The sequence below is a fragment of the Rhinoraja longicauda genome, chromosome 38, assembly GCF_053455715.1.
Source record: "Rhinoraja longicauda isolate Sanriku21f chromosome 38, sRhiLon1.1, whole genome shotgun sequence".
Classification (NCBI taxonomy): Eukaryota; Metazoa; Chordata; class Chondrichthyes; order Rajiformes; family Arhynchobatidae; genus Rhinoraja; species Rhinoraja longicauda.
The window spans coordinates 2366513-2510691 of NC_135990.1; the positions used below are offsets into that span (position 1 = coordinate 2366513).

Sequence of the window (144179 nt, forward strand, 5' to 3'; positions counted from 1 at the left end):
TTCTTTCTTTCTTTCTTTCTTTCTTTCTTTCTTTCTTTCTTTCTTTCTTCCTTCCTTCCTTCCTTCCTTCCTTCCTTCCTTCCTTCCCTCCCTCCCTCCCTCCCTCCCTCCCTCCCTCTCTCTCTCTCTCTCTCTCTCTCTCTCTCTCTCTCTCTCTCTCTCTCTCTCTCTCTCTCTCTCTCTCTCTCTCTCTCTCTCTCTCTTTCTTTCTTTCTTTCTTTCTTTTTTTCTTTTTTTTTCATTCTTCCTTCTCCTTTTTCCTCTTTTTTCTAACTGGGGGGTGGGGGGTTGTGGGTGGGGAGATAATACAGAACAATACATGTATAATCGAATTTAGAATGTATAATCGAATTTATAATGTAGGTATCATTGGGTACGATGAGCTGTAACATGTATGTGTTTTGTTAAAATTTAACTAAAATTAATTTAAAGAAAAAAAGGTAGACATAAAATGCTGGAGTACCTCAGAGGGACAGGCAGCATCTCTGGAACACAAAATGCTGGAGTAACTTTAAATATAGAAGGTATCCGAACATGATGCCATGTTAAACGAATCACCTCCACCTGCACACGATCCCTATCCCTCCATTCTCTGCATGTCCATGCGTCTATCTGAAAGCTCTTTAGCTTTCCCCATTAATGCACTCTTCCCCTGCAGGGAGTAGGTTCTCCAGTTTCCTCCCACATCCCAAAGAGGTGGGTGGGATAACAGAGGGGAAGAGGGTGTAGGAACACCTTCGCTCAGTCCGCCTGGACCGGCCTGATCTCCCGGTTGCCAAACACTTTAATTCCCCTTCCCACATTGACCTTTCTGTCCTAGGTCTCCCCCATTGTCAGAGTGAAGCTAAACGCAAATTGGAGGAACAGCACCTCATATTTCGCTTGGGCAGCTTACAGCCCAGTGGCATGAATATTCATTTCTCTAACTTCAAGTAACCCTTGCTGAGTCTCATTGTCTGTAACTCGTTTTCACCTAACACACGGCTAACGATGGGTGACATTTTGGGTCAAGACCCTTCTTCAGAATGAGTCTGAAGGGTCTCGACCCGAAACGTCACCCATTCCTTCTCTCCGGAGATGCTGCCTGACCCGCTGAGTTACTCCGGCTTTTTGTGCGTGTTAGACAGGAAAGAGGGGATTGATGCAAATGTGTAAAATGGGATGGACAAGATGAGTGTGGAAAGCACGGACTTCCTGGCTTCAGTGTAATCTGTAAGAGCGATAAGTAATGTAATTGGCATAAGGTTTAATAGAAACTGATGGTGGTATGAATATGGAACGACCTGTATAGACACAAAATGCTGGAGTTACTCAGTGGGTCAGGCAGCAGCTCTGAAGAGAAGGAATGGGTGACGTTTCGGGTCGAAACCCTTCTTCTGACCGGCATTGGTCGGCATGGACTCGGTGGGCCGAAGGGCCTGTTTCCACACTGTATCTCTAAAACTGTCTCTGATACTAAAACACAGAAGGCTGATGGGTGATGTGTATAAGATCACGAGGGGAATAGATTGGGTGACATGGGGAATCAAAAACCAGAGGACATAGGTGAAGGGGAAAGATTGTAATGGAACCAGAGGGTTTATTCATGCAGACGGTGATGGGTGTATGGAATGAGCTGCCTGGGGAGGTAGTTGACAGGGTCTTGGTCGAGAGTTGAGTTTATGACCGAGATACTGAGAGTGTGCTGCACTATCCAAGTGTCTGAATCACTGTCCAAGTGTTGAGCCAAGCTGTCAGAGCAAGTGGTCGAGGCAGGGACAGTACAGCATTTGAGGGCGTGCAGCGTAGGTTTACTAGGTTAATCCCCGGAATGGCGGGACTGTCATATGTTGACAGACTGGAGCGACTAGGCTTGTATACACTGGAATTTAGAAGGATGAGAGGAGATCTTATCGAAACGTATAAGATTATTAAGGGGTTGGACACGTTAGAGGCAGGAAACATGTTCCCAATGTTGGGGGAGTCCAGAACAAGGGGCCACACAATTTAAGAATAAGAGGTCGGCCATTTAGAACTGAGATGAGGAAAAACATTTTCAGTCAGAGAGTTGTGAATCTGGAATTCTCTGCCTCAGAAGGCAGTGGAGGCCAATTCTCTGAATGCATTCAAGAGAGAGCTAGATAGAGCTCTTAAGGATAGTGGAGTCAGGGGGTACGGGGAGAAGGCAGGAACGGGGTACTGATTGAGAATGATCAGCCATGATCACATTGAATGGCGGTGCCGGCTCGAAGGGCCGAATGGCCTCCTCCTGCACCTATTGTCTATTGTCTATATTTAAAAGACATTTGGATAGGTACGTGGATAGGAAAGGTTAGAGGGGATATGGGTGAAACGCGGGTGAGTGGGATGAGCTGGTGGTTCTGGGTTGGAATGTCCGCTTGAGACCAGCGATGGTATGAGGGGGAGGGATAGTTACCTCCCACACCCACATTCCACGTTCCTGCCTCCACCGCACACTCAAACAGGGAGAAGGTCCTGTACAATCTCACATGTTAGTCGTGGGGGTTAGCACCGAACGAGTCCTTATCTAGGCTGCATTCCAGTAGGCAGCCAAGCCGGATAATTCAGGAGTTATCAACTTAGGTGTACGTAGCAGGCACAAAGTCAAGCAGTCTTCAGAGCCAGGCTTCACAACACCTCTTCTAATGTACTTTAAAAAAAAAGAAATTGAAAGAACAGCTTTGAAAACAAACAGCTGTCTACTGACATTCTTTGGAGCGCGGTGGTAGAGTGGTAGAGCCGCTGCCTTACAGTGCTGACGACCCGGGTTCGATCCTGACTACGGGTGCTGTCTTTATGGAGTGTGAGGTAGCTGGACATGGCCGGGCTGAGGATATGGTCTCGTGGAATTCCATTGGCTATGTCTCAAGCTGGGACAACTGACCATCAATAACCACAACCACAGTGACTGGGTGAATACAATACAATACAATACAATACATCTTTATTGTCATTGTACAGGGGTACAACGAGATTGGGAATGCGCCTCCCATACGATGCAATAATTTAATTAGCTAGACAGTATTAATTTAAACAACCCAATGAAACAAATTGTAACAGTTTTAAAACAGTATAAAGTGCAAGTAGGTCTGTGCCGGTTCGCTGTGCGATGTGACCATCCGGCTCAGCAGGACCGGTTCATAGCAGCTATGGCCCTGGGGATGAAGCTGTTCCTGAGTCTGGAGGTGCGGGCGTAGAAGGCCTTGTATCGTCTGCCCGATGGTAGAAGTTCGAACAGACTGTTGCAGGGGTGTGAAGAGTCTTTGTGGATGCTGGTGGCTTTTCTGAGGCATCGTGTGTTGTAGAAGCCCTCCAAGGCTGGTAGCTGTGTTCCGATAGTCTTCTGAGCTCTATGGACTACCCGCTGAAGAGCTTTCCTCTCTGCCTCCGTGCAGCTGAGATACCACACAGGGATGCCATGCGTTAGGATGCTCTCTATGGTGCAGCGGTAGAAGGTCGTCAGCAGCTGACTCTTTGCCAGCAAGGGTGTGTGGACATTCAGAGGTGTCTTGTCCGTTACACAGTGTACCCATTGTAAACGTGTAGATCAATATAACCTGCCAGACTCCAAATATTTCAGTAAACGACGTCATTGTAGCTATGAAAACTGTATGGAGTCACCTGCTGTTATCTTTGTTCCTAAGGAAATAAAAACACGATGTACTTTGTGAGTTCGGGGAGGCTCCACAGAGAGCATCTCCAAGAGTGTTTCCACAGGGTGGTGAATCTGTGGAATTCATTGCCCCAGACGGCAGTGGAGGCCATGCCAATTACTACATTTCAAGGCGGAGATTGACAGATTCTGGATTAGTGCGGGTGTCAGGGGTTATGGGGAGAAGGCAGGAGAATGGGCTGAGGAGGGAGAGATAGATCAGCCATGATTGAATGGTGGAGTAGACGTGATGGGCCGAATGGCCTCATTCGGCTCCTAGAACTTACGAACATGACCGACTGAGGCTCATAGTGTGTAAATACCTTTGACATCATTTTTTTCCAAAAATAAACATTATTCAGAATAAAAAACATATACAGAACATATACAAAACAGGTCGACACAAAATGCTGGAGTTGATCAGACAGCATCTCGGGTGTACAGATATATATATATGTACATCTGTGTTAATTAATTAAAAATATTATTTATTAAGTGGGTCAATTGAAACTCCTTGCTTGATTGCAAAGGTTGCTTCTTCCCCTCTGATATTGGGCTTCTGAATAGACCTTCCACAAACTAGGTACTGTCAGATTCATCTCTCCCATATCTCTGGAACTGTTGCACTACAATGCTGAGAACTATATTCTGCACCCAGCATTTTTCCCACTTCTCTACCTGTTGTACTTGAGATTGGCCTGATTGTATCGACAGTATGTGCAGTATTATCCGAAGATAGACACAAAATGCTGGAGTAACTCAGCGGATCAGGCAGCATCTCTGGAGAGAAGGAATGGGTGACGTTTCAGGTCGAGACAACTTCCGATTTAATTGGATAGTGCGCAAAATAAAGTTTTTCTCTGTATTTTGGTACAGGTGACAATAATCAGCCTAAACCAGTGAAGACTAGTCTCGACCCTCTTTTTATGTCTATCTTCGGTCTAAACCTAAACATTCAGAAGGTCCCCAAATGACCTTAAAAATTAGATTGTAAACCAGTCTAAACAAGATATCAACAACAAGCACATCCACAGAGAGTACGTGGCCCCAGGTTAAAATGATAATATCAATCAGGGGTATTTTCCACGTATTTCAGTCAGAGTGGCGCTTTAGACACAGGGTTGAATAAGTGGGCTTCTTGTCACCAAAGATTATCGCTCAGCCACTGACTCTTGTGACACCCTCAATGTGAGCGACCACATTCAAGCTAATGTTGAAACTGTGTCTGCTTGTGGCTGGGTCGAGTTTCCACCAACTCATCTTGGCCTGTTGAGGTTTGTTGCCAAGAATAGCCCAAACTGAGACATAACAAGAACCGGTGATCTATGGCATTCCGGTGGAGACTTGCATAGGTGCAGTTAAAAACAGAATATCCAGCAATGCAGCACAAGAACAGGCCCATCAGCCCACGATGTTCAGTCTGTAGAAGGGTCTCGACCCGAAACGTCACCCATTCCTTCTCTCCTGAGATGCTGCCTGACCTGCTGAGTTACTCCAGCATTTTGTGAATAAATACCTACGATGTTTAGTTTAGTAGTTTAGTTTAGAGATACAGCGTGGAAACAGGCCCTTCGGCCCACCGAGTCCGTACCGACCAGCGACCCCCGCACATTAGCACCATCCTACACACACGAGCGAGGATTTACAAGCCGATTAACCTACAAACTTGAACATTTTTTGGAGTGTGGGAGGAAACCAAAGAAAACCCACGCAGAGGCGTGAGGCAGAGAAAATGCCTGTGTGATTATTAATCGTGAATGAGTGGGATTCATTGACTCAAAGGTTCCATCAATCGCTGGTGGCCAGTGCCATCTTCTTCGCTGTCGTGGGAAGACATCCAGTGACTTGTCCTCCACTGTCGCCGGGGCAGCAGGGCAAAGGCCGAGGATGCCAACAGAATGAACAGACTCATCAGGAAGGCTGGCTCGGTCCTGGGGGTGGAGTTGGATTCATGGGAGGGGGTCTTGGAGGGGAGGATGCTCCTCAAACTGCAGAGCATCCTGGACAATACAGCTCACCCCCTCCCTCCATGACACTCTGGTCAACCTGAGGAGGACCTTCAGCAACAGACTGGTCCCACCAAGATGCAGCACAGGACGCCACAGGAGATCCTTCTTCCCTGTGGCTCTCAAACTGTACAACTCCTCCCCCTTCTGTCGTGGGGTAGACTGAGACTGACTCCCCCCTCCCCCACCACAATCTTTGCACATCCCCAATCCTTTCCATTCGTCACTTTAATTTCATGTATCTTGTTGTGTTTTATGACTGTTGGCAGATCAATTTCCCTCCTGGGATAAATAAAGTTCTACTTATTCCTTCTGTCCAGAGATGCTGCCTGTCCTGCTGCGTCACTCCAGCATTTTGTGTCTATCTTCGGTTTAAACCAGCATCTGCAGTTCTTTTCCTACATAAATAAAGTTCTATCGTATTGTATTGTACAATGGGTCGACTGGGCTTGTATTCACTGGAATTTAGAAGGATGAGAGCAGATCTAATAGAAACATGTACAATTCTTAAGGGATTGGACGGGAAAGATGCAGGAAAAATGTTCCCGATGTTGGGGGAGTCCAGAACCAGGGGCCACAGTTTAAGAATAAGGGGCAGGCCATTTAGGACTGAGATGAGGAAAAACCTTTTCACCCAGAGAGTTGTGAATCTGTGGAATTCTCTGCCACAGAAGGCAGTGGAGGACAAGTCACTGGATGTATTCAAGAGAGAGTTAGACATAGCTCTTAAGTCTAAGGGACTCAAGGGATATGGGGGAAAGCAGGAATGGGGCAGTAATTTTCGATGATCAGTCATGATCATATTGAATGGCGGTGCTGGCTCGAGGGGCTGAATGGCCTACTCCTGCACCTATGTTCTATCATAAATCCTTAGGGAGGAATGTGTAGAGTGTGCAACCTCCTTTCCCTGTGGAAGTATTCTAAAGTTCACACAAGCGACCAACTAGATCAGACATGCTGTCTGTGTTTAGACAAGCTGTCAGCAAGGTGCCTGGTGTTCTATCTCTACATTCCTCCCCTCCCTTCACTCCCTGTGATGATAAACCTGCTGCAGTGAAAGAAAAAAAGGCTCATCCAGGCCAGCCTGCCGTGGTTCACAGTAGCCTTATCTAAACCAGGTCTAAACCAGTAAGTAGCCTTATCTAAACCAGGTCTAAACCAGTAAGTAGCCTTATCTAAACCACTCCATTGACAAATTCTTAAAAAGTGCAGGAGTTTTGTGCTGAGGTAGAGTTGCTGCTTTACAGCAATTGCAGCGCCGGAGACCCGGGTTCCATCCCGACCACGGGTGCTGCCTGTACGGAGTTTGTACGTTCTCCCCGTGACCCGCATGGGTTTTCTCGGAGATCTGAAACGTCACCTATTCCTTTTCTCCAGAGTACTTATCCAGAGTACGGGTGTCAAGAGGTTATGGGGAGAAGGCAGGAGAATGGGGTTAGGAGGGAGAGATAGATCAGCCATGATTGAACGGCAGAGTAGACTTGATGGGCCGAATGGCCTAATTCTGCTCTTTTCACTTATGATAGAAACATAGAAGATAGGTGCAGGAATAGCCCTTTGAGCCAGCACTGCCATTCAATATGATCATGGCTGATCATCCAAAATCAGTGCCCTGTTCCTGCTTTCTCCCCATATCCCATGATTCCGTTAGCCGTAAGAGTTATATCGAACTCGCCCTTGAAAACATCCAGTGGATTGGCCTCCTCTCATGATCTTATGAGATACTGTCCGACCTGCTGAGTTACTCCAGCCTTTTGTGTCTATTTAATGTGAGGTTAGTGGCCTTGAAAGAGGCTTCAATATTGTTTACCTTGAGAAAGCAGGCAATATTCTTATTCCTTAACGTATAAGATTAAGATTATTAAGGGGTTGGACACGTTAGAGGCAGGAAACATGTTCCCAATGTTGGGGGAGTCCAGAACAAGGGGCCACAGTTTAAGAATAAGGGGTAGGCCATTTAGAACGGAGATGAGGAAAAACCTTTTTCAGTCAGAGTTGTGAATCTGTGGAATTCTCTGCCTCAGAAGGCAGTGGAGGCCAATTCTCTGAATGCATTCAAGAGAGAGCTGGATGGAGCTCTTAAGTATAGCGGAGTCAGGGGGTATGGGGAGAAGGCAGGAACGGGGTACTGATTGAGAATGATCAGCCATGATCACATTGAATGGCGGTGCTGGCTCGAAGGGCCGAATGGCCTCCCCCTGCACCTATTGTCTATTGCATTGATACATGTGGTGTATTATGTATGACATTTGCTACTGGGTGTGTACAGAACATCACACACAGTGTGTACACCAGTAACCACCCCACCCTGCCCATGTTTGTGACTGCAGCCCCTCCTAATGGCCCGTGAGTGAATTCACTGACTGGCAACACCAGTCTAGAATTTACAGATCCAGCGCGGAAACAGGCCCTTCGGCCCACCGAGTCCACGCTGACCCACACGCACTCGGGACAATTTTTACAACTTACTCGTCCCACCAGGCAGACGTTCATCCTCCACCCTGGTTCTGTTGAAGCGCATCAGGGCTGCCTGTGCAGTCGATGTCCCTGAGCTGAGTTTCCAAGAGTCACGAGTCACGAGTGTTTAATTGCTGTATGCACCAGTTACAAACCAGAACACTAACATTCCCACTTGGTGCAGTGTAACAACTCAAGAAGTAAATATACCGCCTGGGCGCAGCAGTAGAGTTGCTTCCTCACAGCACCAGGGACCTGGGTTCGATCCTGACTACCGGTACTCCCTGTACAGAGTTTGTAAGTTCTTCCCGTGAGGGTTTTCTCCGGGTGCTCCGGTTTCCTCCCACACTCCAACGACGTGCAGCTTTGTAGGCTAGTTTGCTTGGTATAATTGCAAATTGTTCCGAGTGTGTGTCGGATGGTGTTAGTGTGCGGGGATGGCTGGTCGGCGTGGACTACATGGGCCCAAGCGCCTGCTTCAGCACTGTATCTCTAAACTAACAGGGCCCTAGTGAGACCGCACCTGGAGTACTGTGTGCAGTTTTGGTCTCCAAATTTGAGGAAGGATATTCTTGCTATTGAGGGCGTGCAGCGTAGATTTACTAGGTTAATTCCCGGAATGGCGGGACTGTCATATGTTGAAAGACTGGAGCGACTAGGCTTGTATACACTGGAATTTAGAAGGATGAGAGATCTTATCGAAACGTATAAGATTATTAAGGGGTTGGACACATTAGAGGCAGGAAACATGTTCCCAATGTTGGGGGAGTCCAGAACCAGGGGCCACAGTTTAAGATTAAGGGGTAGGCCATTTAGAATGAAGAATAGGAAAAACTTTTTCAGTCAGAAAGTTGTAAATCTGTGGAATTCTCTGCCTCAGAAGGCAGTGGAGGCCAATTCTCTGAATGCATTCAAGAGAGAGCTAGATAGAGCTCTTAAGGATAGCGGAGTCAGGGGGTATGGGGAGAAGGCAGGAACGGGGTACTGATTGAGAATGATCAGCCATGAATCACATTAAATGGCAGTGCTGGCTCGAAGGGCCGAATGGCCTCCTCCTGCACCTATTGTCTATTGTCTAAACTGAACAATAGTTCTGACTAGAAACGTCACCTATCCATGTTCTCCAAGTATTGCCTGATCCACTGAGTTACTCCAGCATTTTGTGATCTGTTTAAGCCACGTATCTCACAACGTGGCTTCATACCCGTACCCACATCCTGACTGTTCTAATCTCCTAACCAAATGCTGGTTAGTCTTATACCGAATCAAAAAAAGACTTATCTACAGGAAACAGCACTGACCACAAAAACCCTAGTTACTATGCTAACCTTTGTGTGTCCTACTTAAAACCATTGCTCTTGCTTTACCTTCCATTACATGGTGGACACGCCTCCTGTGACGATTCTTGCCACATTGATGCACAATAATCCCCTGGAGTGTGCCTTTAAATCTTCCACATCACAGTGGGAGAGTCTAGGACTAGAGGTCACAGCCTCAGAATTAAAGGACGTTCCTTCAGGAAGATGAGGAGGAATTTCTTTAGTCAGAGGGTGGTGAATCTGTGGAATTCTTTGCCACAGAAGTCTGTGGAGGCCGTGTCAGTGGATAGGTGACGTTTCAGGTCGGGACCTTCCTTCAGGCCTTGCGTCTACCTTACCTGTTCCCCTCATCATCTTATACACCTCTATAAAATCGCCTCTCAGCCTCCTGCGCTCCAAGGAATAAAGTCCTAGCCTGCCCAAACTCTCCCGATTACCAGCATTTTGTGTCTATCTTCTATACTCAAACATCTGACTGATGATGGCCAATGTACTGAAAGCCTTCTTAATCACCCTATCTACCGGCGATGCAAATTTCAAGGAACTGTGTACCCAAACTCCTAGATCTCTCTGGTCTACAACACTACCCAGAGCCCAGCCATTCAGAGAAGGTCCTACCGTAGTTTAACTTCCCTAAATGCAACACTTCCCTAAAATCCATGAACCATTCCTCAGCCCACTTGGCCAACTGGTCAAGACCATGCTTTAATCATCGATGGCCATCTTCACAAGCTGCAATAGAATCAGAATCAGAATAGCCTTTATTGTCATTCAAAAAAAACCAAGTCTTCTGGACGAAATTCCATTACCCACAGTCCAACAATAAGAGTAATAAAATAAGCAATTACACACACAACCACAAACCAACACAAAACAAAAAAAGAAACATCCATCACAGTGAGTCTCCTCCAGTCACCTCCTCACTGTGATGGAAGGCCAGAACGTCTTTTCTCTTCCCCTGCCGTCAGTACCACCCACTTTAGTGTCATCTGCAAACGTATAATGTCAGAGGTACATCATTTCACTTGAAGTGGGACCTACACACTTACTGAGGAATTACAGGACAGCTCCGAAGAATAAGGGTAGTTTCTGAGGCCAGTCATATGACAGCAACTTGTCTCAGGGCTGTGTGGATTGCTGTTTATTGCTGCTGCTGAGCTGTCAGGCCTTGGCTTTGCAATTGTTCCAGGCACTCTTGCACTTTCTCTATGATTGTTGATATTTCTGCCATTCCCCCTTTACCTACAAGAGGAGCAAAACACAGCAGTCAGTATCAGACAGGGTGACAATGTAACTCGACATCTGGGGATTTACAGTTATTTCGCTTGGGCAGTTTACAACCCAGTGGTGTGAATATTGATTTCTCTAATTACAAGTTACACTTGCATTCCCTCTCTCTCTGTCCCTCCCCCACCCTAGTCATTCAGGGCAGCACAGGAGAATTGCTGCTTAGCAGTGTCTTGGACCCGGGTTCAATCCTGACTACGGGTGCTGTCTGTATGGAGTTTGTATGTTGTTGCTGTGACCGTGTGGGTTTTCTCCAGGTCTTTTGGTTTCTTTCCACACTCCAAAGACGTGCGGTTAATTGGCCTTGTAAAGATTGTAAATCGTTCCTCGTGTGTAGGATAGTATTAGTGTACATGGTAATCGCTGGTCGGCGTGGACCCAATGGGCCGAAGTGCTTGTTTCCGTGCTGTATCTCTAAACTAAACCTCCATAAGCCAACAATGGATCATTGTGGGCTCTTTGGTCATCAGTGCCGGCTCTGACTAGTTCTGTACATTTACATACCTCTCGTTTCCCTCTCCACTGAGTCTCGGTCTGAAAAAGGGTCTCGACCCGAAACGTCAACCATTCCTTTTCACCTGACCTGCTGCGTTACTCCAGTATTTTGTGTCTATCTTCGGTGTAAATCAGCATCTGCAGTTCCTGCCTACACTCACTGATCTGTTATGTTGCTGCAGTAAGAATTACATTGTTCCGTTTCGGGACATATGACAATAAAACACTCCTGACTTGAAAAAAATACAATTAAAAATCAAATAAATTTGTACAAAGAATCAATAAAAACAAAAGCAGAGTTTGATTTGCAGTTCCATGAAGTAAACTGTAAATCTGGTTTCAATTCAAACTTAATGAATTATTTTGACCTGACCTGTTGTGATCCATTCTCCAGATCTGTCCAAAATTGCTAATGATTACAAAGATATTCAATGAATATGCCAGCATATGCTCCTTTCTTCCTGCTTACCTGCCAATTATTTATCCTTCAATCAAGATTAAAAACGTATTATGCTATTAGAAGTTAGACACAGAATGCTTGAGTAACTCAGCGGGCCAGGCAGCATCTCTGGAGAGAAGGAATGGGTGACGTTTCGGGTCGAGACCCTTCTTCAGACTCAGCCTTCAGCAGGGAGTTGTGTTTGAATGTTACTGTCATTCCTTCTTCCCCCTGTTCCCATCCGGCAGAAGGTACAGAAGCTTGAAAGCGCACACCACCAGAATCAGGCATGGCTTCTTCCCCCTCTGTTACCAGGCTTCTGAACTAGGGTACTGGTTCCATAAGCTAGGGTACTGTCCGATTCACCTCTACTCCAGTGCGGACATTGGAACTGATGCGCTACAATGCTAAGAACTATATTCTGCACTCTGTATCTTCCCCTTTGCTCTACCTATTGTACATGAGTTTGACTTGATTGTATTTATGTATGGTTCAATGGTACCATACGATACATAAATACAATCGTCAAACTGAAGTGCAATAGTGGAGCAAAGGAGAAGATACAGGGCAGAATATAGTGTTATCTGATCAATTGACTAGCATGCAAAACAAAAAGGTGCATTGTACCTCAGTACACATGACAATAACAAAGCTAAAGGTAAACAGTGTGCAAATCATCCTTAACATTTGCTACATTACTACCTTTCAACCCAAGTATTCTTGGGTCATTAACAGTGCCATGTAAATAGCCCAACATTGGTACAGGGAGGGAGAATTCACTCACCTTCATCTCCACAAACCAGTTTCTTCACGATGCAGGGCACTTCAATGTAACCGAAGCTCTTCAGGGTGTGGACGTGTACGGCTGTGATGGGGTGCTCCCACATTACAGTGTTCATGGCTGGGCAGAACAGTAGTGGCCGCTTCAGATCCCACGCTCGCACTACACAGGTCTATGTCAGGCACAGAAAAATATGACTGATCAGAACGATTAGCCCTGTGACCAATTACAGCACTTACCACAAAGACAACATCAATCCAAAACATTAAAAAAGCCTTCACACTCACACTAGGTGTTCAGTAACATTGTGTGGCCTCAGCAAAGGACTGAACTAAGTCAGTCACAGAGTCATACAACACGGAAACAGGCCCTTCATTCCAACTGGTCCACACCGACCAAGATGTCCTCTCCAAGCTGGTCACATTTGCCCGTGTCTGGCCCATTTCCCTTTCGACCTTAGACACAAGGAATTGCAGATGCCAGAATCTTGCATAGAACACAAAGTAATGCTGGAGTAACTCAGCGGGTCAGGCAGCATCCCTGAGGACAAGGAAAGTGAAATCGAAACATCGCCCATCCATCTCCTCCAGAACTTACTCCAGGATTTTGTGTTCCATCTAATCCTTTCCTATCCACACACCTTATTCAGTGTCTTTTAAATGCTGCTATAGTATCTGCCTCAACTACCTCCTCTGGCAGATGGGTCCATACGTTCACCAGCCTCTAGTGAAACTATTCTTATTCGCTGTGGTTTATCAGCTTGTGTTTTGTCCGTGTGAGGAACTTTCAGTGAGGTGGAGGAGAATCCATAGCACTCTCTGCACGCTGCCATGTCACACATCAACCAGCAAGTGTCGTCACTGTAATGCTACTTTATGGTAAATCATAGAGTGATACAGCGTGGAAACTTGCCCACACCGGCCAACATGTCCCAGCTCCACTAGTCCCATCTGCCTGCGTTTGGTCCGTATCCCTCCAAGCCTGTCTTATCCATGAACCTGTCTTAACTGTGTCTTAAATGTTGGGATAGTCCCTGCCTCAACTACCTCCTCTGGCAGCTCGAAGGTATTTATTCACAAAATGCTGGAGTAACTCAGCAGGTCAGGCAGCATCTCAGGAGAGAAGGAATGGGCAACGTTTCGGGTCGAGACCCTTCTTCAGACTCCTCTGGCAGCTCGTTCCATACTCCCAACATCCTATGTGTGAAAATGTTACCCCTCAGATTCCTATTCAATCTTTTCCCCGTCACCTTGAACCTATGTTCAAGATGGCCGCACCGTTGTGTTTGGCTGCCTGTCGTCGCTCACCTGGATATCGTAGTGTTCTTCGAGCCACTTTAGTTTACGACCGCCGAACCCTCCTGTTGATCCGACCCTCCGTCGTCGACTTCTTCAGTCCAGGTCCCGGACAAAGTTTCTTCCAGCGATCGCTCCTCGATGAACTCCCGGTAGATGTGCGGGCCCAGCCTTACATCCACCGCCGCACGCACCGCGCTAGGAGGCGGGGTAAACGCGCGGGAACTTTCGAAAATTTAAAAAACCTCGCCCGCGCTCATCCAACAGCGGCCTACCTCGCCCAGCGCTGCGAAGTCGGACCTGGTCGACCTTACAGCTCCATCCACCGGCGCTCCCTCGAGCTCAGGTATGCCGCTCTTCGACCGATCATCCCGGTCCCTGGACTGCCGGCCCGTGGGCTCCCAGCCAGGCCATCTGTGAAGCGCAGCGGCGTGGTCTCCCTGAACCTCCGCCGGCTGGCGTGGGAGCCGCTACCGGACCGAAGCTCACCTGTTGTCCCTACTGTCCCTACTAAAGTGGCCCTGATCAACGTAAGATCCCTCCAAAACAAGACTTTCATCCTCAACGACTTCTTCATCACCCGTGGATTGGACTTCCTACTGCTCACAGAATCCTGGCTTAACCCTGGTGAGCTTGCTCCACTCGTGGAACTCTGTCCTGATAACTGTCACTTCTTCACCTCGCCTAGGCTCTCCGGACGCGGTGGGGGCTTAGCCAGTGTTTAAGAAACATTTCAACTGCCGCCTCCTGAACGCTGATCATTTCTCCAGTTTCGAGGTGCAACTAATTAAAGTAGGCCTAGCCTACCCCCTCTTAATTGTTCTTGTGTATCGCCCACCAAAATTGCATAAGGACTTCATCACCCAATTTGCTGATCTGATTTCTAGCATTTTGCCCAAATGTGACCGGATCATGATTCTTGGTGACTTTAATATTCATGTTTGCTGTCCCACTAAGCCTCTTGTGAGTGAATTTATGCACCTGGTTGAGTCCTTCAATCTGACTCTTCACACCACGGGACCCACTCACAAGTTAGGCCATACTCTCGACCTAGTGTTATCGTCCGGATTCCCAATCAACAACATTGAAACTACTGAAGCCTGTCTATCGGACCACAGCGCTATCACTTTTGACGCATCTCTGCCTTTATCTCCCGCAAAATCTCATCTCCCTGTTCGCTACTCCCGCGACATAAATTCATTGACTGCCAGTAAATTCTCCGAGGCTCTCACAGCTGCCCCCAACATCTGCACTATTGAGGCCTCTCCCCCCCATCTCAGCACTGAGGATCTCGCCTCTTTATTTAATATCACTTGCTCTTCCATCCTGGATTCTATCGCTCCCCTTAAAATGAAAAAGCCTAAGCCCAAAGGTCGGCCGTGGCTCAATGACACCACCAAAGCCCTAAGAAGGGAGTGCAGAAAATCAGAAAGGAGATGGAAATGTGACAAGCTTCAAATTTCCTTCGAAATTCTGAGAAACAATCTTCTCAAATACCAGGAAGCAGTAAAGTCTGCTAGAGCACAATACTTCTCCGACCTTATTTCCAAAAACTCTCATAACTCCAAGGTCCTATTTAGAACAATTACCTCTGTCATGTGTCCCACCCCCAGTACCAGCTTAGTTGGGTCCCCTGCTAAGTGCGAAGAATTCGCTAAATTTTTCACCAACAAAGTTGAGAATATTAGAATGAACATTTCCCCTCCCACCCGTGACCTAGCTGTCTCACTAGTCTGTTCATCTAAATTGGACTGCTTCCAACCCGTCACTCTATCCTCCCTTGCAAAGCTTATCTCCGCTATGAAACCTGCAACCTGCCCCCTTGATCCTGCCCCCACTGCCCTTCTGAAGGATGTCATTGCAATAGCTGGTCCCAGCATCCTCTCTATTATCAACAGTTCTCTGGCCACTGGCACTGTTCCAACCAGTTTCAAGCACGCGGTGGTCCAGCCCCTACTGAAAAAACCTAACCTAGACCCCACCTTGCCTAGCAACTACAGACCCATTTCCAAACTGCCATTCCTGTCAAAAGTCCTTGAAAAGGCAATCCTTAACCAATTAGTGCCCTACCTGCACCAAAACACCATCCTGGAAAGTTTCCAGTCAGGTTTCAGAGCCCACCACAGCACAGAGTCTGCCTTGTTGAAGGTACACAACGACCTGCTTCTCGCCATCGACACCGGCGACTGTGCAATCCTGCTCCTTCTCGACCTCAGCGCAGCATTCGATACAGTGGACCACACCATCCTTATTGACCGTCTCCGGTACGCGGTTGGCATTGATGGCACTGCCCTGAGCTGGTTCGCTTCGTACCTCAAAGATAGGAGTTTCGCCATCAACATAGGCAGTTATTCCTCTGCTCCAGCTAGCCTCTCCTGCGGAGTTCCACAAGGCTCAATCCTAGGCCCCATTCTCTTCTCTCTATACATGCTCCCCCTTGGCCAAATCATTCAAAGGCACGGCATTTCTTTCCACTGCTATGCCGATGACACTCAGCTTTACCTCCCCCTGAAACCCAACAACCAGTCAAATTTAAACAGCCTCTCACACTGCCTTGAGGACATAAAATGTTGGATGGCACAGAACTTCCTCCAATTAAATGAGAGCAAGTCTGAGGTCATCCTATTCGGCCCCCCCGACTCCATCAAATTGATAACAGGCAGTCTTGGAAGCCTATCCTGCCTAGTCAAACCGCATGTCAAAAACCTCGGCATGATATTTGACTCTGCATTAAAATTTGATAAGCAAGTCAACGCTGTGGTAAAAGCCAGTTTCTTCCAACTTCGAACCATAGCTAAAATCAAACCTTTCCTCAAATTCGACGACACAGAAAAAATCATTCACGCTTTCATTTCCTCCCGCCTAGACTACTGCAACTCCCTATACACTGGGATCAGCCAATCTTCCCTGTCCCGCCTGCAACTGGTCCAAAACGCCGCAGCGAGACTCCTGACGGGTACCCGTAAAAGGGACCACATCACCCCGATTCTGGCCTCTCTCCACTGGCTCCCTGTACGGTACAGAATCAACTTCAAGCTCCTCCTATTCACGTATAAAGCCCTAAATGGACACTCCCCCCCCACATCAAAAATCTTCTAACCCCCCTCTCTAACTCCAGGTCCCTCAGATCGGCCGACTTGGGGCTATTCACTATCCCACGGTCTAGGCTTAAACTCAGGGGTGACCGCGCTTTTGCGGTTGCAGCTCCTAGACTGTGGAACAGCATCCCTCTCCCGATCAGAACTGCCCCCTCCATCGACTCCTTTAAGTCCAGGCTCAAAACATATTTCTACTCCCTAGCGTTTGAGGCTCATTGAGGAGGCGCTGTGAACTGTTTGCGTACTACTGTATGTTTTCATTTTTTTTCTATTGGAACCTAATCAAATGTACAGCACTTTGGTCAACGTGGGTTGTTTTTAAATGTGCTATACAAATAAAATTGACTTGACTTGACTTGACTATGTCCTCTGGTCCTTGATTCCTCTACTCTGGGAAAGAGGATTGCAAAGCTTCAAGGATAGGGAGAGGTAGAGTGCTTAAAAATGCTTAAAATCCCCTTTATCATGTGTTGTAATTATTCTGTGCTTTAAAGACACTGTAAAAAAGTTACCCCTACAGATTCCTATGAAATCTTTTCCCCTTCACCTTGAACCCATGTCCTTTGGTCCTCGATTCCCCTACTCTGGGCAAGAGGATTGCAAAGCTTCAAGGAGACAGCAAGGAATAGGGAGAGGTCGTGCTGAAAAATGCTTAAAATCCCCTTCATCATGTGTTGTAATTATTCTGTGCTTTAAAGACACTGAGCACGTGTAAAAAAGTTACCCCTCGGGTTCCTATTAAATCTTTCTCCCCCTCACCTTAAACCCGTGTCCTTAGGGTCTCGATTGAGAGTTCGTTTTGGCATGAGTTGTAGCCACTGCTAGATACTTAACTTCAGTCGCTCCAGGTCAGTGATATGGGGGAGGAGAACACAAAACAGTCTTTCTTATCATTTTCTTGTAAATGACCAAGTGTACTCGATGTTCACGATTAAATATTTTGTTTTAATTTTACCCTGCCAATTAATGAGTGAGTGAACCTGGGAATATCCACAAGCCTGTAATTGAAGGCATGCACACAATCTAATGGATAACGGGAGGGTTGACAGTGTGCTTCACAAGGCACACGTAGTTCTGCCAAGCCTCCCCTGTACACAGGAGCCTCAGATTCTCCCATGTGATCTCAAACCCACAACTGTCCCCACCATCCCACTTCACCGTTAACGGATGTACAAATCTCTTTAAATCACACCAGCGTGTCCCTCTTTACTAACTTTATCCAACTACCTTGAAGCCAACAGCCTCGTTATGCACACAATCTTTTTATGAATAGGAAAAACAAGTCCAGGACACATGATTAAAGTTTTACGGTTAGTTATGAGACACATAGACACAAAATGCTGGAGTAACTCAGTGGGTCAGGCAGCAACTCGGGAGAGAAGGATCTCGACCCGAAACGTCACCCATTCCTTCTCTCCCGAGATGCTGCCTGACCCGCTGAGTTACTCCAGCATTTTGTATCTACCTTCGATTTAAACCAGCATCTGCAGTTTTTTCCCCCTATAGTTGTGAGACACGTAAGGATAATTTTGAAAAGACGTGTGCTGCAGAGGTGCAGCGGGTAGAGCTGCTGCCTCACAACTCCGGAGACCCAGGTTCGATCCCAACCTTAAGTGCTGCCTGTGTGGAGTTTGTACGTTCTCCCTGTGACCACGTAGGTTTCCTCCCACATCCCAAAGACGTGTGGGTTTGTGGGATAATTGGTAAACCATGTCCTCCAGAGATGCTTCCTGACCCGTGAATTTACTCCAGCACTGCGTGTTATTTTGTGGATAATTTCCCTTGAAGAATTGGACTTTGGGCATTACACTTCTTTGAGTTTAGGGGAGAAAAAAAAACAAAGAATGGATACAAAATGGATTTGAGGAATTGGCCAACACTGCTGAGGATAAATAAAGTTGAGGGTGGTCAATAATTTGTCAAGATGATAAAACACACAGCATTGGTGTAGGTAGAAAACGATTTCATATAATTATTAGTCAAGGTTAGAACGTTCATGCAAAAGCAAATTTACCGAGGAAAAATATGACTTATTCTTCCCTTCTATGGTTTGGAGTGTCTTTCATTCATCTGTTCTATAATCTCTCTACATCACCATCCATATCTCTCATTTCCTTTTCCCCAGACTCTCAGTCTGAAGAAGGGTCCCGACCCGAAACGTCACCTATTCCTTCTCTCCAGAGATTCTCCTGACCCCTTGAGTTACTCCAGCTTTTTGTCTATGTTCGGTTTAAAGCAGCATCTGCAGTTCCTTCCTACACAGTAAAATATATGTACAAGCTCTGCTAATGAAACCTTTCTGCATTATTTTGTGTTAAGTATCTCACACTTTCTTCTCGATCCGCAGGAACTTCTGGGTGAGTTAATGTCTCATTTAAAAGATTGTACTGTGCTTACAATAGTTCATATCTTTAAGCAGACAAGAGAACTGAAATTGTGTACAGCCAGCTTGTTGTTAATTCTTGGATGAGAAAGGGGACCTTGAACAAGATAGGAAAGAATAACAGACACCAGATGTTTGTGGTCTGCCTCCAAGAATAACAAGCAGGCTGTGGGAACTGGGCGCAGCGTTATCAAGAGCTGAAGATGAGGAGAATCGCTGTGTAGGACAATAGTTGTAGTTTCTTTATTGCCACACTGGGTCACATTCGGAGACAGGCTTCGAGTGCTGCTGGAAGATCATCAACTTTGGTCGGCCCAGAACTTGTTGGTCTCCCAGCAGAGTGAGATGTCCGTCGGGAATGTTGTGAAGTCAGGGAATGTTGGCGACTGGCCTGCTCCAGACGCCAGAGTACGTGTTGAGGGACGCACTGAAGCTCGGTGCAGCCAACGCCAAGGCTCTGTGGGGGAGGACCACAGGCTAGGGTCCTTCCACGGCTAGACATTGGGGGGCAGAGTCTGATGGGGACACCCATCAAACAAGGGAAGTGTCATCACCCCGGGGGGGGGCCACATGAGTGGCAAGGGAAGTGACATCACCCCGGGGGCCACATGAGCGGCAAGGGAAGTGACATCACCCCGGGAGCCACATGAGTGGCAAGGGAAGTGACATCACCCCGGGGGGCCACATGAGTGGCAAGGGAAGTGACATCACCCCGGGGGGGCCACATGAGTGGCAAGGGAAGTGACATCACCCCGGGAGCCACATGAGTGGCAAGGGAAGTGACATCACCCCGGGGGCCACATGAGTGGCAAGGGAAGTGACATCACCCCGGGGGGGCCACATGAGTGGCAAGGGAAGTGACATCACCCCGGGGGCCACATGAGTGGCAAGGGTGCTTGGTATGGGGATAGTTTGTGTTTTTTATGTATTGAATTGAATGGAAAACTTTATTGTCACATGCGACAAGTCACAATGAAATTCTTTGCTTGCACTCTCGAGGTATGCAAATAGTCGCCACATTAAGGGTGCTGACAAAGTTATAATTCCCCCCCACGCCAGTTCCCCCCTTTGTTTCCCCCCTCCCCCCTCCTTCACGGCGGTCCCCCCATTGTCCATTACATCTGTGGTCATTCCCCAACCATCTGCCTATCCATCGACCACCCCCCCCCCTCTCATCTGTGTTCACCTATTACCTGCCATGCCTTGTCCTGTCCCTCCTCGCTCCCCACTTTCTTCCCCCCCTTCTCCTCAATGTAAGGGTCAACATTGGGTGAGCAGCTATGTGGGTGCTATTGCAGGAGTGTAAAAGATTCCAGCTTGGTTATATTGCTGAGGCATAGAAACATAGAAAATAGGTGCAGGAGTAGGCCATTCGGCCCTTCGAGCCTGCACCACCATTCAATGTGATCATGGCTGATCATCCAACTCAGTAACCTGTACCTGCCTTCTCTCCATACCCCCTGATCCCTTTAGCCACAAGGGCCACATCTAACTCCCTCTTAAATATAGCCAATGAACTGGCCTCAACTACCTTCTGTGGTAGATAATTCCACAGACTCACCATTCTGTGTGAAGAAATGTTTTCTCATCTCGGTCCTAAAAGACTTCCCCCTTATCCTTAAGCTGTGACCCCTGGTTCTGGACTTCCCCAACATCATGAACAATCTTCCCGCATCTAGCCTCTCCAATCCCTTAAGAATTTTAGATGTTTCTATAAGATCCCCCCTGTCTTCTAAATTCCAGCGAGTACAAGCCGAGTCTATCCAGTCTTTCTTCGTATGAAAGTCCTGCCATCCCAGGGATCCTGTTTGTCAGCATGTAGCGCGGTTTGTGGCTGATCGCATCTGTTTGATATCAGCAACCGGCGTTCGAAGCTTTGATACGTTAAGAAGAACAACTTGCCACATGGACTGCCCTTTATTCCCAAGACTATGGAGGACACGTAGGTCACGACGGACACGGAGGTCCCAAAGGACATAAAGATTTATAGGACATTGTAAACCTGCCGTATAAGGCAGCGATGGAAAAGTACTGGCACATGTATTACGGGTATAAAGTGTGTGTGTATGTGAGTTTTCGGAGAGAGAGGCCACACTAGCTGCCTGAGCGTTTCTGAACGCTCCGGTGCCTAGGCTCTCTCCCACCTGGGTGTATAATAAAGAGGTTAACCGAACTCGGTTGTCTGACTGTTTCTGTTAATAGGTCACAAACTACAACACTACAGTCTGTGTAATTAAGGAGCTCAACCCAAAACGTCACCTCTCCATGTTCTTCACGGATGCTACCCCTGACCCGCTGAGTTAGTCCAGCACATTGTGTTCTCTTTTGTAAACCACGGAGGTGCAGCGGTAAAGTTGCTGCCTTACAGCGCCAGAGACCCAGGTTTGATCCTATCTATGGGTGTTCTCTGTACGGAGTTTGTGCGTTCTCCTCGTGACCTGCGTGGCTTTTCTCCGGGTGCTCCTGTTTCCTCCCACAGGTTGGTCTGGCGTACAGTTCAGAACAATCAAAAAAAATCCGCCCAACTAAATATTAGCAAGGCTGAAGAAAGTCTTCATCGCAAAATCTATTCTCTAGTTACTGACACCACCCCTTGCACAGGCAAGTCTGAATCTGAACCACATTGTTCATACGTTTGATATCGTACCTGATCAGTTATTTGTGCAGTGTTTAAGAATGCTCTTCTTAAGGCATTAAGAAGGTTTGTAGATTAATTGGCTTCTATAGAATTGTCCCTAGTGTGTAGGATAAAGCTAGCGTACAGGTGATCGCTGGTCGGCGTGGACTCAGTGGGCAGAAGGGCCTGTTTCCACGCTGTATCTTTCAACTAAACTGAGCATCTGCAGTTCCTTCTTTCTACTTAAAAGTAGTGATCCTGTTTGCCCAACCAAGCCAACACACCATGAGCTCCAGGTCACAGTGGTGAGGTTGCGCCCTCTTCTGGCAGACACCCGGCACTGCAATGTTATAGTGGAATTAGAAAAGAGAGTCAAGATTTCAGGTCAATATTTCTACATTCCCATATTCCCCATTTCCCACTCAGAGGGTGGTGGGTGTAGGGGACGAGCTGCCAGAGAAGGTAGTTGAAGCAGATACTATAACAGCATTTAAAAGGCATTTGGTCTGGTACATGGACAGGAAAAGTTGAGCAGGATGCGGGCCAAACACAGGCAGGTGGAACTGGTGTAGATGAGGCATGCTGGCCGGCACGGACAGGTTGGGCCGAAGGGCCTGTTTCCGTGCTGTATTCCTCGATGACTCTAAGTTAACCAGAACCATGGAAGAGATTATGATGGACAGGTAGGAAAAAAACTGCAGATGCTGTTTTAAATCGAAGGTAGACACAAAATGCTGGAGTAACTCAGTGGGTCAGGCAACATCTCGGGAGAGAAGGAATGGGTGATGTTTCAGGTAAAGAACCTTCTTAGTCTGAGGAAGGGCCTTGACCCGAAATGTCACCTATTCCTTTTCTCCAGAGATGCTGTCTGACCTGCTGAGTTACTCCAGCTTTTTGTGTCTGTCTTCAGTTTAAACCGGCACCTGCAGCTTCTTCCTACACATGATGGGCAGGTGGATTGCCTGTTACTGTTATATTGTCCGCGGATACTGTGAAGGAGGAGGGAAGAAAAATAATGAACAGAGGGACTACCCAGGACAGATTGCCCCTGGACATTATACTGGAAGAACCAAAGGTGGTCATGTTGTGAAAATGTGTCAGAACATAGAAGTAATAATGATGAATGATGAATGATGAACGATATCCTCAACCAGAACAAATGATATGGAGAAAACATTTATGGACAAAAATGTTATGGAGCAAAAATGTCGGGAGCCCCGACCGCCCCGAGTTGGCAACTCCAACAGCCTGACCGCGGGAGAAGACGGCAGGGGAGAGAAAAAGTCATTCTGGCCTTCCATCACAGTGAGGAGGTGACTGGAGGAGACTCACTGTGATGGATGTTTCTTTTGTTTGGTGTTGGTTTATGATTGTATGTGTTATTGCATTTTTATTGATTATTCTTATTGGTCTTATTGTTGAACTGTGGGTAATTTTTCATTTCACTGCACATTTATGTGTATGTGACAAATAAATTGACTATTGACAACATTTGTTATTTTTAAATTTTGAGATACAATGTGGAGACAAGTCCTTTCGGCCCACCGAGTCCATGCCGACCACTGGTCACACTATAGTTCCATGTTATCCCACTTTCTCATCCGCTCCGTACAAACCGAGGGCCGTTCAGAGGCCAATTGACCTCCAAAGCCGCACAGCTTTTGAGATGTGGGAGGAAGCTGGAGCACCCAGAGAAAACCCACAAGGTCACAGGGAGAACGTGCAAACTGCACACAGATGGCACCTGAAGTCAGGATTGAACCCGGGTCTCTGGCGCTGTGAGGCAGCAGCTCTACCCGCTGCGCCACCGTGCTGCCCACTGTGTCAACAGGGGAATATAAGAGAGTTATGGTAAATTTTCTAACTTTTCAGATTTCAATTCCAACACTGGCCATTGGCTGCAGAGTGCTGCAGAGGTCTGTGCCATCACAGCATTGGGCAAGGCAGCATGCCAGAGGAATGACAGGAAGCCAAAGAGGGAAGCAGACAGCGAATACGCAGAAAATATACATGAAACCAAGCAACAGCAGAAATATAGCAAGCCAAAACGAGAAGTGAAACCAAGAAGTAAATGGTAAAATTCATGATAAAGGAACAGAAAGGATATCTGGTCCTTTCCAAAAGTAGATGTCCCTTTTTTTTTGAAAGCCATGGAGTTATCCACAACAAGCTGACTCAACACCTGCGCTCGGTCCGCGTTGGCCAATCTGATCTCCCGGTGGCCGAGCCGATCTCCCCCTCCCATTCCCAGTCTGACCTTTCTGTCATGGGCCTCCTCCAGTGCCATAGTGAGGCCCACCGGACATTGGAGGAACAGCACCTCATATTTCGCCTGGGCAGTTTGCAGCCCAGTGGTATGAACATTGAATTCTCCAACTTTAGATAGTTCCTCTGTCCCTCTCTTCCCCTCCCCCTTCCCAAATCTCCCTCTATCTTCCTGTCTCCACCTATATCCTTCCTTTGTCCCGCCCCCTGACATCAGTCTGAAGAAGGTCTCGACCCGAAACGTCACCCATTCCTTCTCTCCTGAGATGCTGCCTGACCTGCTGAGTTACTCCAGCATTTTGTGAAATAAATACCTTCGACATGAAAACAGTGATCAGTTTGAGCATTTGCAAAGTGACATGCTCTGCATGAAGCCTCTGCTACAAGGCCGAGCAAAGGAGGAAACCTCCATTTCACAATAACAGCAGAAACATAGAACATAGAAAAATAGGTGCAGGAGTAGGACATTCGGCCCTTCGAGCCAGCACCGCCATTCAATTTGATCGTGGCTGATCATCTAAAATCAGTACCCCGTTCCTGCCTTCTCCCCATATCCTTTGATTCTGTTAGCCCTAAGAGCTAAATCTAACTCTCTCTTGAAAACATCCAGCGAATTGGCCTCCACTGCCTTCTGTGGCAGAGAATTCCACAGATTCACAACTCTCTGGGTGAATTTTGTTCCCCCTCATCTCAGTCCTAAATGGCCTACCTCTTATTCTTAAACTGTGGCCCCTGGTTCTGGACTCCCCCAACATGGGGAACATTTTTCTTGCAGTAGCTCACAATTCACCATCCTCAACAGCACCCAACATTGGCCACAGTCTCACTGGGAGGCACAGCAGTGCATTTAAAGAACTAGTGAGCCCAATGAAGTGCTTTGAACTGCTGGTACATCGGTCCTAGACTAGCCACGGAGAAGCAATGCCGCAGGAAGCACACAGCCGCTTCCATACCAGGACATCCGTGGGCGGCACGGTGGCGCAGCGGTAGAGTTGCTGCCTTACAGCGAATGCAGCGCCGGAGACTCAGGTTCGATCCTGACTACGGGCGCCGTCTGTACGGAGTTTGTACGTTCTCCCCGTGACCTGCGTGCATTTTCTCCGAGATCATCGGTTTCCTCTCACACTCCAAAGACGTACAGGTTTGTAGGTTAATTGGCTGGGCAAATGTAAAAATTGTCCCTAGTGGGTGTAGGATAGTGTTAGTGTGCGGGGATCGCTGGGCGGCGCGGACCCGGTGGGCCGAAGGGCCTGTTTCTGCGCTGTATCTCTAAATCTAAAAATCATCCGAGATGTCCTCATTCTTTAGAAAACGGGGGTTCCCCTCTCCCCATCAAAGATGAGGCTCTCACTCGTGTGTCCTCAGTACCCCGCAGCTCCGCCCTTGCTCCCCCTCCCCCGAGTCGCAACAGAGTCCTCCTAGTCCTTACCTTTTACCCCATCAGCTGTCGCATGCAACACATAATCCTCTGAAATGTTAGTCACCTCCAATGGGATCCCATCACGAGCCACATTTTCCAATCCCCACCCATTTCTGCCTTCCGCAGAGACCGTTCCCTCTGCAAATCCCTGGTTAACTCATCCCTTCCCACCCAAACTACCCCCTTCACAGGTACCTTCCCCTGCAACCGCAGGAGATGCAACACCTGTTGCTATACCTCCTCCCCCGACTCTATCCAGGGACCCCGACAGTCCTTTCAGGTGAGGAAGAGGTTCACTTGCACCTCCTCCAACCTCATCTCCTGTATCCGTTGTTCAAGATGTGGACTCTTATACATCAGCGAGACCAAACCTAGACAGGGCGATCGTTTCGCTGAACACCTTCGCTCAGTCCGCCTGAACTGACCTGATCTCCTGGTTACTAAACACTTTAATCCCCCTTCCCATTCCCACACTGACCTTTCTGTCCTCAGTCTCCTCCATTGTCAGGGTGAGGCTAAACGCAAATTGGTGGAACAGCATCTCATATTTCGCTTGGGCAGCTTACAGCCCAGTGGTATGAATATTGATTTCTCTCACTTCAGGTAGCCCCGGCATTCCCTCTCTCTCCATCCCTCCCCCACCCAAGTCGCACCAGCTTTTCATTTTCACCCGACAAACAGCTTCCAATGGCCTGTTTCCTTTATCATCGTTACCTTTTTGCATACCTTTCATTCATTGTTCTACATCTCTCCACATCACGTCTAAATCTCTCGTTTCACTTTCGTGTGACTTTCAGTCTGAAGAAGGGTCTCGACCCGAAATGTCACCCATTCCTTCTCTCCAGAGATGCTGCCTGTCCCGCTGAGTTACTCCAGCTTTTTGTGTCTATCTTCGGTTTAAACCAGCATCTGCAATTCCTTCCTACACATTACCTCTACTTCTCAGAAGGCTTAGGAAGCTCGGCATGTTCTTCCCTACAGTCATCAGGCTATTAAAGGCTATCAAATTAAACTCAAAACTACTAACTGCCTTGGTTGCACGAGGGACTTTGGGCTTTATTTTGCTTTTTTGCACTAAATGAGTCTTCTTTTTATTCAATGTTTATTATATTATCTATTCAGTTCTGTGTACAACCTGCTGTGATGCTGTAAGAATCTAATTGTTCCATTTCAGTACATATGACAAATAAATCACTCTTGACACATCATCTAAAGCAGATCGCCACGATCAGTTTAGCTTACCAATAAATTGTCACAGATGCCGCTGGCTATTTTCCCCAGGGTGTTGGCATCCAAAGGGGCGATCACCATGAGATCTGCCCACCTTCTCAGCTCAATGTGCAGGACAGGATCTGTCTTCTGCTTCCACATCTAGAGGGGGAACAAAGAGACCGTGTGTGAAGTAGCACAAACACCACGTTGTAAAGGTCCACCACCCATTTGCAGCAACTGATGGTCGGGCAAAATCACAAGAGTGAGCAGGTGGTGCAAGGACTGCCAGGGCATTAACAATTACTTCTTTGTTAATTGTTAATTCTTTATGTTTCTAGCAGTCCATGGTGCTTTAGACATATGGGAAGGGGTATAATTAGTGGGTTAGAGGTGTATTGTTGAACTATTAATCCTCCTCCAACCTCATCTATTGCATCTGCTGCTCCAGATGTCAACTTATTTACTTCGCGAAACCAAGCGCAGGCTCGGTGATCGCTTCGCTCAACACCTGCGCTCGGTCCGCGTTGGCCAAACTGGTCTCCCGGTGGCCGAGCACTTCAACTCCCCCTCCCATTCCCAGTCTGACCTTTCTGTCATGGGCCTCCTCCAGTGCCATAGTGAGGCCCACCGGAAATTGGAGGAACAGCACCTCATATTTCGCCTGGGTAGCTTGCAGCCCAGTGGTATGAACATCGACCTCTCCAACTTTAGATAGTTCCTCTGTCCCTCTCTTCCCCTCCCCGTTCCCAGTTCTCCCTCTATCTTCCTGTCTCCACCTATATCCTTTGTCCCGCCCCCCTGACATCAGTCTGAAAAAGGGTCTCGACCCGAAACGTCACCCATTCCTTCTCTCCCGAGATGCTGCCTGACCTGCTGAGTTACTCCAGCATTTTGTGAATAAAACAATTATCACAATTCAAAATCATCGTTCACTAATCAGATAAGTTGTTTCATTTGAAACTCATTTAGATTTAGATTTAGAGATACAGCGCGGAAACAGGCCCTTCGGCCCACCGAGTCCGCGCCGCCCAGCGATCCCCGCACACTAACACTATCCTACACACACTAGGGACAATTTTTACATTTTACCCAATCAATTAACCTACATACCTGTACGTCTTTGGAGTGTGGGAGGAAACCGAAGATCTCGGAGAAAACCCACGCAGGTCACGGGGAGAACGTACAAACTCCGTACAGACGGCGCCCGTAGTCAGGATGGAACCCGGGTCTCCGGCGCTGCATTCGCTGTAAGGCAGCAACTCTACCGCTGCGCCACCGTGCTGCCCTGTGCGGTCTGTGTGGAGTTCACACGTTTTCCCAGTGACCGCGTGGGTTTTTTCCGGCTGCTCTGGTTTCCCCCTGCAATCCAAAGGCGTGCAGCTTTGTAGGTTGATTGGCTTCTGTAAATTGCCCGTCGTGTGTGGGATGGAAAAGTGGGATAACATGGAACTAGTGTACGGGTGATTCTTGGTCGGTGTGGACTCGTTGCGGCTGTCTTCACACTGCATCTCTAAACTCTAAATATTCCGTTAGTATAAAATGCAATTTAAGCAGCTGTATCCAAAGAAGACAAGAGATAACTTATACATACACACTCTTTTAAAAGTTTTACTTTGAAGGAACTTCTCTTGCTTGTTTTATTTGCACAACTTAAAAAAAATATAGAATAAAATAATTACCTCCCACTCATCTGTGTCGCTATATATTTCAGCAGCAATATCTCCGGGGTCATAGAAGTGTTTTGCATGGTCTGTGGTCACCACTTTTACTTCGACCTTTAAAAACAGGTGAGAGATGAGTGTGGGTAACAATCACAAAGGAATGCCTGTGCAGGAAGGAAGTGCAGATGCTGGTTTATTGTACTTGCCCAAGGGGAGAAGTGTCTCAATCAAAGGCTGCGATCACAACTCCAAAGTTAAGTTAGACAATAGACAATAGACAATAGGTGCAGGAGGCCATTCGGCCCTTCGAGCCAGCACCGCCATTCAATGTGATCATGGCTGATCATTCTCAATCAGTACCCCGTTCCTGCCTTCTCCCCATACCCCCTGACTCCGCTATCCTTAAGAGCTCTATCTAGCTCTCTCTTGAATGCATTCAGAGAATTGGCCTCCACTGCCTTCTGAGGCAGAGAATTCCACAGATTCACAACTCTCTGACTGAAAAAGTTTTTCCTCGTCTCAGTTCTAAATGGCCTACCCCTTGTTCTTAAACTGTGGCTCCTTGTTCTGGACTCCCCCAACATTGGGAACATGTTTCCTGCCTCTAACGTGTCCAACCCCTTAATAATCTTATACGTTTCGATAAGATCTCCTCTCATCCTTCTAAACGTACAAACTACACAGAAACAAGCACCCGTGGTCAGGATCGAAGCCGGGTCTCTGGCGCTGTACACCGCTGTACACCGCTCCAGTGCATACAAGCCTAGTCGCTCCAGTCTTTCAACATATGACAGTCCCGCCATTCCGGGAATTAACCTAGTGAACCTACGCTGCACGCCGTTGTGTAGGAAAGAAAACTGCAGATGCTGGTTTAAATTGAAGGTGGACACAAAATGCTGGAGTAACTCAGCGGGACAGGCAGCATCTCGGGAGAGAAGGAATGGGTGACGTTTCGGGTCGAGACCCTTCTTCAGACTGATGTCAGGGGAGGGGGCATCCCGCCCCGAAACGTCACCCATCTCCTCTCTCCAGAGATGCTGCCTGACCCGCTGAGCTACTCCAGCATTTTGTGTCCACCTTCCAAAGTTAAGTCAGTACAGTAGGACATTTATACTCCAAAAAGATGAGGTAGATTGATGTATTAATTACAGGATCTCTATTTTATTCTTACATTATATAAAAGTCATGACTTCTTGGTTCCGAACGCAATAGAGTACAAAGGTAAGGATGCTTAATATGTTAATACCTGATACTAGATTGCAACTGTGTAGGAAAGAACTGCAGATGCTGCTTTAAATTGAAGGTAGACACAAAATGCTGGAGTAACTCAGACTGAAGAAGGGTCTCGACCCGAAACGTCACCCATTCCTTCTCTCCAGACATGCTGCCTGTCCCGCTGAATTACTCCAGCATTTGGTGTCTACACTAGATTGCAACTTCTCAGTTCTGCAAGAAACGGGATACAAAGATAATGACATTGAATGTGTTCCTAGCGTATCCTAGATGATACTTTCCAGACCATTCTACAGACGTTGCACTGTAAAGGAGAAAGGGGATTTAAGGGTTAAGGTGTATGTGACCAAATGCTACAGGAAGATGATCTGTCATGAAATTAGATTGCATACCTCAGATGCCTGCAAGGCTATCTCTGTGGGGTTGCCAGCTTGTGATTAATAAGGGGATGTTGTAAAATTACAAAGGAAAGGGAACGGATACTAAGGAAGAGCAGAGAGTAGAATGAGCCCCTTTACAACCACCGTAAAGCTGAGCACCAGGAAGATGTGTTTATGTTAGTAGACTGAACTAATGACTTCGGACATGGTCAATCGTAGTGGGTGATGATTAATCGAACTCCTATCCTCTTGCAAGACCACCCGTGTGGGGTATCTGGTTCTGTGGACATTTGTAAAACCTATTGTATTTGGTGTATAAATGTGCTGCTGAAACACTCTGTGAGTGAGTGGTGTCCTCGAGTGACTGCTAGTGTGCAAGCATACTAGTTGTAGCTCTCCCACTCCCACTGGCGTGATAAAGACTCTAATGTTTTACCACTTTATGGTATTGTTGTCTGTCTTAAGAATCGAACTTTAACAATTGGCGTAGTCGGCAGGATCTCGACGGAACCGTCACCAAAGACTGAGTCAGTGGCTGTGGTTTGACCGGGACCTTGAAGGGAGTAAAGTGCACTATCGGATCCGTTGTGTCTGAACTTCTGAGTAAAGTTCCCGGGAACACCGTGCTACCTCGTCTGCGGTCGATCTGGTTCCCTCCGAGGTTTCTATAGAAGACAACTTATGGTAAGAGAGATTACTATATATTAATTGGATCGTTGTATTTCGTGTAAATTGAACAAGAAAACAATTGACCAGCAGACTACAGGTCTGGGTGACACATGACCAGCAGGCTACAGGTCTGGGTGACACATGACCAGCAGACTACAGGTCTGGGTGACACATGACCAGCAGGCTACGGGTCTGGGTGACACATGACCAGCAGGCTACAGGTCTGGGTGACACATGACCAGCAGGCTACGGGTCTGGGTGACACATGACCAGCAGGCTACGGGTCTGGGTGACACATGACCAGCAGGCTACAGGTCTGGGTGACACATGACCAGCAGGCTACAGGTCTGGGTAACAATTAAGTACAGCAGACTACGGGTCTGGCACGTTAAGGACAAGAGTTATTAAATTGGACACGACAGACTATCTAACTGGCTTTGGGATAGACAATAGACAATAGGTGCAGGAGGAGGCCATTCGGCCCTTCGAGCCAGCACTGCCATTCAATGTGATCATGGCTGATCATCCACAATCAGTACCCCGTTCCTGCCTTCTCCCCATACCCCCTGACTCCGCTATCCTTAAGAGCTCTATCCAGCTCTCTCTTGAATGCATTCAGAGAATTGGCCTCCACTGCCTTCTGAGGCAGAGAATTCCACAGATTCACAACTCTCTGACTGAAAATGTTTTTCCTCGTCTCAGTTCTAAATGGCCGTAAGAAAGTAACTGCAGATGCTGGTACAAATCGAAGGTATTTATTCACAAAATGCTGGAGTAACTCAGCAGGTCAGGCAGCATCTCAGGAGAGAAGGAATGGCTGACGTTTCGGGTCGAGACCCTTCTTCAGACTGATTGCTTTGCAGTTCTATTTAGTTTTCTGACACAAACATTTAACATTTGTTTTCCCCACTCCTTTTTGAGGCTACAATCTCATTCTCATGAGGTTACTGGTTTTTAAATCAGTAAGCCACATTCTAATAAATCCAAGAGAGACACAAAATGCTGGAGTAACTCAGCAGGTCAGGCAGCATCTCTGGTGAAAAAGGAATGGGTGACGTTTCGGGTCGAGACCCTTCTTCAGACCCTGTTCTCCAGTGATGCTGCCTGACCCGCTGAGTTACTCCAGCTTTTTGTGTTCATCTTCAGTTGAAACCAGCACCTGCAGTTCTTTCCGACACTTCTAATAAATCAATTTTATCAGCTTTGGAAGTAGAGGACTTGTGAGAGTGTAAGAGCTGCAAAAGTGTTAGACATGGCAATTGACTTGAAACATGGAGTCCATTTTGATTCATAGACACATAGAAAATAGGTGCAGGAGTAGGCCAATCGGCCCTTCGAGCCAGCACCGCCATTCAAAATCATCATGGCTGATCATCCAAAAGCAGTACCCCGTTCCTGCTTTTTCCCCATATCCCTTGATTCCTTTAGCCCTAGGAGCTAAATATAGAGGTGTGTAAAATCATGAGAGGAATAGATCGGGTAGATGCACCGAGTCTCTTGCCCAGAGTAGGGGAATCGAGGACCAGAGGACATAGGTTTAAGGTGAAGGGGAAAAGATTTAATAGGAATCTGAGGGGTAACTTTTCCCACACAAACGGTGGTGGGTGTATGGAACAAGCTGCCAGAGGAGGTAGTTGAGGCAGGGACTATCCCAACGTTTAGAAACATTGAAAATAGGTGCAGGAGGAGGCCATTCGGCCCTTCGAGCCAGCACTGCCATGCACGGTAGCGCAGCGGTAGAGTTGCTGCTTTACAGCGAATGCAGCGCCGGAGACTCAGGTTCGATCCTGACTACGGGTGCTGCACTGTAAGGAGTTTGTACGTTCTCCCCGTGACCTGCGTGGGTTTTCTCCGAGATCTTCGGTTTCCTCCCACACTCCAAAGACGTACAGGTATGTAGGTTAATTGGCTGGGTAAATGTAAAAATTGTCCCTAGTGGGTGTAGGATAGTGTTAATGTACGGGGATCGCTGGGCGGCGCGGACTTGGTGGGCCGAAAAGGCCTGTTTCCGCGCTGTATATATATGATATGATATTGTGATCATGGCTGATCGTCCACAATCAGTAACCCGTGCCTGCCTTCTCCCCATATCCCTTGATTCCACTAACCCCAAGAGCTCTATCTAACTCAACTGTTAAGAAACAGTTAGACAGGTACATGAATAGGACGGGGATAGGGGCCAAACGCGGGCAGGTGGGACTAGTGGTAGCTGGGACATGTTGGCCGGTGTGGGCAAGTTGGGCCAAAGGGCCTGTTTCCACGCTGTTTGACTCAATCACATGGATATTCAGGTTATGGGGGGATATGGATCATGTGCAGACAGAGGTTAGTTTAACCTGGCACCATGTTTTGCACAGATATTGTGGGCTGAAGGGTCCGTTCCTCTGCTATCCTGTTCTATGTATATTCTCAGTGTTTCAAGACTTTTATTAAAAGAATAATTCTGACTATGCATTCAACGGTCTTTTCACTCAGGCAGAGAACTGATTGTTTCAGGTTAATTTTCCATTTCATCCAACAGACCGCAGGGTACTTTGTGATCTGAAGGGGCATACTGGACACAGTAACGAGAGCTAGATCGCAGTGACCTTCTCCCCACACGCTCATCTTTTTCCCACAGCCATTATCTGAACAATCGCCAGGTGCTATAAAACGTTGAGTTATGTTGCAACACCACAACGTTGTTAAAAAACCCACCTCATTAAATAGCTTATGACTGTTCAAGCACATTTCCGCTATAACTGTAAACCCACTGTTGTTGGCACTCGGCCATTCCTGAGATTCACCGCTTAACCAATCCACGCACTGCCACTTTCACCAATGGGCGCCTTGGCCCCACTGTGCTACAATGCTGCTTAGAAGCACCGAGATTAAATAAAGTCCACCTTTATCCTCGTCGTCAAGGGGAATGGCCCATCAGTGATAGGAGAAGAATCAGGCCATTCGGCCCATCAAGTCTAACCCAAGTGACTATTTGTGTGCTAGCCACAGAAGCTGATCTGCAATCACATATTAGACAATAGACAATAGGTGCAGGGGAAGGCCATTCGGCCCTTCGAGCCAGCACCGCCATTCAATGTGATCATGGCTGATCATTCTCAATCAGTACCCCGTTCCTGCCTTCTCCCCATACCCCCTGACTCCGCTATCCTTAAGAACTCTATCCAGCTCTCTCTTGAATACATTCAGAGAATTGGCCTCCACTGCCTTCTGAGGCAGAGAATTCCAGATTCACAACTCTCTGACTGAAAAAGTTTTTCCTCGTCTCCGTTCTAAATGGCCTACCCCTTATTCTTAAACTGTGGCCCCTTGTTCTGGACTCCCCCAACATTGGGAACCTGTTTCCTACCTCTAACGTGTCCAACCCCTTAATAATCTTATACGTTTCGATAAGATCTCCTCTCATCCTTCTAAACGTACAAACTACACAGAAACAAGCACCCGTGGTCAGGATCGAAGCCGGGTCTCTGGCGCTGTACACCGCTGTAAGGTGGCAAGGCTACCACTGCGCCACTGTGCAGCCCTGGCTGGGGCTGGGAAAGATGTGCTAATGAGAGGATTACGAGGACGCGCACAGTGGAACTGGTAGGACATCTAAGGTGGAGGAGGGAAACATCGAATGCCCCTTCCCTCCGCAGATGCTGCCTGATCCGCCGGGCTCCTCCGGCACTCTGTGCTTTGCCCAGCATTCCAGCACCTGCAGTTTCTTGTCTCTCTGCTGCGAGCCACTCACATTGAAATTGGACGGGAATGTACTGTTCAACGGACTGCCCGTCTTGGTTGGGAAAAGTAAAACCAAAGTAAGTCACGTGTGTAAAAAGCTGCAAGAATTGAATGGCAACCACTTGCTGGGAGCAATAGGAAGCTGAGGGGCAACCTTTTTACACAGAGGGTTGGGGTCTACGGAATGAGCTGCCGGAGGAGGTGGTTGAAGTGAGTGCCATGGTAACATTTGGACAGATACATGGATAGTATAGATGGAACTCTTGGTCGGCATGGGCCTGTTTCCGTGCCGTATAACTCTCTGTCAGAGAGGTAGTTTGCTTTGGGGAGGAAGGCTTAGATAATGTGGGAGAGAATGGCTGGGGCGATGGTCTTGTTGGTCGTTCTGCTCGTCACTGTGGAGCGGACTGCATCGCGCAAGGCCCGTGGAAAGCAGGTGGACTGCAGGGAGTACCGGGGCATGCCCCTGTGTACCCGCGAGTACATGCCCGTCTGTGACATACGGGGCATCACCTACCCAAACTGCTGCCTACTCTGTCAGGAGAACAGAAGTCAGGTTCCCATCGGCCATTACGGATAATGTTGATAGAACAGACTTAGAGACTTGTAAAATTAACTCCTGTACATACAACCGTGTATCGGTAGAATGGTCAATGATCATTTCTTCACTGCCAAAAAAAAAAAAAAGAAGGCTTAGATAACTAAGGATCAGGATGACCCACCTGCTTCCGTGCTCACTCTCTCCAATCAAGCGAGATGGAATTAAGTGAAAGATAACCGCAGATAACCGCAGATGCTGGTACAAATCGAAGGTATTTATTCACAAAATGCTGGAGTAACTCAGCAGGTCAGGCAGCATCTCGGGGGAGAAGGAATGGGTGACGTTTCGGGTCGAGACCCTTCTTCTTGACCCGAAACGTCACCCATTCCTTCTCTCCCGAGATGCTGCCTGACCTGCTGAGTTACTCCCGCATTTTGTGATTAAGTGAAATGTATTTGCTTGCAGAAACAAGGAACTGCAGATGGTGGTTTACAAAAAAAGACACAAAGTGCTGGTGTAAGGTAGCATCTAAACTTAAAATTAACTTAAATAGATGTCGCTTGCCCCACCGAGTTACGCCAGAACTTTATGACTTCTCCTTCTTTGCTTGCATGTAGCACCATCTAGTGGTAACATCGCATAGTTCCACGTTAGTACCAAAAGGTTGTCAGATACAACCTCACAATAGCTGCTTACGTTCCTCTCAAGGTTCCTGTGGTGAGCGTACATGTGCCAGTAACAATATTTCATCATATTGACTTCCTGTATACCCTGCGAAAAATGCTGCGCAATTAATGCATTTTGAGTAATTAATTAATTTCTTTAGCCACCTGGATGCATGTGTGAAGATATTTATTATGCACTGATTCCGCTGTTTTTTACAATCTATATACTAAAGTTTGTTATCTTGTTTGTGACTGAACTTCAGCCAAAACGGTACACGATAGTGCGACAGTTTTAGGCCCACCTGACTCACCATTGTCACTTTAGTGATAATGCAAGTAGTTTTATTGAAATCGGTCTTATATTTTTAAAGTTATTCACATTTTAAAGTTTAAAAGGAGGGGAGGGGGAGAAGGGAGGGGGGGGGGGGGGGGGGTTGAGGAGAGAGGGGAGGGAGGACAGTGTCCTGCACCAACGCAGGAGAGGTTTGGGCCCAACGGGTCCACTTTGTCTAGTATATAATATATATCTTTATTGTCATTGTACAGGGGTACAATGAGATTGTTAATGCGACTTCCATACGATGCAATAAATTAATTAGCTAATCAACAGAAATTTAGACAACCCAGAGAAACAAAATTAGAAACAGTTAAAACAGTATAAAGTGCAAATAGGTCTGTGCCGGGTCGCTGTGTGACGTGACCATCCGACTCAGCCGGACCGGTTCATAGCAGCTATGGCCCTGGGGATGAAGCTGTTCCCGAGTCTGGAGGTGCGGGCGTAGAAGGCCTTGTAGCGTCTGCCAGATGGTAGAAGTTCAAACAGTCTATTGCAGGGGTGTGAGGAGTCTTTATGAATGCTGGTTGCTTTCCTGAGGCATCGTGTGTTGTAGATGCCCTCCAAGGCTGGTAGCTGTGTCCCGATAATCTTCTGAGCTCTGTAGACTACTCGCTGAAGAGCTCTCCTCTCTGCCTCCGTGCAGCTGAGATACCACAGAGATGCCAAGCGTTAGGATGCTCTCTATGGTGCAGCGGCAGAAGGTCGTCAGCAGCTGTTGGGGCAGACCAGACTTTTTCAGTGTTCTCAGGTAGAACAGACGTTGCTGCGCCTTCTTGACCAGCGCAGCAGTGTTAGTGGACCATGTGAGGTCCTCCGAAATGTGAGTGCCCAGAAACTTGAAGCTGGACACTCTCTCCACACTGTCCCCGTTGATAAAGATCGAAGCGTATTCCCCATTATGTGACCTTCGGAAACAAGGGAATGCAGATGGTGCTTTACAAAAACAGGCACAAAGTGCAGGAGTAACTCAGCGGGTCAGGCAGCATCCATGGAGAAACGGAATAGGTGACGTTTCAGGTCGAGACCTTTCTTCAGGTTGAGAGTTAGGGGAGAGGGAAATCGGCATCTGCAGTTCCTTCCTACACAGCCTATTACTATTTCCTCCATTCCCAACAATGGCTAATTTGTGGAGTCGCTCAGCACACAAACAGAAATACGTAGTCTGAAGAAGGGTCCTGACCGAAACGTCACCGTGTTCTCTAGAGATGCTTTACCCACTGCGTTACTCTAGCACGTTGTGTCTTTCCTTCCCCCCCACTATTTTGCATATTTTCCTGCCTCATAATTTTATTGCAATTTATTTGCCACCTGAAACCCATCCTCTACTGACCCATAAATGACAGACAATATGACCGTTCATTCAAAATACAAAGTGCTGGAGGAACTCAGCGGGTTAGGCAGTGTCTGGGGAGGGAAAGGGTAGTTCAGTTTGAATGGTTGGTTTTGTGTTGAAGGCCTCTGAAGTTATTGAAGGATGACAAGCTAGTTGGAATCTGTCCATTCATATACTTTAACCTCATATATTCTTTGTTATATCTTTGGAAATTAAAAAGGATCGACAGGGCAATTGGTCAAAGATATCTCAACAATGTTAGTAAGGCATTTGACAAGGTGCCACATGAAAGGCTGATCCAAAAGATTAATGCCTTTGAGATCCAAGACAAGTTGGCAAATTGAATCCCACTTGTCTTGGTTATAGAAGGCACAGGGTTGCGTTTGTGACTAATCTTGTGACTGGTGGTGGACCACAGAGATTAATCTTGTCAAAAATAAATTGCAAAGCTTCAATAAGACAGCAAGGGAACGGGATAGGTAGACTGCCTAAAAATGCTTTCAGTCCTCTTCATGTGTTATAATAATTCTGTGCTTTAAAGAAAGTTGAAACTGAACATGCGTACCTGGCAGACACAAAATGCTGGAGTAACTCAGCGGGTCAGGCAGCATCTCAGGAGAGAAGGATCTCAACCCGAAACGTCACCCATTCCTTCTCTCCTGAGATGCTGCCTGACCCGCTGAGTTACTCCAGCATTTTGTGTCTACCTTCAATTTGAACCAGCATCTGCAGTTATTTTCCTAAACCCGTGTACCTGGCACTTACTGCAGCCTACTTTAGTCAGATTCTGTTCTCTGTTGTCAAAAAACAAATGGCAATCGTAAAACAAAAAGATCAAAAGGGTAATCGTAAAACAAAAAGATCAAAAGACATTTGTTTATCTGTAATGGGGTGGTATTGGGCTGTGTTTACTCTCCTGTGTCTTTCAGAGGTGCAAGATTTATAATTGGTATAAGATCATTTGGAAGAAGGAGAAATGCGTAAGTGCCCACAGTAAACAACACATCAAAGGAAAATTCTGGATATAAGGATCAAATGGATCTTTGTTTGGGGACCAATCCCCAGTGATCATTGTATTTGACGCTCGTAAATAAAGTCTTGATTGTCTTGCCAAATCTTTGAGTTGTGTTTTAAAGTTTTCTTTAACAGTGTGGGACCCCTACTGTTTGCCATATACAGTAAACCCTTGTTATAATGCACAGTGGGGGGGGGGGGGGGGAGAGGGAATGGTGTCATTTATTGCCGATTGTCCTCTGTAACCGAGGGATTCATTCCAACCATTCTGTGAAACAGGTTGTTTTTAAATGCAAAGATCTATTTAACAGCTAAAAACATATTTTTGTTACTGATAAATATATAAAGGTTGTACGCTATATTGTTTAATAGAGCTAAATGGCCAAAGCAATTGCTTGTCAATTTCAATAGCAAGTTAATTTCAGATCCATGTCAATTTCAGATCCATGTCAATTTCAAATCCATGTCAATTTCAATGCCTTGTCAATTTCAACAGTCTCTGCAGTGTAACCAGCAGCCGTGTTCTTAGAAACAGTCCGCTACAACCAAAATCCGTTGTAAAGAGGTCCGTAATTACGAAGGTCTGCAGTACAATAATGATTTGATATGATTGTAGGAAGTATCAGTGCATAAACAAGGAATTGCAGATGCTGGATAATACAGAAATGGTCACAAAGTGCTGGAGTAAAGCCGGTCAGGCAGCATCTATGGAGAACATGGATAGGCAACATTTCCGATCTGAACCTTTCTTCAAATAGGGTTCAGGCTTCAGACAGTCTGAAGAAGGGTCCCGAGCCGAAACGTCACCTATCATCATGTTCTGACCCGCTGAGTTACTTACTGCCCACTCCCCCCTCACTATCCCCCTCCTCTATTGCACCCTCACCCCCCCTCCACTACTCCCCTCACTCCCCCCTCCACTACTCCCCTCTCACTCTTCCATTCCATTACTCCCCTCACTCTTTCCCTCCACTACTCCCCTCTCACTCTTCCATTCCATTACTCCCCTCACTCTTTCCCTCCACTACTCCCCTCACTCCCCCTCCACTACTCCCCTCTCATTCTTCTATTCCATGACACCACTCACTCTCCCCCTTCCACTCCCCCCTCACTCTTCCACTCCACAACTCCCCTCACTCTTCCCCTCCACTACTCCCCTCACTCTACCACTCCATTACACCCTCCACTACTCCCCTCACTCCCCCTCCACTACTCCCCTCACTCTTCCCCTCATTCCCCTCTCATCCACTCCATTACTCCCCTCACTCCCCCTCCACTACTCCCCTCACTCTTCCCCTCACTCTCCCCCTCCACTACTCCCCTCACTCCCCCTCCACTACTCCCCTCACTCTCCCCCTCCACTACTCCCCCCTCACTCCCCCTCCACTACTCCCCTCACTCTCCCCCTCCACTACTCCCCCCCTCCACTACTCCCCTCACTCTTCCCCTCCACTACTCCCCTCACTCCCCCTCCACTACTCCCCTCACTCTCCCCCTCCACTACTCCCCCCCTCCACTACTCACCTCACTCTTCCGCTCCACTACTCCCCTCACTCCCCCTCCACTACTCCCCTCACTCTACCACTCCATTACTCCCTCCACTACTCCCCTCACTCTTCCCCTCCACTACTCCCCCCCTCCACTACTCCCCCCTCACTCTTCCCCTCCACTACTCCCCTCACTCCCCCTCCACTACTCACCTCACTCTTCCGCTCCACTACTCCCCTCACTCCCCCTCCACTACTCCCCTCACTCTACCACTCCATTACTCCCTCCACTACTCCCCTCACTCTTCCCCTCCACTACTCCCCCCCTCCACTACTCCCCCCTCACTCTTCCCCTCCACTACTCCCCCCCTCCACTACTCCCCCCTCACTCTTCCCCTCCACTACTCCCCCCTCACTCTTCCCCTCCACTACTCCCCCCCCTCTTTCCGTCCATTACTCCCCCCTCACTCTCCCCCTCCACATCTCCCACTTCTCCCCCCTCCCCGGCCCGAGCTGCAGTCGCCGCTCACGGCGCCGCCCCGCACGGCCGCCGTGTCCCCTCACCTCCGGCAGTTGCTGCAGTGCCGCCACGATGGCGGGCAGCCTGAGCGCCGCCACGCTGCCGCTCGCCGCCACCAGCACGCGCCGCATCCCGCCCGCCATTGGGGCAGGAGGGAGGGGGGGGGGGGGGAGCTCCAACACCCAACACCATCCCCCCTCACACCTCCACCCCACATCCCAATACCCCTCCCGCACCGCCGACTGTAGGTAAAATCATCCGCACATCGTTGTGTTTTAGCAGCTCTGATGGCCACTGGCTCTGGAATAAACTGCTGTTAGAGGGAGTGCCCCCCCCCCCCCCCCCCCCCCCTCTCGCACGGCGGGTGGTGCGGCCCAGCGATGCCTTCTGGGAAATGTAGTCTTACACGGCGCGTCGTGACGTCACATTGCGTTACGTCACCCAACGGCGCTCGGCTTTTGAATTTACCTGTTGGTATTGCAGGTAAATTGACTCCCTCTCAATCCAGCAGGGAGATAAAGAAGGTGAAGGGAAGATAAAGAGATGAAAAGAAAGAAGCAAAAGGAAGATACTGGAGTACTGTGTGCAGTTTTGGTCTCCAAATTTGAGGAAGGATATTCTTGCTATTGAGGGCGTGCAGCGTAGGTTCACTAGGTTAATTCCCGGAATGGCGGGACTGTCATATGTTGAAAGACTGGAGCGACTAGGCTTGTATACACTGGAATTTAGAAGGATGAGAGGGGATCTTATCGAAACGTGTAAGATTATTAAGGGGTTGGACATGTTAGAGGCAGGAAACATGTTCTCAATGTTGGGGGAGTCCAGAACAAGGGGCCACAGTTTAAGAATAAGGGGTAGGCCATTTAGAACTGACATTGTTGTATAATAAGTGTAAGAAAATAACTGCAGACGCTGGTACAAATCTTTTTCAGTCAGAGAGTTGTGAATCTGTGGAATTCTCTGCCTCAGAAGGCAGTGGAGGCCAATTCTCTGAATGCATTCAAGAGAGAGCTGGATAGAGCTCTTAAGGATAGCGGAGTCAGGGGGTATGGGGAGAAGGCAGGAACGGGGTACTGATTGAGAATGATCAGCCATGATCACATTGCTGGCTCGAAGGGCCGAATGGCCTCCTCCTGCACCTATTGTCTATTGAAGATAAAGAGAAGAAAAAGGAAGACAGAGAAGAAAAGAAAGGAAAAAAGGAAGATAAAGAGAAGGAAAAGAAAGAAGCAAAAGGAACATATAGAGAAGAAAAGAAAGAAAAAAAGGAAGATAAAGAAAAGGAAAAGAATGAAGCAAAAGGAACATATAGAGGTAAAAGAACGAAGAAAAAGGAAGATATAGAGAAGAAAAAGAACGAAGAAAAATGAAGAAATAAAGAAAGGAAAGAAAAAGGAAGACAAAGAGAAGAAAAAGAACGAAGAAAAAGGAAGAGAAAGAGAAGAAAACGAACGAAGAAAAAGGAAGATGTAGAGAAGAAAAAGAACGAAAAAGGAAGATATAGAGAAGAAATAGAACAAAGAAAACTGAAGATAGAGAAGAAAGGAAAGTAAAAGGAAGATATAGAGAAGAAATAGAACCAAGAAAAAGGAAGATATAAAGAAAGGAAAGAAAAAGGAAGATAAAGAGAAGAAAAAGAACGAAGAAAAAGGAAGATATAGAGAAGAAAAAGAACGAAAAAGGAAGATATAGAGAAGAAATAGAACAAAGAAAACTGAAGATAGAGAAGAAAGGAAAGTAAAAGGAAGATATAGAGAAGAAATAGAACCAAGAAAAATGAAGATAGAGAAGAAAGGAAAGAAAAAGGAAGATAAAGAGAAGAAAAAGAAAGAAGCAAAAGGAAGACAGAGAAGAAAAAGAGAAAGAAGATGAGGAGATGAAAAGAAGAAAAAGGAAGATAGAGAAAAGAAAGAAAAAGGAAGGTAAAGAAAAGGAAAAGAAAGAAGAAAGGAAGATAGAGAAGAAAAAGGAAAAAGAGAAAGATAAAGAGAGAAGAAAAGAAGGAGAAAAAGAGAAAGAAGAAAACGTCAAAGAGAAAGAAGGGGAGAAAAAAGGACCAAAAAAAACAAGAAAAGGAAAAGCAAAAGAAAAAAAGGAGAGAAAAAGGAGAAAGAGAAAGAAGAAAACTAGTGTAGCTGGGACATTGTGCACAAGTTGGGCCGAAGGGCTTGTTTCCACACTGTATCACAATGAAAAAGTAGAAAAAGAACAAAGAAAAAGAAGAAAGAAAATAGAACAAGCTGCCAGAAAAGACTGTCGAGGCAGGTATTATAACATCATTTAAAAGAAATTTGGATGAGGGAATTGAAGGCTTTGTGGCCAAGTTTGCGGATGATATGAAGATGGGTAGAGGGGCAGGTAGTGTACAGAGTCATGCAAGTGGTAGTAGGAATAAAGGTGTAGTCTATTTTCTAGGATTCAGAAATTGGAGGTACAAAGGGACTTGGCACAGGATTCACAAAAGGATCATTTGCAAGTTGAACCAGAAATAAGGAAGGCATAAGCAATGTTAGCATTTATTTTGAGAGGACAAGAATGTAAATATAGGGATGTACAGCTGAGACAGTATTTGGAGTATTGTGATCAATTTTGGGCCCCATATATGAGGAATGATGTGTGGGCGTTGGAGAGTCCAGAGGTTTACGAGAATTATCCTGGGCATCATTATTTTCAAAGTGCCCTGTTACCACACCCTTAGTATAGTGGTATAAGAAAATAACTGCAGATGCTGGTACAAATCGATGGTATTTATTCACAAAATGCTGGAGTAACTCAGGTCAGGCAGCTTTCCCCTGCAACCGCACGAGATGCAACACCTGTCCCTTTACCTCCCCCTTCAACTCCATCCAAGGACCCAGTCTTTCCAGGTGAGACGAAAGTTCACCTGCACCTCCTCCAACCTCATCTATTGCATCTGCTGCTCTAGATGTCAACTTATTTACATCGGCGAAACCAAGCGCAGGCTCGGCGATCGCTTCGCTCAATACCTGCGCTCGGTCCGCATTGACCAAACTGATCTCCCGGTGGCCGAGCACTTCAACTCCCCATCCCATTCCCAGTCTGACCTTTCTGTCATGGGCCTCCTCCAGTGCCATAGTGAGGCCCACCGGAAATTGGAGGAACAGCACCTCATATTTCGCCTGGGCAGCTTGCAGCCCAGTGGTATGAACATCGACTTCTCCAACTTTAGGTAGTTCCTCTGTCCCTCTCTTCCCCTCCCCCTTCCCAGATCTCCCTCTATCTTCCTGTCTCCACCTATATCCTTCCATTGTCCCGCCCCCCTGACATCAGTCTGATGAAGGGTCTCGACCCGAAACGTCACCCATTCCTTCTCTCCCGAGATGCTGCCTGACCTGCTGAGTTACTCCAGCATTTTGTGAATAAACACCCTTAATATAGAATCTACTTCTCCAAGGGTCGCCACTTTATTTAGTGGAGAAACTTGATCCTGAGAGCTAAAGCGTCTGGAGGTGTGCTCCTGGCAGGATCACCATGGTGGGCAGGTCGTGGAGGTTTCTGACGAAGCATGGACCAAGAAGAAGACCTCCAAGGAGTCCGTGCTGTTGGACCCAGGTCTGTCTCTGGCGGCTGACCGTGCACCACTATCCCACGTTTCTAAACCTAAAGATTCTGGTAACAAAGTCCATTGTTTAAGGAATGCCACATGGAAAATACGTATTAAGTTATTTCATTTGTCATTTGTTTTGGAAGAATTCCTGAATGCCTGGTGTTTTGCACATTCTGGTAGATTAGAATTCTAGTCAGAATTTATGGTGAATCACGTCTGGAAGAATGGATTACAAAAGAGCAGAGCTCATTCAAACAATTGTATTTCTCATAAAAGGACACAAATTGCTGGAGTAACTCAGCAGGTCCGGCAGCATCTCTGGAGAACAAGGATAGGTGGCGCTTCAGGTCGTGACCTTTCTTCAGTTTGACTTGTAATATTCACAAGGCATCCAGCAATAAATTACATCCCGTTGCATTAGATGTGGACTGGCATATACCTCATGGAGCCGTATATGTAGCACAGGGTGCAATATAAATTGGAGGAACAGCACCTCATATTTTGCTTGGGCAGCTTACAACCCAGCAGTATGAATATTAACTTCTCTAACTTCAAGTAACCCTTGCTTTCTGTCTCTCTCCATCCCTCCTCAACCCTAAGTTCTCCGATTAACGTTTCTATCCTCATAATTAAATTTTACTGATTGCATGTCTCATTGTCACCTTCTTCTCAGCTCACAATGATTCATTCTATTTTCCTTGACTTTGTCCCTTTGATCTCTCGTTTTCACACTTTACCCTTCCATATCTCTATGTCTCCCTCTCCCCTGATTCTCAGTTTGAAGAATAGTCTCGACCCAAAATGTCACCAATTGCTTCTCTCCAGAGACGTTGAGTTACTGCAGCATTTTGTGTCTATCTAGGTTGTAACAGAGGGTTGTCAAAGCATGATAAGTGGAAGGACACAAAGTGTTGGAGTATCTCTGGAGAAAATAGATAGGTAACGTTTTGGGTCGGGACACTTATTCAGACCTGAATGATGTCTATCTATTCCTTATATTCCAGCTGATGACTCAGACTTTAATAAATTAAACTTTGTTTTTTAAAGATTCTTTCAAATGTCCTTTGTCTTGATGTGATTCCGTTGTTTTTGAAGGAGTAGCAGAGTAAAACCCATCACTGAGGTGGTGGCAGCGTATACCTGTAACAATGATGTCCATTAGCAGGTCAGGGTGCAGAAAGAGGATTTAACTGGGACTGGAGGGCCTGAGTTATAAGTCTGGATAACTCTAACCACTCCAACGTAGACCAATGCTGGATATTTAAAATACTTTTTTGTAGAAATATTAGCGTTTGAGTTAAACAGCTTTCTAGATAATCAAATATATTGTTCGATTTCACAGTCCAAAGCAACACATTCATCTATAATATCCTATTTTTTTCCTTCAACAAATCTCATGCATATATCGTGTTCATTATTGTTGTTCTTTATTTTTTTAAATCACAGTGGGTCCACATGTACAATGAACTAGGTGAAATTACAACCAAAAAGTAAAACCTGTACCCTCATGCATTTGTACATTTTGTTTTGTTAAAAAGGAAAAATAACGTGAAAATTTGATCTAAGGGTCCAAAGAGAGGGCAGATTTCTGAATGATAATTAAAAAAAATTGAAACTAATCCTGTTACTCCTTTAAACCATGCTATAATTATGCAAAAAGGTACATCAAAAACAGGCCTGTAATCTGGATTGCAGTGAAATAACTAGATAGTTCAGCATTAACTTCTATCAGATCAGTGGAATGGGATAGATATAGATATATATATTTATTTAGATTTTTTTTAAATATATATGTTTTAATTTAGCCAGCTCTAAAATCTGCAATATATACAAATTCAAACAAACACTATTTGAGTGACATTAATTTATCAGCTGTTTAAGGAGAGGATGAAAGTGATCACACCGTGGAGAGTTGCTTAAATAACAGTACAAATCAGCATTCCAGGAATAATAAAGATTGCATGCATAATTTGTGCTGGGGAATAGAATTACAGGGTAAGTAAGAGAGGGCGAGGTTAGGGATAGGAAAACCAAGCATAAATAGCACATTAAGCACCCAAAGTACACCCTATCATTTAAACTCGCAAAGCAATCTTCTTAATACTTCATTCTTCAGGAGAAATTGAATAAGGCAAAACATGCTTCACACTGTCATCTTATTCCTGCTGAGAGAAACAAGTTAAAACGTGTCCCATTTGGACAACACAACTTGAGTGTTCTTGGCTGAAACGCACTATCTGATAATGACATTTTCTTCCAAAATCCTGCAGAGGTTCAAAAAGAATTAATTAGTCTTTTGAATATGCAACAAATTGAAATTTCCATAACTTAAACAAAAAAGAAAACAAAGTGACTTTCAACAATGGTCAGGATTGATCGTAAAACAGAAAACTGCGATATAACATACACACACATATGTGTGTGTGTGTGTGTGTGTGTGTGTGTGTGTGTGTGTGTGTGTATATATATATATATATATAATATAAGAAAATAACCAGATGCTGGTACAAATCGAAGGTATTCACAAAATGCTGGAGTAACTCAGCAGGTCAGGCAGCATCTCAGGAGAGAAGGAATGGGTGACGTTTCGGGTCGAGACCCTTCTGCAGTCTGAAGAAGGGTCTCGACCCGAAACGTCACCCATTCCTTCTCTCCTGAGATGCTGCCTGACCTGTTGTGTGTATATATATATATATATATATATATATACACACACACACATTATAATAAAATATATATTATATTACATTCCCACACAAATGTAGGGAAACATGCTGGTAATTTGGGCGAGTGATGCTTTCTGGACAAGTAATGGCTGGGAATTTGCTGTAGAGAGATGGTGAAGCCAAAATGGAGCAACTTAGTTGCAGTGGCAAATTTAGTTTAACTTTCAGAAATGTAATTTAAAAATGCCAGAGTTAATGGGTGATCAGAATTGGCATGGCAAGAGCCAGTATTAACTGTTCAGTTCTGTGGAGGTTTTGAACCTGTGGAGGTTTTGATGTCAGCATCAAATTAGTCAGAGATGGAAGTGGATAAATGCTCCCACATGTTTCAATGACTAGAGGTTGTGGACTCCAAAACTGTTGCATCTACTCCAAATTAAAATCTGCAAGCAATTTCAATAATGATGTAGAAAAGTTATCCGAACAAACACTTCCAGAACTGTCCTATTCTGATCAACTGGAGCAGCTAACAACACAAAAAATATTTGCATCACGTTAAGCAAAGAGAAATCAATAGAGATGTGCACATCCCTGACAAAAATATTTGGAATATATACCAACTGAATAATGCTGTTCATCCTGGATAATATCTTATTTAAATAGAATCCTTCAAAGATTCCAGTATACCCATCCCATCCATGGTATTCTGAATCTTTCTACTAGGTTCCCTGATCCCTTTACTTTACGGGTGCTGTCTGTACGGAGTTTGTAAGTTCTCCCCGTGACCTGTGTGGGTTTTCTCCAGGAGTTTCTCCCACACTCCAAAGATGTACAGGATGGCAGGTTAATTGGCTTCAGTAAAATTGTAAATTGTCCCTAGTGTGTGTAAGATGGCATTAGTGTGCGGCAATCCCTGATCTGCACAGACTCGGTGGACTGAAGGGCCTGATTCAGCATTGTATCTCTAAACTTAACTAACGCTCACAAGAATTTGCAGAATCTTGCATGCAAGTTGCACTTCCTGACAATTCTAGAGGGCATTTCAAGAAATTTCAAGAAATTTCATTTCAAGAAAATCCATTTCAAGAAAAGGCATTTCAAGAAAATCCAGGCCATAGTTTTGGAAGTGTTGGTTGTGATATTCCATTTGATACAATTAAAAAGAGTTGATGAGCACAGAAGAGAAAGGACTCTTTCTTGGTTCTTGCCAATTATTTGGATGAAGAAGAATAAATCCTTATCGAAATGGAGAAGCTAATGTACACATTTTAACATATTAACCCTGAATATACAATTACTGTTAACCCTGAATACACTACTTACTTGATTACCAAGGTTTAGTTGGTGTTCCTCTGGCGCAAGTTCTTATCCTTATGATTATTTGTGGAATTAGTTTTCCTGTTTGAAATTGTAACAAAGAAATCTTGCAAGTTAGTGGTCATTGATGGTATTAATACACAAATTCAACAATACTTGAATGTAAAATGATCCAACATTGTGAAATGAAAAACAAACTCACATGTGCAAACAGGTTAGACTGTGCACAATCTTGATTATATTCAGTGTGCTTTCCCAACAAGATGTAAGCAACCTGCAATCAGGCCTCTATTGCTAAATTTAATCCATTCTTAATATTGCCAAACCTATGTCAAAATCAGGGACAATTTTCTTAACACCCTATTCTGCCTCCTGTCTCAACCCTGCTATTTTATGGAGTTTAAGTGAGATCACTGAAAACTATAACTGATGTTTTTAGGTGAATTAAGCCAATATTACTAGAGTGGTATTAATGTATTTTCTTTTGCTATTAAATCTGCTGCCTTAGATTTCTTTTGGGTCATAAACCTCTCCAGACACTCCACGTTGTCAGTTATAGCAAAGTAAACTGTACTTAATCCAGAGAAAATAATCTATGGGTATCTGTAAGGGATAAAGGACATAACCCTCTTTAGAAATGTAACTCTGCTGCTGGATCCTCAATGAGCAGCAAAAAAAGACTCATTTATTTTTCTCATTTTAGCGTTGAACTCTGCTTGGTCAACAGCAAAGATCCCAACAATTTGTTAATTCCCTGATTTTGCTGGTAAATGGTGTTTCTAAATGGGTCCTCTGACATTTACCTGATTGGGCACAAACAGAAATAGGTGTGTATAGATTATGAAGCAGAATAGACTCAATGGTGTTACTTGGAGCTATTGAGTACTATACACTGCAATTCTATAAAGCTGACATTATAGAAAGACATGTAGAAAGCATAAAAGGCGGTAATGCGACAGGATGAGGAATATTCACTGTTAGATCACATGTGAAAGTTTCATGAGAATATCCTATAGCAACTTCAGACCAGGCCATTATCCTACATAAAAGCAAGGTGAAAAGTAAAAGTGGCAGGCAGACAAATCCAGGGCAAAAATCAAAAAGGGCCACTTTTCAACATAGTTGTATAAGGGGGTAAGAGTGTTGTAAAAACAAGCCTGAAGGCTTTGTGTCTCAATGCAAGGAACATTTGTAATAAGGTGGATGAGTTGAATGTGCAGATAGTTATTAATGAATATGATATAGTTGGGATTACGGAGACATGGCTCCAGGGAGACCAAGGCTGGGAGCTGAACATCCAGGGATATTCAATATTCAGGAGGGATAGACAGAAAGGAAAAGGAGGTGGGGTAGCGTTGCTGGTTAGAGAGGAGATTAACGCAATAGAAAGGAAGGACATTAGCTTGGAAGATGTGGAATCGATATGGGTAGAGCTGCAAAACACTAAGGGGCAGAAAATGCTAGTGGGAGTTGTGTACAGGCCACCTAACAGTAGTAGTAGAGTTGGGGATGGCATCGAACAGGAAATTAGAAATGCGTGCAACAAAGGTAAAACAGTTATAATGGGTGACTTCAATCTACATATAGATTGGGTGAATCAAATTGGCAGAGGTGCTGAGGAAGAGGATTTCTTGGAATGTATACGGGATAGTTTTCTAAACCAACATGTAGAGGAACCAACGAGAGAGCAGGCTATTCTAGACTGGGTATGAGTAATGAGGAAGGGTTAGTTAGCAGTCTTGATGTGCGTGGCCCCTTGGGCAAGAGTGACCATGATATGGTTGAGTTCTTCATTAGGATGGAGAGTGACTTAGTTAAGTCAGAAACAACGGTTCTGAACTTAAAGAAAGGTAACTTTGAGGGCATGAGACGTGAATTGGCCAAGATAGACTGGCAATTGATTCTTAAAGGGTTGACGGTGGATATGCAATGGAAGGCATTTAAAGACTTCATGGATGAACTACAACAATTGTTCATCCCAGTTTGGCAAAAGGATAAATCAAGGAAGGTAGTGCATCCGTGGCTAACAAGGGAGATTAGGGATAGTATCAAAACAAAAGATGAAGCGTACAAATTAGCAAGAAAAAGCAGCCTACCAGAGGACTGGGAGAAATTCAGAGTCCAGCAGAGGATGACAAAGGGCTTAATTAGGAAAGGGAAAATAGATTATGAAAGAAAACTGGCAGGGAACATAAAAACTGACTGCAAAAGCTTTTATAGATATGTGAAGAGAAAAAGATTAGTTAAAACAAATGTAGGTCCCTTGCAGTCAGAAACAGGTGAAATTGATCATGGGGAACAAGGACATGGCAGACCAATTGAATAACTACTTTGGTTCTGTCTTCACTAAGGAAGACATAAATAATCTGCCGGAAATAGCAGGGGGCCGGGGGTCAAATGAGATGGAGGAACTGAGTGAAATCCAGGTTAGTCAGGAAGTGGTGTTAGGTAAATTGAATGGATTAAAGGCTGATAAATCCCCAGGGCCAGATAGGCTGCATCCCAGAGTGCTTAAGGAGGTAGCCTCAGAAATAGTGGATGCATTAGTGATAATTTTTCAAAACTCTTTAGATTCTGGAGTAGTTCCTGAGGATTGGAGGGTAGCTAATGTAACCCCACTTTTCAAAAAGGGAGGGAGAGAGAAAACGGGGAATTACAGACCAGTTAGTCTAACATCGGTAGTGGGGAAAATGCTAGAGTCAGTTATTAAAGATGGGATAGCAGCACATTTGGAAAGTGGTGAAATCATTGGACAAAGTCAGCATGAAAGGTAAATCATGTCTGACGAATCTTATAGAATTTTTCGAGGATGTAACTAGTAGAGTGGATAAGGGAGAACCAGTGGATGTGTTATATCTGGACTTCCAGAAGGCTTTCGACAAGGTCCCACATAAGAGATTAGTATGCAAACTTAAAGCACACGGTATTGTGGGTTCAGTATTGATGTGGATAGAGAACTGGCTGGCAGACAGGAAGCAAAGAGTAGGAATAAACGGGTCCTTTTCAGAATGGCAGGCAGTGACTAGTGGGGTACCGCAAGGCTCAGTGCTGGAACCCCAGCTATTTACAATATATATTAATGATTTGGACGAGGGAATTGAATGCAACATCTCCAAGTTTACGGATGACACGAAGCTGGGGGGCAGTGTTAGCTGTGAGGAGGATGCTAGGAGGCTGCAACGTGACTTGGATAGGTTAGGTGAGTGGGCAAATGCATGGCAGATGCAGTATAATGTGGATAAATGTGAGGTTATCCACTTTGGTGGCAAGAACAGGAAAGCAGACTATTACCTGAATGGTGGCCGATTAGGAGAAGAGGAGATGCAACGAGACCTGGGTGTCGTGGTACACCAGTCATTGAAAGTAGGCATGCAGGTGCAGCAGGCAGTGAAGAAAGCGAATGGTATGTTGGCATTCATAGCGAGGGGATTCGAGTATAGGAGCAGGGAGGTTCTGCTGCAATTGTACAGGGCATTGGTGAGACCACACCTGGAGTATTGCGTACAGTTTTGGTCTCCTAATCTGAGGAAAGACATTCTTGCCATAGAGGGAGTACAGAGAAGGTTCACCAGATGATTCCTGGGATGGCAGGACTTTCATATGAAGAAAAACTGGATAGACTCGTCTATTGTCTATTGTACTCGCTGGAATTTAGAAGATTGAGGGGGGATCTTATAGAAACTGACAACATTCTTAAGGGGTTGGACAGGCAAGATGCAGGAAGATTGTTCCCGATGTTGGGTAAGTCCAGAACAAGGGGTCACAGTTTAAGGATAAGGGGGAAGTCTTTTAGGACTGAGATGAGAACGTTTTTTGTCACACAGAGAGTGGTGAATCTGTGGAATTCTCTGCCACAGAAGGTAGTTGAGGCCAGTTAATTGGCTATATTTAAGAGGGAGTTAGATGTGGCCCTTGTGGCTGAAGGAATCAGGGGGTATGGAGAGAAGGCAGGTACGGGATACTGAGTTGGATGATCAGCCATGATCATATTGAATGGCGGTGCAGGCTCGAAGGGCCAAATGGCCTCCTGCTGCACCTATTTTCTATGTTTCTATGTTTCTAAATCCAACAAAAAGAACAAGTGTTAGAATTTCAGAAGGTAGTTGTTGACTGGTGACGAGGAAGATACATCCAGCTCAGGTCCAGTGAACAATTACCATTTGAGGAAATGAGGTTGGGGAATCTTAACTCAGCATTACACCATTGTGTTACTCCCAAACTGACACGGAATTGACAACTCACTCAGATTGGCGGTCAGAGAGTCAGAACTATACAGCATGGAAATAGGCCCTTTTGGCCTACCTTGCCCACACCAACCAAGTTGCCATTCTGGGCTAGTCCCGTTTGCCTGTGTTTGGCCCAAAGCCCTCCATATCTTTCTTATTCATATACAGACGCTGCCCGACTTACACAATTGGTGTGAACTCATACTTTTGTAAACAATTCTGTGATCAGTACATGGTGCCTACCCACACACACTGCAGAAAGTGCCCCAGACGCAGTGGTCTGCCGGGAGGGACAGTAAATACCGTCAGCCAGTTATTTCGTGCAGAGGATGCGATTCTAACTTCCATAAAATCTGACCTCAGCAGGGTTCAACTTACTCAAGTCGGGGAGTGCCTGCATCTGTCCTAATGCCCAAAGACTGAAGTGGGACATTATTGAAACCTAGCAAATAGTGAAAGGCTTGGATAGAGTGGATGTGGAGAGGATGTTTCTACTAGTGGGAGAGTCAAGGACTAAAGGTCACAGCCTCAGAATTAAAGGACGTTCCTTCAGGAAGGAGATGGAGAGAAGGCAGGTACGGGATACTGAGTTGGATGATCAGCCATGATCATATTGAATGGCGGTGCAGGCTCGAAGGGCCAAATGGCCTCCTGCTGCACCTTGTTTCTATGTTTCTAAATCCAACAAAAAGAACAAGTGTTAGAATTTCAGAAGGTTGTTGTTGACTGGTGACGAGGAAGATACATCCAGCTCAGGTCCAGTGAACAATTACCATTTGAGGAAATGAGGTTGGGGAATCTTAACTCAGCATTACACCATTGTGTTACTCCCAAACTGACACGGAATTGACAACTCACTCAGATTGGCAGTCAGAGAGTCAGAACTATAGGCCATACGAGAATTGAACACTACCTTCTGCACTAGGCAACACTGTTAAAACTTTTGTACTTAATATAATTGTATTTATTTGTTTTTGCATTTATTGCATATATGTTTTTACGCACCGTCAGGATTGGCTATTTTTTAATTTTGTTGTACTCGTTGCAATGACAATAAATGAATATTATTATTATTATAGGAGGAATTTCTTTAGTCAGAGGGTGGTGAATCTGTGGAATTCTCTGCCACAGAAGGCTGTGGAGGCCGTCAATGGATATTTTTAAGGCAGAGATAGATAGATTTTTGATTAGTACGGGTGTCAGGGGTTATGGGGAGAAGGCAGGAGAATGAGGTTAGGGGAGACATAAATCAGCCATGATGGAATGGCGGAGTAGACTTGATGGTCCGAACGGAATAAATCTGCTCTTATCACTTATGACCTTATAATTGATGTAGAGAGGAGGAAGATTTACGTAGTACCTCACGTAGTACCTTGAGCCGAGAAAACTCCGAGCAGTCTGTACTTTAAACTCGCAACCTTATTATTGTACTACATTTTAAATATATATTCATGGTATACTTACATTGGTCCAGAAACTGGCTCATCATCTGCAGCAGTTGAACAGTCAGTTCACCATGGGAAATGGGAGAAAAAGAGGATAAAGGAGAAGAAATTAGACTTCTGAACAAAAAGGGTTCACGTGTTAGCAGCGACTGTCTTTCGCAGCTCTACTTCAACAATACAATTGCTCATGGAGTTAGTCTCTAAATCATTACATTCAAATGGCAAAAAAAAAGTTATTACATGGTCAGTTAACACCTTTGAGGCTCGTCATGAAATACTGCAACTATATGGACAGATCACGCAATTTTAATGTTCATCTTGTCCCTAAGTTCCAGTTGTTCACTGTTTTAGACCAATGAGAAGACGTAACCCAACATCTGATTGTGGAATCCTGCTCAATGTAACTAGTTTTTTGAATAAAGTTTGGATTGGATTGGTTTTGTGGGGCGTGGGGACAATAGGGATCGTGTGCATGGCTGTCATAGGGTGATGGGTGAGGTCGAAAGAGGAGTGAAAGTACAAGGGAGAGATAATGCATGGGCAGAGGTGGGGGAGACAGCACAGCTACTAAGTTCAAGGATAGATTAAGAGCGCAAGCATAACGAGGTTGAGAACGTGAGAGCAAGATGGAGGGGGAGCAACGGACAGAGGAGTTGAGATAATGTTAAATCAAAACTTATGGTCACAGGACAAAAAAAGTATTCGGTTTGTGTGTTTGGAGGAAATTCAAGCGGATATATAATATATTTTTAAAATCATACATAAGTTAATACGGCTATTCATATGTATTTTTCATAAAAGTGATTATGAAAGTGACAAAATGTTTTCTGACAATAATTCTGCTATGTTGGCCTGTGATATACTTCAATTTGACAATGGTGTGTACAGTACTAACAAGACTAAATCATTTGCATTTTTTAAAAGGTGTACTAATAATAGGTGTACATTAAACCTAATAAGGTGTACATTAAACCTAGAAGGGGTATGAATTATTCTGGCAATGTATATTTCTTTTTAAAAATGACTAATGTATAGTTTTACAGTCTTTTTAAGAAAAATACACTACAAAGATTTTATCTTTCAAAACATGAATGATTCTGGAGCCTCTTACTTTACACTTTTGCAATCTGCAGAGAATATCTAGTGTTCTTAAATGAATCACTTATTTATTCATATTTGGGGAAGTAAAAGAATTTGTGATTGTTTTATGTACATGACTATAAAAGTAATGTTTAAGAGTTTGGCTTAAAGTGAAAGGCAAACCATTTGAAAGAATCGTGTCTAAAGGGCTGCCCAAATCTTTTCAATCAAAGAAACATTGCATCTCGAGTGGTTAGGAACTAAGATCACAGATGGGTGTTCTTTGGACAAGTTCTGAATTGTGCCCACTGGATTAAGCAGGATTCCACAAGGTGTCTGGTGTACATGAAGCAAGTATGGAGATTTATCGCAACACAGCCACCTGGCAGCACGCACCAGGAGTAATGGCAACATTTCCTGGGCTCTAGAAAGTGCCATTACTCCATCTGTACCTTGAGGCACGGAGAGAAAGCCACCGCCAGCACACACAAGTGTCTGGGAAGACCAAAAAATGAGTCAAACCACAAACCAAGAGCTCACAGCCGAGAAACACCAGCAACACACCAATGACCACAGGTCTCAGTCACTGGGAAGGACGCATTTGTCAAAGAAAACTAGACCAGGTTGACAACGAGACATCAGAGTGTCGCAAAAATAGTGAAGATATATACACAGGTTATGCATATCAAGAGACGCATCAGGAATTGAGATAAGTACACAAGAGTATATAGGCTAGATTTACTCCCCTCTACCACCTGCTGTTTATCCCCAGCGTTTGCTTAAGAAGATTCTAAATTATCAAATGAACTATATGACTTTTGATAGGACATAAAGATCAAGCAATTGTTTGCATCAGAGGACTTACATGGCAGATTAAAAAGCACCTTGTATCATCTGTGAAAACTGAATTGTTTCTTTCCAGAGATTCTTGGTTGTTTCAATGGGATTCCATTGAATTACTTAATTCCAGCTGAAGGATTTTGCTGGTTGTTGGGGTGGGGAATGTACAGTACACTCCTTTTAAACTCAGGAGCCAAGCAAAATTCACAAATTAAAAGGCCCGAGGGGGGAGCAAAAGAACGTGCTTATTTAGTTTATTCCTATTTCAGGCTTAAGTTTCACATATAAACTGCAACCAACCTAAACTCCTAAAAATGCAGAGATGTGGGTCGGACCTTAAAAGGAGCGTATTCTACTTATGGAATATTCTTCAAGTACAAGTGCACCAACTCTCAAAATTACTGTGGGGAATCACCTTGATTTCCAGTTGAGACATTCAGGTGGAGTTGTCACAGAAGCTCGTTTAACTGGAGCTTTTAATCGAGCATTTTCTTGCATGAGCGCTTTAAAGTAATTAAGCTATCTGTCCAAATTAAGTTCGGGCATTGCTCACAACTCCTTGAAATGCAACTGTACTTGAAAGGGGAAGAAGAGATCCTAAACTCAATTGAAAGTGTTTGAACATTGTACTTCTACCAAATCCCAGTTTGCATTTCTTACAGATAAAAGATTGCTTTTGTGACCCAAAGATATATACTCTTAAGATATTTTGAACACTTTATTTCTATAGTGAATGCAACAGACAAAAAAAAAAGTTTGGCCTTGTATAGTAAGTATTACACTCAAAGGGTGGTCAGTCAATCTTGTCCATTTTAAGCAATGGACAAGATTCGTTGGCATAAAGCCTTGAACAAATGCAGCTCACCATATTTGTTTGATGCCAATTAAATAAATTCAATTTTGGCACAGATGGATGCCTTAATTCCTAAATCCAAAATATACATTTGCAGACATGCACAAATCATCTTCTGCAAAAATGTAGTTGCACTAAGCAAGGATGATTTCGACTGGTAGCTACTTCTTAAAATTGGGGTCTAAGATCTAATAAGAAATGCAAGCTGTGGGAAGGTCATGTGCAGAAAAGAAAAACCCAAGAGAATTATTATTTCAATACCACACTGGCTAGAATGATTCCTGATTTTTTTCATCACCATATCACCCCTGAGGTATGTACACTGAAAACAATTCAGATTTTACAAAAGCTATCTGCCATGGCACATGCAGACACAGCAATACCCCTGATACAGACCATGGTATGGTTGAAATCCTCATCATAAGCCATATAGCTCTAGAAGACAAGTAGTTCAAACCTAGAAGCAATCTATGTTTGCAGGCCGTTAGTTCTGGCCAACTCCTGTAACATCCCCAGGACAGAAACAGAGCAGACTAAACCCAAAAAACTCAAACGTTGATTTAAAAACAAAAGAAAACAGAACTACAAATCCAGAAATGGGCAGCAGAAAAACTGAATGGAAGATACGAAAAAAAGTTGTGAACGTAGATGAGGACTTGGAAAAAAGTTTTAACATCATGAACTGATGCACTTCAGACTTGAAGCTAAGGAGAAACAAACTCGAGCATGCAATTCTCTCACTTACCACCAGTTTTAGGCAATGATGCAATTGAGAGGGAAAGAAAAGAAGTCACAATAACCGACAAATATCAATACAAACCATAGTTCTAATCTAGAGCACTAGGTTGCAGGTCTCCCTTTGGCCATCTGACCTTGCAGGAAACAGACACTGGGAAATGGCCTGTACACCTGGAAGAAGGAACTGCAAAATTTGGAAAATTGCGGTATCTTGCATTTTCTCAAGGAGGCGGCTCTAACAAAAAAAACATGAGTATTGTTTTATCCCTTGCCTTACTTTCCGTGACTCTGCTGCCAAATGGCCACACCTTTCAAACGCTTTACCTGGAGTTGATTTTGGAAACCTTTTAGTGTGGTTCAGGTTATATTGAGTATTACATGAGCATTTAGAAATAAAACTCGATTCATAAACAAATTTAATTATCAAGACTATCATACGAACTGCAAATTCTTCCATGAACTTCCATCACGTATATACCCAATTTAAAAAAAAATCCTGGTCAACACCAAGTATTTTTCTTTCATCTCCCAAATATACTCATGAACATTGTTAAGTCTGTTGCAACAGTCTTTGCTTTCAAAGGTCTTTTTATTCATGTCCAGTCAGTTTTACAAAAATATGTACTATGCTTCGATTGCATCTCAAATTAATTGCAAAATAAAAGTTCTTCTAGGTGAAAACCTCAAATATCATCACTCCTGCCTTGGAGGATGACTGCTGGTTCAACTGCATTGGTGAGTGGATGTCCTATTATTCTGCAGGGCTTGATCAAGTGAATGTTGCTACTGTATTCCATACAGTTGAGGAATGGAGCTGATCTCAAGATTCTGAGGGGATAATAAACTCATTCCTTTGTTTAGAGTACTTACCCTGGGAGCTGTCCAAATAAAAAGACAAGCTATTCATTACTCTGACAAAGTGAAATTTCTTCATACAGATCATGAATCTTTGGAATTTTCTTTGAGATTGTGATCGCCTAGTCATTATATTGTCCTTTTTAAAAATAAATTTAAGTTGTGGCTGATACTGGATATTGATATTGGACAATGGAACTAATGGGACAAACAGATTGGCCAGGAAGTAGCATTACGGAACGATCTAACAATCTGGCCGTTTCATCTTATTAGTTTAGTTTTAATATCAATTCTGTAACAAACTAGAGCCATAAACACAAATCTACTGAGAATAATACGAGATATTTACCAACACTAACACTCTGTAATATTTTGATAAACTTTAAGATAATTAGATACATTTTTATTCTGAATGCTGAAAGAGATTTAATGCTCAGATTGCAATCCAGCACTGCAGAGGGAATGGTCCATTATCTTTGATAAATCAAAACATCTGTCAAACGTAGAGTGTCGCAAATTGTTATTATTCACTTAAACTTGTGGTTTCAAGTACTGTCTGAAACAATGCTTTAACTGCCCAATGCACACTTGAAGTAATTAATGCTGAAACAATAATGACCATCAGTCTTTCTGAAAATGGCCTATCTATAAATGGCATGGGCAATCTGCACAGGTTGATAGGATCCAGGGTCTATCCCAATGGCAGGGAATCTGGTGCGTGCGCTATTTTCTCTTTCGGGGACCAGTAAACTAAAGTGCTTATTCTGGTAACTGGCATTAATGATATTGGACAATGGAACCAGACTGGCCCTATCAAATTTACAGCATCTGCAGAGTTTGGCTCTGCATGAAGACTGATCAAATTTCTGAGACAAGTTATCAATCCATCAATTGCTCCCCTCAAAGCTCTTTGTAGGGCAAGACAGAAAAATAAAAATGAACAGATGTAAGTTTAGAAAATAATTTTGTAAACAGAACAGAAGCCCTTTTGCTAACTACAATTTTTTTCTAGCCTTTAAGTCACTGTGCAAAGGTTATCAAGCAAGAGTATACATGTAGTAAATTCAGCACACTAGAATGAAGTCTAGAATCATCATATAATGTATTAAATCTGTACAATGCATGAGTTGCATTTAGTGTCTTTGGCATGTAAAATGTCCACTGGTCAATGTTGTTTAAAAAGTTTCATCATTGCTAAAACTGTCAGTGTAAAATAGTTTCACAGTCATTCATTAGCTTCAGCTGGGTTCAGCAAACTATCAATTTAGATGCCCACAATCATTGCAGTAGTAAGTTTTCCCTCTACATGAATAAAATGGTCAGGGCTATTTGTTTCTAAGCTCATTTATCCTGCATTCTCTCAAAAAGCGATTATATATAATTCAGAATCATTTCCCTTTGGAAACCAGTTATGCATTCCCAAGCCACTGCCTTCCATACCTCCTTGTTTTTCAATACCTTAGAACTGCTCTCCTTTTACCACCTGAATTTTATTATCCACTCCCACACTGTGGCCTCTTCCTTTAATTAATATCACCTTGTTTCTCATGGTTGCTACTTCTAATTCTGCAGGATATCTTACTTCAGTCACACAAAATGGCAAAGACATACAAAACAAGGCCTCACACAAATAGCACTTCCACGGTTCAAACTCATCCTTGTACCATACACGCAACTTGCAACCCAGCGGTATGAGTTTGAAGAAGGGTCTCGACACAAAAAGGTCACCCATTCCTTCTCTCCAGAGATGCTGTCTGTCCCACTGAGTTACTCCAGCATTTTATATCTATCTTCGTTATGAACACTGATTTCTCTAATTTTCGTGACCCTTGCAACCACCCCTCTCTCTGTTCCTCCCCCATCCTAGTCATCCTGCTAGTTTCACTGTTTGTACCCCTTCATTATCATTTCTTCCACAACCAACAATGGACCATTTTGGGCTCTACTTTTCTTGAGTCATTGGTGCCAGCTCTAGTTTCCCTCTCCCCTGACTCTGTCTGAAGAAAAGGTCTCAACCCGAAATGTCACCTATTCTTTTTTCCTAGATATGCTGCCTGACCCACTGAGTTACTCCAACATTGTGTCTATCTTCTACTCATTGTAAATATGTATTCTCGCACATGTCACTGTACACAGGGATTGCTGAGTTGCATTACTAATACTGGCCTTTGCCAAAAGATAAGATGTCATTGTATGTGACATCTACAGAACAAGGGGCCACGGTTTGAAAATAAGGGGTAGGCCATTTAGAACTGAGATGAGGAAAAACTTTTTCAGTCAGAGAGTTGTGAATCTGTGGAATTCTCTGCCTCAAAAGGCAGTGGAGGCCAATTCTCTGAATGCATTCAAGAGAGCTAGATAGAGCTCTTAAGGATAGCGGAGTCAGGGGGTATGGGGAGAAGGCAGGAACGGGGTACTGATTGAGAATGATCAGCCATGATCACATTGAATTGCGGCTCGAAGGGCCGAATGGCCTCCTCCTGCACCTATTGTCTATTGTTTATATCCAATATGAAAGAGAGAGAAAAAACAGGACTGGGCAATTTAATATCAACATAAAACCAGAATCTAGAATGAACAAAATCTCAATCTAACGTGACATGAAATACTCTGCTAGTTTGGGAATCTTTTCATTGAACAAAGTCATAGAGTCATGCAACATGGAAACAGGCCCTTCGGCCCAACTTGCCCCATCTACACTAGTCCCACCTGCCTACGTTTGGTCCAAAACTTTCCAATCCTCGTACCTGTCCATAATATAAATATCTGTACAAAAACTAGATTCAAATTCTACTGGGTAGTAAATATTTCATGCGAATTTCTGTGCTTTTCAACAGATCAATGCTGGATGCTAACTACTTTAGCAAAGTAAAAACAAACACATCAGACACATATTAAGCAGCAGACACATCATTTGATTAAAGGGGCCTTTTATCAGCTTCATTTCAATAACTTATCAGAGCCTTTCCTTTGATTCCACACCCTCTGCTTTTATTTAATTATTTCTTAATTTTGTCTGTGCTCTGCCCTTTCACTTCTTCAACCCTTGTGTTTTGTCTATCTTTTGGAGATTGCACCTCCACAAGGAAACAGGACGATTCATGTGCTATGCAGACAAGACCCATGCAGCCATCTGAAGTTACGACACTTGCTTACAATGACACACATCAAGCTATCCACAGGGCTGAACAAGGGTCGAGTGGTTGAGAACTTCTAGAAAGAAGTATTGCTGTCTACCATTCTGTACACATACATACATATGTATATATGTATATATATATATATATATATATATAAAATATCAAACACGTGCAAACCATTTTTTATCATACAGTGCAATAATCTTCAAGTTCTATGGTGAAACACTGAAGGATACAACTGGAATCAATTGGATTACAATTTACAACTGGATAATCACAAATTTAATCATTCCATTAAATGGAACTTTTTTTGCATTAAAACTTTTAATGTTTGCTTTCTTTCTGTATAGTTACCATTCGCAGTGACAGTCACAGACATGGAATTACACATGGAAGTGGTGTGAATAATGGCAGGATGCAGGTGAATTAGACAGACATGAGCAGTGTAGGAGAAAACAAATCTTAAATAAATCCTTAAAAAACATAAAATACTGCTTTGCGATTACATTCTCAAAATATTCTTGTAAACTGCCATTGTGAAATACTTGGATCTTTTCTACTGAGTTAGCAAAGATCAATACCAGAGAGATTAGTTTGCATTTAAAATGCACTATTGTTTGCAATGGAAACGGATTAAACAATGGAAATCTGTAAAAGGTTCCGCAGAAAAACATTATCTCACTGTTCTACCGTCAGAATTCCTTACAATAATTCAGCAGAAACTACTGATCTAGAGTATGGAATTTGCTTGAAAAATCTAAATTATTAGCAAATTCAAACCAATGAAAGTTTTCAATGTTCAAAAGGGAAAATGTTTACCTTCAGCATAAACAAATGAGTGGAAAGCCACTGAATATCATAAAAAAGGGGTCAGGTAAAATTCTAATAAGATATGAATCCTTCAGTGTCTTTTCAAGTAACCCATTTAATTCTAGACACTGATAATAAGAGTATTTATAGGCCATCTAAACAGGCTAATAACAAATGGGTTAAGTCTAGAGTAGTGGGCTGAAAGGTTTATATAAAGAAAGAAACTTACCGTCAGGGACTTCATCCGGTCTCTTCCGCTTCTCATACACTACAATGATGACCACCAGAATGATGATTTCTGCCACAACTCCCAGGAAGGGCCAGAGGGGTGCCAGGTGGCTGCGAACACGCAGGAGAGTAGTGGCATAGCTATGCCCGAGGAAATTGGTGGCGTTACACATGTAGTCTCCTGGATCATCCTCAATATGTAGATTCTTAATAATCAGTTCTGTGTAATTGTCTTTATTGGTGATCAAGTAACGCCCAGTGCCGTTATTCAACTCCTATCAGAGGGCATGAGAAACATTTTTGAAATTGATTATAAATTTAACATGACCCATTTCTTTCATTCTAAAGAACAAAAGGCATTCCCACTTGTGCGTGATAAACAAAGTGTTGTAGAGGAACAAAGTAGTATAAGAAAATAACTGCAGATGCTGGTACAAATCGAAGGTATTTATTCACAAAATGCTGGAGTAACTCAGCAGGTCAGACAGCATCTCGGGAGAGAAGGAATGGGTGACTTTTCGGGTCGAGACCCTTCTTCAGACTGATGTCAGGGGGGCGGGACAAAGGAAGGATATAGGTGGAGACAGGAAGATAGAGGGAGATCTGGGAAGGAGGAGGGGAAGAGAGGGACAGAGGAACTATCTAAAGTTGGAGAAGTCTATGTTCATACCACTGGGCTGCAAGCTGCCCAGGCGTAATATGAGGTGCTGTTCCTCCAATTTCCGGTGGGCCTCACTATGGCACTGGAGGAGGCCCATGACAGAAAGGTCAGACTGGGAATGGGAGGGGGAGTTGAAGTGCTCGCTTAGGATATAAGCAAAATGCCAAAGCAATTATTGGTCTCAAATCCGAGTTCAATCTCTTTTCTTTCGAGACACCAGTCACTGCCAAGTGTAGCCGGGAGCAGGAAGCCTCTGCCCGAATCTAGAAACTTAGCTCACACCTGGGTTAATGCACCTAGGAATATCATCCCTTTTGTTCCTCTAGTCTGACAGTGATGGAATTCAATTTCAATTTACTCAAACTATGAACATTTGATCAATATCTGTTGCATTCTTTAATTGCTTTGTCATCTATCCTGGAGCTCGCTATCAAAAGTATTACACAACAATAATGTATAGACATGCGCGTTCATTCCAGGCTGTTTAGTTTAGAGATATAGAGTGGAAACGGGCCCTTCGGCCCACATAGTCCATGGCGACCAACGATCCCCGTACACTGACACTATCCTACACACGTAATCTTTTACCAAAGCCAATTAACCGACAGGCCTGTACATCTTTATTTGAAAGACAAGGTCACAGTACAAAGCATCAGCAGATACAAAAATTGAAGTTTTTTTTTAATGAGCATCTTTAATATGTACTAGTCAGGCCACATTATTTCAAGTGAAGAACTTGAACTCAAATTAAAAGAAAATGGCAAGCATTCCAAGCATGAGATTCAGCAAACCAGACTCACCACAAATTCATCTTTCACCTTCTTATGCCAGGTCCAAATAGGATAGGGATATCCTACAGATTTGCAGTATATAAGAGCTTCTTGTCCTTCATTCTTATTCTCACTTTTCTTGTGACCAGTGATTTCCGGACGTGCTAGGACATAAGATAATGAAATAAAATATTTGAAGAGTACTGAAGGAATAGAACAAGCAGTTCAAAATTCACTCCTTATTAATGCTTATGTAAACAACAAACTGATGGCAAAATTCTTAGCACCCATTTTCCCCCCAATTTAAAATGTTGCTTACGTCAGTTCGTCATCTTGCCTCATTGTACATTCAACATTTATTTCAGGTGCTCTGAAAACTCAAAAAGAATAACTTGCCAGTTTAACACAACTATCACCACCTTCAATGTGTTATCATATCATATATATACAGCCGGAAACAGGCCTTCTCGGCCCACCAAGTCCGCGCCGCCCAGTGATCCCCGTACATTAACACTATCCTACACCCACTAGGGACAATTTTTTTAATTTTTTAAATTTTTTTACATTTACCCAGCCAATTAACCTACATACCTACATTCATCTTATCTGAATGCTCAACTCCTCAGGTCAGATGTGATATTACCATAGTTTTTCTCTAAATTAATGTATTCTATTATATGAGCATCTTCAATTTCCACCAAACCTGTACAGCCATTAATCAAAAAGAACGTAATTTATATTATAATTCAATGTTTTCGAATGATGATTTTGAATTAAATTGTACTACTGGTAAATCTAATTCCTCCCTTCAATGAGCAAAGATGAACAGAATATACAATTTTAATACCTGATCTGTACCATGGTTTGGCTTCCTTCCAACACATTTGTCTGGAGATTATTTGCTTGAATAAATCAAATGTTATATTCAGAACCTCACTGTCTCGAACGCTATCTTAAATGTTTCAGTTTCCTAACTGCATGTTTTCTTCAGTTACCAAGTAAGCCAATTCCAGACGTCTATCTACAATTCAATTATTTGTATAAGAAAATAACTGTAGATGCTGGTACAAATCGAAGGTATTTATTCACAAAATGCTGGAGTAACTCAGCAGGTCAGGCAGCATCTCGGGAGAGAAGGAATGGGGACGTTTCGGGTCGAGACCCTTCTTCAGACTGATGTCAGGGGGGCGGGACAAAGGAAGGACATTATTTGTATCCTTGATCTACAGTCAGCAAGTTAAATGAACGGTTTACTGATCATGCTCCCCTGCCCGCTGAAAGGAAAATTCATTGGAGCATGTCTACGAAACAGTCATAATACGCAGCAAGGCTCTGGATGTATATTTAACACCTCACTACCAACTGTCCCTGTCTTCCCACGCTCACCTGTTACTGAATGCAGAGAGCAGACCATGCTGACTGGCTGTACCTGCGACACACATGGGCAGCTGGGGACAACAGCCAGGCATCATGCAGCCCCGTTCTGAGGTCCTGCATCCCCCCCCCCCCCCCCCCCCCCCCCGCCCGCTGACAGATGCCGATGAAATGCTAATCTATGGAACGTTTTTGCCTTCTGTCAACGTTGTGAAGCCACACTTAATAGACTTGGTGTGGGATTGGAGACTGTTGGAGGGAATTTTATGTTTTAATTAATCTGTACCCTGAATCTGGCTTTCAGGTGGGGCCCCAGTTGCCCTCTTAATTACAGCTCAGCTACAAACACAAAGAACATCTCGTAGAGCAATGGTGAGTTTCTCAAACAAGTCTGTTTATTCAAGGCCTTCACGGCTCGCATTGTGAAACACTCTGAGAGAACCAAAAGTGTTTCAAATATTCGCAGCACTCACAGCATTTTATGTTATCATGACTCAATGGTTACATGTGGATTTTACATTTTTAAAATAATTCATTATTAATCACTGTCAGGACTCGGCATTGTTAAATTATGTAAACTTGTTTGGCACAACTTTGAATTTATCGTAGGCAGCTACCAATACTGAAGCACATTAGGTCAGGCAGCATCTCAGGAGAGAAGGAATGGGTGACAATAGACAATAGGTGCAGGAGGAGGCCATTCGGCCCTTTGAGCCAGCACCGCCATTCAATGTGATCATGGCTGACCATTCTCAATCAGTACCCCCGTTCCTGCCTTCTCCCCATAACCCCTGACTCCACTATCCTTAAGAGCTCTATCTAGCTCATTCAAGATACAGATACAGAGCTTTATTTGTCATTCGGTACCTCGGTACCGAATGACAAATAAAGCTCTGTATCTGTATCTTGAATGCATTCAGAGAATTGGTCTCCACTGCCTTCTGAGGCAGAGAATTCCACAGATTCACAACTCTCTGATTGAAAAGGTTTTTCCTCATCTCAGTTCTAAATGGCCTACCCCTTATTCTTAAACTGTGGCCCCTTGTTCTGGACTCCCCCAACATTGGGAACATGTTTCCTGCCTCTAACGTGTCCAACCCCTTATTAATCTTATACGTTTCGATAAGATCTCCTCTCATCCTTCTAAATTCCAGTGTATACAAGTCAGTCTGAAGAAGGGTCTCGACCCGAAACGTCACCCATTCCTTCTCTTCCGAGATACTGCCTGACCTGCTGAGTTACTCCAGCATTTTGTGAATACCTTCGATTTGTACCAGCATCTGCAGTTACTTTCCTACAATACTGAAGCACAAGTGATTATAGATCAATTGTTGGGGTGACATCATTCATATATGATATATTGGAGAGGTTCAAATGAACAAGGAGTTTTGAAATGGATCTGGTGGAGCATGAGGAACTATTGATGCTTGGAAAGGATTAAGTTGCAGCCATATGAACGATGACCTAATTACATGCGTGCATGCAGTGGACTCTGCTAAACTGTGCCAGAGTGGCAGAAAGCAGAGTGTCAGTTTTAGCAGCCTCCTTTCAAACTTGAACAGTGAGCAGATGTTGAAATATAAGACATCAGGTCAGTGCCTTCTATCCGAGTAAAATTGTTAACCTTCACATGGCGTTTTACAATGCTAAATGTGCCATGTGAAGCCGTTGTTGCTGATGATGGAAATGGTGATACAAGGTGGGTATTATACTAACATCTAATCCCTGACAATTGAAGCCATTTAAATTGTAGTTCAGCTGCTACACATAAACCAATCCCAGTAACAGGAGATTAGTGTGCCAGAGCGGTTTTACACCAATCCAGAAAGACATCCGTGTCTTTTCTTCGTTAATGCTTTTATTTTATTTAAGGAAATCTTATACTTTTCCAAACCACAAGTAGTATTCTACTTAGGATTTATACAATGCATGTATATACTTTTTTTCTGGTTCTGCTGCACTATTTAATTGTTTTCAATTAATCTAAACTAACATTTTTCCAAAGCATCTTCTGTGACATTTATTATTGTTTATTTGAATTTCTCCATTCTGTGAGGTAAATACTGCACAGAAGTCTAAAAAATCTGTGGAATTCTCTGCCTCAGAAGGCAGTGAAGGCCAATTCTCTGAATGCATTCAAGAGAGAGGTAGATAGAGCTCTTAAGGATAGCGGAGTCAGGGGGTACGGAGAGAAGACAGGAATGGGGTACTGATTGAGAATGATCAGCCATGATCACATTGAATGGTGGTGTTGGCTCGAAGGGCCGAATGGCCTCCTCCTGCACCTATTGTCTATTGTCTAAAAGTATCTCTTATTTTGTTCCTCCTGCCAGCAATGATATTTGGGCCTTTTAGTCTGTGGAAAAAATTCAGCATTATTACTGAAAAATGTGTCGCACAAAAAGGCAGAGGGCCTTTTTGATGCAACACTAATTCCTTTCTCTTCCCAAGGGTTTCCGGGGACTTAAGGGATCCAAGGGTAGTGCAGGAATTGAAATGAAGATCAGTGATGACGTTGATGAACGGCAGAGCAAGCTCGAAGGAGTGGATGATCTAATCATGCTCCATTTCTTATTTTAAAGCCTTAATTATGAGAACAGAATTATCTAACTTTACTTAAAAAGCAAATAAATTCCAATTCATTCACATTTCAACAACAAGAAATTTTCAGTGTAGAAAGGAACTGCAGATGCTGGTTTAAACCATAGACGCAAAAAGCTGGAATAATTCTGCGGGTCGGACAGCATCTCTGGCGAAAAGGAATATGTGATGTTTCGGGTCGAGACTCTTCTGTGACAGTTTAAAATTAATAAACCCATCATCTATACTGACATAGTGCAGGCAAATAATTACATGTTCACATTGTAAAACATTGTAAATAGGATGTGAGCAATACTCACGCGCCTGGTATTTATTGTCCATTCACAGGAATGAACCAGATAGTTTTGAACTGGATTCACTTGTGAACATTTTCCCTGTTCTAAAAGACTTCAATGTCATAACCAGTTTTTAAATGAGGGCAGCTTTTGCTTCAAAGAACTGTCCCACTTTCACTAAATTCTATTTTAAAAACAGCAGCGATGGGGTATGAACACATCTCTGGATTGCTTGTAGCACGAATAACCTACTGCGGCTACTTCAAGATATTAATATTTTAGTTTGGACACAAAATGCTGGAGTAACTCAGTGAGTCTAGCAGCTTCTCTGGAAAAATAGGTGACGTTTTGCGTTGAGACTGAAGAAGGGTCTCGGCCCGAGATGTGCGCACACAGTAGGCCGAAGGGCCAGTTTCCATGCTGTAACTCTAAACTAAACACGATTCCCCTACAGCTCTTCATTAAATACAGCCAAAATTATTGTTTTGCCTTTCCTTCGCTTAAGCCAAGAGACGAAAATCACATATCATATCATATCATATATATACAGCCGGAAACAGGCCTTTTCGGCCCTCCAAGTCCGTGCCGCCCAGCGATCCCCATACATTAACACTATCCTACACCCACTAGGGACAATTTTTTTTAAACATTTACCCAGCCAATTAACCTACATACCTGTACGTCTTTGGAGTGTGGGAGGAAACCGAAGATCTCGGAGAAAACCCACGCAGGTCACGGGGAGAACGTACAAACTCCTTACAGTGCAGCACCCGTAGTCAGGATCGAACCTGAGTCTCCGGCGCTGCATTCGCTGTAAAGCAGCAACTCTACCGCTGCGCTACCGTGCCGCCCAGCATGCACATGCACAGCTTGACACAAGTGAATTGCATTAGGTAGTAAGAGCATTAAAATGATGTGAGATATAAAAGGCACTTCGAGCATCCACACAGAAAACAGATTCCTTGACCATCCCATCTACCTCTGACACCACTTTCAGGGAAAGTGCTCTGTTGGCATTATTTTCCCTCTGAGTTACTTCAGCATTTTGCGTCTCTCTTAAATGGAGACAGAGCCTACCTTTGACATCAATCGTGGCATTGACTGGAGGCGAACTTTCAAATGTAAAGACGCATTGATATTCTCCAGAATCATCTGTTCTCGGTCTGACAATCCTGGATTACAAAGGAGATAAAAAAGGAGTGAAATATGATTAGATAAATTAAGTTCTTTGATTGTGTTAAATGAAAAATTTTAAATCATATTTTCAAATATACTGAGTGTCCATCAGTGGCAGGACATATCATATAAAACACGTGTTTTAAGAAGGGATTCCAATTTTGTTCTCCTTATTTAAGAAAAGATGTACTTGGCCTTTAATGACTTGATACACCAGGTTGCTTGACCCTGGCTTTAAAATGCACTCTTATCTCATTTCTATTTATATCACTTTGGGAATGGAAAAAAAGCCCCTACTGATTTCATAAGAACCAACATCGAAACATCTGCAGCATGAAGATGCCAGTGCTAGATAGAGTCACTAAAAATAAACAATGGAGTATTTGAACATGATACAGATCATATGCTAGCACATGTATGTGATATTTCTGGGTGAGGAACTATTAGGAGCAAATAAAAGATCCTTTTAAAAAGACCAATAAGTAGATTTAAAATTTAAACGAGATAACAACCATATTGGCAATAGCTTATGTTAAAGTATTTGGTTAATTATGAAAATGTTTTTAAACAGAATAGTTTTATTTAATTTAGTTTCCCTCTTCCCTTTTTGAGAAATGCTCCATTCTGTTAATTACATTTATTTAAAAAAATGGGAAAATAGGTCACGACAACTTTCATACAATTTTCTGATGCCAGAAAAAGATCCAGCCTGTGACACTGAATGCAGTTATTGACTGGAGACATGATTACTGCCATAAGGTAGCTCAATAAGGCAGTTCACAATCCTTTCTCAAAAGATGGTTAATAAACACTGGCCTATTTGTTCTCGGTATGCGCGTCACAAACACAGATGGGAAGACGGAAGAGAGAAAGGTCCTCCGGGTCACATGCAACAATGCTTTTGAAGAGTTGATCACGTGGATTGTAGCACCATTTGTTATCGTGCAAAAGCAAATGTCTGATTACACCTCAGATCACCACAATGGCATCATTTGCCATTGACAAAAGTAGTTGAATTAGGTTTGAAAACGGTATCGGGCAGATTCAATGTACAAATTTCTTTACAACTGCATAATGCATCCAATCACTGAATTTACTCCAATGGACTTAATTTGAATGAGATAGTGTCCCATAACTTTACTGACATCCAGAGGCAGTTGACAAAGCTAATTTACTCGCACCTTTTTAAATTCCAAAAGTTCATACTTGGTTACACAAGCCTAAAGATATAGTTCTCACTTGTACTCGGTGCTGTTTGCAGCAAAATTCCTGGTTCCGGTAATCTCTTCTCCGTCTTTAATCCAGTAACTACCATTGCAGGGACTTGATGTCATAGTCAGGTTACAATAAAGGTTGATTTCTGTGTTTGAAGGCTTTAAAATAACTTCTTCAGTCGAATGGATCTTTGGCTCTGAAATGCACAGAGCAAAATAGAAGTTGTTAATTAATGTGATGCCAGTGCACAGCAAAAAACAAATGCAGCCAACTCTCAGTCTCACCAACCACTCGGAAATACAACTCTCTCTCGATGAACTGCTGTGTTTATTCACTTACAGTGCTGCTATTAACTCAAAAACTGTGCCCACAGCTGAATAATAGCAAAGTAGCAAACACTATCCTCCACAAAAACCCTTATTGCCTCGCAAATTCACTCAATGTGGTTTAGAGCTCAATTCACTGAGATCGAAAAAGGCTGAGATGACTGCCGAGTTTGTTGCTGACAAGTTCAAGGTTATTTGCTGTCCCTCTATCTGGCTACAAATCTAGAGAGAAAATTGTTTTGTGGAAAATCCTGACGCAAGTGGAATGCATGGTGAACAGCAGCATCGTCACGACATGACATGTCAGGCTGGCTTAGCTGCAAGCCAAGTCTGCACTTGGCAATGCTGAAAGGTGATTATAAAGATAAAAAGACAGGACTAGGTTCTTCTATGTATTGTGAATTTACGATTGACTCCACTACTATTAATTTAACCCTGTGCGAGTTGAAAATGGCCGTTTACAATAAGTGAAATTCCATGCTTAAAACTAATTCTATGGGTTATATAAAGAAATGCATCCATTACTGGCTATTTAATTCATTCCCCTGCACCTGTCTGTAAATCTATTCTCTATTCTCAAAAGAGTTAAGTGATAAGTTAGCAGGGTCAGTCTGGTAAAGGTTAGGGTCTCAGGCAGGTTTAAATTAGGTGACAATGAGAACTGATTTAGTAAAAAAATCGACAGGCCCAATGAATAGAATTATTTGAAATTGGAAAATTAGATGAGAAAATGAACAATCAAAAGCCATTCACAAAATAAATATGGTGCAGGCAGAACACTAAACACTGTCCATTTATTAAAGCATCCACAATCAAATACTGGCAACAATAGACAATAGGTGCAGGAGTAGGCCATTCGGCCCTTCGAGCCAGCACCACCATTCAATGTGATCATGGCTGATTATTCTCAATCAGTACCCCGTTCCTGCCTTCTCCCCATACCCCCTGACTCTGCTATCCTTAAGAGCTCTATCTAGTTCTCTCTTGAATGCATTCAGAGACTTGGCCTCCACTGCCTTCTGAGGCAGTAAATTCCACAGATTTACAACTCTCTGTGAGTGAAAAAGTTTTTCCTCATCTCCATTCTAAATAGCCTACCTACCCCTTATTCTTAAACTGTGGCCCCTGGTTCTGGACTCCCCCAACATTGGGAACATATTTCCTGCCTCTAACGTGTCCAACCCCTTAATCATCTTATATGTTTCGATAAGATCCCCTCTCATCCTTCTAAATTCCAGTGTATACAAGCCTAGCCGCTCCAGTCTTTCAACATACAACATATACACAAATTTCCTACTTTCAATCTAGGAGAACTTCTAGTTCAAATAGTTGGAACTAGGGATTTTTTTTTTAAACAAAATATTAAAACAAAAAAGATGGCATCAATTTTGGGATGTTTTTTGCTGAATGTAATCTACACTTTACATCATTGGTTGCTAAACTGAACTTGAACCCAATTATCCAACCCAAATCCAAAGGCTATGCACAGGGTTTGGGTCAGGTGCACATCCAGATAAAACACTGAGGTCTGGATTCGGCCGTGCCAGACTGGATCAGTATTTTATTCAGGATGAGTTTCTCAGCATTACTACATACGCCCTCTGTTCTTGATCAACATTTAATATTCATCCTTAAATAGATCATTAGTATGTTGCAAAGTAACAATTCTAAAGGAACTCAGAAGGTCAGACAGCATCTATGGAGGTAGAGGGAAGGTGATTGACGATCCCTCTCCCTCCACAGATAATGCCTGACCCGGTGTGTTCCTCCAGCAGTTTGTTTTTTTGCTCCATATTTTGCTCCATATCTCGGACATCTTCAGTCGCATATTTCATAATGTTACAATGGTATTCCACAATTTATTAAAGGAGTGCTTTCACAGAAAACTTGGTGAATAGTAAAGGCTCGGTAAAATGTATAGTGCTAATTTTTGGCACAGCACATTCCAAAAGGAATAGGGCAGTACGTTATTCGCCAAAGTGAAAAATAGATTTGGAAATCGAGGCGCCCTAAAGATTCAGTCGTGTTAAGGAGAAAATTTGCAAACGAGACATGCACAAATCAAAGAATACCTACACTCACAACAGTGACTGGGTCAGGTGCGGGATAAATTTCTCAGTATTCGGGTCTGGTTTTATTTTCCCGAACAAATCTTTAATCTGATCTACTGCTATATGTCAGCTGCAAAACCCAATGCAGACACATAAATCCAATTACGCTAATGAAAAAACACCAGGTACGTTTGAGATTAGTAAACTGTTTACTACATTTGGGTGTCAGTAACTGGTTTGCTTCCTCTGTAAAAAATGTGAAGAGTGCGAGCAATTATAGAGTCTCCACTGGTGTTGATCGTGAAGATTCAAATGCTTAATGCAGTACTTTTTAAAAACTATTTAATGCAGTCTATTATTATTTTAAACCAATGTCCTTTTGATATCACCAAAATTGTTAATGACATATCACTGAAAACTCAGCTTTTAAAGAACTTATGACCTTCAATCCACTCTTTGAGATAGATAACCTACTTCTACCTGCAGAACCGATTCTAGCTTCCTCAACATAAGGGCCTTTAAAAGCTTTCCATCATCATCTCCAGGCATATCCATACTAACACATTAGTAAATGACTTTCTGCTTAACCTTGGCTCTCCTTCTGCCAAAATTCAGTTGTTTGTTTCCTTTTCAGCAGACTTGTAACTACTGTTTTGCTGATCCACAAATTCCCCTCTCCCAACAGAACTATTCTAACTCCACCTTAAAACAACTTTGTCATCACTGTCTGGAAATACATTTACAAGTATCAATTCCCTCTGCCCATATCTCCTTCAACCTGACCATATTCACATCAGTCTTTCTCCTTGCCACTGGAGATGAATCTTAGCTAAGTCTGCATGCTAACATTCTCTTCCTAAATATCTCAAATATGACTGGCATAACGGACTGCAAGGACAGTTAGTCAAACATCCCAATTCTGCCCATTCATGAGTCAAGCACTATCTCAACTGGCATTGCTACAATGGAATGGAAGTTAAACCTCCAAAGTGTTTTCTTTGACCTGCACAGTGCCTTTGAAAAATAAGTTAATTTCAATCATGAATACGATGTTTTACATATTTCAGTCTTGTTTGTTGAAATTTCCAATGCAATTAAAAAGAATGGAAGAAACAAGGTCAGATTTCCATCCATCTCATCTCAGGAACAAAATTAGAGGTTTTGCATCTATCTTTCTCTGTATCAGTTTACATTTAGAATTTATTTTTTCTTCCGCATATTAATAAATGTTTTTCTCCACACAGGGTTTTACGGGAATGTGTTGAAAAGATTCTAAATCAAAATGTCCTAAGACTACATATCACTTGACATCCCAAAGAGCATCTTATATTTGAAAACAACAAATAAAGGAAACTCAGTACAACTTAGATTGCTGAACTTTAAATGGTCAAAGGAATAATATTCCATTTATTGCACGATCTATGTGAAAAAAAAGAACATTACCTTAAAGACATGATCCCATTAAAATTAAGCAGACTATGCAGACTACTTTAGGAAAAGGGATATTTATAAAAAGCTGATATGGTATAGGAGGCGAAAGTGAATATGGAAAGCAGAGTATAGTTATGGTGTGCTCTAGTCTGTGGGATGGGAAGAATAAGCATGTTGGGGTAGAGGTGCAGAGGTTGAAGAAAGAATTGTCAGGAGCAGGATCAGTGTCTTTAATGATGTACTCACCATCCTGATTGTGTTGTTCTTACAATTTTGATATCAAATAACTTACCATTAGTACTGAAAAATAAATGATGAAAGAAATACCCTCAAATGAAGAATAATGCAACATTAAACTTTCCATTAACTACAGCAGAAGACGAGAAATTATCAACAAATATTGTAAATATTCTCTGACATTTCTCACCACTTTAAAATGAAGGCACTGACCTACATGACTTAAATCTTGCTGAGCAGCAACTTTTGGGAAAAGGGTATAATTCTACCGCATTTTCAAATGCAGGTGAAATCTCTTCATGATGATAAAGGTTATCCAGATCTCTGAGATAAAAAGGGTTCCACGAATCTAGCATAATTGCTAATACTTACATAGTCATTCTTTCTCTGAACAACCAGATAGAATGCACAAAACTTGATTAACATCTAAGTTTTTTTAAATGATCAGCAGACTTCACTTTGCTTTAAGAAGTATGATTAATAAAATTTTGATGTTGGTCTTAGTTGGTTAACATTTTCAATGCTGTGCATTTGCACAATGATAAAATGATACTAGCTCTCTCGGGGTTATTAAGTTAGTAGAAATAGTCATTCAGAAACCATGCAAATCTTGGGCTCAAAACATCATCTTCCTCATACTCCTCATGAATTCATCTACACACAGCAAACCTCACGTTTATGGCTTTAAAAAGAAACTTTGTAAAAGTGGAATCTATGCCCCTCAGCAAACTGCATTTAGCATTGCTGCAATTCAATTTAAATTGAAATAACTGCTCTATTTGTAATGTCAACTTTTATAAGGTTCAAAATATGCCTAGCTAGTAAAATGCACCGTCAAATATAAATTTAATATTCTATTACTTGGATCATGAGTGCACCAAATCTAATCAGTACCAAGCTTCAGTATTAAAGATAATTGTAACACCACTGTCCTGCACCATTTTGTAATGCCCTGCAGTTGCAGATGCCAATTAGCATGCGGAGCATCTCTCGTTGCAGTTCGCTATGCCATCTGTCTCGTATCCAGCAAGCAGTAAAAATAAAACTTCACATGCACACCCACGCAGGCATTCATCAGCACTCTAGCGGCTGCCATGACTGCTTCAAAAGAAAATGGATCTGGTTAGCAGCTTTGTGTCTCAAGCACTAAAAGGTTCAATACAATGATCGATTAAACACACAACTGCTCAGGCTACAGGGCTCACAATGTTCAAGGGGAAAGTGAGGAAGAGGGGGGAGGGGGGGTTACTTAGATGGCAAGGGATTTATGGGGCACACACATTACAATACATACTACACGATTAATACGGAACTCTGCGGAGTAGTATGGCTTCAATACTGCGGGTTTTTTCTAATGGAAGTTATTCACAAACTAGAGGCATCATGAGGGGGGGGGGGGGTAGGCAAGACAAGGTACAATAATCCAGGCATTTCTGGACGATTAAATGGGAGTGCAGGTCTACAACATTGTAAATGAGGAGGGTGGTGGGGAAGAATTAAGTAGAGACAAGAGGAAAGGAGCAAGGTCTCAATGCCCAGCAGGAACTACTAATGGTACTACTATATGCAGTACTCACTTGGTAGGATGACAACAGTGGCCTGGGCGCGTATCCAGGTAATGGCTGGATTTTGTCGGAGGTCGGTCCGCCTGGGGTCGTTGCTGGCCCTGCACTCATAAGTCCCCGTATCTTCCAGGACCGACCTAGTGACACGCAGTACACTCACTCCATTGCTGCCGTAAGCCGTGCTTATTGAAACCCGTTGCTTCCAAACACCATTCCATAGTTGTATGAACGAGTCGCCCCTGTTGACCTTGGCGTACCACCACTGGATTTCGGGTGTGGGGTTCCCTACCACATCACAGTACAGCTCAAAGGTATCTCCTGTCAGCTTAGTTTCTGACAAGGGTGACTTGACAAACCCAGCTGGAGGGAGGGTAGTAGAAATGTAGTGATAGAGCAATCAAAGCAACCCTAAACTCTGAGAATAGTCTTAACTGTAGACATATAAACAGAAATTGTTCATTTCTACATTAGCTTAGAAAACAATATAAGAAAAGAACAGTGTATATAATTCTAAGAAAATCACAATGTTAGGTACAGACATGGAAAAAGGGTACATACAAAAAGTGGAGTATGGAATTTTAATTAATTGTAGGGTCAAACTGTCCTCAAAGAATTTGTTAGGAATCATTAAGAAAAGGACAGGCTATCCGAAGAATTGCACAGGACAGAAATAATGTAGAAATGGCCAGGGATTTTTTGGAATTTTTAGAAATTTATGATATGTGCAAAAATATAAAGAACAACAGGGCAAATAGTTTGTTGCACTCTGTGTAACTGGCCATTTGAGATATATTGGAAATTTAATCACCTAGCTAGTATTAACTGACATGGATCCTTACCAATCAATACACAAAACCCCTTACCAGTCAATACACAAAACTCAGAGCTTTTTGGAATGTTGAAGCCACTTTACGTGACTGGAAATACATCCAGAGCAGGAAAGTCCACTAACTTTCTCAATAATCATAAACTCCACAAAGTATACCCAACTCCATTATACCACAACATCATAGAACAGTCATAAATAAACCACTTGATTCATTTTATTGCACTGGGAAATCTAGTTAGAAGCAGTCATCTTACTGATTATCAACAAACTGAAGAGAGATAATGTAACTCTCAAGGAACAAATCAATTTTGCCTGCCATAAATTGGGTGGTTTGAACAGATTCCTACATATTTTAGCACTTGCAAAATTCACAAAACACGATCACAACCATGTACACAAATAAATTTTAATTAAAATCAAAATAACAATGTCAAGGGTTCTTTATCTAAACATTTATTTCAGTTTTTAGACAATCTCAATTGTTAATCAAGCTTTTATTCTTTGAAACTCTTAGATAAATAGAAATCATAGCCAATATATCCAAAGGGATACTTCTGAATATTGAGTTCAACTACCAATTAGCAGATTTAAGAAAAACTGGCATTCAGTAATTGACATGAGAAATATCACTGGCACATTTACACCCTTATGTTAGTTATATTGAAAAAGAGACCTAAACTAATTGAATTTAGTGTCTAAGTTTTAAATTTCTCATTATTCTCATAATCCTCCATAACCTCCATATTTTTCACCATTCATACTCTAAAAATCCTCAGACTTCTGCACATCTCTATTTCTAGACACTTACACTTTCAACTTTTAATTACTTCATCATGTTGGCACATTGCAACTGTTTAGGCCCCTCATTTTGGAATTCCCTCTGTAAATCTCTGCCACTTAATCTTTCTCTATTCAGATACTTGTTAAAACACCAACCATTTGCTCTAATATCTCTATTTGGTTCCCCATTAAATGTATTTTGGCAACTTATTATCAATGATAATATCATTCATGCCATAGAGCTGAGCATTGAAATGTTGAACCATGTCATGCAATTGTTTGCAATCTAAGGGATCAGCCTTACTGGCACAGAATAACCATGCCACATCTAGCCGAGGAGGCAGTAGCACAAACATATACAAGACTTTTAGTAATCCTAGTGACAAAATATCACTTGTGTATGTAAATTGGACTGGCCGCTCGATTGGATGATACTAGCAGAAGAATAATAAAGAAAAGGTGTACAGCATTTTAAAGGTGAACATCAGGAATGTACATTATATTAGTAAATTCATACTCACATATGAATAGCAGAAAAATGACCTAATTTCATCAATCATATGTATAGGAAAAAACCTGCAGATGCTGGTTAAAATCGAAGGTAGACACAAAATGCTGGAGTAACTCAGTGGGTCAGGCAGCATCTCGGGTCTCAACCCGAAACGTCACCCATCCCTTCAGAAGGGTCTCGACCCAAAACGTCACCCATTCCTTCGAAGGGTCTCGACCCAAAACGTCACCTATTCCTTCTCTCCCGAGATGCTGCCTGACCCGCGGAGTTACTCCAGCATTTTGTGTCTACCGTACATCAATCATAGTTGATCAGAGACCCAAACCCATATACTGGATTTGCATCATTTCTCGATACCTTGAATTGACAAAATTCAAGGTTTAAAATTAACTAACAATTTATAAACACAAACACAGATTATTTGTACTACCTCCTGATATTACCCACGGAAGGACTGAATCTGTTTTTATGTTAATGTCTTCTGCTCCTCATGTAATATTTTGCCTTTCAATTAAATCTGCCCTGGAAGCTACAAACATTTGTGGTTCAGAAACAAAGGTATTTAACCAAAAGAACATTATTTTGAAGTATCAACCTCCATCCAATGCAACAGAGAGAAATTTGAAATAATTAATTAAGGCTAGATCAGTTTGCAAAGAGAAGGACCTACTATATATGCATGTCTTGGCTGTTGTGTACCAACAGGAAAATACTAACCTTTCTGCCATTTTAAGAGTACAATTTGCCAGTTGTAACCTACTGCAACAGCTTATAAGCACACAGACTTTATATGTAAACTCACATGTTTGATGCAAGGTCAAGATGGTTTGCTTAATAGAGTGATACAGCGTGGAAACAGGCCCTTCGGCCCAACTTGTCCACACCGGCCAACATGTCCCAGCTACACCAGTCCCACCTGCCTGTGTTTGTTCCATATCCCTACAAACCTGCCCTATCCATGTACCTGTTCAACTGTTTCTTAAATGTTGGGATAGTCCCTGGTTCAACTACCTCCTCTGGCAGCTTGTTCCACACACCCACCACCCTCCGTGTGAAAATGTTAGCCCTCTTAAATCTTTTCACCTTAACCTTAAATCTACGTCCTCTGGTCCTCGATTCACCTACTCTGGTCAAGTGACTGTGCATCTACCCGATCATTCTTCTCATCATGTACGATTATTAAGATGGATGACTTCATAGTTACTAGATGTCAGAAATCCATCTGAACTGACATCTGACAGCAACCCATGTGAGATGCCAGAGATTACTGCATCTTGGATATCAAATTTAAGGTCAGCATCGAAAGCAAATGTTTTGCTTGGAAAAATCCAACCCAACATGCCTAAATAAAACACATTCTTCCCATTAACAACCTAAAAAACACTGATAGTGTGATAAGGAAAGAGTATTTGAGTAAAGGTGGCCTACTGCAATTGCATGAGGGCCAGGTGAGATTGTACCTGGTATTTGTGCACACAAGCTTGGTGTCCCTACATAAAGTCATATAAGTGCATACCAATTCGATTCCTGACATGGAAGGTGTAGGAAAAACTGCAGATGCTGGTTTAAGCCAAAGATAGACACAAAAAGCTGGAGTAACTCAGCGGGTCAGACAGCATCTCTGGAGAAAAGGAGTAGGTGACGTTTCGGGTTGAGACCCTTTATCAGACCTGCTGAGTTACTCCAGCTTTTTGTGTCTATCCTGGATACTCTGTTTACTTAGAAAGATGAAAGATAATCTCAATGAAATGGGATTTGACATGGCAGATTCAGAATTGGTGGCTTCGTCTGGCAGGGGGTGTCATGCCTTAAAATAAAGGACCAGTTTTAAATCCTTTATCAGGGTATTGAATCATTGGAAAATGTTACCCAAGACGACTGTAAGGCTTATAGCACATGTTCAATACAGAAGGAAATAGATTTTTAAATGTTAAGGGAATTAAGGGATACGGGATCAGTGCAGGCACGAGGCAGTGAGATAAAAGATGAGCTGCAACCATGTTGAACAAGCAAGCAGCTACCAGGGACTGAATGGCTCACTCCACTCCATCTCTGATGTTATATTCTTAACTCAGTTTCATGCCACACCCAAGGTTTAAAAATATCCAAACCACAATCAAGTCACATGAATCTGATCCAATTCCTGATTCATTCTGAGTTAACTGCAGAGGTTCTGCAGTAACAAGAATCAGCAACAAAAATGACCTAATTTCGTAGAGAAAATGAGCGATGAAGAAATAAAACCCAGCCAAGTTACCCAACCCAACTGGAGCTCAGAAAACCTTCCACAGACTCGGATGTCTCTGCAATGATTTATTTTGCCATTAACTCTCAGCTACAAAGGTAGCAAGAAAAACTAGGCGTTCAGAAGAATGGATGGCACAAGACCCTTCATAATCCATCAAGCAGAAAGGCATGGAGATGAGGTGGGGGGGGGGGGGGGGTAAAAAGTAGGCTGGAAGGGCAGTCTGTCCAGATGACATCATGGCCACTTCTCAAAGGCTGGAGTTCAAATAGATATTTGGTGCAGTGTCAAAGATTATCTGTGTCAATCTTATGCCAGACCTAACCTGACTCTACATAATGCTGACACGAGCTGCATAAAGATTATTGCAACTTCATTGGATTAAAATAAAATTGTGCTTTGCAGCTCAATGAAACCACGTACAGCTCACTTCAGCGAGAATTGAGCAGTATATCTGGGAATGTTACTTTTCTACAAACTGCTTTAGTAATGATCTGCCAATAATTTGATAATATTTAAACCAAACAAAAGCACTTGTTAATAGATACAAGTAGTCTGATTTTCCCATCAGTAATCATATAAGCAGATTTATTTTCTGTTAAGGATTTAAGTGAACATGCACTGCATATAAAATGGATAAAAAAGTTGAATCTGTCCAACACAAACTCTGTTGAAAGTCGCAGTTACTGATGAATCTGTATTGTTGCTCTTTGCCTATATTGTCCTAGATTCCTTGTTCAATGGCCGTTTAAACAATCTGACTTGCCGAGAAATATTATACCACCTCAAAGGCACAAAGATCAATGCAACGATACTTCTGAACCTGAAGTGTCCTGAACAGTCACCTGCAGTTCCTTCCGACACAGTCAAGTATTTTGTTCTCTCCAAGCAGACATTTTAAATTAGGCTTCCAATGAACTCAATTGAAAGAGACCTTCAGATTTGGTATGACATGAATTAACTAACGATCCTACAAACTTCATTTTCTCCTCTCTTTCAGCAAGACGTTTCGACTAATTTTCTCCCACAAAGCAGTGTTCACAAGGTTAATGAACAGTAACCATTGCTATAACAAAAATACTGCATCCAACTTTGCCCCAGTAAGTTATCACAAACTACAACATGATACTGGACAAACCTTATTTTAATGAATTTTTAAAGAGCAATGATTGGCCTAGTTCCCCCCCCCCCCCCCCCCAACCCCCTCCACACAATGTAGCAGTAAAATTCTTGCATGTCTCAAGTGACTACTGAGCTCACAACAACGAGTGAGGCAAGTACTGTCCATTGAGCAATGGTCGGGAAATAATTTCCAGAATAATCATATCATATCATATCATATATATACAGCCGGAAACAGGCCTTTTCGGCCCTCCAAGTCCGTGCCGCCCAGTGATCCCCGTACATTAACACTATCCTACACCCACTAGGGACAATTTTTACATTTACCCAGCCAATTAACCTACATACCTGTACGTCAAATGACGATTCTCCAAAAGTGAAGCACAGTTTAGCTTCTAATTGCTATAAATTAAATCCCCTCTGGCCATATCTATATCAAGCAATCACACTACTTTTGTCCAAAAGTGTTACGGCATTGAATGAACTTGCTCTACGTAACATTGGTTTTGTGCTTTCATTACTGCATGGCTTCTCAGAGAGCTAAAAGCTGTTTATATTTGGCAAGTGTGAATCCTGTTTATAGTTGGCACTTAGAAGAAGCATTGTCCTTTTATGGTAATTGTAAGCACCTTAAGGACACTTCTACAGCCGGCCAGAGATAAATGCCTGAAACATGAGGTAGATCTAAAGTGACGAACACCGCTTTAACATGCTAACATTAAATAACGTGGAATTCATCATCCAAACTACAGAATTAGTTTCAAGAACTTAACTTGTGTCCTAGCAAACTGCCGGTAAATCCTAACCCCCCCCATAAATGACAATTTTGTTCAAAATATGGATCCAAATGAGCAAATATTTTATTTACATCTATAATGGTGAAAATCCCCATTTTAATAAAAATCTGAACAAACAAATCTCATAAATATTCATGTTGCCTCCAACTCTCACGTCTATGAAACACTGATGTGAACAAATAACATTTCTGATGTTTCTTAAGCAAAACACTAAAGATACTGGAGGGTTTGTATGTAATTGAAACTACTTGAAATACTCATAGGATCTGTTAGCATGTGAGCAGATAGAAATGGAGCAAAGGCTTCAGCACAATGATATTTCATCAGAACCATGAAAGATTGGAGAAAACAGAGGGAGACAGAAGGAGGAACTGAGAAAACAGAAATAAACGTGTGACAGAACGAGTTGGGTAGGAAAGATTAAGTAACAAATGGGTTTCAAATAAAAGCAAGAAGAGGTGTTGCTTCAGAGCTCAGCCAATCTAGGTTAAACCCCAGGTAGACACAAAATGCTGGAGTAACTCCAGGTCAGGCAGCATCTCTGGAGAGAAGGAATGGATAACGTTTCAGGTCGAGAAGTTTCAACTGAAGAAGGGTCTCGACCCAAAACATCACCTGTTCCTCTCTCCTGAGATGCTGCCTGACCTGCTGTTACTCCAGCATTTAGTGTCTACCTTCGATTTAATCCAGCATTTGCAATTTTTTCAATAGACAATAGGTGCAGGAGTAGGCCATTCGGCCCTTCGAGCCAGCACCGCCATTCAATGTGATCATGGCTGATCATTCACAATTAGCACCCTGTTCCTGCTCTCTCCCCATACCCCCTGACTCTGCGATCATTAAGAGCTCTATCTAACTCTCTCTTGAAAGCATCCAGAGAATTGACCCCCACTGCCTTCTGAGGTAGAGAATGCCACAGATTTACAACTCTCTGAGTGAAAAAGTTTTTCCTCATCTCCGTTCTAAATGGCCTGCCCCTTATTCTTAAACTGTGGCCCTTGGTTCTGGACATTCCCAACATTGGGAACATGTTTCCTGCCTCTAGCGTGTCCAATCCCTTAATAATCTTATATGTTTCAATAAGATCCCCTCTCATCCTTCTAAATTGCAGTGTCTACAAGCCCAGTCGCTCCAGTCTTTCAGCATCCGACAGTTCCGCCATTCCGGGAATTAACCTAGTGAACCTAGGCTGCACTCCCTCAATAGCAAGAATGTCCTTCCTCAAATTTGGAGACCAAAACTGCACACAGTACTCCAGGTGTGGTCTCACTAGGGCCCTGTACAACTGCAGAAGGACCTCTTTGCTTCTATACTCAACTCCTCTTGTCATGAAGGCCAACATGACAAGAGGAGTCATGCTTTCCTCACTGCATGCTTACTTTCAGTGATTGATGAACAAGGACACCCATATCTCTTTGTACGTCCCCTTTTCCTAACTTGACACCATTCAGATAATCTGCCTTCCTGTTCTTACCACCAAAGTGGATAACCTCACATTTATCCACATTAAACTGCATCTGCCATGCATCTGCCCACTCACACAACCTGTCCAAGTCACCCTGCATCCTCATAACATCCTCCTCACAGTTCACACTACCACCCAGCTTTGTGTCATCTGCAAATTTGCCAATGTTACTTTTAATCCCTTCATCTAAGTCATTAATGTATATTGTAAATAGCTGCGGTCCCAGCACCGAGCCTTGTGGTACCCCACTAGTCACTACCTGCCATTCTGAAAGGGACCTGTTAATCCCTACTCTTTGTTTCCTGTCTGCCAACCAATTTTCTATCCATGTCAGTACCCTACCCCCAATACCATGTGCTCTAATTTTGCCTGCAGGTTAAACCCCGACCTCCATACTGTGTGGGTGGGGTTTGCATGTCCTCCCTGCGATGGTGTGGGCATCTTCTAGGTGCTCTGGTTTTCTCCCATTTCCCAAAAATGCAGGTGGATGGGTTAATTGCCCACTCATCACCACTGCCGCCTTTCCATGCTCCACGAAGCTTTGGAGTTCTGAGTTTTACAATATCAGTCGAATTATATTTACATCAACATCAGTAAAAGTTCATATTTTTGAAATAGCTACATGTACCAGATGAACCAGAAAGGTCATCCAGTAAGCCTGGAAGCTAAATGCACATTACCATGGATGCTTGGTACTCAACAAGTCAAGCATTATCTAAGGATAATTTCTAATAGCAACGGGTTTTTCAACCGTAATGTAAATGATGCCTTGAATGCAAATGGAAATGTTGAAAACTATACTGCAGTTGTGATATTTACATTAAAGTACATTAAGGAGAGAAATGAAAGCTGACATACACAGAAAATAGCATCCTTCCATATCATATGGAAACATAGGGGAAAATGGTAAAATGACTGATGATTCCTTTCCTAAACATTACTGCAATTATTGTAAAGATGTTTATAACAACAATCCTACCCTGAAAGGAAATCGAGCTAAACAAAAGGGAGAACTAAATTGTGTAGGAAGGAACTGTAGATGCTCGTTTCAACCAAAGATAGACACAAAAATCTGGAGTAACTCAGCGAGTCAGACAGCATCTCTGGAGAAAAGGAATAGGTGACCAAAACATCACCTATTCCTTTTCTCCAGAGATGCAGTCTGATCCGCTGAGTTACTCCAGCTTTTTGTGTCTATCTTCGGAGAACTAAATGGGTTAATAGAACTCTTATCAAAGTCATTAATAATAGCTTTTGCGAATATAAGCAAAGTAGTTTATCCCTTCTTAGCCTATTGGAGCCCTTTGGTTGATAACATCATCCATCAGCAGTTCACCACAAGCTCAATGAGAATGGAACTTTGCAAGGGTGAGGGGTAACCTAATTAACCACAAACTAGTTTGACCCCAGTGCTGGGGACAATTTGAGAAACACAGAAATAACATCAAAAAGCAACAACAAAAAACCCGGTAAGTGTTGAGAAATGGAAGAAAAGGCTGAAAATACTTAACAGGCAACATCTGTGGAAAACCAAATCTATCATAGTTCTATAAAAGATAATCAATCTAAAACTTAAACTTTGTTTCTCCCTCCTTAGATAATGTTTGACTTGTTGAGTATTTCCAGCATCTTATATTTTATCCACTTCAGGAATTATGAATTGAATGATGCATTGGTTAAAGGCAAATCATAATAAACAATATTTTCTTATGAAGTAACAGAGGTCAATGGGAGAAAAATATGATTGATGTGCTATTAATGGACTTACCAAACATAAGGTGCTACATAAAAGTCTTGTCATCAAGATTACAGGCAATGGAATAAAAGGGTAGCACAGACAAAAAATCGACCAACGAACTGGAGAGAGACAGCTGTAATGAAACTACTAGACAGTAGTAGACTGTCTTTCATACTGGAGATCAGTACAGATGCTCCCCGACTTACGATGCTTCGACTTACAATATTTTCGGTTTACAATGGGTTTCTCGGAATGTAACCCCATCGTAAGTTGAGGAGCGTCTGTACACTATGGGGTTTCCAAGTTGGTTTTGGAACCACTGCCTTTCTTAATATATTATAATGATTGGGGATTGGGTTTTCATAGCATAAACTCATGTCAAGTCAAATTTATTTGTCACATACACATACACGATGTGCAGTGAAATGAAAGTGGCAATGCCTGCGGGTTGTGCACAAAAATAATTAGTTACAGCATATAAATAAAGTTAATAAGTTACTATTAGTGTCGACAAAAATTTAGTCTCTGGGGTTATAAAAGTTGACAGTCCTGATGGCCTGTGGGAAGAAGCTCCGTCTCATCCTCTCCGTTTTCGCAGCGTGACAGCGGAGGCGTTTGCCTGATCGTAGCATCTGGAACAGTCCGTTACTGGGGTGGCAGGGGTCCCTCATGATCTTGCTTGCTCTGGATCTGCACCTCCTGATGTATAGGTCCTGCAGGGGGATGAGTGTAGTTCCCATGGTGCGTTCTGCCGAACGCACTACTCTCTGCAGGGCCATCCTGTCCTGGGCAGAGCTGTTCCCAAACCAGACTGTAATGTTGCCGGACAGGATGCTCTCTACAGCCCCAGAGTAGAAGCAATGAAGGATCCTCAGAGACACTCTGAATTTCCTCAATTGTCTAAGGTGGTAAAGGCGCTGCTTAGCCTTACCCACCAGTGCGGCAATGTGCGTTGCCCACGTCAGATCCTCTGTGATGCGGACTCCCAAGTATTTAAAACTGCTCACCCTATCCACAGTAGACCCATCTATCTCCAGTGGATGGCTCCAGTACGTCCTTGGATGTTTAGCCCTTCTGAAGTCCACAATCAGCTCCTTTGTTTTAGTGACATTCAAGAGGAGGCTATTGTCCTGACACCAGAGTGCCAGATCAGCCACCTCTTCCCGGTAGGCCTTCTCATCGTTGTTGGAGATCCGGCCCACCACCACAGTGTCATCAGCAAACTTGATGATGGAGTTTGAGCTGAACCTGGCCCCACAGTCATGTGTGTACAGGGAGTACAGTAGGGGGCTAAGGACGCAGCCCTGGGGGGATCCTATGTTCAGAGTGAGGGAGCTAGATGTGTGTTCCCCCATCCTGACCACTTGGGGCCTGGCAGTGAGAAAGTCCAGGACCCAGGCACACAGAGGGTTGCTAAGCCCCAGTTCCATCAGCTTCTCAACCAGTCTGCTGGGGACTATTGTGTTGAATGCTGAACTAAAGTCAATGAACAGCATCCTCACATAGCCCCCCTGGCTGTCCAGATGAGAGAGAGCGGTGTGTAGAACCTGGGAGACCGCATCATCCTGGACCTGTTCGGACCAGGGCCGTTTTTACAACATTATGGGCCCCCGGGCAAAGCAGTGTACTGGGGCCCCTACCGTTATTCTCCCCCACCCCCCTTTCCCTACCAGCCCCCCCCTGTCGTGCCGGCGAAAAGCACTTACCGAAAAGCACTTAGCGATGGACTTAGGGTGCTACATTGTTGCGAAAAGCACTTACAGATCGCTGTGAGAAGCACTTAGTGACCGGAAATGTTGCGAAAAAAGCACTTATTGAACCTACATTTTTAAAGTAGTATTTATTTATTGCAAGTCACTTAACATACACAAATCAGCATGGGGCCCCTATGCTCGTGGGCCCCCGGGCAAGTGCCCATCAGGCCCATGCGTTAAGACGGCCCTGGTTCGGACGGTATGCGAACTGTAGTGGGTCCATGTTGCGAGGAAGGAGGGCGCAGATGTGCTTCTTGACTAGCCTCTCAAAGCATTTCAAGACAACCGAGGTGAGGGCCACTGGTCGGTAGTCATTTAAACACGCTGGAGAGGCATTCTTTGGCACCGGTACAATGATGGATCTTTTGAAGCATGCAGGGACCACGGACTTTGCCAAGGAGAGGTTGAATATTGTGGTGAGCACTGGGGCAAGCTGAGTAGCACAAGACTTTAGTACTCGCCCAGATATACCATCTGGGCCTGCAGCTTTCCTCGTGTTCACACGCGTCAGAGCCCACCTCACCTCATGCTCGGACACCGAGAATGTGTGCACATCCCCGGGGGTGGATCCCCCTCCAGCCTCGCTAGCCAGCGCCCCTTCGGTGCTGTTTTTAGACGGCGAACTGGTGGTGTTACCCATCTCAAACCGTGCATAAAAAGAGTTCAGGTCATCAGCTAAGGAGGAGCCGGCACTTCCGGTTGAGGGAGTGCTGGACCTGTAGCTAGTTATAGTCCGTAGCCCCTGCCAAAGGCGCCTGGTGTCCTGCTGCTCCATCTGTGGCTCCATCTTGTCCCGGTACCTCCTTTTTGCATCCTTCACTGCCCTTCGCAGTTGGTAGGACCCTCCCTTGTAGTGGTCCATGTTGCCGGATGCCAGGCCGGAGTTGTAAGCAGCGGTGCGAGCATTCAAGTCCACGCGAATAGATCTGTCCACCCAGGGTTTTTGGTTAGGGAAGACACTGACCCTTACCGTGGGGATGATGGTATCGGCTATTGTGGCAATGAAGTCCGTAACCGCTTCCGCAAACTCATTTACGTCTCTGGAACTTGTTTGGAACATGTTCCAGTCGACTTCGCTCAGTGCATCTTGCAGCATGGCCTCTGAATGGTCAGCCCACCGTTTTACATCCCTCGTCACTGTCGCTTCCCGTACTATCCGTTGTTTGTACTCCGGCAGCAGGAAAATGGCAGCGTGGTCAGATTTTCCAAAAGGAGGGAGAGAAACGGCCTTGTAGCCTTTCCTGAACGGCGTGTAGCAGTGGTCCAAAGTTCTTTCCCCCCTGGTGACACACGTGATGTGTTGGTAGAAGTTGGGCATGACCTTTTTGAGATTTCCCCTATTGAAGTCTCCAGCCACCAGCACAGCCGCATCAGGGTTCTTGTTTTGGTGTTGACACAACACATCGTGTAGGGTCGACAGTGCCACGTCGGTGTCCGCATGCGGTGGGATATAGACGGCTGTGATGATCACCGAGCTGAACTCCCGGGGTAGGTAGATTGGTCGGCATGAGATAGTTAGATGTTCCAGGTCTGGCAAGCAGGAACGAGAAAGCGTCTTAATATTTCCAGGATTGCACCAGTTATTATTGGTCAAGAAGCAGACTCCTCCGCCCTTGGATTTCCCGGATTCTTCCGTTCTGTCCGCCCGGAAAACAGTGAAGGACTCGGATGGGCAGATCACCTGGTCAGGCACCAGCGGGGTCAGCCATGTTTCGGTCAGACAAAGGATGTTGCAGTCCTTTATGTCCCTCTGGAATCTGATCCTTGCCCTCAGGTCATCCAGCTTGTTCTCCAGGGACTGGACATTGGCCAGAAGTATGCTGGGCAGAGGTGGACGTAAGGCTTGGGTTCTCAGCCTGTTCCGAATCCCCCCTCGCTTCCCTCGGTGTTTTTTCCGACTTTCCCACTGACCTGCGTTCCCACTGCTGCTGCCGCGGTGCGCTCCTTTGATGATCTCTATCGGTATATCGGTGAGTAGTTTTCTGTTTAATAGTGCTCCGGTAGCGCTCGAGTTTAATTTTACGAGCGTTTCCCGGTCGTACATTGGTTAATGCTAAGTGCTAGCACACGCTAGAGCACTTAGGGATAATTTTAAAGTAAACATTCCAGTTTAAAACGCACAGTTCCCGCAGAGCTACCACGACGGCGACTGGACTGGACCGCGCCACCACTCAACATTTGTTAACAAAAATTGGAGGAACAGTGGGGAAGATACAAATAGACTTGAAGGAGATGTGGATGGTGGATTGGCCCAAAAGTGAAATTTAACACTGAGAAATGCGAAGTGTGACATTTTGATGGGAAAGAATGACAATGGGTCAATATAAATTAGAGGACAGAATGCTAAAGGATGTAGAAGAGAGATCGGATAATAAAGTGGGTTATTTGCATTGTTCATTGAAAGTGGCAAGGCAAATTATAAAAGTACATAAAACTACACTAGAAATTGGCCTTTATAAAGAGGCGCAGAATAATACGTTTAAGGAAGTTGTGATGAGCCTTTATAACACACTAATTTTGCCACAACAGGGGTACTGTGCTAATTTCTGGGCATCACACTTGCTTATTCTGGAAGTAGAAACACAAAAATTGATTGAGATCTCATTGACATTTTGGTCCCTTGCTATTAAATGGGTTACTAAATAATGCAGAGCTGGCCCGATGCATTCTAGTTAAGACCAGAAAAGAGTAACGATTCTAATCTGACAATGGTTGAAGCTTTTGCTGATCCATAACTGAATTACTGAAAACAGTCACACATTAAAAAAAAAAAAGACATAATATGTGAAATTAAAATCAAGATTTTACAAATAATAAATAAATGCAAAAAATAATACATACAAATAATACCAAATTTATTTTGCAAATAATCGCCACAAATTTTATAAACAGTGATTTAAAAATTAGCAGGTTGCAATCGCGACCGTGAACTGCGTGGAAACTATATTAAAGGACACGAAGCAACATTGGCGTACAATTGTGTAGGAAGGAACTGCAGATGCTGGTTTAAACCGAAGATAGACACAAAATGCTGGAGTAACTCAGTGGGTCAGGCAGCATCTCTGGAGAGAAGGAATGGTGAGAAGGAATGGGGTCTCCCTCCCCCTGACTCGCAGTATGAAGAAGGGCCTCGACCCGAAGCGTCACCCATTCCTTCTCTCCAGAGATGCTGCCTGTCCCACTGAGTTACTCCGGCATTTTGTGTCTACTGCAGTACAATTCGATTGCTACTTGGTAATCTAGATTTTGCTTGGTGCGAAGCTGTGGTTTCATATTACCAAAATGACAGTCTCTGATCTACCAGTAATTGCTTTGTTAGCAAAGACAGGTAAACGGAGAAACATAGTAAATATTACATGGGATACTGGAGCTCACTGCATTTTCCTTCAAACTAGCAGCCCCTTTACTTATTTAATGATTGTGGCATAAAACTACCTGGAGAATTCAATTTGTTCAAATTACAAATTTAAAATTACACAGTCTTCTGGGCGAGAATTATAACCAAATTTAATTTTAGATTACAGGACAACCTCGTTTTACAACACATTAATAAAATTATTCTAATCACATGAAGATAAATCGTTTTTTGTGTATTAATTCTATTTTTAGAATTTAGCTCAAGCTGTCACGGCAGATGCTAGAATCCAATCTCTAAAACAACACAGCAATCCCACGTCATATTCAAGTGGGAGCAGACCAGATTTCACATTTTAAATCCAAAAGGAGTGCAGGGAATTTGATAAAGATCAAACTATCCAAAAATTAAATATTTAACGCACTTTGTATGCCTGTAAAGCCACCTGTTTTTAACCTGCTCTGTATTGCCCTTGTGTTGGCCCTGCATACTTAAATGCTCAAAGGGATCACAGCTACACAGAGCACTTGGAAAAGCTAAAAATACACTGAACATCAGAATTCATCTACAATGGCTTATGAAATACAGATTAAATCGGAACTTTAAATAACAAATATTGTAAAATATATATTGATATCATTTAATATAGTCCTTCTCTCCCGAGATGCTGCCTGACCTGCTGAGTTACTCCAGCATTTTGTGAATAAATAAATATAAGCTCTCAAATTCTGCTTAGATAAAGCAAAATTATATATACAATAGCATTTGAATTTATTGCAACACTTTTAGTTCTTGAAATCCTGCAAAAAATACAATTTTATGCTTATAAAAGAATAATCATTCAATTTCTTAATTAAGATCATATTTTTGCCTTAATTTGAAGGGATGACTGCATAAAAGATAATGACGGCGTTTACTGCGGTCTATGAATGACAGAAGCAGACTTAACCAGCAACTGCATAACTGCAGAATCATTCAAAGCCTGGAGCACAATTTTGGTCATTTACAACGCTGAAGGGAACTCTGATTAAATGCAATGAATTTAAAACTTAAATTATTATTTAATACAAATATAAACTAAATCCCCCAAAATTCAGATGTTTTCAAAGCACAGGGTTGCCTCAAATAATCACTCATGTTTGACATGTTTAATCTCTAAGCACATGAAAATAGGAAGAGAGGCCAAGCACATAGAATCTTAAAGCAAATTAGAAATATATTTAATTTATGCCTGAACACAGCTTTCAGGATTTATGTTTGTTATGGCAGAGCAATATTCCAGAAAAGATTTGATTGGAAATGCAGTATGGAATTTCCATTTTTCTCTCATTCTGCACATCAGAGAGAATCATTACAATTTGCAATTTAAGTGGGCATTGCTATCCTGCCAATACCTAATGCAACTAGTCTTCAAATATGCACACCAAAATTCAGAAGTTATCTTTCCATAAATCTTGCATTCTAACTTTAATTATATTTCTGTAACTGCTATTTATTCAAGGAATGTCACCAAAACCAATAAACACCTTAACAACAAACACTGATATTAATATTGCAAATTGGGTAGCAACTGGAAAGGCAGAGATTCACTGTGATTTAGCACATCGCCAAATCGTTCAAAAGTATCTTATGCTTGACCTCCTCAGGATTTTCGTGTTTGTGGATTTGCACTTTAATTGCCCTATAAAACTCGCAGCAGGAAGTTAGCTTCCATAATTGAGCACATGTAACCTACAATAAATATTAATGGCTGAATCAATCTCTCTTGTGAGAAACTATTCCGTGGTCTAATTTCTCCAGTAAATGAATAGAAGTAATTTAAAAGTTGTAGAAAGAAACTGATACTGGTTTACACTGAAGATAGACACAAAATGTTGGAGTAACAGCGGGACAGACAGCTTCTCTGGATAGAAGGAATGGGTGATGTTTCGGGTTGAGACCCTTCTTCAGACTGAGAGTTAGGGGAGAGGGAGACACAGAAATAAGGAAGTGTAAGGTGTGAAAATGAGACATCAAAAGAGATGCGAATCAAGGAAATTGTAGAATAGATCATTGTTAGCTAGAAGTAGTTGACAACAAAGCAAACAGAGATAAAATGTAGTCGACAACAGTCAGACTGGTCGGAGAACTGGGAAGGGATGGATAGAAACCATAGAGGAAAGGCAAGGGTTACTTGAAGTTAGAGAAGTCAATATTCATACCGCTGGGATGTAAGCTGCCCAAGGGAAATATGAAATAAAAAGGTCATTGTTACTCTAAGATTTGTGCTCTTCCATCTTCTCTCAGTGCTTGAATAGAATAATTTTTCCTTCACTTTATTCTATTTTTATACCTGCTTGGATATTGATTTCAACTACTCCATCTTATCCTCTTTATCCCTTCCCCCTTCCCAGTTCTCCCACTAGTCTTCCTGTCTCCGACTACATCCTATCGTTGTCCTGTCCCCTCCCGTCATCAGTCTGAAGAAGGGTCTCGACCCGAAGCGTCACCCATTCCTTCTCTCCGGAGATGCTGCCTGACCCGCTGAGTTACTCCAGTATTTTGTGTCTACCTTCGATTTAAACCAGCATCTGCAGTTTTTTTTCCTACTCCATGTTTTCCTCCGTTCTTCCACTTTATAAGACAATCCTTTATCTTCATTCCTGAGGAAGATTTGCTTTGCCCACTATTGAACTGGATGCTCTGCTGCTTCACTCTATGGGGAACTTGCATTTTAAATTTGCCAGACCAGGCTACGAGACACCCCACTTCAGGGAAAATATGGTTCAATATCTAAACTATCCATTATAATACTCAGTACTTTTTGTTATAACTAAGGGGACAAAAGAAAAATATGGTAACCTTAAGCTTGTTCTCTAAGCCTGTCCTCAAATGTATAATAGGAAGCCAAAACAGCAAGATCACTAACCTATCACTCCTATGCTCAAGAATTCAACTTACACATTTGCACAGTCCAAATTTGATACAACCAAATCATCACCTTAATGCTGCAGATTAATGCAGTTCAAAAAGGAATGGCACAGAAACAGGTCGACAGCAGATATTCTAATAATGCCAATACATGTTGCACAATTATTCGACAGCAGCCATTATACAAGTTGACTTCAGGGAATTGCTCTTGAACAAAAGTGCAAAATATAAGAACTTCTAAGTGCTGTAATGCCTAACAATTTAATGCTGTATAAGACCCTCGGTACTTTTTTAAATCTCACACATCCAAACATACCCAAGAACATTCATATGTGTACACACACAAATGGAAACCTTAACATTTAGTTAGTTAATTTTCCTATCTGGACAAAAATGATGAATGCTGCAGTATTCAAGTGCAGAAGGACCTACATATACTACCTATCAACTTAATGCACATTACTGTGCTCTTGCTAAACTGAACAGCTGCATTTTGCAAAAGGAAAACATTTATTAATCAAGGCAGCTACAAACAAAAGAAAAATAACTGGACACAATTACAGTACACAAATGCTACAGCTATTAGGGAATAAATTAAAATACTGCAATAATTTTAAAATGAATCAAGTTTGACACTGTTAATACTGTACCTGGTTGTTAATTCTCAAAGAATTGTTACCACAAAAAAGCAACTTGCATTAGTCAAATGTTAAACCACATCTTTATGAAATATGAACATTTAAAGCAAAATTATTAATGGTGAGCACATTAATTCATAAAAATAACATTCTTAATTGATTCATTCTTATCACCTCTGAAAAGTCATGTGAATGTAATATTATTGCATTTATGTAACATTTTACTATGTTGTCTCAGACCATCCAGTAAATGTATCGCTTACTGTGTTTACATGGTGCTCAATTTGTAGCATTTTGAATATGATTTGAACTTAAACCTGACAATTCTGTATCAGACTACAAATATAAAAATAAATCTGACTCTAACCAGCACATTGAAATAAAGATGGATTTTCACTACAATAGGTCCCATATTGCACATTTCAGAATGTGCATGCAAATTACATGCACACACATTTAATTTTGTAGCTTTGTAAAAAACATTTCTGGCTTTCATTACTGAGACTAAATGGGCTGCAATCAAAACAATATTAAAAAAATCTCACAAGACATTGTACTTTCTACATCGGAGGCAGGGCTGTTGGATGTGAAGCAAGTCTGCTCTCCCAACAGCACAGGCAACAATTATAATTAATCATAGGTTGCTGCTAAATTAGAGGGTCCTTTTCTGAAAAATTTGGGAGCTAAAATGCACCATAATTTAGACAGCACAAATAGTGTTTTAAACCAGCAGCAATTTTAGCTTGAAAGAAAAAGGATCTACACAAAAATGGACGTTACAGAAAACATTAAACTTTAAAATACATAAAGTTGAGGAAACACTCAGCTGCTTTGAGAAAGAAACTGACTTCATGTTTCAAGTTAAAGACTATCAGAACTGGACAACCAACATTCAGTTTCCTCCATCAATTGAGAACATTGGGTTTTGCTAGCAAATCGTTTAATTATATGCCATTAACATTATAAAATCTAAATGACAATCTTCCACGCACTAGATAACAAGTCAATGGTAAGATTATGGGTCACGTGCAGGCGGAAGAGATTAGATTAACTTGGCATCATGTTCTGCATGGACCTTGAGGCCGTAGGGCCTGATCCCATGCTGTTTTCTTCTGCATTATGTTATGGAAGATTCACACTACACAAAAATCTGGTAATTTATTCAGCAACCACGCAAAATCAATTTCAAAAATAATAAGACCGTGATCTAAATAATAATGGACAATGGGAAGGAGAAAGCGATTGAGAAATTTCTCCTGGTTCACCTGATGAAATCTGTCATCTTAGTTCAAATTAAAGCCACTGGCAAATGAAAAAGTGATGGGGGAGGGGGGACAGCTGTTTTTCCCCTGACCCCTCTTTCCATCCCCAAAACACCATCAATTTGTGATGAACGGCTCCTTATCACCCACAAGCAACTGCTGTAGCTTTCCTGTTGACTTTCCAAAGTAGGCATGAGAGAAAGGCAAATTAGCCTGACATGCAAGCCACTTGTAGCCCCGGCACCAATTATCCCAATTCTCCGCAGGTAAAATTTGAAGACCATAGTTTGGTAAAAGCACCATGTAAACAGAGTAAAGACAGTCAGCACACAAACAGAACTCAAAAATGCAAACTTCAAGCAGCAGTTGGATTTGATTATTATAAAGAGAATCTCAATTACATTTCTTCAATGAGTCTGCCCCCATTTATGTCCCTTTTGGGTGTGGACTGAACTACACATACAGAGGAGTGATCAGGGGTTTACTTTCCTTCCACTGAGTTAGTAAGTCTCAGTACATTGGGTGCTCCAAGCAACTTTCTCTTCTCCAGTTCATGAAAGCAGCCAATGTCAGTGGATATTCCTAGTAATTCCCCATAGATATCGGCTAAGATCAGATGAGTCTTAGCTGAAAGTCACTCAACCATCCTGCAATGTTTAACCTGACAACTTATGACAAACACAAGTCATGATATCAAGAAGGAATTTGCAAAAGATTATTATAATTAAACAAGTAAATCTCCCTTTACAGCATGAATGGCAGCAAATGCATTTGTCATCATTGTTTTTTCAATTAAGTTAAAAATCCAATGATGCATTCTAAATGAATAAATACAATGAGGTGTTCATAAATAAGGGGGAAAGGTGTGGGCTTTTAGGATGCGGCCAATCATTTCAATGAAATACTTACTGGAGACACAGCACCTTGGAGGACACATTTGGCATTATAACATAGGAACAAATACCAAAGACGTTACCAGAGGATCATTAGGATGATGGACACAAAATGCTGGAGTAACTCAGCGGGGCAGACAGCATCTCCAGAGAGAAGGAATGGGTGACATTTCGGGTCAAGACCTTTCTTCGGACATCATTAGGATGATGCTGTGTCTTATGACAAACCCGACCAGCTAAACTGCGGAGAATTTAAGACAATAACGTGACATCTGCAACCTAGTACTTTCTGTGCTGAAAAAAGAGAACTAGGTTTACTAAATAAGAATTGCCTGTCATTTAATTTAAGACTCAAATCCCATGATTATCTCAAAATATTGAACCATTCTTCAATTCCACATATTTCTTTCCTTTTAAAAAGCTGTTTGGGGGCATGAAATTCTCTAAGAGACTTGTAAATGGAAATAAATAACATTGCAAAATTCCTTGTTCCAAACAAGAATAAGGCACAAATAGTGCAGTTATTAAAAAAAATAGACAATCTGACTGTTAACACGAAGAGAACTAAAGGTAATGACAAGACTCCTGCAAGCAAACAACTCAAATAGCTCAAAGTAGCATGCTAACAAATTTAGATCACTATCGAAGAAACTGAATCTACAACATCTTAAAATGGCCTTTTTTCAAATGGTCTCATTGAAGGAAACAGAGGGTGATGGTGGAAGGTTGCTTCTCAGACTGGAGGCCTGTGACTGGTGGTATGCCTCAGGGTTCGGTACTGGGCCCATTACTGTTTGTCATCTACATCAGTGATTTGGATGAGAACATACATGGCAAGATTAGCAAGTTTGCTGATGAAACAAAAATGGGTGGTTTTGCAGATGGTGAAGATGGTTGTGAAAAATTGCAGCATGATCTTGATCGATTGACCAGGTGGGCTGAGGAATGGCTGATGGAATTTAATACAGAGAAATGTGAGGTGTTGCATTTTGGAAAGTCTAACATGGGCAGGACCTACACAGTGAATGGTAGGGCTCTGGGGAGTGTTGTAGAGCAGAGGGATCTAGGAGTGCAGGTGCATTGTTCATTGAAGGTTGAGTCGCAGGTAGATAAGGTGGTCAAAAAGGCTTTTGGTACATTGGCCTTCATCAGTGAGAGCACTGAGTATAGAAGTTGGGAGGTCATGTTGCAGTTGTATAAGATGTTGGTGAGACCGCATATAGAATATTGTGTTCAGTTCTGGGCACCATGTTATAGGAAAGTTGTCAAACTGGAAAGGGTGCAGAGATTTACGAGGATGTTGCCAGGACTAGAGGGTCTAAGCTATAGGTAGAGGTTGAGCAGGCTGGGACTTTATTCCCTGGAGTGCAGGAGGATGAGGGGTGATCTTATAGAGGTGTATAAAATCATGAGAGGAATAGATCGGGTGGATGCACAGAGTCTCTTGCCCAGAGTAGGGGAATCGAGGACTAGGGCACATAGGTTTAAGGTAAAAGGAAAAATATATAATAGAAATCTGAGGGGAATATTTTGCGCACAAAGGGTGGTGGGTGTATGGAACAAGGTGCCGGTGGAGGAAGTTGAAGCTGGGACTATCCCTGCATTTAAGAAATGGTTGGACAGATACATGGATAGGACAGGTTTGGAGGGATATGGACCAAATGCAGGCAGGTGGAACTAGTGTCGCTGGGACATGTTGGCTGTTGTGGGCAAGTTGGGACGAAGGGCCTATTTCCACACTATGACTATATTTATTTCAAAAAGCACCCTATATATAAACAGAAACTACAAAAAAAAACTCCGCAGATCAGGCAGCATCTGTTTGTAGAGAAACGGATCAGCAAACAAACAAGCTTTAAGATGCAGAGAAAGGCCGTGGATGGAAAGCACAAAGAATATCTGTGAGAAGCACTACTGAGCTTTTCCAACAGTTTCTGGTTTTATTTCAGGTTTCCAGCATCTAACGTTTTTACCTTTTGAGTTAGTTTTACTAAATAGAAAACGGCTTACAATTTTGTTTTCACACATTTAATACTCAGCTCACCAAATTCTCAAAAAAAACCCCACCGGCATCTCAATTCAGTTAAAAGTTGTTAAAAATTGCAATATATTTTGAAGTCTTCATTTTTTAAAAAAATGATGGATTGATTCAGAAATTAAGACACCTTATGACATTTTATTAGGGCCGAACTTGATTTATTTTTAAATGAGACAATTTGAACTTAGACAATTTATAATATTAATTCTCAGTTTTTCTTCAGAATAGTTTGGGCAGAAATTAATTTTGCAATACTTTCAAAATGCTACCTTTCAAATAAAATCATGTTTTTGCCTCCATGTTGCTGAGCCTCACCTCTTCAATGTTAATTTCTGATAGGTTTTCACAAAATATTTTCAGAGGAGCATGGATAATTTCATATAATGGTGAATGAAGTGAATTATATTATTAAATAACTGCATCCCACCATGTCTAAATTAAATCGCTTGTAAACCTCAGGGTGACTGAACAGGGCAGTGACAAAACCATTACAAGCACTGAGATGGTTCACACTTGAAAGCTTCCCAGGGCCAGGTCAATTGGATGAGCAATATAAATCCTAGACTTGCCAACAATGACCATCTCCCAAGATCAGAGAAAAATACAACTTACACAAAATTACTGAGAAATGATTACCATGTTACAATGTATAAAAAATAAATTTCAGAATATAGAACATCTGCATTCACAACCAGGCCTATTTTGGAAGTATTAAATCAGTCCAAATTTAGATTTAATTAAAGGGTGCTGAGAAGGATGTTGCCAGGACTAGAGGTCCTGAGCTGTAGGGAGAGATTGAGCAGACGAGGACTTCATTCATTGGAGCGCAGGAGGATGAGGGGTGGTTATCTTATAGAGGTGTATAAGATAATGAGAGGAATATATAGGGTAAATGAACGGAGTATTTTACTCAGAGTAGGGGAGTCAAGAACCAGAGCGCATCGGTTTAAGGAGAGGGGGGAAAACATTTAATAGGAACCTGAGGAGCAAGGTTTTCTTCAAACGAATGGTGGGTGGCAGGTATATGGAACGAGCTGCCAGAGGAGGCAGTCGAGGCAACTTAAAAAAAAACCATTTGGACAGGTACATGAATAGGACTATAGGGATACAGGTTAACACAGGCGTAGGCAAGTTGGGCTGAAGGGCCTGTTTCCACGTTCTATATGGATTTTCAACAGTTTGTGGATTGTGTTACTGGGGCCACACTGACATTGTAATGCTTGCGATATTTCCTCACAATAATTGCTCGAGTGCATCGAATTATCCAAAACGACACCCTGAGAGGATAATTCTGACAGGACAAAAATAAAATGTGTATTAAAAACAATGGCTCAGATATAGAATTTCACCAATTTCAATTTACTGCTGACAAAATAAAAATGATTAATAATGAATAAGGAACAAAATATGAAAATATAATAATGAATCCTCTGCAGCCAGTTTATTACAGTTCAACAAGATGATTTTAAATGCATTTGCTGCTGCCTCAAACCACACAAAAGCCGTACTGATAACCTAGAAATATTTAATTTCTAGTTCAAGTTATTGCCTTTCAATATTTTACCTTTCCTGCAAGTTCTGGCCTAGATTGCAAAGCGGAATATGACAAGGAAATGAATAGCATCACTGCACTGCACTGCAGTATTGTTCACCCTTTGCAAATGGATCATTACTGCAGAACAGCCCTCAATCCAATTGTAATGCAATATCACAATTGTTCCAATTATAAAATGCTGCTGCATTTTGACCCTTTGCAGGCGCTTGGCCTGTATTTAATTGAGAGGTGGGAAAACATTGAAAACATTAAATAGGTTGCAGGGCAAGGGGAGAGATGGAATTCCAGTGCATTGAGTTTGCATTTGTTTGTGTTGACAGTTATAAAATATAAAAATACATGTGATGCATCATAGCTAGTCAAATTAAAACATTCATATAATAAGACTCCACCCCGACCTTGTGCTAAACCAAGGTTATCACTCACTAGGACAAGGGCAATCTTTCCTTCCTAGATCTTGGATCTTCCCAGCTCCAATAACCCAGCACTCACTTTACACTGCAAGGCCCAAGACCTCACTCTTCCACCTATCATGGATGCAGGTATTCTGCCACTGTACCCTATCCACCCAACCCCCCAATTCCTCCCTCAAACCAACATTGTGTCAGTCTTCAACTCCCCCAACCTTGCCCCTCATCACACACCTGGGTATCCACAACTCCAGAACCACCCCCCTTGCCAATGCACAGGTTTCCCAGTCCTCTCATTGACACCCTCCCCTCTGGGTTCCCTCAGTTATTTTCTGACTGCTCTAGATCAAACCCACCCCAGTACCTTTCTCCTATCCCATGACTGTCCAAGCACTCCACTCCCTCTTCCTGCACCACCCCTCCCTGTTTCCTGGCCATCCCTCTCTACAACATCCCCAGCAAATAATATCCCGGTGCTCACTCGCCCAGCCCGTCACCTGGCTCCAACTCCTGTCACTTTGGTCCTCCAGCACCCACTATCTTCCCCCATTGCACTCCTTCTCCACTCTCCACCGCCCCTGGTCCTCCAGCCCCCACCTCCCCTGGTCCTCCAGCCCACATCCCCGATTCCTACAGCCCCTTCCTCTTCCCACCCTGGTTGCTCAACCCCCCCCCCCCCTCCCCATCCCCATCTAGACCACTTCCCCCAACTTTGACCGAAGCCTCCTATCTCCTCCCCCTTATCCTACAGTCCCCAATATTTTCCCTGGTCCTCCAGCCCCCGCCCCCCGTGGTCCCTTCTCCCCCCCCACCCTGGCTCCAACCCCACCCCCAACCTCCTGCAGCCACCTTTCCCCTCCTTCTAGCCCACTCCCCCCACCTTTGTCCTTCCCTTGATCCCCAACCCCCCCCCCAGAAAGTCCCACCAGTTTTCCATCCTCTACCCCTCCCCCCATCTCTACCCCCTTCCTCCCCCCACTCCCTCTCCTACACCCACTCCTTCCCCTACCCCCACTCCACCCCTACCTCCTCTTCTACCCTCTCCCCCTCCCCATCTCTACCCCCTCCTCCCCTCTCCCTCCCTCCTTTCCCCATCTCTACCCACGCCTCCCCCTCTTCTACCCCACTCCCTCCCCTCTTTCCCTCCCCTCCTCTACCCCCTCTCTCTCCCCATCTCTACCCCCTCCTCCCCTTCCTCCTCCCCACCACTCCCGCTTTCCCCCACTCCCCTTCCCACTCTCTCCCTCAGTCCTCTTCTAACCCTCTCTCCCTCCCTCCTCTTCTACCTCCCTCCCTCCTCTTCTACCCCCTCCCCCTCTTTCACCTCCCTCCCTCCTCTTCTACCCCCTCCCCCTCTTTCCCTCCCCATCTTTACCTCCTCCTCCTCCCCTCCTTCCTCTCCCCATCCCTCCCCCCTCTCCCCTCTTCTACCCAATCTCTCTCCCCTCTTTCCCTCCCCTCCTCTACCCCCTCTCTCCCCATCTCTACCCCCTCCTCCTCTTCCTCCTCCACTCCCCCCCACTCTCTCCCTCAGTCCTCTTCTACCCCTCTCTCCCTCCCTCCTCTTCTACCCCCTCCCCTTCTTTCCCTCCCCATCTCTACCTCTTCCTCCCCCTCCCTCCCCCCTCTCCCCATCCCTCCCCTCTCCCTTCCTCCCCCCTCTCCCCATCCCTCCCCTCTCCTCCCCTACCCCCTCCCTCCTCTTCTACCCAATCTCTCCCCTTCCCCTCCCCTCCTCTACCCCCTCTTCTCTTCCCTCCCTCCCCCTGTCTCTCCCCCTCTTCTCTCTCTCTCTGTCCTTCTCCCCCCCCGCCCGGGCTCGGCCTCCCTCAGCCCAGGCCCCAGGGAGGCCCCGATCTCCCGGTCTGCAGGCCCCGGGCCCCGGGCCACACTCACCGCTCTGTCCGCGGACGGGCTCCAGCCGGAGCGAGAGCGCGAGGAGCGCGCACACGGCGGCGCCGAGGCGAGCGGGGCCGCGAGCCGTTGCCATGGTGCCGGGGGAGGGGGTGGGGACGGAGCCGCCGCTGCCGCTGCCGCTGCTCAGGGCTCGGTGTGTCCGCGCGACTGCCGCCCGCTCCGCTCCGCGCCGTCCCCGCCCCGCCGTGGACAGCGGTGACGCAGTGCTCCCCTCCCCGCCGCCGGTGGCGCTGCCGAGCTCCACTCCGGTGCCCTGCAGTTTCCTCGCCAGGCCACCGGTGGCGCTGCCGAGCTCACTCTGCCGCGTTTCCGCACCCCCGCCGCCGGTGGCGCTGCTGAGCTCACTCCGCCACAGGAGGTATAAGAAGATAACTGCAGATGCTGGTACAAATCGAAGGTATTTATTCACAAAATGCTGGAGTAACTCAGTAGGTCAGGCAGCATCTCGGGAGAGAAGGAATGGGTGACGTTTCGGGTCGAGACCGCGCTGCCCTGCAGTTTCCTCGCCAGGCCACTGGTGGCGCTGCCGAGCACACCCCGCGCTCTGCCACTGGTGGCGCTGCCGAGCACACCCCCCGCGCTCCGCCACTGGTGGCGCTGCCGAGCGCACCCCCGCGCTCCGCCACTGGTGGCGCTGCCGAGCACACGCCGCCACCGGTGGCGCCGCGTTTCCGCACCCCGCTCACTCCGCCACTACGCCACAGGAGGGGGAGCTGCCCCTGCGATTCCCTACTCTGCCATCGGTGGCGCTGCTGAGCTCAAAGGAGGCGCTGCCCTGCGTCAGAGAAGGCGCTGCTCCGCACCAAAGATACTAGAGGAGCACGATAGACCACTCGACCCTAAAAACCGTAGTGGGTCAAGGCGCCATTTAGTAGGCAGAAACTTGCAGAAACATTTAAAAAGAAAAATAACAAAAATCTGTGAGTTGATAGATGAGATATATTCTGCATTTTCATGGTGCTAAAGAAGGGTCTCGACCCGAAACGTCACCCATTCCTTCTCTCCTGAGATGCTGCCTGACCTGCTGAGTTACCCCAGCATTTTGTGATACCTTCCAAATGGTACCAGCATCTGCAGTTATTTTCCTACACATCTCAGTATAGGTGATTTCAACGGAGTGGTTCATCTTGCTCCTCTAGTATCTTTGCTCCACACTCTGCCACAAGAGGCGCTGCCCTGCGATTCCCTCGCCAGGCCACCGGTGGCGCTTCCGAGCACACTCTGCGGTCCGCCACACTCTGTGGTAAATGTTTCACCCTTTATCAGTACACTGTGTACGGCTTGATTATATTCATGTATAGTCTTTTCTTTCACTTGATAGCAGGCAAACAAAAGCTTTTCACTGTTTGGTTTAGTATATTGTCACATGAACTGAGGTACAGTGAAAATCTTTTTTGGTGCATGCTACCTAGTCAGCGGAAAGACTATGCATGATTAAAATCAGGTCGTCCACAGTGTACAGATGCAGAATAAAGGGAATAAAGTTTTGTGCAAGATAACGTACATAAAGATTGTCCCAAGGTCTCCATTGAGCTAGATTGTAGGTCAGGTCTGCTCTCTACTTGGTGTTGTTTTGGGCCGGCACAGTGGCGCAATGGTAGAGTTGCTGCCTTACAGTGCCAAAGACCCGGGTTCGATCCTGACTACAGGTGCTGCCTGTACAGAGTTTATACGTTCTCCACGTGAACGCGTAGGTTTTCTCTGGGTGCCCCGGTTTCCTCCCACACTCCAAAGATGTACAGGTTTTTTAGGTTAATTGGTTTCTGTAAAATTGTAAACTCGTCCCTCGAGTGTAGAATAGTGCTAGTGTTTGGGGTGATCGGCGGTCAGCGTGGACCCGGTGGGCTGAAGGGCCTGTTTCCGCGCTGTATCTCGAAAGTGTAAAGTAAAGTCTAACAAAGCTGGGAAGGAACTGTCCCTGAATCTGGATGTATGCGTTTGCAAGCTTCTGTACTTCTTGTTGACCTTGTGACATGTGACAATAGACAATAGGTGCAGGAGTAGGCCATTCGGCCAGCACCGTCATTCAATGTGATCATGGCTGATCATTCACAATCAGTACCCCATTCCTGCCCTCTCCCCATACCCCCTGACTCCGCTAGCTCTCTCTTGAAATCATCCAGAGAATTGGCCTCCACTGCCTTCTGAGGCAGAGAATTCCACAGATTTACAACTCTGACTGAAAAAGCTTTTCCTCATCTCCGTTCTAAATGGCCGACCCCTTATTCTTAAACTGGTTCTGGACCCCTGCAACATTGGGAACATGTTTCCTGACAATACCTGAACTAAACTAAACTAAACTAAACTACACTAAACTACACTAAACTAAAGTTAACTTAACTCAATTAAACTCAACTACACTAAATTACATTAAACTACACTAAACTACACTAAACTAAACTAAACAAACAAAACTTTAAGGAAGGGAGATATAAAGGCTGGAGTTTGCAAACATACAAACCAGAATATATCTCCCAGTCTTAAAATAGCAGATGATGTATTGCGGTTGTGATGATTCACACATTGCTTTAGCTGGAGTTATGGGGCTCACATTATCGACCTCCTCATGGTGATCCCTGTCAACTGACCTCAGTCAGGCGAACGACAACTTCATAACTTCTGCTGCCTCAAACGCAAGAAGAAGCTGGGGTTATAATTGCTCAGCTGCTGTTCTTCAGACAGAGGGAACCGCATGTTGCCGGAGTCACCATCACGAGACAGTGGCAGCTGCTCAATCAGTGAGACCAGGAGCTGCTGTTTGCCTTCAACTCACACAGAGAGGTAAGAGTAGGAGTAGGCCACTCGGCCCCTCAAGCCTGTCCTACCATTCAATATCGTCATGCCTCATCCACCCCATACCTTACCTCTTCTGAGTTTAGTTTAGCGCAGGAACAGACCAGCGACCCCCCGCATATTAACACTACCCTACGCACACTAGGGTCAATTTACACTTATACCCAAACCAATTAAACTACAAACCTGCACGTCTTTGGAGCGTGGGAGGAAACCGAAGATCTCGGAGGAAGCACAACGTGGTCACGGGGAGAAAGTACAAACTCCGTACAGACAGCACCCCGTAGTCAGGATCGAACCCAGGTCTCCGGCGCTGTGAGCGCCATAAGGCAGCAACTCTACCGCTGCTCCACCGTGCCACACCTTTCCTTGTCATGCTCTCTTATGGTGCCATATGTTTCAATCCAATCACCTCTCATTCACCTACATTCCAGAGGGTACGGATCAAACTTTTTTAGTCGTTCATGATGGGACACAGCGCTCAGGAATGAACTTCGCTGATCTCTACTGGAATGCAACAAATCCTTCTCAGTCTGGTAGGTACATCCCAACACAGTTTGTGATGATCAGAAAATTGAACTGTGTGCAAAATAAAGGGTGGTTTACAACTGACCCTTTGAGACTCTCCAGGACTAGTCGGGCAAGGCCGACGAAGAAAAAAACACATGTTGGCCCCACACCTTCATGACCTGCCAACTTCATTCAATAGCTCCTCTGAGCCAAAGTCCTGGCTAATTAATCAACACTGCTTCTTAAAATAAACATTTGCTGTGGTACTGAAACTTATTCAAACTTAATTCTGTTTAGTTCCAGCCATTTCCATGTAAAGAAACGTCCCGAGGCAGTCAGAAAACTTGGAATACAAATCGTCAAGTCATCAGTTCCACAGCGGGATTCACTCTTGTACAATCATATCATATCATATATATACAGCCGGAAACAGGCCTTTTCGGCCCTCCAAGTCCGTGCCGCCCAGTGATCCCCGTATATTAATACTATCCTACACCCACTAGGGACAATTTTTACATTTACCCAGCCAATTAACCTACATACCTGTACGTCTTGGAACTGCAGATGCTGGTTTAAACTGAAGATAGACACGAAATGCTGGAGTAACTCAGCATGGAGGCAGGGCCAAGATCAATGCCCACCATTGATCACAGTCTGAAGAAGGGTCTCGACCCAAAACGCCAGCCATCCCTTTTATCCAGAGATGCTGCCTCACCCACAGTATTCAGCGGATGTTGTCAATTGACAATGGAGGACCCGGCGAGGGGGGGGGGGGGGGGGGGATGTGAGGAGGAGGAGGGGGGAAGGGGGGGAGAACAAAGTGGGACCTGGAGCAGGGTACTATGTAACATTGTAAGCCCCCTTTATGGACGACTATTTGCATACCTTGGCAAAGAATTTCACTGTGACTTGTCAAATGTGACAACAAAGTATTCAGTTCAATTCAGTTACTCCAGCGTTTTTGTGGCTACCCGATCACACTAGTTCTATGTCCCACATCCTACCCCCAGGGGCAATTGACAGAAGCCAATAACCCACAAACCTGAGATAGACACAAAATGCTGGAGTAACTCAGCGGGACAGGCAGCATCTCTGGAGGGAAGGGATGGGTAATGTTTTGGGTTGAGACAACTCCTCCAGAGATGCTGCCCGAGGCGCTGAGTTACACCAGCATTGTCCGTCTTCAATGTCGGGAGCCACGACCGCCCCGACGTGCAGCGGCAGCGTGTTCGCCCGCCATGAATCGCGGGCCTTGGGTCGGCCCGCTGCGGACCTTTCACCGTCCGACGCGGCCTGGAACGTTGCAACTTCAGTTATTAAAGATGTGATAGCATCACATTTGGAAAGTGGCGAAATCATCGGACAAAGTCAGCATGGATTTACCAAAGGCAAATCATGTCTGACGAATCTTATAGAATTTTTCGAGGATGTAACTAGTAGAGTGGATAAGGGAGAACCAGTCGATGTGTTATATCTGGACTTTCAGAAGGCCTTCGACAAGGTCCCACATAGGAGATTGGTGTACAAACTTAAAGCACACGGTATTGAGGGTTCAGTTTTGAGGTGGATAGAAAATTGGTTGGCGGACAGGAAGCAAAGAGTAGGAATAAACGGGTCCTTTTCGGAATGGCAGGCAGTGACTAGTGGGGTACCGCAAGGCTCAGTGCTGGGACCCCAGTTATTTACAGTGTATATTAATGATTTGGACGAGGGAATTGAATGCAACATCTCTAAGTTTGCGGATGACACGAAGCTGGGTGGCAGTGTTAGCTGCGAGGAGGATGCTAGGAGGCTGCAGAGTGACTTGGATAGATTAGGCGAGTGGGCAAATGCATGGCAGATACAATATAATGTGGATAAATGTGAGGTTATCCACTTTGGCGGCAAGAACAGGAAAGCAGAGTATTACCTGAATGGTGACCGATTGGGAGAAGGGGAGATGCAACGTGACCTGGGTGTCATGGTGCACCAGTCATTGAAAGCAAGCATGCAGGTGCAGCAGGCAGTGAAGAAAGCGAATGGTATGTTGGCATTCATAGCAAGAGGATTTGAGTTTAGGAGCAGGGAGGTTCTGCTGCAGTTGTACAGGGCCTTGGTGAGACCGCACCTGGAGTATTGTGTGCAGTTTTGGTCTCCTAACCTGAGGAAAGACGTTCTTGCCTTAGAGGGAGTACAGAGAAGGTTCACCAGATTAATCCCTGGGATGGCGGGACTTGCATATGAGGAAAGACTGGATAGACTGGGCTTGTACTCGCTGGAATTTAGAAGACTGAGGGGGGATCTTATAGAAACATATAAAATTCTTAAGGGGTTGGAGAGGCTAGATGCGGGAAGATTGTTCCTGATGTTGGGGGAGTCCAGAACCAGGGGTCACAGCTTAAGGATAAGGGGGAAGTCTTTTAGGACCGAGATGAGAAAACATTTCTTCACACAGAGAGTGGTGAGTCTGTGGAATTCTCTGCCACAGAAGGTAGTTGAGGCCAGTTAATTGGCTATATTTAAGAGGGAGTTAGATGTGGCCCTTGTGGCTAAAGGGATCAGGGGGTATGGAGAGAAGGCAGGTACAGGATACTGAGCTGGATGATCAGCCATGATGATATTGAATGGCGGTGCAGGCTCGAAGGGCCGAATGGCCTACTCCTGCACCTATTTTCTATGTTTCTATGTTTCTATGTTTCAACAGCCTGACCGCGGGAGAAGACGGCAGGGGAAGAGAAAATACATTCTGGCCTTCCATCACAGTGAGGAGGGGACTGGAGGAGACTCACTGTGATGGATGTTTCTTTTTTTGGTTTGTGGTTGTGTGTGTAATTGCTTATTTTATTGCTCTTATTGTTGGACTGTGGGTGACGAAATCTCGTCCAAAAGACTTGGGCTTTTTTGGATGACAATAAAGATAATTCTGATTCTGATTCTTTCTTCGATTTAAACCGGCATCTGCAGTTCTTTCCTACACGAACCTGTATTCCTTTGGAGAGTGGGAGGGAACCGGAGAACACGGGGAAAACCTCCAAGGCCGTCAGCAGTCATCAACTTAATAGTTGTCCATTGTTTAATGCAGCCCATTGCTTTTTGTTCTTTGAATGAGGACAGAGTATATGGTGCTGTAAGGCAGCAGCTCTACCGCTGAATCTTTGCGTCACTCCAGGCAGACGATAAATTTCCTCCGGAGAAGGACAGCACGAAACATCTGGGTCCACAACAATCATGCCCCGTGACTGATACTTCTCGTTTCAGATTCACTTGGCTAAGTTTAAACTTTGCTAGTGCTGTGTGTGTGTTTGTACATCATCCTATCCCTTGATAATAGACAATAGACAATAGGTGCAGGAGGAGGCCATTCGGCCCTTCGAGCCAGCACCGCCATTCAATGTGATCATGGCTGATCATTCCCAATCAGTACCCCATTCCTGCCTTCTCCCCATACCTCCTGACTCCGCTATCCTTAAGAGCTCTATCCAGCTCTCTCTTGAATGCATTCAGGGAATTGGCCTCCACTGCCTTCTGAGGCAGAGAATTCCACAGATTCACAAGTCTCTGACTGAAAAAGTTTTTCCTCATGACTGGACAGAGTGTAACCATCTCTCTGCCACTCCCTAGCAATATATATAGTCATATATTTAGGGTTGCCAACTTCCTCACACCCAAATACAGGACAAAGGGTGACGTCACCGCCCCGCGCCCCACGTGACCTCACCCAGCCAGTGGCCACGTGCTCCCGCTCCACTAATGGCGGCTGCCTGTCTGCCTCTTTGTGTCTCTCTTGGGTTCAAACCAACATCTGCAGTTCCTTCCTACACAATATTCATACCGCTGGGGTGTAAGCTGCCCATGTGAAATATAAGGTGCTGTTCCTCCAGTTTGTGTGCTGGTGTATCTCAGTGGGTTCGGCAGCAGCCATTACGCACTGCAATCTACCCTGCCCTGAGCACACAGCCCTTCACAACGTCCTAGGTTCTGCAGTTCCTTGAGTGTAGAGGACACAAATGATCCCTGTGTCATACAGTGATACAGTGTGGAAACAGAGAAACATAGAAAATAGGAATAGGCCATTCGGCCCTTCGAGCCAGCACCGTCATTCAATATAATCATGGCTGATCATCCAAAATGATCAGGCCGTGGGCCCTGCAGACCGCAACATCGGGAGCTCGCAGGTCCCTGGCTGGCGACCGGCGTTCGGGAGCTCCAGCCGTAGCAGCTTCGACCGCCCCAAAGCGCGAGGTTCGATCGACCCGCTCGCAGGACCTCCATCGCCCTGTGTGGCTCGGCCCTGGAACCTTCCATCACCCGGTGGGGGCTCAGGACCTTCATCGCCCTGCGTGGCTCGGCCGCGGCACTTTCCATCACCCGGTGGGGGCTCAGGACCTTCATCGGCCTACTCGGCTCGGCCCTGGGACTTTCCATCGCCCGGCGGGGGCTTCAAAAGTCGGGAGCCTCGATCGCCTCGAGGCAGCAGTTTGACTGCCTGACCGCGGGAAAAGAATGAGGAGGAGATAAGACTTTTCTCTGCCTTCCATCACAGTGAGGGTGTGCCTGGAGCAATCACTGTGATGGTTGTTTGTGTTAAATTGTAATTGTGTGTCTTGTGTTCTTTATTGTTGACTGCCGGACCCTGACGTGAGAGGACGCTGGCGCTGTTTGTTTGCCGCTTCTCCGTCAGGACAAATCTTTTATTTGTTTGTTTGTTTTTATGTCTCATTTGCTCTGTAAAGCGTCTTTGAGTATCTTGAAAAGTGCTATATAAAATAAATGTATTATTATTATTAGTTATTTCACAAAATGCTGGAGTAACTCAGCAGGACAGGCAGCATCTCAGGAGAGAAGGAATGGGTGACGTTTCGGGTCGAGACCCTTCTTCAGGTATATATAAGATCTATAAGATCTTCAGATCTATAAGATCACCACTCATCCTCCTGCGCTCCAAGAAATAGAGTCCCATCTGCTCAACCTCTGCCTGTAGAATCAGAATCAGAATGACCTTTATTGTCATTTAAAAAAAAGTATTTTGGATGAGATTTCGTCACCCACAGTCCAATAAGAGCAGTAAAATAAGCAATTACACACACAACCACAAACCAACACAAAACAAAAAAAGAAACATCCATCACAGTGAGTCTGGACCCTCTAGTCCTGGCAACATCTTTGTAAACAAAATGCTGGAGTAACTCAGCAGGTCAGGCAGCATCTCGGGAGAGATGGAATGGGTGACGTTTTGGGCGTCTCAACCCGAAACGTCACCCATTCCTTCTCTCCTGAGATGCTGCCTGACCTGCTGAGTTACTCCAGCATTTTGTAAATAAATACCTTCGATTTGTACCAGCATCTGAAGTTATCTTCTTATATAACAATAGACAATAGGTGCAGGAGTAGGCCATTCGGCCCTTCGAGCCAGCACCGCCATTCAATGTGATCATGGCTGATCATTCACAATCAGTACCCCGTTCCTGCCTTCTCCCCATACCCTCTGACTCCACTATCCTTAAGAGCTCTATCTAGCTGTCTCTTGAATGCATTCAGAGAATTGGCCTCCACTGCCCTCTGAGGCAGAGAATTCCACAGATTCACAGCTCTCTGACTGAAAAAGTTTTTCCTCGTCTCAGTTCTAAATCTCATCTCTGAACAACATCTTTGTAAATCTCTGCAACTTGTAACTGAGTTTGGTTATTGAAGATGCAGGAGGGGTGGGTGAGGGGGTGGTGATTCTGGTTTGGGGTGGAGTTGAGTTACACAACTCCTGTGCAGGGCAGGAGATGCGGAGCCGCTATTGGAAACTCCTTCAAACTGTTGCCTTTGCAAACCAATGAAAAGTAGCTGAGAACCGTTTCTCCCAGCGTGGTGACACCACCGGCCCCAGGAAAGATTGCAGGAGCTTGCTCCACACACATACACGTTAATTGCACCGAAGGTTTGGACCCTGTGGCTGTGTTGTGTTGTGTGGGGTTCCTGCTAAGCCTGAGTTGGCTTGGCGTTTGCAGGCTTGGCTTGGCTTGGCTTGTAGCGCCCAGAGTCGGGGGAGACCACAGCCAGACTCCCCTCTACCCCGGCCACGCCTCGCAGGGTAAGGTCCACATTAACGCTGAAATGCTCTACAAAACTGGGACGAGAAGGGAGGGGAGGGCTGACGGAAACGGTGGGTCACAAAGAGGAAGTCTGGTGAATCCAAACTGAAGATATTTCACAATTGCATCTTAAAATGCAATCACATCTCGCCTTTGAGTGAGTGAGTGAGTGGGTGAGTGAGTGGGTGAGCAGTCTTTCCAATCTCCAGTTTTAACTTTAGTTTCTTCTCTAGGTACAAAGCACTTGACTCTCCCCTGACCCAGGCTCACACTTCCTTTGTGTTGGAAGCAGCTGCAGACATTGCTGGTTTAAACAGTGGACACAAAAAGCTGGAGTAACTCAGCGGGACAGACAACATCTCTGGAGAGAAGGCAGAGGTAATGTTTCGGGTCCAGACCCCTTCCTCGTTTTAACTGTCTTGTTCCAAGTGGGTTTATTCACAAAATGCTGGAGTAACTCAGCAAATCGATTTGTACCAGCATCTGCAGTTATTTTCTTATACTACTTGTTCCAAGTGGGGATTGTTTCTGGAACTACTAAAGAACTGTTCTGCTGTGTGCCAGCAAAACTATTTCACCCCGAAATGTGTATGGGTTGGGACAAATTATCAGCTTCAAACACTCAGGATTGTTTGTACCTGCCCCCTGGGTTACTTTGTCTTTAACAACACGAGCAGATCAATAGACAATAGACGCCCCATGACTGATACTTCTCATTTCAGATTCACTTAGCTAAGTTTAAACTTTGCTAGTGCTGTTTTTACATCATCCTATCCCTTGATAATAGACAATAGGTGCAGGAGTAGGCCATTCGGCCCTTCGAGCCTGTACGCACCGCCATTCAATGTGATCATGGCTGATCATTCTCAATCAGTACCCCGTTCCTGCCTTCTCCCCCATACCCCCTGACTCCGCTATCCTTAAGAGCTCTATCTAGCTCTCTCTTGAATGCATTCAGAGAATTGGCCTCCACTGCCTTCTGAGGCAGAGAATTCCACAGATTCACAACTCTCGCTCAACCCTTCAAACATGTTCTGTATTCTTTGAAAGTGTTGGCACATCCCTAGCCACCGTTATAACTCCTTTGATATCAAAAATCTCGCCGAGCCATAACTTGTAATTTTACAAGACATTATTGGTGAGGCCACATTTAAAGTGTTATACATAAATGCAAAAATGCTGGAGTAACACAGTGGGACAGGCAGCATCTCTGGAGGGAAGGAACTGTAATCCATTCCTTCTCTCCAGAGATGCTGCCTGTCCCGCTGAGTTACTCCAGCACTTTGTGTCTACTGTGTAAACCAGCATCTGCAGTTCCTCCCTACACATTTAGAGTATTGTGTTCAGTTTTCTTCACCCTGTTATAGGAAAGATGTTAAGCTGGAAAGGGTGCAGAGAAGATTTATCAGGATGTTGCCTGGACCTGGGGGCCTGAGCTTTCTGGAGAGGTTGAGCAGGCTGGGACTCTATTCCTTGGAGTGCAGGATGAGGGGTAATCTTATAGATAGGGTAATTGCACAGAGCCCTTTGTTTAAGCTAGGGCAGTCAAGGTTTAAGGTGAGAGGGAAAAGATTTAATAGGAACCTGAGGGGCAACGTTTCTTAAGCTTAGGGTGGTGGGTGTTTGGAACGAGCTGCAGGAGGAGGCAAATGTGGCAGGTACTATCACAATGATTTTAAAAACTTGGGAGAGGAACATGGATAGGAAAGTTTTAGAAAGGTATATGGGCCAAACGCAGCCAGGTGGGACTAGTGTAGATGGGGCATGTTGGTCGGCATATGCCTCACAGTCCCAGAGATCTAGGTTTGATCCTGATCGCGGGTACTGTCTGTGTAGAGTTTCCACGTTCTCCCTGTGACCGCTGGGTTTTGTCCGGGTGCTCCGGTTTCCTCCTACAACCCAAAGAGGTGTAGGTTAATTGGCCCTCTGTAAATTGCCCCCTAGTGTGCCGGGAGTGGTTGAGAAACTGGGATACCATAGAACTAGTGTGGACGGGCGATCGTTGGGCGGTGTGGATTCGGTGGGCCGAAGGGCCTGTTTCCATGCTGACCTTTCAATCCATCAATTTGCCGTGGAGCTGCGTGACCCCTCGACAACAAGGCACATTAAAGACCAGCAGTAGAGTGGGAGGAGAACTTCTTCAACAGTTCAACAACAGAGCTTTATTTGTCATTCGGTACCAAGGTACCGAACGAAACTACATAGCAGTCACACAACAAAAAAAAGAACACAAGACACATGACCCCAACACAAACGTCCATCACAGTGACTCCAAACACCCCTTCACTGTGATGGAGGCAACAAAACTTCCACTCTCTTCCCCACGCCCACGGACAGACAGCTCGTCCCCGACCGACCCGCACAGTCCCCGCAAGGGGATGGAAGTCCCCGCGGCCGAGCCGCACCAGGCGCTGAAACGTCCCGCGGCCGAGCCGGGCGATGTTAGGTCCCGCGGCCGAGTCGCACCGGGCGCTGAAACGTCCCGCGGCCGAGCCGGGCGATGGAAGTCCCCGCGGCCGAGTCTCACCGGGCGCTGAAACTGCTCTTCCTAGCCAGGCGCTGAGGGGATTTTTTAGATTTTTTTTTAGATCCCCAGCGATCCCCGCACATTAACACTATCCTACACACACTAGGGACAATGTTTACATTTGCCCAGCCAATTAACCTACAAACCTGTACGTCTTTGGAGTGTGGGAGGAAACCGAAGATCTCGGAGAAAACCCACGCAGGTCACGGGGAGAACGTACAAACTCCGTACAGACGGCGCCCGTAAGTCAGGATCGAACCTGAGTCTCTGGCGCTGCATTCGCTGTAAGGCAGCAACTCTACCGCTGCGCCACCATGCCACCCGTAAGGGGTAGGCCATTTAGAACTGAGATGAGGAAAAACTTTTTCAGTCAGAGAGTTGTGAATCTGTGGAATTGTCTGCCTCAGAAGGCAGCGGAGGCCAATTCTCTGAATGGATTCAAGAGAGAGCTGGATAGAGCTCTTAAGGATAGCGGAGTCAGGGGGTATGGGGAGAAGGCAGGAACGGGGTACTGATTGAGAATGATCAGCCATGATCACATTGAATGGCGGTGCTGGCTCGAAGGGCCGAATGACCTCCTCCTGCACCTATTGTCTATCGTACAATATTCACAGGGGAGCAGCAGTGTAATTGGTGTAAAAGTAATTAATGTTCCCCAGTGTGCAAGAGGATGAGTGTACGATGCTTGCAAGGAAAGAGCTGGCAAGAAAGTGGAAAAGCTTTCCTTGTTGACCTAAGCTACCTTCGTCAATCAGACTTGTGTTAAAGTCTTCACGAGGCTTCAGTGGCACCTGGCTCTGTGACGGGAAGTTAACCATTTGTCAGAATTTTTCCCTCCGTGTATCGCCAATCCTCAATTGCGACGTGCGTAATTGTGAATAACAGAGTCCATGTGCGAGGCTGTGGCCCACCCAAAAGTCTCCGCCAACTGACCTACTTTAGGTTCCGGCTAGGAAGAGCAGTTTTAAAACTCGCATTCTCCTTTCAAAACCTCTTCCCCGCCCCTATTTCTCATAATCATTTATGTTTGCACGTTGTGTAGGAAAGAAGTGCAGATGCTGGTTTAAATCGAAGGTAGACACAAAACGCTGGAGTAACTCAGCGGGTCGGGCAGCATCACTGGAGGGAAGCAATGGGTGACGTTTCGGGTCGAGACCCTTCTTGAGACTGATGTGTTTGCACATTGATCAGACAGGTTCTCATCTCTGACTGGTATCAGTAAAGCAGACAGCTTTCTAGGCCAACTGGTAGTCTTGCGATCAGTGCCAATGACTATATAAGTTGTAGGAGCAGAATGAGGCCATTTGGCCCATCAAGGACGGCACGGTGGCGCAGCGGTAGAGTTGCTGCCTCACAGCGCCAGTTGTAGGAGCAGAATGAGGCCATTTGGCCCATCAAGGACGGCACGGTGGCGCAGCGGTAGAGTTGCTGCCTCACAGCGCCGGAGACCCGGGTTCGATCCTGACTACGGGTGCTGCCTGTACGGAGTTTGTACGTTCTGCCCCTGACCGCGTGGGTTTCCTCCGGGTGCTCCGGTTTCCTCCCACATTCCAAAGGCGTACAGGTTTGTAGGATAATAGGCTTGGTAAAATTGTAAATTGTCCCTAGTCTGTGTAGGTTGGTGTTTGTGTGCAGAGCCCCAGCAATTGAATATTATTTTAGGGGATAAAAGCACTGGTATTGCTACAGAATCTCCTGCAAAATAATAGTTCTGTTCAGTTTAGTTTATTGTCACGTGTACCGAGGTACAGTGAACAGCTTTTGTTGCGTGCTAACCAGTCAGCAGAAAGACAATACATGATTACAGTCGAGCCGTTCACAGTGTATAGAGAGATTCAAGAGTGTGGAATGATTGTAATACGAGTTTGTAGATCTGATCCTGAAACTAGCACACAAATAGACGCCTGGGTTGGGCGCCATCTTGGAAGGTGGACACCATTAGACACCACCTTTTGTTTCAAAGCTTTTCTGAATGTACCGAGACATCGCCGTGCGATCATTTATCTTGGCAAAGAATTATGAATTCACAAGGTAAATTTCTCTAGCTGCTACTGATTACATGCAGGCTGTCTGATTTTTAGCAGATTAAAGATTAACAGGTAAACAAACAGTACAGTTAACCACTTGATGTTTTAATCAGTATCTAAACTCGCCTATTTATTCACAAAATGCTGGAGTAACACAGCAGGTCAGGCAGCATCTCTGGAGAGAAGGAATGGGTGACGTTTCGGGTCGAGATCCTTCTTCGGTTCTAGACCCAAAATGTCTGAAGAAGGGTCTCGACCCGAAACGTCGCCCATTCCTTCTCTCCTGAGATGCTGCCTGACCTGCTGAGTTACTCCAGCTTTTTGTGAATAATACCTTCGATTTGAACCAGCATCTGCAGTTACTTTCTTATCCAAACTAGCCAACGGTCAACATGGATAGACACAAAATGCTGGAGTAACTCAGCGGGACAGGCAGCATCTCTGGAGAGAAGGAATGGGTGACGTTTCAGGTCGAGACCCTTCTTCGTTTCTCGAACCAAAACATCTTCCATTCCTTCTCTCCAGAGATGCTGCCTGTCCCGCTGAGTTACTCCAGCATTTTGTGTCTATCTTCCAATTTCTTTACTGTATCTGAGGCATAAAAAAGCAAGGCCATAAACCCTGGCGCCAGTTGTGGTTTGGTGAGGAATTGACCTCAGTTGACTTGCGTTCCCCGTCTGAGGTTATACCTTCCTACATACTGGTCGGTATGGGTTCAGATTAACGACGGGATGTGATCTCATTCTGTTATTTTTACAACTTGCGTCTGGAAAAAAAAGCTGCCTGTTTCTTGAGAATCCAATATTGCCTCTCCTTCCTCACATGCTTTCAAAAAATAATTGCATTGCAGAGTTGTTGGTAGGATGAAAAATTGTTGCTTTGAAGAAAGGTGAAGAGTGGCACGGTGGCGCAGTGGTAGAGTTGCTGCCTCACAGCACCAGGGACCTGGGTTCGATCTCGACTACGGGTGCTGTCTGAGTGGAGTTTGTACGTTCTCCCCGTGACCTGCGTGTGTTTTCTCTGAGATCTTCGGTTTCCTCCCACACTCCAGGTTTGGAGTTTAATTGGCTTGGTATGAATGTAAATTGTCCCCAGTGTGTGTAGGGTAGTGTTGGTGTTCTTGGATCGCTGGTTGGTGCGGACCTGGTGGGCTGAAGGGCCTGTTTCTGTGCTGTATCTCTAAACTAAAGTTGTTTCCTTGCAACTTCCTCTTTGCTCTATCGTTGATACTTCAGTTTGAACTGATTATAACTATGTGTGGTATATTTGACCTGCTTGGCTTGCATGCAAAACAAAGCTTTCACTGTAGATAGACCCACAGAGCTGGAGTAACTCAGCGGGTCATGCAGCATCTCTGGAGAGGAATGGGTGATGTTTTGGGTCAAGACCCTTCTCGCCCATTCCTTCTCTCCAGAGATGCTGCCTGTCCCGCTGAGTTACTCCAGCTTTTTGTGTCTATCTTCAGTTTAAACCAGCATCTGCAGTTCCTTCCTACACAAAGCTTTTCACTGTATCTCGGTACACGTGACCATAATGAATCTGAACCAATGGTGGAGACTTGATTGAGGTGTGTAAGATTATGAGAGGAATCTTCCAACTTCTTTATGTGTACGAAGGAACTGCACACAATGGTGTACACCGAAGACAGATACTAAATTCAGACTGACGAAGGGTCTCGACCCGAAATGTCACCATTCCTTCGATCCAGAGATGCTGCAAGTCCCGCTGAGTTGCTCCAGCATTTTGTGTCGATCTTCCAATTTCTTTACTGTATCTGAGGCATTAAAAACCAAGGCCATAAACCCTGGTGCCAGTTGTGGTTTGGTGCAGAATTGACCTCAGTTGTACTTGCTTGCCTTGTCTGATTTTAATACACACTTCTTCCACGGCTGGAGTTTACATTATACTGGTTGACTGAACATTTTCTGACCATTACTGCAGATGTTCTTGGATTCTCCCAGGGAATAGGGTAATATTCTTTTAAGTATCTTTCTGTAAACACAGAATGCTCATTTCCTCCATTAAATTTCCACTGGAACCTCCGTCTGCAATCTATCTCGACAATCTGCTGAGCTGTTTATAGGGAGGGTCAACTGGCTCAGATGTATTGATTTGCGACATAGTTAATGTACATGCTTTGTTAGTTTGTACACACACACACACACACACACACACTCACACACACACACACACACACACACACACACACACACACACACACACACACACACACACACACACACACACACACACACACACACACACGTCCTTTGCTACATGAGTTACAAGATGGGGAACAGGAATTTGAGTCTTAGATGATTACAGTGTTGGAACATTGAATGTAGAACAGCTGAAGACGGACACAAAAAGCTGGAAAGTAACTCAGTGGGCCAGGCAGCATCTCTGGAGGACAGACACAAAAAGCTGGAGTAAGTCAGCAGGACAGGCAGCATCTCTGGAGAGAAGGAATGGGTGATGTTTCGGGTCGAGACCCTTCTTCAGGGCGGTAGAACAGCCCTCTGGCCCGCTCCAGACAGCAGGAGTACGTGCTGAGGGACACACTGAAGCTTGGTGCAGCCAACGCCAAGGCTCTGTGGGGGAGGACCACAGTCTAGGGTCCTTCCGCTGCTGGACATGGGGGGCAGGGTGTGGTGGAGAGAGACGCCCCTCAAACAAGGGAAGGGATACCACCCCAGGGGGCCACATGGGTGGCATGGGAGCTTGGTATAGGGATATGTCTAAACGCTACCCAATTCGGCGCTGATGAATGCATGTAGAGCCGCAAAACGTTATTGTTTTGTGTATATTTTAAATTGTGGATCATTTAATTTGATTAAATTGTCCCTAGTGTGGGCAGGGTAGTGTTAATGTGCCAGGATTGCTGGTTGGCACAGGCTCGGTGGGCCGAAGGGCCTGTTTCCGCGCTGCATCTCTAAACTAAAGTCCTGTAATGCTTGTACGTGAACTCGTGACTCTTAGAAACATAGAAAATAGGTGCAGGAGTAGGCCATTCGGCCCTTCGAGCCTGCACCGCCATTCAATATGATCATGGCTGATCATCCAACTCAGTATCCCGTACCTGCCTTCTCTCCATACCCCCTGATCCCTTTAGCCACAAGGGCCACATCTAACTCCCTCTTAAATATAGCCAATGAACTGGCCTCAACTACCTTCTGTGGCAGAGAATTCCACAGACTCACCACTCTCTGTGTGAAAAAAAACGTTCTCATCTCGGTCCTAATAGACTCCCCCCTTATCCTTAAACTGTGACCCCTTGTTCTGGACTTCCCCAACATCGGGAACAATCTTCCTGCATCTAGCCTCTTGTACTCAATGCCTGCACAATGAAGGCAAAAACAACATAAGACTTCTTTACCACTCTCTCTACTAGTGTGGCCACTTTCAGAGAGCTGGTGAGTTTTTTTAGCCAAGGGCATTGAGCAAGTACTTTCATTTATAGAGCACATTCGATCTCTGTGGATTCTCCAAAGTATTTTTGACCAGTTGGTTACTTTTAGAATTGTTCTTACTGATCTGAAGGCAAGACTGTTGGCACAGTGGTTAAATCACACGACGCGTACTCCTGAGGTTTAAGTAAAGAATCCAAAGGCATGAGTTCAAATCCCACCTTGGAAACTGTGGAATTTTAAAAGTGATCGTAATCTGAAATTTGGGAATCAACAACCAGTCACTGAGAGACATAAGAAAATAACTCAGATGCTGGTACAAATCGAAGGTATTTATTCACAAAATGCTGGATTAATTCAGCATCTCGGGCGAGAAGGAATGGGTGACGTTTCGGGTCGAGACCCTTCTTCAGACTGATGTCGGGGGGGGCGGGACAAAGGAAGGATATCATATATCATATATATACAGCCGGAAACAGGCCTTTTCGGCCCTCCAAGTCCGTGCCGCCCAGCGATCCCCGTACATTAACACTATCCTACACCCACTAGGGACAATTTTTTTATTTTTTTTACATTTACCCAGCCAATTAACCTACATACCTGTACGTCTTTGGAGACGTATAGGTGGAGACAGGTGGAGACAGGAAGATAGAGGGAGATCTGGGAAGGGGGAGGGGAAGAGAGGGACAGTGGAACTATCTAAAGTTGGAGAAGTCGATGTTCATACCACTGGGCTGCAAGCTGCCCAGGCGAAATATGAGGTGCTGTTCCTCCAATTTGCGGTGGGCCTCACTATGGCACTGGAGGAGGCCCATGACAGAAAGGTCAGACTGGGAGTGGGAGGGGGAGTTGAAGTGCTAGGCCACCGGGAGATCAGTTTGGTCAATGCGGACCGAGCGCAGGTGTTGAGAGAGGTCAGCACAGTGGCAGAGTTGCTGCCTCACAGCGCCAGAGACCCAGGGTTGATTCTGACTACGTGTGCTGTCTGTACGGAGTTTGTACGTTCTCTCCGTGACCCGCGTGGGCTTTTTCTGAGATCTTCGGTTTCCTCCCACGCTCCAAAGACGTGCAGGTTTGTAGGTTAATGGGCTTGGTATAAATGTAAATTGTCCCTAGTGGGTGTAGGATAGTGTTAGTGTGTGGGGATCGCTGGTCGGTGCAGACTCGGTGGGCCGAAGGGCCTGTTTCCATGCTGTACCTCTAAACTAAACTAAAGTTGTCTCCTTGCAACTTTGCTCTATCTTTGATACTTCAGTTTGAAGGTCGTAGGTAGGTAGGAACTACAAGGAAATAGTGAGATTGCCTCACCTTTACCTGGATCTCCTGCTGACACTAGTTGAACCTTGCAGGCAGCATCTCATTGAGTCGCGTGTAGGAAAGAACTGCAGATGCTGGATCAAATCGAAGGTAGACACAAAATGCTGGAGTAACTCAGCGGGACAGGCAGCATCTCTGGAGAGAAGGAATGGGTGACGTTTCGGGTCGAGACCCTTCTTCAGCCTGAAGAATTCATTGTCGGCTTTAGTTTCCATCATTTTGATTTTCACGTCTTTGGAAGTTAGATTGCTCAGGGTTCAGTTAATTGGCATCGATAGAGTGCATGTGGAGAGGATGTTGGCAATTGTGATAGAGTCTAGGATTATGTGTAGGAAGGAACTGCAGATGCTGGTTCAACCTGTAACATCACCCATATCTGTCCAGAGATGCAGACTGTCCCGCTCAGTTACTCAAGCATTGTGTGTCTACCTTCTCATTAGGTCATGACTCACACATTCCACATAGCTTTCCCCACCAGCTGACATCTGCGTGTTATATTGGTTGTAACTTGTTCTAAGGGGTCGTTATGTCTGTGTGCCTTGTGCTCAAATAGATTTGCACTTTGTCGGGAGTGTCTGGAGAGAAATTACAGCGCAGTATTTGGATCGTGTCTTTGGAAACATGAACCAAGAGAATGCACGCACAGAACCTGTGCCCTGTTCCAAGAGCTTCTTCAGATTCATGATCTGACTACACCAAGCCCCTCCTCCCCCTTCTCCCCCTCTCTCCCCTCTCCTCTCCCCTCTCCTCTCCCCTCTCTCTCCCCCCTCTCTCCCCTCTCCTCTCCCCTCTCTCTCCCCCCCTCTCTCCCCCCTCTCTCCCCCCCTCTCTCCCCCCCTCTCTCCCCCCCTCTCTCCCCCCCTCTCTCCCCCCCTCTCTCCCCCCCTCTCTCCCCCCCTCTCTCCCCCCCTCTCTCCCCCCTCTCTCCCCCCTCTCTCCCCCCTCTCTCCCCCCTCTCTCCCCCCCTCTCTCCCCCCCTCTCTCCCCCCTCTCTCCCCCCCTCTCTCCCCCCCTCTCTCCCCCCCTCTCTCCCCCCCTCTCTCCCCCCCTCTCTCCCCCCCTCTCTCCCCCCCTCTCTCCCCCCCTCTCTCCCCCCCTCTCTCCCCCCTCTCTCCCCCCCTCTCTCCCCCCCTCTCTCCCCCCTCTCTCCCCCCCTCTCTCCCCCCCTCTCTCCCCCCCTCTCTCCCCCCCTCTCTCCCCCCCTCTCTCCCCCCTCTCTCCCCCCCTCTATCCCCCCCTCTCTCCCCTCCTCTCTCCCCCCCTCTCTCCCCCCCTCTCTCCCCCCCCCTCTCTCCCCCCCTCTCTCCCCCCCTCTCTCCCCCCCTCTCTCCCCCCCTCTCTCCCCCCCTCTCTCCCCCCCTCTCTCCCCCCCTCTCTCCCCCCCTCTCTCCCCCCCTCTCTCCCCCCCTCTCTCCCCCCTCTCTCCCCCCCTCTCTCCCCCCCTCTCTCCCCCCCTCTCTTCCCCCCTCTCTCCCCCTCTCTCCCCCCCCTCTCTCCCCCCCTCTCTCCCCCCCTCTCTCCCCCCCTCTCTCCCCCCCTCTCTCCCCCCCTCTCTCCCCCCTCTCTCCCCCCCTCTCTCCCCCCCTCTCTCCCCCCCTCTCTCCCCCCCTCTCTCCCCCCCTCTCTCCCCCCCTCTCTCCCCCCCTCTCTCCCCCCCTCTCTCCCCCCCTCTCTCCCCCCCTCTCTCCCCCCCTCTCTCCCCCCCTCTCTCCCCCCCTCTCTCCCCCCCTCTCTCCCCCCCTCTCTCCCCCCCTCTCTCCCCCCCTCTCTCCCCCCCTCTCTCCCCCCTCTCTCCCCCCCTCTCTCCCCCCCTCTCTCCCCCCCTCTCTCCCCCCCTCTCTCCCCCCCTCTCTCCCCCCCTCTCTCCCCCCCTCTCTCCCCCCCTCTCTCCCCCCCTCTCTCCCCCCCTCTCTCCCCCCCTCTCTCCCCCCCTCTCTCCCCCCCTCTCTCCCCCCCTCTCTCTCCCCCCTCTCTCTCTCCCCCCCTCTCTCCCCCCCCCTCCAGCATTTGTGATACCTAGTGTTAATTAGCTGTTTAATTTAGTTTAGAGATACAGCACGGAAACAGGCCCTTCGGCCCACCAGGCCCGCGCTGACCTGCGATCCCCGCACATTAACACTATCCTACACACACTGGGCACAATTTACAATTATACCAAGCCGATTAACCTACAAACCTGTACATAGGAGCAAACCGAAGATCTCGGAGAAAACCCACGCAGGTCACGGGGAGAACGTACAAACTCCATACAGATAGCACCTGCAGTCGGTATCGAACCTGGGTCTCCGGCGCTGCAAGGACTGTGAGGCAGCAACTCTACCATCCTTTGTGTGAAAAGTTTCCTGTCAGATTCCTATTAAATCTTTTCCCCTTCACCTTAAATCTGGTCCTCGATTCGCCTACTCCGTCCGGGCAAGAGACTTTGTGCATCTACCAGATCTATTCCTCTCATGAAGGCAGTGGAGGCCAATTCTCTGGATTGTTTCAAGAGAGAGTTAGATAGATCTCAATGATAGCGGAGTCAGGGGGTATGGGGAGAGGGCAGGAACGGGGTACTGATTGTGGATGATCAGTCATGAATGACAGTGCTGGCTCATAGGGCTGAATGGCCTACTCCTGCACCTATTGTTTATAATTTTATACATCTCACCAGATCATATGTGGTGTGTGATACTGCTGTAATAAATGGTGTGTTTACTGTTTTTTCCCCACAGTCTTGGTCAGAAGGCTGTGGAGGCCAAGTCAGGGGGCTAATGGCCCAATTCTACCCCTATCACTGGATGGATACGGATTATGTGTGGGTAGATAAGAGATGGCTTTGGCACCATGTTCAGCATAGACATTGGAAGACTAGACATAGACATTGGTGTTCTTGTGCTGTAGTCTTCCATTGTCTATGTTCTAAGACAGAATAATTGGCTGTGTAAACTGCCCTTAGTGTTGCAACGTGCTGAGTTGCGATTTGTGGAGGAGGTAATGAGGGAGTGGGTCTGTTTTGTCCTCTGCGTGTTTCTAATATACATTCCTCTTTGAGGTGCAGAAATACAGCAGGAAAGTGGTCTAACTGTAGAATGTAGGCGAAATTACAAAGAAAGATGTATTGGGAAATATCATATAAAGTTGCCAGGAAGCCTGAGGATTGGGAGTATTTTAGAATTCAAAGAATCTTTCCACTAAATTAGTAAAGAAAGGTAAAGATAGAATGGTGGCGCAGCGGTAGAGTTGCTGCCTTACAGCGAATGCAGCGCCAGAGACCCGGGTTCTATCCCGACTACGGGCGCCGTCTGTACGGAGTTTGTACGTTCTCCCCGTGACCTGCGTGGGTTTTCTCTGAGATCTTCGGTTTCCTCCCACACTCCAAAGACGTACAGGTTTGTAGGTCAATTGGCTTGGTATAAATGTAAATTGTCCCTAGAGTGTGTCGGATTGTGTTACTGTGCGAGGATCGCTGGTCGGTGTGGAATCGGTGGGCCGAAGGGCCTGTTTCCGCACTGTATCTCTGAACTACACTAAATACTCTGTGCTGAAGATCGACACAAACTGCTGGAGGAACTGAGCTGGTCAGGCAGCATCTCTGGAGAGAAGGAATGGGTGGTGTTTTGGGTCGAGACCCTTTTCCTTTTCTTCGGTTTAAACCAGCATCTGCAGTTCTTTTCTGACGCAAATACTTTGTGCCTGTCTCTGTAGAAGCAGCTGCCAAAAAAACTCCCTGACACAGGGGAAAAACCAAGAGTGCAGTGCAAAGGAGTCCAAATAATAAGTATTCGTCAGGATTTATTACGAGAGAAATTAATAAATGTGAAAATTGTCAAATCAAATGATCTGATGATGAGAAACTTTTTGTCTTTTCCACTTGTCAGCGGTAGAGTTGTTGCCTCACAGGGCCCCAGACCCGACTTTGATCCTGACTACGGCTGCTGTAACATATTTTGGGGGGAATCCAGAAATGAAGGCACAGCCTTCCTTTCATTCCATGAGTTCTTGCTCTCAGTTAGTTCTGTATTTTGTCTCTGCGTGCGCCTTCATCGCTGCCTGCTGGAACACAGTAAGATACTTTGGACTGAGTGCGAGTTTTATGGAAACACTGGAACAACTGGAGAATATTGGCGAGCGAGAAAATGCTCTCTTCAATCAGATATTCCTAAGTATGAAAGCAGATGTTCATACTGTACATGTGGCACTGAGGCAAGATCACTACAGTGGTCAAGTAGACTTCCATGGTCTTTATTCACAAAATGCTGGAGTAACTCAGCAGGTCAGGCAGCATCTTGGGAGAGAAGGAATGGGTGACGTTTCGGGTCGAGACCCTTCTTCAGACCGGTCTGAAGAAGGGTCTCGACCCGAAACGTCACCCATTCCTTCTCTCCCGAGATGCTGCCTGACCTGCTGAGTTACTCCAGCATTTTGTGAATAAATACCTTCGATTTGTACCAACATCTGCAGTTATCTTCTTAGACTTCCATGGTCTCCAGTTTAGTTTAGTTTAGAGATACAGCTCGGAAACAGGCCCTTCGGCCCACCGGGTCCGTGCCGATCAGCGACCCCCGCATATTAACACTATCCTACACACACTAGGGACAATTTGTTTTTACATTTACCAAGCCAATTTCTCTACATACCTGTAGTAGAGAACCTTTGGAGCGTGGGAGGAAACCGAAGATCTCAGAGAAACCCCACGCAGTTATATAGAAACATAGAAAATAGGTGCAGGAGGAGTCAATGTGCAAACTCTGTACAGACAGCACCCGTAGTCGGGATCGAACCCGGGTCTCTGGCGCTGCATTCGCTGGAAGGCAGCAACTCTACCGCTGCGCCACCGTGCTGCCCTGTTGTTGCCAGCAGTGATATCTCCCTTTCACCAGGTCAACATTCCTCGCCGTTGATCTGTTTTCCTGTTTTCCTGGCAAGGCCACCGGGAGAAATCCCTGCCTTTCTTTCATTTGGGGAGTGTTGTAGAGCAGAGAGATCGAGGGGTGCAGATTAAACATGTAGAAAGCAACTGCAGGTGCTAATTTGTACCAAAGACAGACACAAAGTGCTGGAGTAACTCAGCAGGTAAGGCAGCATCTCGGGAGGAAAAGGACCGGTGATGTATGGGGGTTCGAAGAAGGATTCTGACTTGTAGAGTCACCCTTTCCTTTTCCCCAGAGATGCTGCCTGACCCGCTGAGTTACTCCAGCACTTTGTCTCTATCTTCGGTATAAACTAGCATCTGCAGTTCCTTTCTACAGGTATAAACATAATTCTATGTTAAGCTGATTTAAACCTTGAACCACTGGCAACTCATGCATGTTAATTTCTGTACTTGCATCGAGAACGATAGGTTAAAGGCAGGCATGGATTCAATGGGCCAAAGGGCCTTTTCTCAAGCTGTGTCTCCAAACTAAAACCTCTCAGCGCCGGAGACCCGCGATCGACCCTAACCACGGGTGCTGTCAGTACGGAGTTTGCACGTTCTCCCCGTGACCTGCGTGGGTTTTCTCCGAGATCTTTGGTTTCCTCCCACACCGAAGTGTAATTGGCTTGGTGTAATTATAAATTGTCACTAGTGTGTGTAGGATGGTGTAAGTGTGCGGGGGTTGCTGGTCGGTGCGGACTTGATGGGCCGAAGGGCCTGTTTCTGCGCTGTATCTCTAAACTAAACTAAGCAGGTAGACACAAGATGCTGGAGCAACTCAGCTGGTCAGGCAGCATCTCTGGAGAGAAGGAATGGGTGACGTTTTGGGTCGAGACCCTTCTTCAGAACATTCTTCTGTTTAAAGAAGGGTCTCAACCCGAAACGTCACCCTTCTCTCTCGGCAGAGATGCTGCCTGACCCGCTGAGTTACTCCAGCATTTTGTGTCTATCTAAGGGTTACTTGAAGTTAGAGAAATCAATGTTTGTACGACTGGATTGTAAGCAGCCATAGGAAGAAGTTTGTCATTATCTGTCAGATCCTTCCTTTCAGAGGTGTGAGCCGTTAGACTGATGCTGCGTTCAATATCCTGTCCCTGTGCTGCTCAGGAGCGAGGCCTGGCCTGTGATCAGGGTCACAGATGGAGGAAATAGTGCCCTCAGGCCCACTTCCATCTATTGTTACGTTCGAGGTTGAGCATTGCCAGATGTTCCCTAAGTTGAGCTCAGGGCAGGGTTGCCAACTATCTCACTCCCAAATACGGGACAGGGTGACGTCACCGCCCCGCGCCCCACGTGACCTCACCCAGCCAGCGGCCACGTGCTCCCGCTCCAACAATGGCGGCCGCCCGGCCCGAGAGGCGGGTGGCTACGAAACCTGCGTTAGGTGGCGCCCTGGCCTCCGGACCTAGACTGTCCGGAGCTAAAATGTCGGAAACCTAGAGTGTTGTGACCTAAACTGTCTAGGTCCTAATACGGGACAAGGGCGGTCCCGTACGGAACAAACCAATTCAGCCCAAAATACGGGATGTCCCGGCTAATACGGGACGGTTGGCAACCTTAGCTCAGGGTGGCATTTCATTCGGCTTAACTATGTTAAAGATGACTTTTATTGAATCTGTTGCTAGGATGTCGGGGCTGTCTTTGTTTTAGTTTAGTTTCATCCAGAGATACAGCGTGGAAATAGTTCCTTCGGCCCACCGAGTCCACGCCGGACAACAATCACCCGTTCACACTAGTTCTGTCCTACACACACCAGGGAAGATTTTACAGAGGCCAGTCAACCTACAAACTGGAGCAACTTCGGAAACCCACTCCGTCACAGGGAGAACGTGTAAACTCCGCACAGACAGCACCCGTTGTGAGGATCATAGAAACATAGAAAATAGGTGCAGGAGCCTGCTCCGCCATTCAATGTGATCATGGCTGATCATCTAACTCAGTATCCCGTACCTGCCTTCTCTCCATACCCCCTGATCCCTTTAGCCACAAGGGCCACATCTAACTCCCTCTTAAATATAGCCAATGAACTGGCCTCAACTACCTTCTGTGGCAGAGAATTCCACAGATTCACCACTCTCTGTGTGAAAAAAAACGTTCTCATCTCGGTCCTAAAAGACTTCCCCCTTATCCTTAAACTGTGACCCCTTGTTCTGGACTTCCCCAACATCGGGAACAATCTTCCTGCATCTAGCCTGTCCAACCCCTTAAGAATTTTGTAAGTTTCTATAAGATCCCCCCTCAATCTTCTAAATTCCAGCGAGTACAAGCCGAGTCTATCCAGTCTTTCTTCATATGAAAGTCCTGCCATCCCAGGAATCAATCTGGTGAACCTTCTCTGTACTCCCTCTATGGCAAGGATTTTTTTCCTCGTTTGTTTCCTTGAACCTGGGTCTCTGGCTCTGTGAGGCAGCAACTCTTTCAGCTGTGCTACTGTGTTACCCTATCTGTTTAGGTATTCATGCAACTTGCGGAACGGAATTGGATCTGATAATACTATTCATAAATGTAATCTAGCCAGACTCAAGTACAGCAGATAGCTCAAAGGAGAAGAAACAGAGTGCCTTCTGTACGTATATTCTGTATAGGTCTCTGCAAAAAAGTGCTGAGGAGTAGCACTAGCAGATGTTTCCTCATAGACCAGGGGCAGCAGGGTCTATTTGAAGAAAGCCAATGGAATGTTGGCCTTCATAACAAGAGGAGTTGAGTATAGGAGCAAAGAGGTCCTTCTGCAGTTGTACAGGGCCCTAGTGAGACCACACCTGGAGTACTGTGTGCAGTTTTGGTCTCCAAATTTGAGGAAGGACATTCTTGCTATTGAGGGCGTGCAGCGTAGGTTTTGCTAGGTTAATTCCCGGAATGGCGGGACTGTCATATGTTGAAAGACTGGAGCGGCTAGGCTTGTATACACAGGAATTTAGAAGGATGAGAGGAGATCTTATCGAAACATATAAGATTATATGGCAATGGGGACATGGGGGGCCGGCCGGAGGCCGTGTCAATTGACCGCCTGAAGCCGGCCCACTTAGACATCGACCAACCGGTGCGGGTGGCCCAGCCTCGGCCACGAGGTCGCCCCCCTTTGCGGGTCCCACCGCCTGTCTCTCCAACTGTGCCTCCGCCGGCCCCTCTGTCGACCGATTACCGTACGCGGTCCGGTCGGGTTGTGCGACCACCAGTGCGTTTCGTGCCTCCGGATCTGGGGGGGGGTACTGTGGCGGCTCCCAAGGGTCGGGCCATACTACTACCGACCCCTCGGCACGGGAATGGACCAGTCCCGGGAGGCGGTCCTGGACTCAGAGATATAAGGACAAGGTTTGGGCGCCAAGCCATTCCGGCAGACTAGACCCGTCTGAGACCCACGAACCAATAAATATACCTTCCCAAAATACCTGGCTCCTTGCCTTTATCAACACGCTACATTTGTATATATATAACATTATATGTTTATATATATGGACACGTTAGAGGCAGGAAACATGTTCCCAATGTTGGGGGAGTCCAGAACCAGGGGCCACAGTTTAAGAATAAGGGGTAGGCCATTTAGAACGGAAATAAGGAAAATCTTTTTCAGTCAGAGAGTTGTAAATCTGTGGAATTCACTGCCTCAGAAGGCAGTGGAGGCCAATTCTCTGAACGCATTCAGGAGAGAGCTAGATAGAGCTCTTAAGGATAGCAGAGTCAGGGGGTATGGGGAGAAGGCAGGAACGGGGTACTGATTGAGAGTGATCAGCCATGATCACATTGAATGGCGGTGCTGGCTCAAAGGGCCGAATGACCTACTCCTACACCAATTGTCTATTGTCTATTTTAGTGTTACATTTCACTGATTCTAATAAATGGAGCCACAGTTTTGGAGTCTCATTCCTGACAAGATAACACTGCTGGAAGTGTGTTGGCCATCCAAGATCCTGCTCCCTATCGCCACCTAATGATCCTTGCTGAAAGTTTTCCTTTAGTTTAGAGATACTGCGTGGTAACAGGCCCTTCGGCCTACCGGGTCCGTGCCGACCAGCGTTCACCCCGTAACACTGACACCATCACACACACACACGCACACACACACACACACACACACACACACACACACACACACACACACACACACACACACACACACACACCCCCCCCCCCATTTTAACCAAAGCCAATTAACCCACAAATCTGTGCGTCTTTGGAGTGTAGAAGGAAACCGGAGCACCCGGAGAGAACCCCCTAGGCCACAGGCAGAATGTGCAACCAAAGATACTAGAGGATCAAGATGGACTGCTCCGTTGAAATCGCCTATGCTGAAGTGTAGTACGCAAAGGAGCCATTTTAGTAAGCGAAACCCGCCGTTCACTGTCTCTCGAAGTGTAATCAGTGTTTTGGGGGAACAGTATGTGTGATGATACCATTAAAATGAAGAATATATCATCTATCAATTCACAGATTTTTGTTATTTAAAAAAATGTTTCTGCAAGTTTCTGACTACTAAAATGGCGCCTTGACGTACTACGGTTTTTAGGGTCGAGTGGTCTATCTTGCTCCTCTAGTATCTTTGGTGCAAACTCCGTACAGACAGCACCCGAAGTCAGGATCGAACAACGGTCTCTGGCTCTGTGAGACACTGTGCTCTATCTTTTGTCAGATCCTTGAGATGAGATGAGGTTTTTTATTTTGTGGTATTGGTGCACTTTTGTAAAGAAAAGGCAGGAGCGGCACGGTAGCGCAGCGGTAGAGTTGCTGCTTTACAGCGAATGCAGCGCCGGAGACACAGGTTCGATCCTGACTACGGGTGCTGCACTGTAAGGAGTTTGTACGTTCTCCCCGTGACCTGCGTGGGTTTTCTCCGAGATCTTCGGTTTCCTCCCACACTCCAAAGACGTACAGGTATGTAGGTTAATTGGCTGGGTAAATGTAAAAATTGTCCCTAGTGGGTGTAGGATAGTGTTAATGTACGGGGATCGCTGGGCGGCACGGACTTGGAGGGCCGAAAAGGCCTGTTTCCGGCTGTAGATATATGATATGATATGATATGAAAGTTGATTCATCGTGTAGATCAACAGATGATGAACGGCCTCAGAAGACCGAGTGGTCTGATTGAGAGTGCTGTTTCTCTGTATAATCCCGTCACTTTGGCTATGTTTCGCAAGATGCTGCACAGGACACCACAGGAGATCCTTCTTCCCTGTGGCTATCAAACTGTACAACTCCTCCCCCTTCTGTCGTGGGGTAGACTGAGACTGACTCCCACTCCCCTCACCCCAATCATTGCACATCCCCAATCCTCTCCACTCCTCACTTTAATTTCATGTTTCATGTATCTTGTGTTTTTATGACTGTTGGCAGATCAATTTCCCTCCTGGGATAAATTAAGTTCTATCGTATCGTAGGGCATTGGTGAGACCACACCTGGAGTATTGCGTACAGTTTTGGTCTCCTAATCTGAGGAAAGATATTCTTGCCATAGAGGGAGTGCAGAGAAGGTTCACCAGATTGATTCCTGGGATGGCAGGACTGGAGAAAGACTGAAGAAAGACTGGATAGACTCGGCTTGTACTCGCTGGAATTTAGAAGATTGAGGGGATCTTATAGAAACGTACAAAATTCTTAAGGGGTTGGACAGGCTAGATGCAGGAAGATTGTTCCTGATGTTGGGGAAGTCCAGAACCAGCGGTCACAGCTTAAGGATAAGGGGGAAGCCTTTTAGGACTGAGATGAGAAAACATTTCTTCACACAGAGAGTGGTGAATCTGTGGAATTCTCTGCCACAGAAGGTAGTTGAGGCCAGTTCATTGGCTATATTTAAGAGGGTTAGATGTGGCCCTTGTGGCTAAAGGGATCAGGGGGTATGGAGAGAAGGCAGGTACAGGATACTGAGTTGGATGATCAGCCATGATCATATTGAATGGCGGTGCAGGCTCGAAGGGCCGAATGGCCTACTCCAGCACCTATTTTCTATGTTTCTATGTTTCTATGACACTTGCTTATTTGTCAACCCTGCAGACACGTTGTTGATGTTTTAGTCGGGGTCGTGAAGGGGCGTGCGGTATCTGACGAGGCCGATCTTCTGAGCTATCCTCCTCGTTCTGACTTCCTCACCAGCCTCAAAAGATGGGCGTCTCCATCTGCTCGGTGTGCTTGGCAATGCCTCTCCTGCTGGGACTTTGCAGAGGTAAGACGTCATCTTTGCATTGCATTCGCCTGCTGACCCTCAAAGGCACAAGGCAGACGCAGTCATGCTGCACAGAAACAGGCCCTTCGGTCCACACTGACCAAAATGCCCCATCTAGGATAGTCCCATTTTGGCCCATATCCCTTGGAAGCTTACCATAAGACATAGGAACAGAATTAGGCCATTCAACCCTTTGAGTCTACTCCACCATTAAATCATGGCTGATCTATTTTCCCACAGAGCCCCATTCTCCTGCCTTCTCCCCATAACCTTTGACGCCCTTCCTAATCAAGTGCCTATTAATCTCCACTTTAAAATACAGAGGCTCCCCGCCTTACGATGCTTCGACTTGCGATATTTCGACTTCGCGATGGTGCAAAAGGCAGCGACCCATGGCGAGCTTCCGGCCACATGATCGCGTGTGTTCAATGCATTTTGACGTACGATATTTTGGGTTTCCGATGGGTTTCTCGGTACGTAACCCCATCGTAGGTTGAGGGGCACCTGTGCCCAATTTGGCCGCCACAGATCCCACAGATTCACCACCCTCTGGCTAAAGAAATTCCTCCTCGTCTCCTTTCTAAACAAACCCAGCCTTATCACTTTCCAAACGATCGATGGGTTAGCTAAGCAAACATTCCTGGAGTTTCCTTGCTGTAAGTATGAGATGGATGGTCATGACTTGGCCTGCTTATTCATGGTGGCTTGTTGTTTCTAGGTGAACTGAGAGAAAGTGAAAAACGTTGCATACTATCCTTTCAAATCATTACTGTACACGAGTATAATCAAACCGTACAGAAGCAGGGTGCGAACAAGGGTCTCGACCCGAACCGTCACCCATTCCTTCTCTCCGGAGACGCTGCCTGACCCGCTGAGTTACTCCAGCTTTTTGTGTCTATCTTCCGTGTAAACCAGCGTCTGCAGTTCCTTCCTTTACATGCACAAGTGCAGCAGAGAGTGTAAAGAGGAAAGTGCTAGAGTGTAGAATATAGTGTTACAGAACTGTAGCTTGACAGTGACAGAGGAAGTGCAAAAGAAATTGCAAGTACCACAGTGAGGTAGGGTGGAAGACTGGGACCACACCCTAGCTAAAAGTCTATGGAAATGGTAGAACTGTTGATCTACAAACTTGTACTTGCTTGGCACAAACAATCAAAAGCAACACACAAGCAGTGCGAGTGGGTTTGAGAGCGTGTGTGTGTGTGTGAGAACACGGGTAAGTATGTATGAGAGTGGGCAAGAGTGTGTGAGGGGGAGTGGGTGTGTGTGTGAGAGGGGGAGGAGTGTGTGTGTGTGTGAGGGGGAGCGTGTGTGTGTGGGATTGTGTGTGTGTGGGAGTGTGTGTGTGTGTGGGGGAGCGTGTGTGTGTGTGTGTGGGGGGGAGTGTGTGTTTGTGTGTGGGGAGTGTGTGTGTGGGGGGGAGTATGTGTGTGTGTGGGGGGGTGTGTGTGGGGGAGTGTGTGTGTGTGTGTGGGGTGTGTGTGTGTGGGGGAGCGTGTGTGGGGGGTGTGTGTGGGGGAGCGTGTGTGGGGGAGCGTGTGTGGGGGAGCGTGTGGGGTGTGTGTGTGTGGGGTGTGTGTGTGGGGTGTGTGTGTGGGGTGTGTGTGTGTGTGGGGTGTGTGTGTGTGGGGTGTGTGTGTGTGGGGTGTGTGTGTGGGGGGGGAGCGTGTGTGGGGGTGTGTGTGTGTGTGTGTGTGGGGGGGGTGTGTGTGGGGGTGTGTGTGTGTGTGTGTGTGTGTGGGGTGTGTGTGTGTGGGGAGTGTGTGTGTGGGGAGTGTGTGTGTGTGGGGGAGAGTGTGTGTGTGTGTGGGGGGAGTGTGTGTGTGTGTGGGGGAGCGTGTGTGTGTATGTGTGGGGGAGCGTGTGTGTGTGGGGGGAGTGTGTGTGGGGGGAATGTGTGTGTGTGTGGGGGAGCGTGTGTGTGTGGGGGGAGTGTGTGTGTGGGGGAATGTGTGTGTGTGTGGGGGAGCGTGTGTGTGTGGGGGAGCGTGTGTGTGTGTGTGTGGGGGAGCGTGTGTGTGTGTGTGTGGGGGAGTGTGTGTTTGTGTGGGGGGAGTATGTGTGAGGGGAGTGTGTGTGGGGGGAGTGTGTGGGGAGAGTGTGGGGGGGAGTGTGTGTGGGGGGGAGCGTGTGTGTGTGGGAGCGTGTGTGTGTGTGGAGGAGCGTGTGTGTGTGTGTGTGGGGGAGCGTGTGTGTGTGGGGGGGAGTGTGTGTTTGTGTGTGGGGAGTATGTGTGTGTGGGGGGGAGTATGTGTGTGTGTGGGGGTGTGTGTGGGAGTGTGTGTGTGTGGGGGAGTGTGTGGGGGAGTGTGTGTGAGGTGGGCGTGCGAGGGAACATGAGTGAGAGGAGGGTGCCAGGGAGATTGACTACCCGTGCGGGTTGAACGAGTGTGTGTGTTGCTATGAGTGATGAGGCAGGCGTGGGTGACAGATTGCACAGCAGTATCTGCTCCTCTCTGCCACAGCTCTGTCACTGTCAAAGGCAAGAATGATATTGTGTTTCTGAAATGGACTTTAAAGAAGGTTCTCCTGCTGTGTTTACAGTTGTGACCAATCGTCTGCCCTAGTTATCTGCAGCTATAATGTGCCATCACAGCCACACTCCACATCCACAAACCCTCTTGTCTTTGCTTTCCTGACCTTAGTCTTAAAACAATAATGTAAACAGTACTGCAGGGACTGTCTGAAGTAAAATATAGTCCCTGTGAAAGAGTGAGTGAAAGACTATAATTCTCTCTTGCAGCAGTAATAATGCAGGCTGGCTTTTCTTCTGTGGTTTGTGGCATTTCTAAAACCTCCCCTCGATCAAATAACTCTTAAATTACTCACTTTTACCATCCACAATCACGGGTTTGTGTCATTTCCACGGGAGTACTCTTGAGGTAGAAGGCCATTGGTTCAAGTCCCACACCAGCCTTAAATCTATGACAAGGTGGAGCAACGGTAGAGTTGCTGCCTTACAGCGAATGCAGCGCCGGAGACCCGGGTTCCATCCCAACTATGGGTGCTGTCTGTATGGAGTTTGTACGTTCTCCCCGTGACCTGCATCGGGTTTAGATTTTTTAGATTTAGAGATACAGCGCAGAAACAGGCCCTTCGGCCCACCGGGTCCGCGCCGCCCAGCGATCCCCGCACACTAACACTATCCTACACCCACTAAGGACAATTTTTACATTTGCCCAGCCAATTAACCTACATACCTGCACGTCTTTGGAGTGTGGGAGGAAACCGAAGATCTCGGAGGAAACCGACGATCTCGGGGAGAACGTACAAACTCCGTACAGACGGCGCCCGTAGTCAGGATCGAACCTGAGTCTCCGGCGCTGCATTTGCTGTAAGGCAGCAACTCTACCGCTGCGCCACCGTTTCTCCGAGGTCTTTCGGTTTCCTCCCACACTCCAAAGATCTACAGGTTTGTAGGTTAATTGGCTTGGTGTAAGTGTAAATTGTCTCTATTGTGTAGGATGGGTGCCGCACCAATGCAGGAGAGGTTTGGACCCACTTGGTCTAGTGATCTTATAAACCTCTATAAGATCACCCCTCATCCTCCTGCGAATAAAGGCCCAGCTTAAAGACCTCTCTCCCCTCAATCTATCTTTAAGGTTCAAATTGACGACTTCACAACAGTCTGTCTCCACAGACGCTGCCTGGTCTGATGACTATGTTTAAGAGATTCCAAATTAATTTCTATCTTGATCATTCTGTTGCGTTCTCCTTTGGCACTGTAGAACTGCATAATTAACCCTGGGAGGAGATAAACACAGCATTGACAAAATACAGCCTTTGAATATTTGTTGTGTGTGGTACTTAGATTACATTTTTTTTTTAAAGCACTGGAATTTTTGATCTGTAAACATGCAAGAAAAGTATATGTAGACACTAGGAACTGCAGAGGTTGTTTTATATTTAAAAAAAAGACAAAGTGCTGTAGTGACTCAGTGGGTCAGGCAGCATCTGTGGAGAACATGGATAGGTGACGTTTCACAGAGTGCTGGAGTAACTCAGCGGGTCAGGCAGCATCTCTGGAGAACATGGATAGGTGACGTTTCACAGAGTGCTGGAGAAACTCAGCGGGTCAGGCAGCATCTCTGGAGAACATGGATAGGTGACGTTTCACAGAGTGTTGGAGTAATTCAGCGGGTCGGGCAGCATCTCTGGAGAACATGGAAACGTGACGTTTTGAGCTGTGGCTTTGCCAGTGTGAGCTGGTGGGGCAATGGTGCCAAATGTGTGGGTGGTCTGTACCCCTATCTGAGGAAGGATGTGCTGGCTCTGGACAGGGTCCGCAGGAGGTTTACAAGAATGATCCCAGGAATGAGTGGGTTAGCACGTGATGAGCGTTTGTCAGCACTGGGCCTGTACTCGCTGGAATTTAGAAGAATGAGGGGGTGGACCCTCATTGAAACATACAGAATAGTGAAAAGGCTTGGATAGAGTGGATGTGGAGAGGATGTTTCCACTAGTGGGAGAGTCTAGGACTAGAGTTCACAGCCTCAGAATTAAAGGACGTTCTTTTAGGAAGGAGATGAGGAGAAACTTCTTCCGTCAGAGGGTGGCGAATCTGTGGAATTCTTTGCCATAGAAGGCTGTGGAGGCCAAGTCAGTGGATATTTTAAAGCAGAGATAGATAGATTCTTGATTAGTGCGGGTGTCAGGGGTTATGGGGGGAAGGCAGGAGAATGGGGTTAGGAGGGAGAGATAGATCAGCCATGATTGAATGGCGGAGTAGACTTGATGGGCCGAATGGTCTAATTCTACTCCTATCACTTATGACCTTATGACCAGGCAGCGTCTCTGGAGAGAAGGAATAGGGTTGGGTTTCTTCTATCTAACTTCAATCGAGAACATCTCGGTGATAGCAGCTTTCTCTTTAATTTACTGTAAAATATTTTTCTCATAATTACCCGTTTGAGCAGGTGGTTGGCTGTGTGTGATTAGCGCCCAATGGGCCTGCAGCACAGCTGGTAATCAACAAATTACTATCATTCATTTAAAGACATAAATATTTGTCTGATTAAAAGGAATCGGATAGAAACCTGGTATCTTTAGTTGTATTCTCGCTATTGAGGGCGTGCAGCGTAGGTTTACTAGGTTAATTCCCGGAATGGTGGGACTGTCATATGTTGAAAGACTGGAGCGACTAGGCTTGTATACACTGGAATTTAGAAGGATGAGAGGGGATCTTATCGAAACGTATAAGATTATTAAGGGGTTGGACACGTTAGAGGCAGGAAACATGTTCCCAGTGTTGGGGGAGTCCAGAACAAGGGGCTACAGTTTAAGAATAAGGGGTAGGCCATTTAGAACTGAGATGAGGAAAAACTTTTTCAGTCAGAGAGTTGTAAATCTGTGGAATTCTCTGCCTCAGAAGGCAGTGGAGGCCAATTCTCTGAAGGCATTCAAGAGCAAGGTAGATAGAGCTCTTAAGGATAGCGGAGTCAGGGGGTATGGGGAGAAGGCAGGAACGGGGTACTGATTGAGAATGATTAACGTGATCACATTGAATGGCGGTGCTGGCTCGAAGGGCCGAATGGCCTCCTCCTGCACCTATTGTCTATTGTCTATTGTCGTGTTAGAAATACAACGGGACATTTTACTTTTACACCAAGCCAATGAACTAAACCCTGAGCAATCTAAGTTCCAAAGACGTGAAAATCGAAAGGATGGAAACTAAAGCCGACAACGAATTCCTCAGACTGAAGAAGGGTCTCGATCCGAAACGTCACCCATTCTTTCTCTCCTGAGATGCTGCCTGCCCTGCTGAGTTACTCCAGCATTTTGTGAATAAATACCTTCCAGGTAAAGGTGAGGCACTCTCACTATTTCCTTGTAGTTCCTACCTACCTACGACCTTCAAACTGAAGTATCAAAGATAGAGCAAAGTTGCAAGGAAACAACTTTAGTTTAGTTTATCGATACAGCACAGAAACAGGCCCTTCGGCCCACCGAGTCCGCACCGACCAGCGATCCCCGCACACTATCACTATCCTACACACACTAGGGACAATTTTACATTTATACCAAGCCAATTAACCTAGAAACCTGTAGGTCTTTGGAGTGTGGGAGGAAACCGAAGATCTCGGAGAAATCCCACGCAGGTCGCGGGGAGAACGTACAAACTCCGTACAGACGGCGCCCGTAGTCGGGATGGAACCCGGGTCTCCGGCGCTGCAAGCGCTGTGAGGCAGCAACTCTACCGCTGCGCCACCGCGTCGCACTGAAGTGTCTCTCTTTTTGCTGGGATGACCTTCGGAAGAGAAAGGGTTTTGTGTTTACACGAAGCTTGATTCACACCTTGGTGCTATCTGTTCGACACTTTGCAATTTGTGGGCTGGTGCTGATCCCATTCTTTCCAGCGAGGCTGCTGTAACAGATGGAAGCTATCACAGACGCTGACAACTCATTACCAGAGTAACAGACACAATCGTAACGGCACGAGGGTTATCTGCACCACCCCCACACTGTTACTCACCGCTCCATGTCGAACCTCTTCTCTTGCTCCAGATGGGGAACATTAACGCCTTATTGACTGAATAGAGGATGAAGGGGGATGCGACGGGCTTGTTGGCAGACGGGACACGGGCCAGGGAGTGTTGCCAAGTTTGTGGCAAGTGCTACAGTGATCCCTCAAGGTAACACGGGCGGTGAATTTAAAAACACGGTGGCTCAGCAGTAGAGTTGATAATGCATTTTATTTATATAGCGCTTTTCATATACTCAAAGACGCTTTACAGAGATTTAGAGAACATAGGGAAATGAATAAATAGATAAATAAGTAAATAAGTAAACGAACAGAGAAAGGAGACAGAGGGTGGGGTGACCTTCAGTGGTTGAAGGCAGTACTGAACAGGTGAGACTTCAGCGATGTTTTGAATGTGGTGAGTGTGGAGGAGTCTCTAACGGTTTGGGGTAGTGAGTTCCATAGGGTGGGAGCAGCGATGGAGAAAGCCCTGTCCCCCCAGGATCTGAGTTTGGTCCGGATGTGGGGGGATAGGAGATTGGCAGCAGCAGAGCGGAGGGTGCAGGTGGGAGTGTACCTGTGGAGGAGGTCGGTCAGGTAGGATGGGGCCAGGTTATGGAGGGCTTTGTAGGTTATGAGGAGGATTTTGTACTGGATTCTCTGGGGGATGGGGAGCCAGTGGAGTTTGTAAAGGACGGGGGTGATATGGTCACGGATCGGGGTGTGGGTGAGTAGACGGGCAGCGGAGTTTTGAATGTATTGAAGTTTACTGATGATTTTTGAGGGTGAACCATAGAGGAGGCTGTTGCAGTAGTCCAGACGGGAGGTGATGAAGGCATGGATGAGGGTTTCTGCAGCTGTGGAGGAGAGGGATGGACGGAGACGGGCGATGTGGAAGAAGGCTGAGGTGGAAGAAGGCTGTCTTTGTGATGTGTTTGATGTGTTTGTCGAAGGAGAGGGTTTGATCAAAGATGATTCCAAGATTCCGGATGTGAGGGGAGGTGGATACTGGGAGACCATCAATATTGAGGATGAAGTTTTGGGTGGATTTGGTGAGCGTTTTTGGACCGATGATGATGATTTCAGATTTGTTGCAGTTGAGTTTGAGGAAATTTGATTGAAGCCAAGATTTTATTTCAGTGATGCAGTTTGTCAGTGTAGAGTGTGTGGTGGGGGAGATTGACTTGGTGGAGATGAGGAGCTGGATATCATCGGCGAAGCAGTGGAAGTTGAGACCATGACGGCGGATTAATTGACCAAGGGGTTGCTGCCTCACAGCGCCAGGGACCTGGGTTCGATCCCGACTACAGGTGCGGTCTATACGGAGTTTGTACGTTCTCCCCGTGACCTGCGTGGGCTTTCTCCGAGATCCACAGTTTCCTCCCACACTCCAAAGACGCACAGGTATGTAGGTTAATTGGCTTGGTGTAAATGTAAAAATTGTCCCTAGTGTGTGTAGGATAGTGTTAATGTGCGGGGATCGCTGGGCGGTGCGGACTCGATGGGCCGAAGGGCCTGTTTCTGCGCCTTATCGCTAAACTAAATAAAGAATGATGGAGATGGAGAAAGGAAGGGATGAGATGAATGATGAATGAATGAATACTCTATTTCATACAAGTCCTAGTGAAATTCTTTGTTTTGCATTTCCAAGGCATGTCAAGAGTCTGAAGAAGGAACTCGACCCGAAACGTCACCTATTCCTTTCCTCCAGGGATGCTGCCTGACCCGCTGACTTACTCCAGCGTTTTGTGTCTATCTTTGTATGCAAAGAGCCGCCACATAAAGGGCACTAACAAAGTTACAAAGTACCCCACGCCGGGCCCTTTTTTTTGAAACCCCCACCCTCCCTCTAGGGGTGCCAACTTCCTCACTCCCAAATACGGGACAAGGTGACCTCACCGCCCCGCGCCCCACGTGACCTCACCCAGCCAGCGGCCACGTGCTCCCGCTCCACCAATGGCGGCCGCCATTGGTGGAGCGGGAGGACGTGGCCGCTGGCTGGGTGAGGTCACGTGGGGCGCGGGGCGGTGACGTCAGCCTTTGTCCCTTCTTTGAGATTGAGGAAGTTGGCAACCCTACTAATACGGGACAAGGGCGGTCCCGTACGGGACAAACCAATTTAGCCCAAAATACGGGATGTCCCGGCTAATACGGGACAGTTGGCAACCCTGCCTCCCTCCCTCATGGTGAATATCAAGATGATATTAATTATATGATGTAGATCACAGGTATTTATTCACAAAATGCTGGAGTAACTCAGCAGGTCAGGCAGCATCTCGGGAGAGAAGGAATGGGTGACGTTTCGGGTCGACACCCTGAAGAAGGGTCTCGACCCGAAATGTCACCCATTCCTTCTCTCCTGAGATGCTGCCTGACCTGCTGAGTTACTCCAGCATTTTGTGAATAAATACCTTCGATTTGTACCAGCATCTGCAGTTATTTTCTTATACTGATGTAGATCACAGATCATTATCATTCTGGATATATCCTGCCTCTTATTACAATACAATACAATACAATACAATATATCTTTATTGTCATTGTACCCAGGGGTACAACGAGATTGGGAATGCGCCTCCCATACGATGCAATAATTTAAGTAATTTAGACAACAGCAACCCAACGAAACAATTGTAACAGTTTTAGACAGGGTAAAGTGCAAGTTGATCTATGCGTTGTGACCATCCGGCTCAGCAGGACCGGTTCATAGCAGCTATGGCCCTGGGGATGAAGCTGTTCCTGAGTCTGGAGGTGCGGGCGTAGAAGGCCTTGTATCGTCTGCCCGATGGAAGGAGTTCGAACAGACTGTTGCAGGGGTGTGAGGGGTCTTTGTGGATGCTGGTGGCTTTTCTGAGGCATCGTGTGTTGTAGATGCCCTCCAAGGCTGGTAGCTGTGTTCCGATGGTCCTCTGAGCTCTATGGACTACCCGCTGAAGAGCTTTTCTCTCTGCCCCCGTGCAGCTGAGATACCACACAGGGATGCCATGCGTTAGGATGCTCTCTATGGTGCAGCGGTAGAAGGTCGTCAGCAGCTGTTGGGGTAGACCAGACTTTTTCAGTGTTCTTAGGTAGAACAGTCTTTGCTGTGGCTTCCTCTGAAATGTGAGTGCCCAGAAACTTGAAGCTGGACACTCTCTCCACACTGTCCCCATTGATAGAGATCGGGGCATATTCCCCGTTGTGTGATTTACGGAAGTTGATGATCAGCTCCTTGGTCTTGGTGGTGTTTAGGGACAGGTTGTTCTCCGACCACCAGTCCGCCAGGTTCTGCACCTCCGCTCTATAGTTTGTTTCATCCCCGTTGGTGATAAACCCGATCACCATTGTGTCGTCTGCAAACTTGACAATGGTGTTGGTGTCGAATGCAGGAACACAGTCGTGTGTGAAGAGGGAGCACCTGAGCACCTGAGACAGGTGCAGTCCTCACCTCGGGTGCTGTGTGTGTGGAGTTTGCATGTTCTCCCTGTGATCGCAAAGGTTTCCTTTGGGATCTCCATATTCCTCCCACATCTCAAACCAAACTGTGATGCAGCCCGGTAAAATGCAATAACGTTGGTGGTTTATTGCAGAGATCTGCAAGACTTTCCAGTTGGTCTAATATTCTTCATTGATGATGATAGTTCCATAAGGAGTCACTGTGTAATTAATGTGGTGAATAAGGCAGGCTCGCATTCCATGAATGTGAAGTTAGAGTCCCTGTTTGTGTGGGATTACTGCATGTGGTATACCTGCAATCATTAGATAGCTTCCCCTCTGGGCTCCAACTTCCTGCTTAACTGCAAAGTGCATGGGATTTGAAATAAAAACTGCGGGTAAACATTAAAGATTCAGCAGTTCGGGCAGCTTCTGAGGAAAGAACATTTGCCAAGGTTTTTTAGTCTCCGAACTGTTTGGCATAAGGTGTGGAATTTAAATCTAGTTGCGTCTGATTCTTTGGGAATGAGTCAAACCCCATGTTTGATAACAGCCCCAAAGTCTCTTTTAAAAAAAATTATTTTTATTTTTATATACACAATAGGTGCAGGAGGAGGCCATTCGGCCCTTCGAGCCAGCACCACCATTCAATGTGATCATGGCTGATCATTCTCAATCAGTACCCCGTTCCTGCCTTCTCCCCATACCCCCTGACTCCGCTATCCTTAAGAGCTCTATCTAACTCTCTCTTGAATGCATTCAGAGAATTGGCCTCCACTGCCTTCTGAGGCAGAGAATTCCACAGATTCACAACTCTCTGACTGAAAAAGTTTTTGCTCATCTCAGTTCTAAATGGCCTACCCCTTATTCTTAAACTGTGGCCCCTTGTTCTGGACTCCCCCAGCACTGGGAACATGTTTCCTGCCTCTAACGTGTCCAACCCCATAATAATCTTATATGTTTCGATAAGATCTCCTCTCATCCTTCTAAATTCCAGTGTATACAAGCCTAGTCGCTCCAGTCTTTCAACTTATGACAGTCCCGCCATTCCGGGAATTAACCTAGTAAACCTACGCTGCACGCCCTCAATAGCAAGAACGCGCTCAACGCCCTCTTGCCATTTTAGTTTTGATCAGTAGTTAGTTTAGTTCATAGAAGGACACAAAGTGCTGGAGTAACTCAGTGGGTCAGGCAGCATCTCTGGAGAACATGGATAGGTGACGTTTCTCAATGGATAGGTGACGCTGCACGCCCTCAAGACAGCATCTCTGGAGAGGAGCATCCTACATACTGCCTGACCTGCTGAGTTACTCCAGCACTTTGTGTCTATCTTTGGTTTAAACCAGCATCTGCAGTTGCTTACTACACAACTGCCTGACCTGCTGAGTTACTCCAGCACTTTGAGTCTTTTTTTGTACACCAGCATCTGAAGGTTGTGTCTTGTGGTCTTTGCTGTTCAGTGAAGGGAACTGTGTTGCACTGAGTACTCTGTGTGAAATGTCTATTTGTCTTTCAAGGTCTCAAATGTTCTCTCCCCAGCAGATGTTTTTCCAGCTGTTGTCTTAGTGCCGATTCACTGCAGTTTACGGGTTGTCTATCTCAGGTGCACCTTGCCTTCCGTGGGGAGTAATTCACTCCTGCCTTAAGTCGTGCGTGATGCTTGTTAGTTTTACTCTCCACCTGTGATACAGCACGAGTGAACAGTCCAAGTTAACCCATCGGCTTTGTCGGAAGGAACTGCAGATGCCAGTTTACCTCGGAGATAGATGCAAAGAGCCGGAGTAACTCAGCGGGACAGGCAGCATCTCTGGAGAGAAAAAATGGGTGACGTTTCGGGGCGAGACCCATCTTCAGAAGCATGTCGACCCGAAATGCCACCCATTCCCTCTCTCCAGAGATGCTGCCTGACCCACTGAGTCACTCCAGCTTTTTAGTTTAGTTTCGAGATACAGCGCGGAAACAGGCCCTTCGGCCCACACCGACCAGAGATCCCCGCACACCAACACTATCCTACACACACTAGGGACAATTTAAACATACACCCAGCCAATTAACCTACAAACCTGCATGTCTTTGGAGTGTGGGAGGAAACCGAAGATCTCGGAGAAAACCCACGCAGGTACAAACGCTGTTCAGACAGCACCCGTAGTCAGGATCGAACCCGGGTCTCCGGCGCTGTGAGGCAGCAACTCTACCGCCATGCCACCGTGCCGCCCGTGTCTATTAACCGATCAGCTCACTCGTGCACCGTTCCTTCCCCTCCACACTGCGATGTGGAACAAGCTGTCGAAGGAAGCGGTAGATTCAAGTACAATTACAATGTGTACAACACATTTACACAGACAAATGCATTGTAAAGGTATAGAGAAACGAGGGACAAACACAGGCAAACAGAACCAGATCAGTTGGCTACTTTGGTCAGTTTATTACTAAACTCGTTGGAATTTAGAAGACTGAGGGGGGATCTTATAGAAACATATAAGATTCTTAAGGGGTTGGACAGGCTAGATGCGGGAAGATTGTTCCCGATGTTGGGGAAGTCCAGAACCAGGGGTCACAGCTTAAGGATAAGGGGGAAGTCTTTTAGGACCGAGATGAGAAAACATTTCTTCACACAGAGAGTGGTGAGTCTGTGGAATTCTCTGCCACAGAAGGTAG

At 45.2% G+C, this 144179-nt stretch overlaps 3 protein-coding genes across 6 annotated transcripts in view; 1 reads left to right on the forward strand and 2 right to left on the reverse strand.

The window, feature by feature from the left end:
* Positions 1 to 10177: 10177 nt before the first annotated feature.
* ppcdc (phosphopantothenoylcysteine decarboxylase) lies at positions 10178 to 40454 on the reverse strand. The gene is made up of 5 exons (XM_078429757.1): positions 40334 to 40454; positions 28406 to 28501; positions 26757 to 26885; positions 12440 to 12608; positions 10178 to 10676 (listed from the first exon to the last, which is right to left on the reverse strand). Exons 1-5 carry the CDS (start codon positions 40430 to 40432, stop codon positions 10576 to 10578), a joined length of 594 nt encoding a protein of 197 aa, XP_078285883.1. The 5' UTR covers positions 40433 to 40454; the 3' UTR covers positions 10178 to 10575.
* A 4813-nt stretch (positions 40455 to 45267) lies between these two features.
* On the reverse strand, positions 45268 to 102180 carry LOC144610819 (neuroplastin-like). 2 transcript variants are annotated; one of them, XM_078429743.1, is made up of 9 exons: positions 101936 to 102167; positions 75750 to 76097; positions 70152 to 70323; positions 68814 to 68908; positions 63517 to 63650; positions 62057 to 62330; positions 53531 to 53555; positions 47847 to 47921; positions 45268 to 46121 (listed from the first exon to the last, which is right to left on the reverse strand). In XM_078429743.1, the coding sequence occupies exons 1-8, from the start codon at positions 102027 to 102029 to the stop codon at positions 47861 to 47863; spliced, it is 1203 nt and encodes a 400-aa protein (XP_078285869.1). In that variant the 5' UTR covers positions 102030 to 102167; the 3' UTR covers positions 45268 to 46121; positions 47847 to 47860. The 2 variants fall into 2 exon arrangements, with proteins under 2 accessions (XP_078285869.1, XP_078285870.1); XM_078429744.1 differs by lacking the exon at positions 75750 to 76097 and having other exon boundaries at positions 101936 to 102180.
* Positions 102181 to 111141: 8961 nt separating this feature from the next.
* LOC144610848 (CD276 antigen-like) overlaps positions 111142 to 144179 on the forward strand; it is a 110972-nt gene continuing 77934 nt past the window's right edge. The window contains exons 1-3 of one of the 3 annotated variants that reach the window (XM_078429816.1): positions 111142 to 111317; positions 111552 to 111696; positions 131479 to 131647. In XM_078429816.1, the coding sequence (XP_078285942.1) occupies positions 131587 to 131647 (61 nt within the window). In that variant the 5' untranslated portion in view covers positions 111142 to 111317; positions 111552 to 111696; positions 131479 to 131586. Of the gene's footprint in view, positions 111318 to 111363; positions 111476 to 111551; positions 111697 to 131478; positions 131648 to 144179 lie in introns of those variants that run through there. The other 2 variants (XM_078429817.1, XM_078429818.1) reach the window with 2 other exon arrangements.

Excerpts from the sequence above, each read along its gene's own strand:
- ppcdc (XM_078429757.1), bottom strand. The coding sequence starts at position 40,432 with ATGGCGGGCGGGATGCGGCGCGTGCTGGTGGCGGCGAGCGGCAGCGTG. Across the intron at positions 26,886-28,405 it reads GCGACACAGATGAGTGGGAG|ATGTGGAAGCAGAAGACAGA; the intron begins GTAATTATTTTA and ends TTCCCCCTCTAG. Across the intron at positions 12,609-26,756 it reads GCATCTGTGACAATTTATTG|ACCTGTGTAGTGCGAGCGTG; the intron begins GTAAGCTAAACT and ends TGCCTGACATAG.
- LOC144610819 (XM_078429743.1), bottom strand. The coding sequence starts at position 102,029 with ATGGCAACGGCTCGCGGCCCCGCTCGCCTCGGCGCCGCCGTGTGCGCG. Across the intron at positions 70,324-75,749 it reads CACTGTTGTCATCCTACCAA|AGCCAAAGATCCATTCGACT; the intron begins GTGAGTACTGCA and ends TGTGCATTTCAG. Across the intron at positions 47,922-53,530 it reads GAGCCAGTTTCTGGACCAAT|GAAAACTAATTCCACAAATA; the intron begins GTAAGTATACCA and ends AATTTCAAACAG.